The 119,143-nt window shown below is 42.4% G+C and overlaps 1 protein-coding gene across 1 annotated transcript; it reads left to right on the forward strand.

The window, feature by feature from the left end:
- Positions 1-911: 911 nt before the first annotated feature.
- gpc3 (glypican 3) lies at positions 912-113,311 on the forward strand. Its single transcript, XM_063875986.1, has 8 exons — positions 912-1,238; positions 9,907-10,068; positions 57,337-58,022; positions 74,177-74,319; positions 75,470-75,595; positions 81,135-81,246; positions 98,217-98,403; positions 112,241-113,311. Exons 1-8 carry the CDS (start codon positions 1,082-1,084, stop codon positions 112,414-112,416), a joined length of 1,749 nt encoding a protein of 582 aa, XP_063732056.1. The 5' UTR covers positions 912-1,081; the 3' UTR covers positions 112,417-113,311.
- The last annotated feature ends 5,832 nt before the right edge of the window (positions 113,312-119,143 follow it).

Consider the following 119,143-nt stretch of genomic DNA (forward strand, 5'->3'; position numbering starts at 1 on the left):
CTTTATTCCAAGCTTTGATGAGCACTTGAAAGACTCTGTATGGCACAAAACAGCTGCTGTTTGTTTCTCTCCGCATTGTTGCTGACGTGTTATGCTCTCCAGGCATCTAAACATTAAGCTTCTTTGACATTGCTGCTTATCTCTCTGTTTTCGGGTGGATGACTTCACAATTTCAATACTCGACAAAATTAAAGAAATTGCACAGTATCCATCTGCAAGCCGCCAGATGTTGTGAACAGCTACACGTGTATTAGATTGTACTCATTTGGGGAAACATAAAAAGTTGTATGTTCTGGCCTGATGAACTTTTTTTTAAATCCATCTAACGAGTGTGAGCTACAGAAATTTGGCAGACTGAACACTAGGTGGCACCATTTCGACTTTATTGGCTCAAGATGCAAAAAAAAAAAACTGTCCACTCAAGAAAAGAAGGTGAAATAATAATCCGTATAGTATATTACATGTGTGTAATTATTAAATATAACCGTATGCTGTTAATTATGGTATCCCAAATGCTTCCTGTATACTTTCCCCATGTTTTTGCATAATAAAAGCTTATTTCCATACCATATCCCACTCGTATGTATCCTTTTCCATTGTAAAATATGTGCATCTCCTGGCCACATTACGTGCCTCATGTACGGTGTCCCAATTGCATCCCATCACACATACTGCCATTCATCTCACACGACAACAGCTCGTGCACAGCATCACTCCCCTCCTATCTCCACTCCTGCATTCACACACCGCCAGTGTATCAGCTCGCATCACTACTATCACACTGGAGAGGGGGAGAGTAAATCTAGGCGCAGGTTTACGCTGTGTGACGCGCGCTTTTGGAGAGGGAGCGCGCACTTGTATTCATCTGTGCAGCGAGGTGAGAGTCAGTGGCGCGAGTGAAGAGGGACTCAAGTTATCAGAGCACATTTCTGAGCGGACGGACACAAACTAATCATGAGGATGCTGATCCTGGAGCTGCAGCCTCCTCTCTTCAGTGCAAACCCGGGATGCTAGTGTAACTTTTAATGTGTTGAAGTTTCGTGTTTTCTCTCTGATTTGTATCCGCTTTGAAGTGCCTACCATGGCTGCTCCATCAGTGCACAGTGCGCTCTTTCTGTGCGCCTTCCTCCAGCTGTTCCCCCTGCCCGGAGGACAGGTGCCGAGCTGCCAGGAAGTGCGCACCGTGTTCCAGTCTCTGCACCCGGGCTCCAAATGGGTCCCAGAAACCCCGGTGTCAGGTAACTATGATCAACTTTAAGCTTTTACCCGTAGCTCCATAGCTTTTACGCACACACATCTAAAGCATTTCTCTATTTTTCTACAATTTCATCACTCAAATTGAATTCAGTTTCAGAGCACATCACCATTACAGTCCTCCAGCAATACATTTCAAGGCTTCATCAGAGAGCCAACCCACACACACTCTCCATCCCTCTGGCTCAACAATCTGATCTGTACATTTAAAAAAGAAAAAAAAGAAGCAGGTTGAGTTATATAAGCAACTGTTAAATAACAAGCTTACAGAATCGATTTATCTAAAAGTGGAGCCAATGAATTTTGGAAATTGGAAGCAGATTTCTTGCAGGTGTTTTCTTGTGTGGGCTTAAATCTCCTGCTAAGTTTGAAAGAAGAATAACACCTTTTCTGTATTAGAGGTGATTAATAGTATTTTTAAGCTGCAGTCACATTGTCACAGAATATAGATTGGTGGTGTGAACAACCTGGAAGCCAAACCTGCATTTATCCAAAGTGGTAATTATGTTCCCAGGAGCTCAAATGTCAGTGACGATGGAAAAAGAAAAGTGACTTGACTTTTTAAAAACATGAGCTCATGGTGAATTACTTCAGGTGTTTGTCTGATCGATGAATCCCCCATTATGTTTTGCAGAACACAGCATGTGTGTACACTGCTGGAGCCTGTTGCATGTTTCTGATCCAGGATGCGAATGAGGATTTCTGTCATGTTGCTGAATCACAGCCAGATGCAAGTGCTGAATTGGTTGTTAAGAGTGTCATGTCAGCATGGGGACAGTGCTCCAGGTGATCAGTTTTCTTTCCATTCGCAGCGTGCACCTGATTCTCCGGAGAGATGTTTACCAAATAATGCTAAATGTTCACAGGAGAGTGTAATAAATCACACAACTGATTCAAGTCAAACAGCAGGAAAAGCTGCACTTTGAAGCACATTTTGTCATGCCACCCTGTATTAATTTATCTCTGGGTGCATGCAGCTCCAACCTGCTGAGCCCTTACGTCTCTCCATGCATAAATCTTTAATCACACACCCTATACCTCCTTGGCCATCAAGCATTTTATCAGCCAGTGGAATATTTAGGAATATTTGTAGAGCAGCTCAGCTGTGCACCTTCCCCGAGTCCTGCACACCAGGCAGCTCAGGAAACATTACCTCCTGTGGAAATCAATCCAGCAGTCAGCCAAAGGACAATTCATCCTGGCCTGTTAAGAGGTAGTTTGGTTTACACATCCCCGCGATGCCCCCAGCTACTCTGCTGCAGATTAATTGCTGGATTTTATGAAGTCAGCTGCTAGTGCAGTGCCTTAGCAAAGTGACTGATGATAAAGCAGTGGATTCAGACATGTGCTGTAAAGAGATTTCCAGATTAATGTAGAACGTGGATTAGAACATATTTTTTAACAGCTAATGCTACTTTTAAACACATGTGATCAGGTTGCATCTTGAAATCATTTGATGGATCAGCACAAAAATAGAGAGAATCTTTTTTCCTGAAAATGAAAAGGGGACACAGATTTATGTATAAATAGCAGGGTTGGATTTTGCATAATAGGTGTCCTTTAACATGTCCCATATGTAAGTTGTGTGACAAAGTGTTCTATGGGTAAATACTTTATTCTTAGGGTCCACACAAAATACATTATTATTAACACCATATTGCTGACCAACTACAATAAAAACAAAAACAAAGTAAATAGAAATAAGAGAAAGTCTCACACACATGTCACATCCACAGTACATGATTAAATCAAACCAGAGATAATAAAATATGAACATAAAAGTATTTGTTACTGCACAATACTAACTCTGCGCTGTTAAACAATACCTAAGTAAGCATCATAACGATGATAAACCCTAAAAGGTTGATGAAGAATGACATAATCCTACAAGTGTATAGTATAATTTAACATCCGAGGAACATTTCTCTTACATTCCCACCATGTGCTACTGTTATAATATGCAATAATCAAAATATTCATCAATTCCTGATCTTCTGAAGACACAAAGAGACACCACTCGGAGAGCATCTGTAGAAAAATGTAATGGGATGTGACGAAAAAATGCAAGTGATTGAGCAGTAGGTTGGAACAGATTAAAGCAGGGGTGTCCAAACTACGGCCCGGGGGCCAAATGCGGCCCGTTGTCCATTTTGAGTTTGTCCTTAGGTAATTCAAAAAGTATATTGGAATATGGCCCACACCTGAGAGTTGTGATTGTTTTTTGTTGTACTTCTTAAATATATATGTATGACGCAGTGTTCATGTGTTAATAAGCCCACTCATTATGAAATATATTCAGTCAAATAAAGTTGAAAAAATGTTCTAACAAATCTTAGTTCAGAAAAAAAACGTATTTGCATCACAAGCTTGAAATAAACGCTTCATATTTCACTTTATTATAAGCAATTTGAGGCTTCTGTTGAAAGGGATGAGCTGCCAACACTTTTTGTAACTAAATAAATGTTACCCTAAGGAAAGCTGTGGAAGGCTGTTTGTTTTATTCAAGCATATTCAAGTATAAAGTATAATTGACCTACATTTGATGGATTTTGCTCATTTATAACTGAGCCTATAAGACAATATACCTCACCTCTAATGAGGGGCCCAGCCCTTATGTTTTTCTGTATGTGGCCCTCAGTGAAAATCTTTAGACAGCCTTGGACTGAAAAAAGACATCCAACAAAATGTAGCAAGGTCGGCAGTGAGGAGTGTGTTGCCTTGGCTTTGCCACAACAAGTATTTTATCCTGTAAAATATTTAACTCCTTTCACGATTCAATATTTTTTGAATGATGAGGCCTGAATGCAGAGAGAAGAAATGTTTTTAAATGTTGATTTAATAATGCTTGATAAGCGGTTCAACATTTTAGGCCGAATGTTTTACTGCAACTCAATTTTAAGTGCTCCAGTTTAATCAACGTGTGATATTTTTAGCATTATATGGGTACAAAATAGAAAATAAGCTAAGAATAAAGGAAATTCTGACTAACCAAACATCATTTGATTTGTAGGTTCTGTTTTCTTAATCTGTTAATTATCCTGGGAGCCTTCCAGATCTATTTTGTGACTGTGTGGGGGCCTCAAACCCTATGTTGGGAACCAGTGCATTACACCAATATAGATTTTTTGTTTTTCAGTGCTGAAATAGTTGCATTACGAAACGTTACATCATCAACAATGATTACTGCTTTCACTCATTGATAATATATTCCGTTTGTTATGGATCTCTGTGTAAATCCACATGCAAGAAGCTGTTGCAAAATGTTGCATTATTCTGAAAAACTCTGAAGTCACATAACATTCTTTCAAGTATAGTATTGTAGTTTTTAATTTCAAAATAAATGGACTCATATTAAACTTTCCAGGCATGTTTTCAAACTGACATTTATATCCAGTGATGACATTGAAATCATCCTAGATTAAATTTAAGCAATGCATGAAAATTTAAAAAGTAATATGAGAGTTGGCGCTAAGCTTATACTTAAGGTAGGATTTCCATAAATCCCAACTCTTCTCCTCCTCTCTTAATGAGCTTTTTTGCTTTACATTTCACAAAAGCATGAAATATGCAGCCGCTTCCTTCTCATACATTCAGTACATTCTTTAGGTCCAATTTTGTGGTCATCCATAAAACATCCCTGTCATTAAATATTGCAGAATAAGGTGAAGGGTTTGGTGTAATAGTTCTGAACTTTATGCTTGCTTGAAAATGTGCAATTGAATGCGGTAACTGTGCGGCCCTAATATAACACGAGTTCTTCATTGAGGCATGAGGCTGATGAAAGATTGATGAAGTTAAATGTTGAGGATGGCTTGCTGTGATTCAACTGAGAGAAGTATCACTTGCTCTTGTGTGTGTGTGTGTGTGTGTGTGTGTGTGTGTGTGTGTGTGTGTGTGTGTGTGTGTGTGTGTGTGTGTGTGTGTGTGTGTGTGTGTGTGTGTGTGTGTGTGTGTGTGTGTGTGTGTGTGTGTGTGTGTGTGTGTGTGTGTGTGTGTGTGTGTGTGTGTGTGTGTGTGTGTGTATTGATAATATGATGTATCATGTGTGGGAGGTGTCTGATTCAGAGAGATGTCCGCAGAGCTAATAATGCTGCATGTGGTGCCAAGAGGGAATAAAACAGCAAAATACCAAAAGCTTAAGTTTTTCTTTCCGCCTGCGTGATTTTTAAAAGAAGTGAGAAACAACACTACAGTGGAGATTTGAAAAACACAAACAATGCTGTAGGAGTACCACTCATGTCTTTGTTGTGGCTGTGGCTGTGGGTGGTTGTAGTGTCTGAAGGTGAAATGGAGGCTGGGTGTCAGTTTGCTCCAGCGTGTAGTAATACATGTGCAAGAGAGAGAGAGAGAGAGAGAGAGGCACTTACCCCGGGACATGAGTGTGAAAGCAGCTCCATCAGTGTTCGCTGGTGGTTTGGAAGCGGAGGACGAAGCAGATGACCTGATTCATGAGAAGAGCGTCTGATTCCCACTAAATGGAAGAGTAGGACATGTTTGCTGGATGCTGGGCTGACAGCTGTCACTCACTGAGACACCAAAAACAGTGGTCGTCCAAAGGAGTCTGAGCTGAAAAAATTACAGTTTCATGTTGTTTGATTTTAGAAGCCAGAAATAGATGCAGGAGATGTTGACTTTCTCAGGAATTATGAGCAGGGTCTAAAAAGTTTGTGTTAAAGTAACAACCTGCAATGTTTATGATTTGCATCGTATATATATATATATATATACCCATTTTGGACTTGCACTTGCTCACTGACATTTTTATATATTTTAGTATTCATAATTAATCGCAGAGTTGGAAGGATTACCTTAAAGGGTTCAAATTAGTATTTTGTTCCTCTACTGTGACATGTTTCCATGCTTTAATGTTCATAAAGCTCACCCTCTGTCTGAAACCAGAGCCCAATCTGCTCTGATTGGTTAGCTTGCTGGCTCTGTTGTGAATGGTCAACTGCTAAGAGATGTGCCGCCCCTTAGCCTATCATGTACAATGTTTTGGAGAGCTAGCCAACAGAAGCTCAAGTGTTACATAGATTATGTTACGGACGAAAAAACAGAAGTCCAATGGAGGTGTTTTAGTCAGTGGGGGGGGGGTTTGTGGGAGTTTCACTCCCTCTAGAGGGCACTTGGGAATTCAAGCCTTTGCTTTAGATGCATAAAAACCTATATAACACACTACAGGAAAGGGAGGACCTTAAAAAGCATAACAGGGCCCCTTTAATGTTTTGTTCTTGTGCAAATAGTTGTTTTTTCAAATCATGCTTTGAAAAACGAATAGCCTATTCTAGAACTGGTGAGAATATATCCCCAGTGCCCCCAGTGTCTATGGCAGGGTCAGGTAAACAAAGAACAAACTGAAGCTGTTTAAAAGACACAGCACATGACAACTAGGTGGATCCATTTGACCTGAATCGAGCGGTCTTTTTGCTCAATTACGCCCGGATGTGTGTCTTGTTTACTCACTTCCTCCTATTGTGACAGGTCTCTTTTTAATGGCGATCCCTTGTGCTTGCAGTCTCGTTGTGTTATGTACAAGAGATTGGGCTCTTTCACATTCACTCTTCCCGCTTTCAAATTGTTGCTTCATCAAACGATCTAAAAGTAGAGCAGTCAGCAAAGCCCCTAAAAAACTTAAAACATAATCCCCCAGTAGCTAATGATATTATTATTCCTTAGGTTGGTTGTAAATCTTCATTTTATTGTCTTTACAAAGTGACACTGGCTTGTTTTGCCCTGGAGAGAAAGCCATGAGTCCCACATGCTTCCACCCTACACTGGTAGTTGATGTATAATTGATGCTCATAATGAACAGCTTTTATCATATTCTATATCTTAAAACAACTTGTTTTTCCCCCATGGTCTCTCTCCACCATTAAACTTGCATAGTGATAGCTTTCTAATTGGTGCTGGGGAGCTAAGAGAGTGTATTTGTGGCTGCCCCCCCCCCCCCCCCCCCCCCCCCCCCCCCTTCTTTTTCGTATGGCTTGTAGTCCCCAAGCTTGTTAAAGATGTGAAAGGAAGGGACTCCTCTCTGTGTGTACACAGGACTGTTTGAGTCCCTGCTGGAGTTTTCACCCTTGGCTTTTCCACGGAAAATGTTATTTCATGAGCGAAGCAAAGGATCGTCTGATGACAAACCGAGGGGCCATCAATGTGTTAAGAAAAAAAAGGCATTCAAAGACCTTGACACTGAAACTGGCAGCAGTTCTGCATGTAGAATCATCTAGCCCGCCATTTCAAAGTATTGATTGAAAGAAGGTAATAAGTTAAGGACGTCACCTTGGACTGAGATTGTATGTTGGGGGGAAATTTACATCTAAATTGCTCCAAGCCCTGCAGCTTGTCTCTCTTCATTTTGTGCGATAGAAGTGGCAATCAGGACACAAAAATCGACTAATTAACCAATAACAGACTGATAGAGAAGGGCTTGAGGTGCCCGGTGGCTATTAAACTGCGACGTGAAACAAGCTCAGAACAAAACTGTTCAGGGATGACTAGTACTTAAAAAAAAAACAAGGAGGAGGAGGAGGAGAAGGAGGAGGAGAAGGAGGAGAAGGAAGAGAGCTGAGCCTAAAGCAAAGAGGAGAAGCAGGAAGCTTATTCCCAAGTGATCTGTCAGTCAGAAAGAAGGCTTTATTTAGACTGTGTCACTTTGTTATTTGTGAAACTCTACGGGGATTCATTTTCCTGTCGAATCCTTCACTTATTTCCTCACTGCAGTGGAACTTCTGTAATGAAACGCATTTATCATCTGCTGTCTGCTAGGCCGCAGATAATTGCCAAATCCTCGTCTTTTCTGCGCTTACCTAGCCTATGGTGCTATTGACAGCTTAATAATTTCGCCCCTGCAGCCTGAAATTAGCTTGATCTTATCTGTCAGGAGTCCTTTGTCAGCATTGATTTAAGATATTAAGCCTGTCAGTATGCATACAAAAGGTGGCGCGTGACAGTTTTATTGCCTGTTTCACTCATAAGACGGTGTACCTTTAAACCCTGATGGGCGTCAGCAGCGAGCTGGGAGTTAACCGAAGCTGTTCGACTCCCCGGTTCTTACTCATTATCAACACTGTCACTCCGTTACATCTTCTGCTAGTTTGACTTCCTGCTGTTTTCATTGTTACCATCACAGCTTTGTTTCCTAGGATCTTTTTGTTTGAAGATCTCCCAGAGACAAATCCTCAAACCAATTGAGAGATACACTTTTCATATTTGAGAGAAAGCCTTGGTCTTGACAAAAGCTTTTCGTCTGTCTTTTGACACGCTTGTTATCAAGACTTTCCTGATATATATGTAGGCTATACATTGTCGATCCCACCCTCCAAATTAATCTCCCCTCTCTTCATCCTCCGCATCCCGACCGCTGGCAGACTCCCCTGACATTTGTTTACCGCGCCATCAATCAGGCCCTTGTCACTGACGCCTCTCAAGCAGAAGATCCTGAACACAACACAGCTCCTTCATCCTCCACGAAGCTTTTAACAACCACATGGGAGAGAGAAAAAAGAAAAGGGAAGGAGAAGGAGCTCCTCTTTGTATTCAAACATCACTCGCTTGTGCCCTATTTATGTCTGCATGCATCGTTTTAAAGCGTTGATTTGGGAATAAGGTGGAGATGTAGCTACAGAAAGTACTCCTATGTACCTTTTCTTTTCCAATAGAGGGGTTTTGACTTCTTTTGTAAATGTGTCACTAAAATTCACATTAGTTGTATCAACTTTACAAACTTTAGAAGTTGTTTTGTTCTTTAAAGCGTTGCTGTGACATTTGAATGGTATAGGATTGTGAATGGTTTATAAACACATCCTCCAGTGCATTGTCACGCAAAGAACCGCAGTTCGTCACCCTGGATGTTGCAGCAGCTGCGGCGCGTTGACTCAATTCTAACTGAGAAGTCTTTTAGTGTCCCTCCTCTCTGGGATTTTTTCAAGTCGAATTAATTTCTTCGGGGCGTTTGTTCTTTGATCTGGTTATGTACAGCTACGTCAGACAGCCTACCTTTCCTTGTCACCTTAGTTTTGCCTGCGCTGGCTTACATCTGCACCTTTCAAAGGAAGCTCTGGGAATCCAATTATTTCTCATCTGTGTAAACAACCTGTAAAGTCAGTGGCCAGGCGCAGAAACGTTGTTTCATCACCCTCAATCTTACTCTTGGCTGTTTTTCTCATGTCATATGGTGTAGTGAAAGCACGCTGAGACCTGAGTTTGTTTGTCTGCATGCTGAACTGCTCCCGGCTCACATCTTTGTGCCTAACAAATACCTTTTTCTTGGATCCTCGGTGTGAAAAGTGTAGCCCAGAGTGGTGGGAAAACTTTTCTGTTGACCAAATTGATCTCTGAGGAGTACAGCACAGCCGGGGTGTGTTGCGTGAATGTGCATCGAAATGACTCTTTTTTTAGGAGCAATTTATTTTGGGCTTCAGACTCGCTTCAAAACACAGCCTCTTCATAATGAGAGAAATCACACGCTCATTAAGGCTGCAGAATCTGCTGTATAGTGTTTCCTGTGTTTATTATGCAGAGGGATGCAGCTGAATCATTTGTTGTAAAAGAAGGTGTTTCTGGTTCATGAAAATTAAATAAACGTGTCTTTTTCACAGCTCCTGTCCTCTGCTCATCCACACTCCTGTCCTGTCTCTTCTGATTTCCTGCCAGGTGCCGATCTGCAGGTCTGCCAAACCAAAGGCCCGACCTGCTGTTCCAAGAAAATGGAGGAGCGGTATCAGGTAGCCGCACGCAGCAACATGGAGTCTGGTCTGCAGGTTGTCAGCGCTCAACTCAAGCGTATCATCATCCAGAACGCTGCCATATTCCAAGGTAAGCAGTGTGTTTCTCTAGAAAAACAAAATGTTCTTTTAACTATCGCAGAGAGTAAAACATTCCCATTATTGCAATTCTAAACTGATAATTGACGTCCTGAAATCGACTCCACTTTCTTGGCTTCGCATCCTTGTTCACGTCAGCGGATCACTCCTCCAGACGGTGAGTCACATTTGAAATAAAGCAGGAGCATAATGCACGCAGACAGGGATGAGACGTTCAGCTGCTGTTCGACTAAATGTAAGAATGGCAGAAACGAGTGGTTCAAGTGACTTTAGATGTAGCGTGGTTGTCTGTGCCAGACATGTTGTCCCAGAAAGTGACAGCCTCCTGGGATATTGGCACACTGCAGTCGGTGATGAATGTTATTCACAGAGTGCAAAACGGCAGTCAGCAGCGGCCCTGGGAAGCACTCACAGATGAGAGAGGTCAGAGGAGGCTGGCTGGTGTGATTGGTTCTGACTAACAGAAGTATGCAAAACAAAGCTCACTAAAATAAAATGAGAAAAGGACATGGGAAACTGGAGAGGTGTAACATGCTGTCAGTTGAGAACACAAGGATGATGGCGCAGGAGGCAGATGATGGCGCAGGAGGCAGGTGACGGCGGAAAGACTGAAGAGAGAAATGACTGCTAACAATGCTGGAAGCTGATATATTATGAAAGTCAGCAGGAGCTGTGTAACAGCATTAAATCAGCATTTCCTTACTGAATTGTTCCTTTAAAGAAGTGAGACTGCTCTGAGCTACCTCTCTTATTTCTTTGTTCTTGGCTGAACTAAAGTTTCTCAAAGTTCCCTTCAGGCCTTATAATTCTATTAAAGGAAAAGAGATCTTGGGAACTACGCCTATTACCTTTCTTGTTTGAGAGGGACAGGGTTGAACAGGGAACTAAAGTCGGCCCTGGCAATCCTTTGCTAACAGCACGTTAACTAAATTCACCTCAACAGGGTTTAGAAAGCAGTTCTACTGACAATTGAATCTGATGGCATATTTAATAAAAAATACATTCACATGTGTCACAGCAACACAGCACTGGTACACTCAACTGAAGCTCTCGACCGCAAAAAGAGGTATGTTTATTCATTGGTGTGCATTCTGAGTGCTGCAGGATAGGCTGCTAACTGGTTGGTTCCGTCTCTACATGTAACTCCTGCTGGGAGGTCCTCAGCAGGGGCCTCCTCCTCTTGCCTCTGTTTTATGCTGCTATCATCCTACTGCTGCACATCTTTCTAGACTCTTTCCTCCTCCTCTTGGTGCCAGTAGACTGTTAATGTCATCAGTGCTGCAGCTAGCAGGATTTGGGTTGAACTGGCATCATAAATGTGTTAACCTAAAACATGCTGCAGTCTAACACTTTCTCACTTTTTCTCTTTCACCTTTTTGGCACCTTTTAGTTTTTTCAATCATATTTGATCTAATTCTTTCATTTAACTCTATTCTATCTCTCGCGATTTCATTTGGTTATGCCCCACTTGACCTATGACATTACATGAACCAATCTAGTTGAAGGGGTTGGGAGAGATGACTGTGGTCGGTGCACCTTCCTTAGAGGTAGCTTATAATAATGCATTTCAGACCCTATGAACCCAAATCAGATGAGCTGTTTGAACATCAAGTGGGCCATGGCCAACAGGTCATTTTTCCTTACTATGGTGGCCTAGTGGCCCACCAGCTCGAGCCTGAGATGAATAAATTGGCACCAATTTCAAGTCAGCAAAGGTTAATGCTACAGTTAACAGCTGGTTAGCTTAAAAAACCCACCATTTTGGAAATGCTTGGGCAGAGCTATGCTAGCCATATTCAGTCTGTTATCTAAGGTCAGCTAACATGCTAGCGATTGGATTTATATTTACAATACAGACTTAAGAGTATAGTATCATTCTCTTCAGGCAACTCTCTCCAAGAAAATGAATGCACTTTCCATGTTTGACTGTTAACAAGGGCAGAGTCACAAAGCAGCAAGAGATGTGGCCAAAATTAGCTTTCTGGCTAGCCCTGGAATGAGCCCTTTCTGTTAGACTCCTGACCACAAAAAAGTAAATGGAGTACCAAAATTATACTTGTTCACCAGTATAAAATAACAATGTCTTTCTCTTCTAAATGAAAAGTGCCTTTGCTGATTCCAGTCATTTAGCTGTTTTGCTACATCCTTTGATCTTGTATGACTGTTAGTCAGCTGTTCATTGACTTATTCTTCTCTCCTTTTCTTACTTGGCCAGTTTTTTGGGCATTTGTCATTATATCGTATTTTCTACTGTTCAACAAGCGTTACATTGGCTCACTTTAAACCAAACTTCAATTTGAAGTTAGGGCTGTAAACTTTGGTTTCAAGTAAACTCCCTGACAATAAAGGGGTACACAACGTCTCCACCACAGTGCGGCCATATTAGCACCAGCTGTTTGAACTATCCATTTCACATTTAACGCTGAGCTTTTGTTATCACACTGCACAGGCCTTTTCGATCAAGCGCAGCGGCTCTGTTTACTGTCTGGGGGTTTCCACTTGAAGTGGGATGTGCACACTCACTGGGCCAACTTTTTTTTAGAGGGCGCACACTCATGAGTTGTGAAACACAGCACCGTCTTGACATGCCAATTAAAACTTGAGGTTTAATGGGGACCGTGGGGTCTGCTTGAGTTGGTTGTTACACACTAACTATGTTAGAGACTGCTGCTGTGGTTTGGCTGCACTTTCCTAGAAGGGGTTCAATGCTAATTGCTTTAGCATAGGGCTTGAGAGAAATCCCCAAACAGCCCTGGGACTGAAATCCTTTTAACATCCTGGTCTTATCTGTTTCTCTCTACTTCATGTTTTATTCTCTTTCTTTTCTCCTTTTCCCCTCCCTCTCTTTCTCTCTGACCCTGTCATCCTCTCTCCATCTCTGTCTCGCTCAATCTACTTGACTTTTCTTTCTCCTTCTTCTCCCTGCGTCTGTCTCTTCCTCTCGCGTTCGTGCCACTATTGGGAATTGAGTGCATGCCTTGTTTGCAATCTTCTTTGCAGCTCTCTGTCTCTTTTCTTCTGCTCTCACTTCTGCCAGAGATCAAAGGGCTTCCCCTCTCCACTCTATCTCCTATATCTGAGTGCATCCCCCTCTCCTTCCAGCTCCACCTGCCCTGCTCCGCTTTCCCAAGCCTCAGACTACACCAGGGGTTTTCACCCTTTTGAAGTCAACTCCTCCAAACAATAGGAAAGTAATGGCTCTGTCTATCTTTCTCTTTTAAGCAGTTAGAGACAGGCTGCTTTAACATAAGGCTTTTTCAAGATCAATACCAGGAAATAGGTACAGCATTAGGAATTTCTAATGATGCGTGCCTCTTGCGCAGAATGTCTCATATGCAATTTGCCAATCTAATGAGCCAGAGCTGATCTCTTTAAAGTAGACCATGGAAACACTACTTAATGGATAAACTGCAGCATCCAGTTTGTTATGTGACAGACTCCTGAATTTCATTTGGATTCACATTATCGAGATCATAACATCATCTTTCCCTGCGTGCTGTGATTGCCTCGCACTCAATGTCCTGATGTTGTCAATTAGATCAAAATGAGAATCTGTAAACCTGTGCAGGATGCTCATCTTAAAATCTAATCTATTAAATGAGAAGCTGATGTCATGCATGCTGAGAATTTAATTTAGAAAATAAATTATGTAGTCCAATGTTTCCAGGGAGTGTATTAGTATGGGATGCTGCATGTTGTTGAGAAGCCTAGAGATTACTTGATGTGTGACATTTTTGGCAGAGTTTTATTCTAGAGTGCAGATCTACGCCAACTTACGTTAACCTGTGCAAGTTTCTCATGTTTGTTTCTCAACATGTCGATAGAGCTGTTTCTGAGTTTTTGTTCTGGCTTGAGGGGGCCGTTCACGTTACATTTTCCCTGTCTATTGGGAAGGAAGTGCGTCATCTACTACCACTGGCTATTTATGAGGAGGTGGTTGAAGTGGATGATTGGACATCACATTTCCCTAACCTTGTGTGCTTCGAGTGCTGTAGTTCCATCTAATCTAACATTTTATGATCTGAAAATCCACATGTAGCAATGAGTTTGAGTCCAACAAAAGTACATCTAAGGTAAGTTTGATTGACTAGGTTACTCAGTGACTCTTCCCTTCGGATTACCAACAGCTTGTGTAAGCTATCGCGTCATTTATTTATACCGTAGCAGGTTCAAATAAATGATATAAAAAAGGATAATAACAACAAAGGAATACAATATTCAAATATATGTATAATTATCTACATTTTAAACATAACAGTAATAAGTTCGAATGATTCTATAGGTGTATGTGGAGGTATTGTATTGCAATATACAACACTGTAGTAAAACAAATAAAGTACATTGTCAAATAAGTTTTACAAAAGATAGTATAAGTATTTCACAACTCAGCTAAAACTTTCTTTAAAACATTTCCACATTATGTTGATAACTGTATTTCTGAAGCATACTAAAATGATATACATTTGGGGTTTCAAATTGACCGTTTTGTCCAACAAACATTCTAAAATCCAGAGGGTATCCAATTTCCAATGATAAACAATATATTTGTTTGAATGAAAAGTAGATTAAATACATGATAATTGCATGATAAACCTACACAATATAATACAGTGATTGTTATTTTTTCTGTAACAAAACTCATGCTCTGCAGGATGCTATTGGTTGCAACAAGTCCAAAGCACGCCTTTACACTGTGGCTCAGCTTAAGCACAGATTCATGTTGGTGGTGTTATTATACTTCATATCTCATATCATCCCCTCTCTCTCTCCTCCACGTCCTCTGCCTGAATCCTCTGTATAACTGCCTGCTGAAGCAGAAACTCATCCAAAACAATCTTCTGGCATGTCGGGTGATTGGCAGCTCTAATTGTTGTTATTTCCCAAGCGATATGTCCTTTGGAGCAGCACTGCTGCTCACTCTGAGCCTGCAGATTAGAAATTAGATTATCCTTCTTTGTTAATGAGACAAGCTTTTATTTAACTTTTTTAAAGTAATTTGTCGAGGTTATTATTGTGTAAGAGCTGAAAGCCCCTGTGGGCTGAGTGCCGGTGCAGGCAGCTTCTTGGTACTTTTTGTTGTGCAGTGCTTGTGTAAAATGTTCAGTAAAGGAGCCTCCTCAGCGCTGGTGGAGAGACAACAAAACCCAGTGCTGTCTGCTCGCTTTCATCGCAGCTCCGTGCTCTTCTGCACCCCGAGGAGCAGTCTTTAACCAGAGGGGAGTCACACTCAAGTCCAAAGAGCAGGCCGAATTAATAAACATGAGAGGACAGGATTGCCCCGATTGCTTATATAGTCAAATATGTGGGGAGGAAAGTTAAGCAGCAGGAGGGTGTGTGCAGATATCAGAGAGTCTGTGTGATATCTGGAGAAATAAGTGGGACAGCCAGCCTGGTGCTCCTGGAATGACTCAATGAGTCCAGAGAAGGCCCGACTCAGTGGGGTGTTAGAAAACAGGTCTGACTTGGACTACTTTCAGGCAGCATGAGGGCAATCTGTATGTGGCTTCACTCGCTGCTCTGAGGCAGGGGAGCTTTCTCCACTTTCCTCAGAACTCACAGAGGCCACGCTCTGTAAATGAGCAGGAGTTTGGAAGGAGCTTGAAAGGATGCTCATATCTTTTTATCACACATAAAGACACTGCTGTGCACTGCTTAACAAACTTGCTGAATATCCGTGAGGACTCACACACACACACCATCACTGAAAAAGTTCACTGAACAGAAGTGTGAATAAATCTTCTTTTGTGTCCTTGAGTTCCTCACACCTCGTTCCTAACGGGCCAACAAATTAGCATCTCATTAGCAGTCTCAAAAACTTCTATCGACTTCCCCCGCTTCTTCTGGACGGGTTTTAATTACTCTAAGTGTATAAGGAATTAGAATGGCAGCCCCCCTGTGGCCCCGGTGGAAGGTGGTTGTTGACCTTGAGAGGACTTTGCCCTCATTTGTCTCCGATAGTGCTGAATGGACATTCGCCGTGGCAGTAACCCAAACGAGATGTGGCAGGAGGCGGATGATGCAGAACCTGGCAGGGCCAAGCTGCCTCTCCAGCAGCCAATAATCAAAATCAGATCTCGCTGCCCTCTGCATCCACTCCCGGTCTCCTGCTCGTTAGCCGTCCGCTCGATCCAAAGTGCTGCGGGCGTCTGTCCTGAGCAGGCCTTTCCTCTGTTGTTCCCATCATCTGCTTTCCAATAATCATCCCATGCCTAACACTCTCCGTGGAGTCGTTTTGTCTTCTGAGAAGTCTCCCGGAGTAATCCAATCAGGGTGAGGACTGGTGGGATGTGTGCCTGCTGCGAGATGTCTGAGGTTGTTTACTCAATGCCCCAGGCTAATCTAATAACTTAATGATGGGGAGAGGCGCTTCTGCTATGTCCAATGGGTTCCTTCGAGCATCGTTTACCAGATACGATGGGGTTTACCAGCCATTACCACATCTTCTTCTATCAACTCGTAATTCCATTTTGACTTAATTACCATGTTTTATCATTATGCGTCTCTTCTAGGTTCGGTTGTTATGAGTTTTTTCAGGAGTTTTTGTGCATCTCTGCTGTGCTGGCAATGTGTTGTGCAGATGTATCCTTAACAAAAGAGTGTTATAATGGTAAGCTGTCTGTTCTGGGTTTCTCGTGGTGCTCCGGTGCCACAAAAGAAAGTGTCTTTGCAGTGAAACAACCTTAGAGAATATTTCACCGTTTGTCAGCCTGAAGAACAACACTTGAAATCCAGGTACAGCAAATGCACCAATAATGCAACCCTTGTTAATATTTCTGCTGCTGGTGGAGGCAGTCTGATATGAAACATTGAAACACCAAAGGCAAATACAAATTAGATGTGTTGGTGCAGTTTGCCACAGAATTGAGATGACATGCATCTACATACAAATCTAGTGTGTTTTCATGTCACATCCCTCCCATTTGTGTCATGTAGGAGCCAGAAAAGTATGAATCCTGCTGCTTCTCATGTTGTTGTTTCTTTTCTTTTTTTTACATTGAAATAGAAACAAATGGAAGCAGATAACACAAATGTTATTGTGTTTTACCATTTTTTCTTAAACAAAAAATACCTATGTTGAGTAATTATGTAAATATGTGTTTGCAGCTTCATTAAACCTGCTGTTTTAAATGTTCATACAATGTATGTATTAGCAGTTATTAAGCATTTGCTTCTGAATTTGTGTCATAGTTCTGTAATGGTGGGCATCTCTTGTTAAAAATGGTGGTTTAGTATTTTCAACCAGTTCTTAGTTTTCTCTGCGTAGACTGGATTTTCAGTCAATATTGGGCTTTTTAACAATATAGAAATAACAAAAAACCCTGCATGGAATTCACATTGCATGTGTCTAGTGGAAGACTGTGAGGCAGAACACGTTTTAAATATTGTAGGCTACACAGTGAATCCATCTGAAAGGTGCTCCCTGTTATTTCCAGACCTGGGCCCCATTGTGTTGTTTTGTAACAAGAACAAAAAGAGGGTATACATATTTGACCTGACATGGTATTTATTTGGATTCATTTAAATGTCCAAATATACATTTTTATATTTGTTATATACAGTATATATTTTGTAAATGTCAGTTACTTTGTACCCCGACAGAAATCAATAAATCAAATAGCAAAAAATAGATTTGCTGGTCAGTTGCTGATCTGATTATCCAATCATTGAATTGGTTGCATTAAATGATTGGACGACAGACCTGCCTGTCAAACTACTGCCTGCTACGTCATGGTCTACCTGCTGGCATGCGCGCACTGGTTGCGCATTACGGGATCCCTTCACAACCTGCTACAATGACAGCTGTGAGTACTAACAAAACCATTTTTTGTAGTTTCATGGAGAACATTTTAGGGGAGTAGCTTCAGAGAGAAGCCTGAAGGGAGGGACTCCTAGTTTGGCTAGCTTGCCAACTTCTTAGCTAGTTTTTGAGCTGGTGCTAGCTACTTTTATATTGGGAAAATGCTGGCAACACTGTAGTTCCCTCTTTCAGGCTTCTCCATAGTTACCTGCCTATGAAAAATTGTGTTTGCTGCTTTGTTAATGCTCTGATTGCTATATATATAACCCTAAGTTACAGGCAAAGTTAAGGTAAGGCAGTTGTATTTTCAGCAAACAGCCTTACCTCTATCATTTATCCACCTTTTCTGTGGTTTTAAATTCAATGTTGGACTGTTGGACAAGATGTGGCGTTTGACTGAAGATTTGTACGATTTTGTTTGTTGTGCTGCATTCACATGTTCCTGGATGGTCCCATTGTTCTTGTTGGGAATTTGTTTGTATGACAGCGGTGTGTTCATGACCTTTAAGTCATGATGTGTCAAGCAGAATGTACGCTATAAAGAAGATTTGTTGCTCAAAGCTTAAAAAACTACTTTATAGTCTGTTTGAAGCTTTATCTAGATTTAGTCTGACTTGTTGCACTGGAACATCCCCTAAAACCCCTAGAATAATGCGTTACCTGACTTTTTTTGTTAGAGATAATGAGTATAAATAGCGTTTTTTAGTTATCTATTTACACATGGACAGCACATTAGGGTTGATGATGTTACAAATTCCATGTGAGCAAAAATATTTTACAATCTTCCCAACATTTGCTTTCATCTGCCACTTTTATGCATTAGATGACATTGTCTTGGCATGTCTTTTACTCAAATATTTGCAGACTTTCAAATTCAGGGGACATTCATGTGCATTTTTGCAGTAAGGAATTATTTTTTTATGATTAATCTGATCATGAATACAGCAACAGTACAGTCAATGTGATTGTTGTTCAAGCAACAGCTCACTAAGCAATAGAAAAGTGTTTAAATGACATTTTTTTCAGAGCTATTTTCATTAGAAACCAAAGGATTTCAATATGTCAGTCTTAGAAATCCTATTAGATCTGTGTGAATATGAAAAAATGGCAAACTGCTTGTGGCCCCTGACCTAAGGTTTAAAACCTAAATAATCTCTGTTTGTCATTGTTAAGCCCACGGAGCATTTAGAGAGATTGTTGAAAGATTTGCACATAAACCCACCTCTTCCTGTGAATCATTTCCCCTTTTCCTCAGCCAGATAAACCTTTGTTTTCATTTTTACATGCTCTCCGTTGTCATTGTTTGGATTTTCAAACTGTCTGTCTTCTCTCTGCGGGATCGGCTGCCAGGCGCTCCTGTCTCCACGGGAGGCCTCAGCATCCGATCCCCAGCCGAGCTGCTGGCGCGTCCCGCTTAAAATGCTCCCGTTGTCTCGCTACTTCACGGTACACCTTTTTTAATCGAGCCTCCGTCTTTTGATTTGACCACACTCAAACCCCAAATGGCGCCGTCTGTCTTTCGGCTGATAATGTTTCGGCCAATCAGCAGCCCCAAGGGGGGGGGGGGATATTTGCATATGATTTCAGCTGTGGCTCTGAAAATCTTCAATAGCAGCATTATCACCTCAGAAAGAAAAGAGCCAGTTCTTTCAGAATTACACTTTAGGCTGTTCAACGTATGCATTTTGACCATTCTTCTTTTACAAAGGCTGATTTCTATACTGAGATTAAGAGTCGGTGTATTAGATGTATGTTTATCCTGAAATGACTTTGGAGAAGAGGATTGGTTAGCTTTGCCTTGGAGCTTGTTTCAGAGATGAAGGGAAAAAAATTGTGTGAAAGATTTTTTCTTCTGAACAATGACGCCTTTGCTGATAAAGAGAACCTTTCATGGATTTAAATGTACGTTTTTATTAGTAGTTACATCTCCAAATATAATCGCCCCCATATTATCTTAAGCTTTAAGGTGGGAGTTTGTGCTTTACTCTTCTCAGACCAAAGACAACACTTAGCTCTGACAGATCTGCCTCATTAGATTTGTTTATTGTCGTTCGGTCTTTTAAAGAGAGACCCGGGTTTCGGTTCAGCTTTGGTGTCACCTCGGAGGAGTGTCATCCGCGGGGAGAACGCTTGATTTCTGTTCTTCTTTACAATTCCTTCGCCACCTACCCTGTCGTGTTCTTTGCGCTGATGTGTCAAAAAATTGTCGTGAGTGGTACGAGCGTGGCTCTCCGTGTTTGAGCCACGTTTTAATGATGTGCCCTGTTGCACGCCTCTCGAGCTGAATTTCATCAGAGAGGAAAAACAAACAGTGTGGAGTGAGGATCAAAGTGTCATTTGAAATGCTATCATCAAACAGAGCTGAGGGGACTGACAGCTCCTCCCAGCTCCAGCTGAGAGAAGGAGCCTTTGTTTCTTTCAACGTCTGATGACTTGGTGCGACAGGGAGCGAGAGGAGAGGAGCAGATAGGAGCAGATAGGAGATGATGGGAGTTAAAGCAGAAAGATGAGGGGAATGAATAGGAGCAGAGATGGAGAGAAAAAAGGAAGGAAGAAGAGAGGAGTCTGGAGGAAAGGACAGGAGATAAATGGAGTATGGGAGGCAAGAAGAGAGGAGGCGTCGGGGGGGAAAGTGGTGTAGATGAGAGGTGCTAAGGGGAGAGCTGAAGATGTAAAGGGAAAAAAAGGACCTTTACAAAAGAAAAAGTAAAGAAAATGATAGAAAAGGAAAGGGAGAAGAGAGGAACAGAAGTAGAGGAAATGAAAAGCATAAGAGTGGCAAGGAGAGGAGGTTTGGAGGAAATGAAAGGGAAGGAGAGGACATATTGACGTAAACACACAGCTCATGCTGAGCTAATGAGCTGCTTTAAATGAATCACCCAGCATCTCCATACATCACGCAGGACTTTTTTCCACTTAATGGAAGATACAAATCTGTTTTTCAGAAATGCCCACCGTTCTATTTAATCAAAGTCGTTTCTGTGAGCCAAATCAATGCAAATGCAAGATCCTGTTTGAACAGCCACATCTATTAACAAGACGTGTTTAAGAAAGAACACATTTGTCTTCATGCTAACCTAAGTAGATCCTATTCTTAGATGTCACTTTGTTGATATTTATCCGCTCACTCCAGGGCTAACAGCATAAATCGACAGCCTTTGCAGATGATGCGTTGTGTGGCTGCAAAAGTTCCCTATACCCTTTTCGCTCAAAGCTATCACTTCCTCAATCTGAAGTTATTTGAGTTCAGCTCTGTGGGGGCAACTGCAGCAAGACCTAAAGGTGTTTGCTTGTCAATCTCTTCCTTTGTACATACCGTTTGGCAGGTTGTGGCATGGGACACCTGCTCCAGAATGAATCTTCAAGGTCTCGTGGTTTATGAAAAGCATCCTGTGCTTTAGAAAGAGTGCACTCTGCAGTCAGTTCACTCGCAGGTCTGCGTTGTTTGATCCTAATTCACGTTGCAGTTTCATAATATCAGCATCGGGTTTCTCTGAGTAGGAAAATCATAAGACTGTCGCAGCGCCGAGAAGCGCCCCATTTATTCCTGCTCAACCTCGATGTTTTCGTAGCTCTTCCTTCACCTTGCGACCCCGACAGCTTGCCCTCTTCCTCCCACTCCAACCGTGCACTTATAGTTCAAAGAGATGCATTTTTCATTTTGCCCTATGAAATATTGAAACACTTACGCAGCATGTGCTCAGCCATGCAGACATCACATCCATGTCAGGGCAGAGGGGCTGATCCTACATCTTTGGGGCCTCATAGCTTATTTACAACAGTATAAATATGTAATAATTAACCAAATATAACTACTTAAGAAAGGGGGACGCTGTCATTTGTTCAAATCCCTAAATGAGCTTTGATTACACTCTTCCTGACAGCTGACAGTTTTGCTGTTCTTGATGATGTCTCAAAGTACCAAAGGTGATTATGTTTCCAAACTCATATGGAGCAGACTTAGTTGCCTGAACTGACCTTAAATAGAGATCTGCAGTGGAGCTATGTCTCCTGCTTTAAATGACATTTAGAGCCTACAGCCATGCTAGCGGCTCAGTGAGGATGTGCTCTGAGCTAAATGCTAATATCAGCATGCTAATGTGCTGATGTCCGGCTGGTATAATACTTATTCCATTTCACACTGACATTTGCTAGTTTTTCGTAGTTGTCAAAAAAGAACGTATTGGACAAAGTGAATGTTGCATGTAAATGAACTTTTACAGGTCCCCTATTATTCAAAATGCACTTTCTGATGTCTTTTATACATAAATATGTGTCCCCGGTGTGTAAGGAGACTCACAAAGTGTCAGAAAACCCTCTCTCTTTCCTCCACATCTCTAAAAACGGGGGGAACAAACGAGCTGATCCAGATTTGCTGCGGTTATGACGTTATATCGCAAATGTTGGCTGGCTTAAAATTGAACTCCTGGCAACGTCCCGTCCATGTGACACATCCCAACCTATCGTCCCCCATATACAATCGCAAGTGAACCCCCTCCGCAGCACCTCTGTGTGTCTGTGTGTTCAGCAGGATGTCTGCAGGAGGGACTTAGAGTTGTTGTATATATATATATACATATAATAACTCTGTTCTAGAGGTAAACACTGAGAAGTGTTTCAGAAATAATGCTGGATGTGGTTTGGAACATAATATGGCGTTTAATTTTTTAAGTTTCTCCGTTAGAAACTTCTCTCTTCAGACAGAGAGATCATAAAGCGGGGCCAACTTCAGCTTCAGCTCATTTGCATGAAAGGGAAAGTCACAGAATCAGCACTTTCGAAAACGGGGCTGAAACAGAGGGATAGCAGACATGCTAAAATGCATGATCTGTTGGTATTTTGAGCAAAACACGTCAGAGACATCTTTTTTTATATATTTGAGACCCATAATATATGCCATAAAAGAGCATAATAGGAGACCTTTAAGGGATCTCCAAAGTTATCCCAGCTCACCCAGGGGGGGATGGAATATCTAATCATTGTTTGGATACTTCAGTCTGGACCAAAAAAGTAGTACCACTCATGGATTGTATAGAAGAAGTGGACGCAGTTTATAGATCTGTGCTGCAATGGGATAAAGGTTCAAAACACTATATTACTGTACAAACCAAATCAACGTCCACTTTTTATTCAAACTAACAGACTTTGCAGTTTAAAGAGCCAGATGTCTGGATTGGCCAAAAATTCCTGCTATGTAACATAAACTCATTCAACAGTACGACATGTGGATCCATCATATGATCTGAAAAATTATATTGTATGCCATTGAAAAATAGCATTCCCCATAAACTTTATCCAATGGGGTTTGAAATGTCAGTGAGTCCATTAAAATAAGGAGAAAGTTTGAAAACTGACTTTAGAAGCTGTTGGTAGATAACATCGAATAGAACCATCACGTTTCCAGTGCACCTTCGCACTTAGTGCAGCATTTAACATGTAACAAATTATTACATTTGTTACATTTTGTTGTAATCACAAAGGTTTAAACGTCTGAAAACAACTGCAACATAGCAAAAGCTTGGTCATTCATCAGGTATGTAAACGTTCATTTCTTCAGAAGGCCACAAATAGATGTGCTCGGTGAGAGATTGCCGGGCTAAAGAAGCTTATGGAGCTGCTTCCTCAAGTACAAAACACTTGTAATGACTCAGAATGGATGACATTCAGGAATGACCTATTTTTTAATTGAAGGGAAATTTAAAATTGGATACGTGTATGCCCCCATGTTCTGGATGAGTCACCCAGAATCATTTAATGTTTTAGAGGTAGAGAAAAGGAACAGATTATTTTTCACATATTTAGGCTAACGAATATTTGGCATATACAAGAGATCATGTATTAATTTATGTTAAATCTTGAAGGGAAACAGGGTTTGTGTTCATTTTATTTCTCTGTCTTCACGGCTTGGGGCCAATGTTTTCTTCAGATTCATTATCACGTACTTCATGGTTTTTCCAGATGGAAAACAGTAGTCCTTTTCACACCCTCTCCCTAAAACAACACCACTGACTTTGTTGAGGCTGCTGCCAAAGGTGTAGTCTATTTGGAGTGATCGACCGGGGAATTATTGATGAAGTGGGACATGTTCGCCCAGCAGGAGTGTGTGAAGAGGGCAGCGCTCGGCCCGAGGGCGAGCCAGGGACCGAGCGGCTTAACGAAGGAGAGAAAAAGCGAGGTTGTGGAGGCAACAGCTGCACGCCTCTCTGCCCGCGCGCCGTGACTGATGTGAGGAGAAATGTTTGGGTGGGTAAGAAGTCTGCTCCGAGTCCCAGCGGAGCCTCATCAGTGGTGCACCTCTCCAACCAACCCCCCACTCCTCCCCTACATCCCTACATCTCCAACCACCCCGGCTGGACGGGAGGCTAAGTGGTGTGAAGCAGGGAGCTCTCCGACAAGCTCCATTACTCCTCCTCAGCAAATTCCCTCGCTCCGCCTGTCAGTGGAAAGGTGATGGGGTGGGTTAAGGGGAGTGGTGGGTCGATCAAAGGAGGTGGAATAGAGACAAGTTTCAGTCATTCAGCTACGTTATACGTCCTCTTAACGTTGGCAGTGAAATCAGTTCATTTTGTTGTTGGCTTCTCTCACCCGGAGGTCGCTCTGTCGGTTTCTTCTCTTCCTGAGAGTCAGTGAGCATGGCTGGAAGATGGGAAGTAAATAGAGGAAGGACTGTCCTGGCTAACTCGGACCTTGTTAGTATCGATCACCTCAGATTGAGCACCCTTTCATATATAATTCATCTCCGTCTGATTGGCACAGATGGCGGCTGGCACAGGGCGTGGAGGAGCTGTGTTTTTCTAAACTGAAATGTTTTCTCGTGCAACACAGATGATAATGAGCCACTGGGGGGTTAGTGTGTCTGCTACAGGGGGGCTTCTCTGCAGGTGGGTGTTCCGGGTTGATCCCCGCTCTGTGAGGTCTGGTGGGTGCTACAGGCGGCCCTCGTGGCCTCCACTGCACTACAGGAAGTCGGCCTGTCTGCTTCCTTCTGCGGGGCTGCGGTCCACTTCAGGGAGCCCGAACAGTGCGAGTGGAGGGGGATCGCTGCCTATTAATATTGGAGGAGCTCTCGTCGCTGCAGCTGTTTACTTAACAGAACATGCTCTGGGGCCCCCCCGAAGAGTGTGCCACAGAGGAGCTGACAGCATCACCCTGTCACTCACTCCTCCTGGCCTCCTGCACCCCGTGCCTCCCATGGGTGCTGTACTGCTACCTGTCCCTTTTCCCCACACTCCCCCCTCCACACCACCCCCATCCATCACAATCCCCATCGTGTTGCTTCCTACCTGTCAACCTCTGTAGTGACTGTCATTATTTTCCATTTGTGCCGCCGCGTTGTACCCGGTAAACGCTCAGCGCTCGCTCACTGGCTGAGCTGTGTGTCCCCTTAAAGCAGTCCGAGTGGAGTAATGGCTGTCAGGACCAAACTGTGTCCTCCTCCACCACTCTAAAGACGACGACGAGCACTCACCCATGCAGGCCGTGCCACTCCCAGCCTCGCCCCCCCAATGTGTGTATCATTGCTCTGCAGTCAGGCAGAGTTCACCAGTTCATGCAGCTTTAATGACCCAGAGATCTGGTCTCTTAATTTCTCACTGCTTCGTTTATGCACGGTTCAAGCGGAGGATGGATTTTGCTCTGTCTGTACGGTATGAAGCCACATCAGCAACTTAGCTAAGCACAGCTACCTGGCTCTGTTCAACGATAACACATCAGTCCTGAAGCATCTCGCTAAGATACACAGTACATTTACTTAAGTTAAGCACAATTTAATTCAGTCTGTCTCGCTACTTTATAGTTCTGCTCCAAGACATGTCAGAGGCAAATATTGTACTTGCCCACTAACCCAAAACTATATGTCAGCTTGTTGATAAACCAATAAATTGAGTGACAAAATATCAATTAACTAAAGTATTGTATTCTAAAATATTCTGGGTTTTTTTTATGTAAAAGAAATTCATGTTTCCAACTTTTCAAACGTGAAGATTATCCTGCATTGGGTACTTTCACATTTAAAGTAAATGTCCCTGATTAAACGAACAAATGTTTTCTTAAGTAGCACTTTGGATGCAGGGCTTATACCTGTAGCAGTGTATTTTCACAGTGTGGTATTAGTACTTCTACTTAAATAAAGCTCTGAATACTTCCTCAACCACAATTCAAATGACAACAGTTCAATAAGGCTTGAGACTATTTCTTCCTTAATCGAGATCATAAACCCTTACCACTTTGAATATAGTAATTTATGACTGGAGTTCTGGTCTTGCAGAAACTGGTATTTGTACCAAAATAAAGATGGCTGCAGCAACCAGCAGCTTGAAGTTGTGAAATGTGCACCACAGACCAAAAGAAAAGACATTTGTGAATGTTTGAAAAATCCTAATTGGAGGGCCATGTACTCTACAGAGGAAACTTCTTTGAAACTATTCTTTTAAGCAAAGGACTGTCATTGAAGAAGCCTCACCGCTGATGCACTGAATAAGCAGAACGGATAAAGATGAGATTGGAAAATGCCTCTTTATACTTTCAGGTCAAACGTTCCTTTTGTCTCTCCCTCACTTTTCTTTTGGTATTCCTTCTGATACACTTTCCTAGGATCCGGAGGCTTTCTGTTCCCTTCAGTAGAGGAGGATTTGTCACAGGTGTTAGCCGGATGCTGTCGTTCCCATCACACCGCAGAGTATTACCCTGTCCTGCTCTGAACCCCGCTTCATTTAGTATTTCTCAATATCTCAGGCCGATTTGTATTTGCAAAGCGATTGCATAAACCTAATGGTCGAGAACACATCGGGCTGATAGGTGAGGTCTGTGAGTGTGTGTGTGAAACGCCCCATTAATTAAAAGAGCTGCAGTTTCCCTGAGCCGCAGCAGACTCCCTCTCATGTCGAGCTTTGTCTTGTGTTCTTCATTTGCACACCTTCCTCCACGCTGCTGTGTTTCTGTTTGATGCCAGGTTGTGTATTCACTAAGTGGGATTATTTGTCGAGCAAAACTGCTCATTGAAATGCACCGGGGGAAAGTTTAGAGGCTGCTCACGTGCCTGTCTGTGTAGGGTTTCTGATTCTATTTTCAGATGTATCTCTTCTCTACCTTCCTCTGCTTGCGGTCCACGTATGTATGTTCGCCACATTTCCAGGCCTAAAGCATTCTGACGCAATGTTCCAATGTCTAATGTTGGCTTTGTAGACACTGTATGTTGTAGAGACCAGAGCAGCAGGGAATCTGAGAGGAAAATTGTTTTGTCTAAAGGAACAGTCTTAGAAATGTGGGCTTTTGAAAGTGTTCACATTTACAAATGAAAGATCCATTGAATTCCACTGTTCGATTGAAATGAAGGACATTGTAAATTCTTAAATCACCACGGGTCCTAATCCATTATGTTAAAGGTGAGCGAAGGACAGTCCCTCGTTCTGGTGGATACAGAATTTCAATGCCGTGTTATGGACATTATCTTTTTCATGTTTTTTCTTTTCTATATTGATCTGAAATGTATTTTATAACACACACCGCTTTGAATATGAAACATTCAGTCAGCAGCATGTGAGGCGACCTTGCTCTAACGGCAAAATGCATTTTGTTCCGAAGGGCCTAGAGTTCTATTGAGAGCAGTTGACACACACACACACACACACACACACACACACACACACACACACACACACACACACACACACACACACACACACACACACACACACACACACACACACACACACACACACACACACACACACACACACAGTCTGGGAGCTGTCCGAACAAATCAAACCCCGCGAGAGGTGTTGGGTTTAACCAAGACATTTTAGAGCAAACTGTAGACAAGACCCCAGGGTGTGGTGGTGACTGGATCTGCTTACACTCCTCCACTCCCTACATCAGGTTAAGAGGGTTCAAAAGAGAGCAGTGTCTGCGCAGGCTAATGACTTGGTACACGTGCTCAGTAGCATCTACATCGAGGACAGGGAAGCACGCTGGTCGCTGATGGAGGAAGAACATGAGTTTTGTCTAACAGCCCGTCCACACGGTTGCGTTGACGCTTGACGCACCTTCCCATTCGCTTTGAATGGGATGACGTCAAGCGTTGCCGAACTGCATGGTGGTTCCGTCGCTTCGCTTTGATAGCGTTACTCGCGGTGAAAGTTGAGAAAAGTTCAACTTTTCAAGTGTCGACGGAAGCGCCAGCCAATCAAATCCCGTACATGCAAATATGCCAGTACAAGCGTTAGCCAACCAAGCCGCGTGTATGTGTATCCGGGGCGGGAGATTAATGTGATTGGTTGTTGGTCGCGTTGACCCCAAGCGCCAGACACACCCACCGGCAAGCGTCAACGGAACGGAAACGTGTGAATGTTGCGTAAGAGTCAAACCTTTAAGCTACATGAATTAATATCTTTGTGGTCAATTACATCCCTATACAGTGTGAAAGGGCTAACCTGCAGTGACTAACCGGGTCGACCACCTTTGAGGTAATGTGGTCCTCAGTATGTCTTTGACAAGACACCTAACCCCAAATTGCTCCTGATGGTGTGGCCAACGGTTTGTGAATGTTAGTTTTCTGGCAGGGGGAATATTGCATGGCATGTGTGGTGTTTTATTGACTGTTTCTTTTTATCATTATTGACCGCTCAACAGCTGGTAAGTGACCAACAACTGCTTTTACATAAAGGCTTTTCTTGCAGTCAGATAGCAGGTCTTACTTTGTCTGTTGTAGGCATTGATATTTATGTGAGTGTTTCTTTTATTTGTGATAAATGAGTATTTTCTACATTAAAGTGATTTTAGCGCTAGTGTTTATATTGCCGATGCAGGTTTATTGCACAGGTTGGCAAGAGTTACTATTGTGTGGGGGTCTTCCAGGGGCCGTGGTGGTTGTGGAGCCTGATCGCTGCAGGACGGAAGGACATTGGGTATTTCACAATCCACTAAAGTTCGGCACAATACAAGATAAATAAATCCCTGCTTTTGTTATCTTTACTGCCATCTTCACTGTACAGCGAGCTAAAGTAATATTAAAGTGAGAATATCTAATAACTCTACTTTGTTTGGGAGGGAAGAGGGAAACTCACCTGGTGAAGGTTTCTTTAGTGCAACCTGGACTGAACTGCTATAAATCTACTGAATGATATGTGCCCATCACCAGAATGGAACACAGTTAGAACAATGCTTTACTTCTTAACTGTACTTATTTTTGTCATGTGGCATAAACAAAACTCCAAACTTGATTATTGTTGGGTATGTTGGCACTTTTACAGCAATCCCGTTAACAACACCACTGAAACTTACAGGAAAAAACAATGTGAAAAATAAACGCAAACAAATATAATTTACAAGGAGCATGCTGAATTAAAACACCCACAGAAAGGTAAGGGAGTTGAGAAGGTTATTGAAGTCGGAGAGAGGTGTTTTGGGCATTTCTCTTTACCCTGTGTTGATGAATAAACCAAAGTTGACAAAAAATGTTCATAGTCAAAGGGCCTTATGTTCTTGGCCGCTGAAAACAAAGATTTCTGTGGCTGATTGTAGATATTGGCCATGGCCAAGCTATTCTTTTAATATTTAGTGCTTCATCCTGGCAGAAAGCTCAAATATTCTTTGAAAAATAATAGGCAGCCTTGGGAATGAACTGAAATGAAAGGACAAGACTAGGCATGTCAGGAAATTACTTTCTGGCTAAATTATCATTTTAAAAAGAATTCACTTCTCTGAAGCAACATCTCCTATTGACCGTTTCCTTTTGGGTCTTTTTTCAAGTCTCTTTGTGTCCAATGTATAAAACCCGAAATGATTGAAATTTGGTTGAAAATAGGTTCCTTGAAAAAGGAAAGTACAATCAACAGCTGTTGCAGTCATTTGCAAGGCGAGAGAGGCTTCCACTGTCAATGTCATTTGAAAGTCTTCACAGTTTGAATGACAGCGGGGACGCAGCTGCTTTGAGGCTCTCAGTGAGACATTGAAGTGAAGAACACAGAGAAATTAAATGTTCAGCACAGAGCTGCGGTCTGACTGACGATGGCTGTCACTTCGACAGCATGACACTGCGTTTGCACCACCGAGCCAGCCGTTGAAAGTTAAACTGAAGTTTGAAAGATAGTGGTACTATCGGAAATGGCTGGCTCTGTTCTTGTGGTAGACGGTCTAATTATCAGGCCTCAGACGGAGCAAGAGGCCAACAGGTGTCGAGGAGAAGCTGCCCTGGATCAAAGCCAGTAAAAATAATTACACAACCCAACTCTCCCCTCTCGTAGATAGGACTTACTGCCCGCCGCCTCGCACTCGGACACGCTCTAACCGCAGACCACATACCCTCAGCCCTTTCACTTGAAGGCAAAACAGAACAATCAGTGGCATGTACCCTCTGTGTCGCGATGAAGCAGTCAGACAGACAGACGGACGGACCCCCTCGTGCTCTAGGAGTGCACATATGTCTGTGCTGTGAGCTCAGACAGACAGATGCACAGCAACGCCACTCATTTGAATATGTTATCTGTTCATCATTAACAGGCACAGCCAGGAAGCCAAGAGCAAACTTTAAAGGACAGACGCTCCCTCCACCAGCCCCCTGGCATTTTCATGGCCCCATTTCAAAGAGCCTCTTTGAAGTCTCCTAACGAACTACATTCAAGTCGCATTTATCTAAAACTACCGTACGATAAAACTGATCAATTCATCAAAGACGGAGCCTGATTTGATTCTATTCAACTCGACTGGACTCGCCCCACCGTGAAGCGACTAACCTTGACTCAGTCTGATTAGATTTTTAGGCAAAAAGAGATATGTTTTTGAAAAGATTTCCAACTGTGACCAGAATAAAACATCTACAGGTTTGGAAAAGATAATACCACATCATAATGGGAAAGTAGTTTGTGGTAAAAATGTTTACACTAATTTTATCATGATGACAAAATGTTGATGCTCAAAGGACCGCCTGCATTAGAATGGCTCCTTCATAAGCTGTCCAGTATGCAATTGTATATTTTTATTATTTATGAAGAGGATAGACACGTCTTTTAGAAAATACCAAACAGTGGAGTAACTCAAGTAGCTGTGGAAAACAAACCGCAGCATATCTGTGTTATTGGTAGTTGTTTGGCTCTGAAGGTTGTCTTTGTGACAGCTGCACAAACGATTATATCACCTGGAACGCTAAGGGCGGGAAAAGTTGTCTGTTTGCACTTTGAAGCTAAAGCTCTTACTGAATGCATTGCTCTGAAATGAAATGTTCCTACATTCGTCAGAGATAGAGTATGATAGCAAAGGCCATAGTTTAACATGAGCTACGATATGATAATACTTCTAAATCGTCTGTTTATAACTATTTATAATAGACCCACACTTTCTCACTGAAAACCATATTTATTCTATTTAATATTCCACACATTCACACTGATTGTACATATTTTATATGTTTTGTTTTCTGTACATTTTTGGTCCCAAATGTATATTTTTTACGTTCTTTTGAAATGCTATTTTATTTTATTGTTGTTTGCCTTGTTGTTATGCTGCTGCAACGAAAACATTTAAAAAGTAAAGTATTTCTATTCTATTTCTGCAGCCAAACGTGAACGCTTCATAGTCTTTATGCAGTGTTTTGTTTTTGGTAACAGACGATGACGTACAGGAAATTATTACAGATGTCACAGGTTACTCCACAGATCTGCACAATAGTATTAGCTACACACAGGGATGCAGGGCCTCTGGCAAGATGCACACTGGATGTGCTTAAAACGTAGATGGTAAATGGTACTTATATAGCCCTTTATCAGGTCTTTACGACCCCTCAGAGCGCTTTACATACAAGTCATTCACCACAGCTCATTCAGAGCTTGGAAACTAACATTCACTCATGAAGGAATGTCTGAGTCTCTGACTTTGACAGCTGTCCTTGCAGAACTGAAAACTTTTATCTGACTGCCTCCTTAGCTTCACAATTTATATAAAGGGCAAAGCTGAAACCCCTCTCCCACCGGACAAAAAAAACCCAAACACTTAGGTTTGGCTTTTCTCTTTCGTGGTAAAGGTTAGAATCGGCTCTCATTCCCTCCGGTACAAATGATTCTGCAGTAGACACTGGTATTTATCAACTCCAGCTCCGAGTAGCAGTGATAGAAACATGACCCCCAAGGAGGACACTGGACCTTCCTTTACTAAAGGAAAGGAGAAAATGCTGTCCCCCAATCCCTTGCGACCGCAATATTTACCGTGACACAACATTCGGCCGTTCACAGAGTGAAATCAGTATGTGAAATGGAGACTGAAGTTGTTTCAGGGATGATCAACATTGTATTTGCTAGCAAACCGTGTCTCTTCTCATTGTGACTGCTAAATGTCGTTAGCACTGACCTGGAAAAGACAGATTTTACATTTTGTGCTCCACATACCTGGAACAAGTTGGAGCATACGCCGAAGCATAATGCTGATGCCGAGTGCAGCGGAACAATTCAGGAATCTGACGAAAACCTGATTAACTCTGAATGTGAAGGTTTTAATTCATTTGTAGTGGATCTTTGGAGCCGCACCAGAATATTTAGTTTGGGCCTTTTTCCATTTAGGATTTCACTTGGGAAAGATGAATCAGTGCGTGTTTCTAAGTATCAGGTCAAAATTAGATGCAGTAAATAAATATGTGTGTGTGTGTGTGTGTGTGTGTGCTGTGTGTGTGCTGTGTTGTCAGTCAGTCCCGGCATAAAGTGGAGCAGTGCAGCTCTCACCTCGCAGCTCTGATTTCACAGAGTTGCGGGGCCGTGTCATGCCGGGATCAGGCATCACTGGAGGCTCGAGCACGCCTGCGAGCCTGAATTCCTCCCCGGGGTCTGACTGCCAGGCTCAGCGCAGACTGTGTGACAGACACACTGCCGTCTGTAGCAACCCACAGCGGGCCACGGCAAGAAGAAGTACAAGGCCCAGGAGGTGTGTGTGTGTGTGTGTGTGTGTGTGTGTGTGTGTGTGTGTGTGTGTGTGTGTGTGTGTGTGTGTGTGTGTGTGTGTGTGTGTGTGTGTGTGTGTGTGTGTGTGTGTGTGTGTGTGTGTGTGTGTGTGTGTGTGTGTGTGTGTGTGTGTGTGTGTGTGTGTGTGTGTGTGTGTGTGTGTGTGTGTGTGTGTGTGTGTACATATAGTCCAGGCTTTTCTTGAGCTTCTTAATACAGGCAGAAATGTGAACGGACCCCCCAGTGAGACCTGAACTTGCAGCCCTCAAGGCTCAGGCCCACAGGCTGTCAAGGGCCAGTCTTAAGTCTTTCTGCTCTGTGATCACGTGATCAAAGCTGGAAGCACTTCCATAAGGTTCTAGTCAGGTGGAGGTATGTTTAATTAAACTACACTTGAGCGGATTTTGGAAAATCATGCTTCAAAATGCTTTATTAAAAAGCGTTTGACTTGTTTAAATTCACAAAGCATCTACTATAGTGTTGTTTTATCTTGTAGTTCTATAGACAAGATCAGTAACTGGATGAGAGGGAAACCTTGTCAAACATTTACTGTAAATATCTCCCCCCACTCTTATTTATACATTGCATGGAAAGTCAGTTACATGTGAAATGCATGAGTGCAGCCAGTAGAGATCTGTAGAATAAAATACCTACTAGAATAAAAGTATAAAATAAATAGAATAAAATCAATTTTAGTAAAAAAAAAAACAGACACAAATACAATCCATCAGAGAGTGTGTACAGAAAGTATTATCACCAAAATATAGCCTAGTTGAAAAATTATCTGTAAAAGTATCTGTTCTAATTTCTAATTGCTATTTTTGTAACAATTGGTTAGTTTTAACTGCTCTCCAACAGAGGGGGCACAAAAAAAATTCTGATGCAACACAGGGCATTCATTTATATAATATATATGTTTTTATAAGTTTAAGTTTAACTTAAGATGTAAACTAAATCCAGAGGGGAAAAGAATCCCTCTGAAATGTAGAAGAGGCTGGCCTGCAGGTCTCGCTGTGGTTTGGCCCATTGGGGATTAAAAACTCTCTCAAACTGTTATCTGGTACTGCCATGGGCCCGGTCCAGCTTTATCTTCAAACTTTTCAAATATAGTCAATTCTTAAATAAGAACATTTCAAAAAAGTTAAAAACTTTATTTTGAATTTGACAGGAAACATATTATAGGTGAAAGGGTATCATGAATACTCTTCCCTGTAGTCTTTATAACAATCTGTCATCAGGGTTGATGTCAAAACAGAAGAAACAAAGGTACAAAATGGCAATAAAATGCGGTTACAATAATTCAAAAGATGCAATGAAGGTTGAGAGATGCAGAGAGATACAGAAGACCCATAACCACTGATCACTCAGAGCTTTAAGGAGGCGGGTTTAAAGAGACAGGTGCTGAAACAGAGCATTTCAGATGGAGGGTGAATACAGCTATTATTAATGCACTCTCTTCTCAATTAAACAAAACACCAATAGAGCGTTTTTTTTCATCTAAATTAATTCCCTAATTTCATCGTGATCATGTAATCGTTTTATGTAGAAAAGCTTCTCTTTATGGATCTTTGGATATTCCTGTTTCTCTACATTTCTACAGTGGCAGCAACCAGGAAAGCATTTAGCACACATTTGTGTTTTAGCTGTTTGTGTGCAAGTCACTGTACAGCTGGTGGATTTACTGCGTGCATCCTAAAGATCTAAAAGAACATTTTTGATATTACTGAGCATTATATGTGGAAACTCTATACTTTTGGACATGAGAGGTTTCCAAAGGGATGATCAGGAATATTGCCCACAACCAAAACTATTATGCAACACAAAAAAGGCATTATATTAGAGCTTTTATATTAATCTCATTGTTAAGTCGGTGTAGGCGTTACAGCTCTACCAGCCTGCCCACGTGTAAATGATGGATGTACCGATCGTGTGTTAAGCTCAGCACATTTCCCGGCTCTCTCCGTGCGCCCCGGTGGTGCCGTTTCCTCTGATGATCCCTTAAAAAGTCGATCGACCGCTGTAAGAAGAGGCTGTGTGTCAGAGAGAGGAGCAGTGGAAGTGCACACAGAGATTTTCACTGTACTGATGATTGTTTCTTTAATGTATAGTTAATGTCATTTGTGCCTTCGCTCTTCTACACTCCCAGCAGGGCTCCCTTTATCTTCCTACAATCTGACTGTAGCTTTAACAGTGGCTTGGTTGTAAAGTTAGCAACACTTCGTTTGACTGTCTGTTGTTGAAAAAGTAGAATTCACTCTGATGTGGCTGAACTCAATGAATGACCAGATTTCATGTGTGACGGCCAGAACCAGATGGAAGGGCTCGTAATGACCAGGTGGACAACCTCTTTGCATATTCATCCCCCGAAGTATGGATGAGGCTGTTAGACTGCAGGGGGAATTATAGCTTCTTAATCTTAACCCTTACTATTCTTTTTAACTTAAGCCTCAGCTTTCACTTAACCGCTCCTGAAGCTAAAATGGTCTCGCTAAGCAAAACAAAGATAAACAGACTTGAACAAAAAATAAATAACTTAAAGCATAATACATTTGCTTCTGTGGAAACACTCCATTCAAGCCATATAATGAAGAGGCCTTCTAATGAAACATTTCCATCATCCCGCTGCCTTCAGTCTGCCAGTGCTGACTGGTGGCACACTCAAAAATGATACGTTGACGCTGATCGTTTAACATGTATCTCTCTGTCGCATTGAAAAACACATGCTCTGTAGAAGTGATATATCTGCAGTTTTATATTGTTTATAGCTTGCAGAGGTGGAAGAAACTGACATAAAACATCCATAAAAACAATTTATTTATTTAACCAAAGCCGTTATCTTTCTTAACTGTAGTTTTGTTAATGTGAAATCTCAGATGACTAATTCCTGTTTGGCTGTTTGCGTTCAGCCTGTTCATGTATTTGTTCTGATGATTGAATACAACCATGATGTTTCTTTTTGCGCAGTCACATTTCATTTTTCATTAATTCTCTCTTGTTTGTGTTCAGCTTCCCTTTGTCTGCTTCACATTCATTTTTCCAATTCATTTCGTTCCTGTCCTTCTGTCACTTGTTATCTTCTCCTCTCACATCACTTCAGACGAATAGTTCAGAGAAGGCAATAAAATAGAATCCACAAATATTTCTGTCGTAATTTACACTCTTTAAACGGAACTGGAGAATCTTATTTCCATAACTAAATAAAAAGAGATGTGTTGCTGCTGATTTAGTTAATAAAGAAACATTATAAAAACAACTTCATATCTGGGTTTCTTTAAGTGAAACCAGACGTGTAAATATCAGATTCAACAGTTTCATGTCAGGGTTGTATCTTATTTATCTGGGAGGAAAAGGGCATCTGAAGAACGTAATACTTAATTACTTGTATGAGGTTTTCATCCCCGCTGTATATATGGTATCAGCACTTTAACTCATTTTCCAGCAAGCCAGTCAGCATCTGAAGCGATTTCATTTATCACCTTTACTTTCTCTGCCCTTGTGGACAGACAAAAAACCCACAATGATAAAGGAGGTACAGATATATAGGTGCAGATGTTATTTTTTCTTTTTATACAGTCTCTTGTAAATCTATTTTGAGATAGCTTTCATCATCTATTTCAGGTGTTTCTTACAGTAGCAGTTCAATTTGTCTCAGTGTATTAAGAATAAACATAAAAACCTGCACCCATGAAAGACTTGCGTAACGTTACATTAAGCACAAACAATTCTATTAGCTGGTGTTCAAAGCCGCAATCAAAAAAGAGACAGTCTATTTGGCCTTGTTTAAAATGAGCAGAGGCAATAGGCTTTTAATCCAAACGTACATGCTGCTGAGCAACAAACAGCAAACAGTGAGGTTGATATCAGTGAGATGAAAATAGACCTATATAGTTTTCCTGTGCTTAGGTAGCCAGTCTGAACACAGCAAGGGAATGGAGGACTGCACCAATACCATTTATAACTAGAGAGAGATAATAACTAAAGGTATATTCAATAGCCATGATTATGATCAAAATATGGGGTATTAGTTCATGAAAATCTCAAAGATTATAACTTAAGTATATCATTTGACACCAGGCAGAAAAACAGCAACAAGATGAGACGTTAAAGCAGTGGAGGTCAACTGAAACAAGATTTTCCAGAGTGTTAAGTTAGAGTCATGTATTGACTCACAATGAGAGCTGAGGATTAATGATAATACTGTCAGCATGTAGACAAGCTGGGAGAAAGCCCCTTTTAAAAATGTATTTCAATGGACCACTAATCTTAAAATGTTAAGCTGCTAAAACAGAGACTAACCAACTTCGTCTCTCAAAATATTCATAGGCTTCAGGTTCCTTAAAGTTTTTAACTCAGTTTCTTACTCAAGTTTTCCTCCCGTAGGATTCATCCCACTGGCTGTACCAGAGACCCTTATGTTATTCCATTGTGCCCAGTTATCCTCGATCAATTTGGGCCCGGAATTTTCTCCTTATTATTTGTTTATTATTGGAAATGGTGCATCAACCGCGGCCTAGAAATTGCCCCCTTGATATTATTCCCCCTGTGCTAATAAGATAGGTTTATAAAAGGTTGGTCAGGTATTATTGTGCTGATACGCACCTGTCTTTACTCAGGGTGTGTTCCAAAGGCTTTTAAACTTAATGAAGCTTCAAAAAGGAAAGCCGAGAACCATCTGTTCTTTTTAATTTTAGGCCAACTTTCGAGCTACCTTTTCTGCCTAGCGTTGCTTCTGAAAAGTTTTTGCTGGCTTCAAACTAGACTGTGGTACTAATAAAGCTATTTGATGAGTTTAAATGCTCTTCTCTTAACTGTTGACTCAGGGAACACTGACATATTATATTGCCTTTCCAGCTGTCTGCTGCTTCTTCCCCCACCACCACTCTGTGGGCATTAGAGTACTGCCCTCAAATGGAAATAGTAATAGGAGCTTCTCAGTTCACCTTGGTGAATATTTTTCAGCTCCAGCCACTCTTACCTGTGCTGTCCCCGAGGGCTCTGTCCTGGGTCCTATTCTGTTCTCATTGTATCTGTTGTATCCTACCGTTGGGGTAGCACTTGCCAAATTGTTTGAATGATATCAAAGTAGGAGTTATTTTCAGACAACCTGACCTAGTCGGTGACTTTGTTGGCCTTCTTGACCCTTTTGCATCTACAAATCTATCTTTTGTTAATAACCTTAATGTGATTTTTGACAGCTTTTAGAAATTTGATAAACAGTTCAGTTCAGTTACATCTGACTTTTATCCGAGGAAATCAATCCCTCATGGCATGCCTTTATAAACTCTTGGGTAAACTACTGTAATTTGTTTTATGCAATTGTAGAACAGTTGTCTCTTGGTCGCCTGCAGTTAGTTTAATGTAGCTGCTCGTCCTCTCACTGGAAACAAGATCTCATAGAGCTGATGCCGTCCTCCCTCCACTGCCTCTCTGTCCATTTCAGGATTGATTTTAAGATGTTATGGCTTGTTTCAATGGGCTGGCGCCACCTTATTTAGTAGAACTCTTTCATCGTTACTCTCAAGTTAGACTACTGAAGTTGGCCAATCAAATGCTCGTAAATGTTCCCAGAACTAGAAACTAAAACAGTGGGGAAGTACGGCTTTGAAATCCCTGCCAAAGACTTGTTCACATTGGCACTCGACTTAGCTTGACACCTTGACTTCATCTCCTGGTGTAATGCAATTACTTTTCATGTACTGTGTTAATGGTTTTTCCTATACTGCCTGCTGTGTATTGATTGTTATTGTGCGCCTGTTCAGCACATTGGTTGTTTGCTATACAAATTGACTTAAATATAGTTTTGACACTGGTATTCCTAATCAAGATACATTTAGTGTAGGTCTTTTGTTCACCTTAACAAATCAAGCCTATATTATCTGAGATCCTACACTGTGAATTCAGGCTCGATATTCAGTTTAATTCCACCTGCAGCATGGCTCTCTTTCTTTTTTCTTCTAATCAATTCTTTGTCAGAGCTGCTTCTCATCTTCAGACTATGTGTAATTCACACCTTTTAACTCCTGCTATCACCTTTCACTTTCTTCCTTTCACACCTTTGAATCTGATTTCTTGTCCTCTGCCTCCTCGAGCCCTAACACTCCTCTACCTCTTACCGCCATCCACTCCAAAATATACATCCCCCTCTCTCTCTTTCTCTCTTCTCGTTTCATCTCTCCCTCCCTCCTTTCAGCCTTTTAATGTCAAAGACATTAAAGAGCTTTCCTGGAATGATAAATGTTTTATTAGGCCTCACTCTCTTTTTTGAAGGGTAAATACAAAGAGGAAGAGAGGGAAAAGTTCCTATCTCTGTCTCCCTCTTGACTTCATTTCCATATCTGTCAGTCTGCTCTCCTCTGTGACCTCTCTTCTTTGCTCATCTCTCCTCCTCCTCCTCTTTCATCCACTCTCTCCATTTCGCTCCCTCATGTCGCGTACTGGAAACCAGCAGCGATGCACTTGCTTCATAAATGCCTGCTAATCTCCAATGACAAAAATGAGCCCCAAGATGGAGAAAAACTGTGGAGAAAACCGCATTCATATCTTTTCACAGCTATAATGCTCTTCAGTGCGTCAACAACTGTCCTCAAAAAGCGGACAAGTGTCTTTGATCAAATCTTAAAGCTGCACAAACACATCTATGAGCCAGTGGGGGTTGCTGGTCGGACTTAAAAAGGACCTAACTCCTCTGCTGTACTGTTGCTGAATCTTATATATGGCCTGTAGGCTTGTAGATGATTGTATTTCCTGTGCTGTAATAGCTGTCTGTCCTCTGGGACGGCGTGTGTGCTCCCTGTCTCTGGCTCCCCTCGGCTGTGCTGCTGATTGCTCCTCCTTTCTGAAGAAATGGGTCACGATATGTGGGCTGCAGCTCGACACCTACTTCTACCTGTATTCAGGACAGCGTCTCGTATCGCTTGATGAAACTGACAGAGGAGGAAGACGCTACATTAAACACAGATTTTTTTTTAGCTAGAGTAGATGCGTGGCTCCATTAAGATGGCAATGCTTCACATAATGATGTTCCCTTTAGTATGAAAAGTAATAACTGCGTTGATCCCTTTACCCGTCCAGCACCAATGTGCAATGTTGCTTGTAAACCAAAACGTTGGTTAATGGCTAAATACCTCCAGAACTAATGGCCTTCCCGTGAGCCTAAGCTGCACTTTGCATTAAGTGCTAATTAGAAATCCAATAGGGGGGAAATCGTACATTCCCCAGACCTTTTATGAAACCTTTTATAAAGTTTATGTAACATTCATATTGTGCTAGACTCTCAATCACAAAACACTTAACAAACATTATTTTTTACCCAGTTCAAACTGATTCCTTACATTAATCCATTCATGACCAAAATATCTATACCTGCTATTGTACTTCATTCTGTGGCACAAAGGCAGTATTGACCTTGGTGTTGAAAATCTCATCAAACCAAATCAATAAATCATCAAAAATAACAGGCAGAGAACATTGTATTTATAATCAGGCATGCAGCTTTAAACCCTCTGTGTGAATCAACACAATCCAACAGGAGTTTGAGTAAAGATTTAAACAGGCCCTATTATGCTTGTTTCCTTTTCCCCCTGCTGCCTGAAACGCCTCCTTTGGACTCCTTTGTTTACTTCTGTAACACAGTGACATCGCTATGTAACTCTTGCACTTCAGTGCTCCAACAGATTTTACATGATAGACTAACATTCCAAAGCAGCTGACCAATCACAACAGAGCCGGCCAGCTAACCAATCAGAGCAAACCGGGCTCTGGTTTCAGACAGAGGGTGAAAAGAGGTGCTGCAGCACAGGCAGTATGAGAAAAATAAAGAGCTTTATGAACATTAAAGCATGGAGACATGTTTTGGACCAGAAAATGTTTCGATAAAGAACTTGTCAAATTTAACCTAAACTCAATATTAATATATTTTATACATTTTGAAAGAAGATTGACATGGGGAACATAGGTACCCTCCAAATGCTAACACACTAATCAGAGATGGTGAACATTATGATTGCTGAACAGAATGGTAACATTGTCATTGTAGGCGTTTAAGCATCTCAGAGCCCCCCTGTGTATGTGAGAACATATGGTTAGCTTGTCTGCAAAGTCGTGTTTTTCATTCCTCTGAACTCTATGTAAAAGTGTTGCACCTTTCACCCTCCTATCTGCTGCCTGCTGTGCACCAGATACAGATTGAAAGCTGGATATGAAGCATCCAAAACACAATTTCCACTCTCCTCAACTCCTGCGCTGTCAGTGACCCCTCCCCCTCTATGTGCTCTCACACATCCTCCATGTCTTTTTCATGTTTGCTGCAAAATCCAATATTACTCAGCTTTGTTCCATTCGATCCAGGAAGGTTGACATATTTTCTTCGCAGCTTTATTTTGTGCCATAATTGCTCCGGCATTGTCCATTAATACACGCTCACAAAAACCCGGGAGACCACACTCAGGAGCAGCTCTACAGCATGGAAACCATTTCCTGCATTTCCCCTCGGTTATCCTATTAGGCTATGGGGACATGTGATTGGTATGCTAACCGGGCCCGGACTAATGATGCATGGCGCTGTAGCCCCTGGTTAGACTTCACGGAACAGAGGAAACCAGCCAGGCGCTTGTGTACGCTGCTCCACGCCGCACTAATCGGTCATCCCCTGAAACATTACGCACGTCAGAGTGGGTTGGATTGGCCCAATTAGAGAGCTTTGATGGAGAACACACCTGTTTATACACCCTACTCTTACGCATCTTTCATTTGCCTCGTTCTTGTCTGGGAGGCTTTCTTATCAAGGTGAGTGTAATTTAATTTAGAACCCGAGCCCTTCCCGCCGTCCGCACACAATTTTGCTGATTATTCTGAGGAACGGCTCCAACAATGGCTCTGCTCGAACAAAGGAGCTGAAATAATGGCTCACACCCCCATCACAATTTTAAAAAGGCTCTCACCGGCCTCGTTCTCCATCCTCACTGATGTCGGAATTCATTGTGGATGTAGTGTGTGTGATTGTGTGTGTTTGTGTGTGTGGCTGCTTTTGTGCGTTTGACCCTGGAGTTCAAGGACAGTCTTCTATGTGTTGCCTCTGGCTGCTCCTGTCTGTACCCAAGTGGTGTTTATTTAAGGGGCTCATCTACCACACACACACACACACACACACACACACACACACACACACACACACACACACACACACACACACACACACACACACTAATACAGGCTCAGGTGCACACACAGTGCCCTAACCTTGTGCTCTGAAACACATCACCCCCAGTTCTACATCTGGAGTTTCTATTCTCTGTTTCCAATAATGCTCTCCATCACACACACACACACACACACACACACACACACACACACACACACACACACACACACACACACACACACACACACACACACACACACACACACTGTCCTGAAGCTCACAGTTTGTCCTGCAACCCTGCCTCCCATCCTCCTGGATTAATTACTCTCCTTGCTGCCTGTGATCCCCGAGAGCGTCTGAGTCACGTTAGCCGGCCTCTGCTTCTCGCTGGTGGGCACGGAGATGGCAGCGCTCACCCATTCATCACCGTGACTTTGGGAAGGGAGACACGAGGGATGGGGTGCGTGGGCGAGTTAGAGTAAGAGAGAGGGGGGGAGATGGTGGAAGTGAAGGTGAGAGAAAGGAGGCGGGAGAAGGCGAGCGGAAAAAGCCAGGTCCCTGCTGACCAAGGCCCTGATTAAAAATTAAAAGTGTTGCCTTTTCGCCAGTTCCAGAGGTCCAGATTTGTAATACGGATTGCCGAGGTGAGTCTCGGTGGAGGAGGAGGGGTCAGGTGGCTGGAGGGGAGCACAGGGGCTTTGGGAGTGCAGGATTAGGGAGGCGAGAGGGAAAGTAGGGGATGAGACACATCTTTACCTGGAGATAAATTGCCCGACTTGGCGCCGGGCTGGGACTCTCCCTATTGTTTCCCTGGCAAAAAAACATTGGCACATTCATTTTTTATTCTGTCGTAGATGTCTTTTTCACAGTAAATGGATGAAGGCTGGGGTTGGAGGGGTGGGAGGAGAGGGGGAGGAAAGTGGGAGGAAAGGGAGGGCAGCACTGAAGGTTAGAGCAGCTCTAATTAATGGACACAAAAAGGAAAGTAAAGACAGATAGGGGATCGAAAGAGAAACTGTGCTGCAGAATGAGTGAGTGAGTGAGTGAGTGAGTGAGTGAGTGAGTGAGTGAGTGTGTGTGTGTGTGTGTGTGTGTGTGTGTGTGTGTGTGTGTGTGTGTGTGTGTGTGTGTGTGTGTGTGTGTGTGTGTGTGTGTGTGTGTGTGTGTGTGTGTGTGTGTGTGTGTGTGTGTGTGTGTGTGTGTGTGTGTGTGTGTGTGTGTGTGTGTGTGTGTGTGTGTCAGCCCTTGGTGAAACTGATAACTTATCAGACTATTTGTGTTCTGGTAAGTAAGCCATAAACTGTGCAAAACAAGTGTGTGTGTGTGTGTGTGTTTGACGGGGGGGGGGCAAACAAGGGGGTTCAGCTTGTGGGGTGAGGCAGCAAAGACAAGAAAGAGGGGTTGGGGGGTGAGGTGTGTCTCAGCCATTCAGGAAGCGTAGGCGTTCGTCTTTCATCTCCTCTCTCACACAAACAACAAAGAGGCTCTGAGAGGGTTTTCTCCCCCCCATCATGTACAATACCCTTTGTTAACGCTACCCTATTTATAATCACGCAGGTTGAGAAGCGCTGCAGCATCATTTAATTAGGCGGGTGTTTACATACAAACTCAGGGAAGTACATGGCTGAGAAACCCAACTGTATGGTAGGGATCTGGAAGGAGACGGAGGAGAAGCGCTCTCGGAGGCAGAGGTTATATTTTCCAGCTGTAAAAAAGGAGGAGATCATTAAAGCAGTTTCTTCTTTTGTACGACCCTCCCCTTACAAAGACAGTAGTACAAAGAGAAATCAAGTTGTGCAAAGTCACATAGTTACTGATGAAAGTGGTGGATGCTTATTTACACAATGCTTCATGTCGAACAGCGCACGCAGCAGCACGGAGCAACAGAGCAGCAGAGATGGTGTAAGCGCTCATCAAGCCCCTCAGCCTCCTGTAGGCAAAAGTTTAGGAGTGCCGAACATGGAATTATTATTTGAGCACTTAAAATGTTTGTAGTGTTGATCATTATTTTATAGTCTTTTACTCTCACCAATTAAGCTGTTTGACTCACTTTTACAATAACTGTGAGGTACCTAATTCTATTCTATTTTAAGAAATAAGTAAATATTTTCTGAGCTACCATCTCCCACGTTGATGCCTTTAACCCATCAGGGGGAGATGAATAAACAGCACGGTAATAGGAAATACTCACTTATGTCTTCTATGTGAAAAGACCTGAAGGAGTAGATTTGGTAGGATTACGCCTTTCTTAAATTGAAAGGAGTAATAACATTTTCCGTTGGTGTTCGGACTTCTCTAATACTCTCAATCTAAAAGCACAACTCAACCTACAATGTGATTGGTTGATCCTTTATTCGCAATGTGAAATCTTTGGATATATATATATATATACATCCGGAAAAAATAAAGAGACCACTTCAGCATTATCAGTTTCTCTGGTTTTATTTTTTATAGACATGTCTTTGAGTTACTTGATTTTTTTTCTTTTTTCTTTTGTATTCTTTAAACTACTGAAAACATTTCTCTGTGTTGGAATTCAACAGATACTGGAATGGCTGCCATACATGTAGAGATAAAGATTTAAGAAAAATGTGGAGTGGTCTCTTATTTTTTCAGGGGCTGTATATGATGAAAAAAGAATATTATGCATGACAAAAACACCAGTTAAAAAATGAGATGGTGTGAATAGTGCTGGGCGGTATAGCGTTTTATCCCGAATACTGTGAACCCTATACCATATGATATTTATTGTTTATATACCACAATATAAAAGTGGCGAAAAGCACTCGAGCCTTGGGTCTCCTTTCACTGCCGCACCGCTGAAATGCATGCTGGGGTACAGCGGCAAGCGTAGTAGCAGTAGCATAACATGTGAAGCTAGTGTAAAGATGGACACTGAAGAAAAGGAGACTTGAGATGGAGATACGTATTTATGACACAAGTAGAACTTTTGCAGGGAGAGGAGCTGTGTCTGTCGTCTGGAGGTTATTTAGGATTAAAAAAAATCTCATGTGGACCAAACAAACCTTTATTGCAAATGTTGCCGAACTAAAATTGTTGCCCGAGGAGGTAAGACAAGTAATTTACTGCACCACCTCAATGGAAAGCAGGAGTATGAGGAATGTATAAAAATACGATCTGCTTCAACAAGCTACGCTGGTGAAATGCCTTTCTGAAATGTTGCAGCTGTTTCATGCATCCTGATTCCCTGGCCACATAAGACTCACGAGGGCCACCACTGATCAGGTGTTTTTTTTTTTTTGTGGGGCCAAAACGTATACATGTAAATACATTTCCAATCATTGAAACATAAAGAAATAGCTGGCCTAGCTTAGCATAAAAACTAGAAGATTGAATGAAATGATCCAATGTACAATCTTTGTATGAAAGCCACAGGGGAGTGAAGGAGACAGTAAACAGAGAATACAATATTGGATACAAGTGTGACAATCAGCCTGGGTTAGTTTATTATCCATCAGCACATCAGGATAGTAAATACATACAAAAGGCATTTCCCAAAATCACTCACACTTATGTTAAAAAGAAAATATTATCATGATCAGTAGTAATATGTGTATCAGAAATAGCAGTAATAGTTGCAGTATTTCCTTAAATTCTATGCACTTTCTAAATCATATCTTCCCATGACAAAGTGCTCACTGAATTAAATACACCACCTCGTTGTTTCCTCTCTGTTGCCTCTAGGTGTTTTTGTTTATCCTCGCTGATGTTTTTCCACACGAATTCCTTCATCACCTTGCTGAATTTAAAAAGCAGATTATGCCATGCACCGTAATGACAATTTTCAGGAGATGCAATGATGTGGTAAATTACAGCAGTGGAACATTTAGAAGTCCTGTAAAAAGGTGTAACCCGATTTGATGTTTGTAGCCGTAAAGGATGTTTGTGCTGCACTAAGCCAAATGCATTTTTCAGATGTCAAAATACAGCATGGGGATCTCTGCTCTGCTGTTGTGCTGATTGAATTTGGTGCCAATCATGCTTTTGTGTTTTGAAAAACCCAGAGATGCTTCTACTTCCTTCTGCGATGTTAATATGCTGATTCGATGTTAATGTGCCGTCATGCTGAAGCAAAAATACTTGCTTTCAGATTAAAAGGGGTTTATGGGCAGGAAGGGATTTCTTTCTGTTGGAGATCAGAAGTCCTCCTCTTCGCCTTTTGGTTTAGAGATTAATTGTTTGGCTCTTTTGTTCCATAAACTGACATAATCCCAAAATCTCAGGGCATCTGGTGTGTTAGTAGGAAGAGACTTCAGGGGCGTTGTTAAAGTCATTTACTGGGGATGGTGCCATATCAGTATTTTACTGTTGTGTAGTTAAATAGCCATGGAGAATAAATACTCCTACCCCTAGCAACTGAAGGGGAAAAAAGAGTATAAGCTTTAGTGTTTGGGGCTCTTTCTTCCAGCTGCTTGTCTGATATATTACATTTGAGCTTCAGTTAATCAGATTAAACTATCCCAATGACCTCAATTTTATACTTCTCATCTCATACATTTTAAAAAAAAAAGTTTTACTCTTTGGAGCATGGCAATGGCACTTGGTCCTCGGGTGGTGCCATTCCTGAAGTCCAACTCTAGTGTGTTCATGAGCTTTAAGTTGTAATGTTACAAAACAATATGCATGCTACAACCCAGCAGCTATTGCACAAATTAACAAATCGTAGTAGCGTCACACAGATGCCTATTTGTTTATTTATTTATGAATTTTAAATGCTCATGTTTGTGCTAGTGCTCTTATTTTTCAATGTTTTGAGATTTGACAGAGCAGGGCTTTTATTGTACGTTTATTAGTCCTTTTATTAGACATGTGTCTGTGTTTGTTTTTAGAGCGTGTCAGGATGGATCCCTTGTCTTTTTATCTGCAAACTAAATCTCTCTACAAGTACAAATAAAGAACCTGAACCTGAACAAAGATGCGTCGTACGTTACTCAGATCCATCAACCCAACATTTACTTTTGTCCGCAATTCAAGTTTTCCCTAAGTAATCTCGGGAAGTCCTGTCCCAACATTTTTGCGGAATTCAAACGTTGTTGTTCCTACCTTAGGTGCAGTCACAGGAATGTGTTATCTAGCAATGCTAACGAATTGAAACACAATTTGTGTATCCGCACTGTGATTTGGATTTGACCAAACCTTTTGTGGGTTTTCCCTCGGCCCAAGACCAATTGAAACACCTTATCCCTCACCCGTTTCTCACATCAGTGTTGCAATTAAAAACAGTAAAACTGCTGGGTTTTAAAGTGTTAACTGAGACATTGTTGCATATTTTCTTTGAGATATTGGACCTCTTCAAATAACTTGCTCTATTTCTCTGAAAATAAACTATACATGTGCTGCAGACAAACCTAAACAGCACCTAATTATTTGGTGCCTGATTCCCAGATTAAATGACTCATTATTACTTCAAAACAGAACAGACGAACCCTTTGAGAAACCACATTTGCTGAAGTTGAATTTAGTTGTCCATCACATTCACTCGGCTGCTTTGGAATACCTGGATTCAGCTTCTACCCTGCTATGTTCTCTCAATGTGTCAATTTTCTGTCAGAACAGCAGGCTCCTTTGTGTTTTCTACATGACACACTAAACGTCAGTGACGCATAACGGTTTCTAAATGTAGAAAAAGTCTCGACATCAAGGTTTAGCAGATACAAGATTACAGCAGGTACAAAGAATGTAAGACTGTATGTGATCATGAAGGATGGAAGTAGCAGATCCGCTGTCAGCTACATCATGAGAGCTTTACATGCAGGCATACTGCAAAAAAACTCACTTTATGATTTTTAAATGAGCCTCGCAAACGCTGTCTTAGTTCATTCTTCTTTTTTGTTTTATTGCTGGCTTCCTGTGGTCGTCAGTGCGATCAGGGATTCTTCCAGTTGAAACAGCCGTACACTGATACAGTCTCTGTTATCTTCTGACGTCTGGCTCCTCAAGCTGTCTCCTTGCTTTGCACTAGCTCCTTTCATCTTGTTGCGGTTACCCAGCATTTCTTTAGTTTTTGGAGACAGCTGCCTCCTTTTCCTTCACAAGCTCTCTGCTCTGTGTCTTCACTCTGATAACTTTCCCAGTTTAACTGAGTGTCTCTCAGTCGATTTGTCAAACATAGTTAAATCAGCATAAATCGATTCCTCCTCCCTCTTTTCAGTAGCCTATTTCAGTAGTTTCAGATTTTTCTCGCTCCTCGCCTGTCTGACCCTGTCCTGATACCTCCCTCCTCGGTGACAGCTAAACCCAAACCTGTTAGCCTGTTGCTGTAAGACTCAACATGTTGTTCCCATCTTGTATTTTGTTAATTATTCTGTCAGCCGCCAATAGCTCAGCTACCGCTTTTATTTTTCCAGCTCTACTTTTTAACTGCTGCCGGTAAAAAGAACTCCACATTTTCATGTTCCACATCAAAGTCTGTTTGCATTTTATTTCTCCCTGGGGCTGTTCTCCTTTTCACAAAGTTAAAACTAAAGTTGATACATCCGGCTGAAATTGAAAAGATTTTATTAATTTTTAAACCTTTTTTTTCTCTTAATAAACCCTTGACCCTCACACAAGCTTTTCCAGTGTTTACGAACGCATTTGGATCCTCATCATAACATGGGAGAGAAAGAAACACAAACACAAACACTCCATTTGATTCTTTTACAATAAATCACCTTTGAGTAATCTTGCAGTAGCAGTAGACCATCTCACACACTGTGTATCATTAAAGAATGAGATGAAATAATTCCAAATTAATTATTAAAACAGCGAGGCACTGGCCTTTCTAATCTTTTATTAAACTCAGCTTGTATTAATTAAGACGGAAGGTAGGATTTGTTCTCCGCAGTGCACTACACACTCACAAGCATCAAGGGGGTAGAGTGTAACTTAATGAGTGCAGTGTGTGTTATTATTAACCTCTGATATTCGGAGGTCACTTTGACAACAACACTGCAAAGCACCGGAGCCTGTAGCTGTAAGTCGGACACGAGGGATACAAATCTGACATGATAGTTTTAATATCTTTTTTTTGAATATCCTCTGAGAGTTCTCTGTCTTGCAGCAACTCCACATCACGATGAAACTAGCGGCCAAGTCATCACTCCTCCTGCTCCCTCACTGTTTTCCTCCATCTCTTCCTCTCCATCGCTCACACTCCTGCTTTCTCTCTCTATCTCACACTGTGCATCCATCTGTTTCAAGAACTTCAAAAACACTGTGTACCCCCCTCGCTGCTTTTCTTTGTAAGTTCACTCCAGTTCAGTTTATTGCTCTTTTATGTTCTAAAAGCCCGACTTCAAAAAGGAAAGAAACTCATCTTCCCTTACTTTTTACGCGCTGGGTGAAATGACTATGCAAATATTTCTTCTATAGCATTTTGTTAGCGTTTGAAAGCAAGCCGCGGCAGAATTAAGCTGATGCATGGGCCTGATGCATTGCAAACATGAAAGATGGACTGAGGGTGAGTGAGTGGGAGTATTCATCTTCAACCACAGGGTCTACTCAGGGATGCATATTTGATTAATAGAGCTTGGATGCTTGATTTGGAGTGGAATACTCTACCTGTGTCTGTCGTGACCTCTCTTATCTTGCCTCCACTCTGAGGCTGTTGCCTTTTTACCCCGGTCCTCAAATCTCAACCCTAGAGTGCAACAAGAGCTGTGTGTGTGTGTTGGGGGAACATGTTTTACTCATGTTGTGGGGACATACATCTGTCTACACACTCACATTGTGGGGACCCGTCTTCCATCTTGGGTACAAAAAGGTCCCCATCATGTGAATTATTGCATTTTTGGGTTAGGAATTGTTTTCAGGATTAGGGTAAGGTTGGAATTGTCAAAACAATATAAGAAAATGCCTTTGAAGCTGGATTTGGTTATTTGGTGATTGACAAACTTCAATTGTGAAGCTGTTCATTCACACAGGAGAATAAAACATTTAACAAAGTTATTTTATATAGACTATTTATTTATTTGAACACAAAACATGATATATCATGAAATATGTCGTTAAGAAGGTACGATATAAGTGATATTCGATTAGATTAAGACTTTTGACTTACCGCCACTGGTTAGGGTAAGTCTACAGGAAATGAGTGTAAGTCAATGCAATGTGCTCTCAAGTGATTGAAACATGATTTTGTGTGTGTGTGTGTCCTGCCTCTCTGTCTCTGTCTGCGAGCTAGAAGTGAATCCATTATTGGAATAGCCTTTCACTTTCTGAGTGGTAGAGATTTCTCTGAGTCCGCAGATGTATTTATTTTGAGTGCGAGGTGAGCGTTTGATTGGGGTGTCAGGTCTCTCTCACCCCGTGGCTGAGTTTTGGCGAGAGGTGTGTGCGATGTGTCTCGCAGCTCTGGCACCGCTTGACTCCGGCTGCCTTTGAATGCAGCTTCAAAGCCTGCCTCGCTGAATGTTTCTCTCCACACGTACTGGCACTATTCGCCAACCCCCCTCCTCTTCCTACCCCTCCACCCTCCAGCCCTCTGCTGGGTTTTTCGAGTTCACTTTTGCCCTTGTGTCCATCCACCCTCACCGTGTCCTCTACTCTGTCGTACACCGACTCCTCTGGCAGCGTCCGTTTGCCGGACTGAGATGGAGCTCGGCTCAACTTTGACCTTGTCAAGGACTACAGGGCAAGAAATCAATGGAGTCAATGGTGGAAGACAGAAATATGGAGGCAGAGGAAGCAGCCGGTGATATTCTGTATCAGGAGGGGCCGGGAGCATTGGTCCGTGTGCATGTCCAGAGATACTTTTTTTTTGGATCTGGCATATTGTTATTGGGTTATTGGGCTTATTTTACAATAGCTTAAATTATGATGATTCACTTTATATATACTGTAAATGGATATTAATACAATCATAAAGATCTCCGTTTCTAAAACTGATATTTCACAATTCTCATAATTAAAGTGGTACAAACACAATCCCATTTTCCCAGTTGATGCTATCATCACTAAAATGATTTTCACTAAGTGTTTTTTTTATAATTATTTATTTACATTATTATGATCAACTTCTGTCATTAAAACAGAGACACTTGTTCAAAGAAATAAACCTAGAGCTGAAAAGTTGACTATACTAATCCATTAGTCCATCTACAGAAAATCGCCATTACTGGTTACCAAACTTGTCATTTAAAAAAAAAAAGTAAAGCGGAGAAAACACTGTAAAATATTACGTTTTACTTCTCTTCACATCAAAAATTTCTTTGGGTTATGGATGGACAAAAATATAATTTTTCAACATTTTCTTACATTTTATAGACATTTTGAGACTGGAAACACTTTTTCTCTGAACTACTTCAATTTGTGATTGATTGACAATAGTGCTTTGCTAAAGAAGGCTAGTGTGGTTAGAAACAGGAACAAACAGAAGATAAAACAGGAGTAAAACAAACCATAAGGGCCACATCATCAGTGTTCTCACTTTCCCTTTTACCTCAAAATAAAGAAGTTTTGATGAACTGGACAAACTGTTTTCAACTTTTGATCGATGAGTGTCTGGTCACCTTTATGTTTCAAGCAGTGTTGTCACATTCCCAGATTTAATATTTGTCATTGGTATTACAATGTTACCCTCCGTTTAAAAAAAATGTGTCTCCCCATCTATAGTCATTTCTTTTATGGGAAGCTAACAACAGGTAATAAGACAAGTCGATGGATTTTCAATGCTTGTTATTTCATCCAGCTGTGGAGAAACATGTTCCTGAAGCAATTGGGAGTCAGATAAATAAATGTAAAAGTGTGTGTGTGTGTGTGTGTGTGTGTGTGTGTGTGTGTGTGTGTGTGTGTGTGTGTGTGTGTGTGTGTGTGTTTGTGTTTGTGTGTGTGTGTGTGTGTGTGTCTAGCTGTAGTCCTTACACCTGACTCACACCTTGCTCTCCCGCCATGGTTTGCCAAATGTTCGCCAAATGTTCGCCCACACTGTCACCACCTGGCTGCTGCTGTGCACTGTGTGATTGCATTGTGTACGTCTGTGTGCATGCGTGTGTTGTGTGTGAGGCGGCCCGCTCTCTAACAGATGGAGTAACCTAATACAAGTCTCATTTCTGCCCTGCTGTCCATTGGCCCTCATGGTCTGCTGGTGATGCTATCAGGGCCTTACCAGCATCCTGCCTGCTTTGTTCCTGGAACCAGCCTGCCCCTCCCAAGCCCTCATAACCCCCCCCCCCCTCCCCCCGCGTGCCCTGCCTCGCCTTTGCTGACTCCCGTAAATGTGCATGATACCCAGATTTAAACACACACTGATCCTGCAAGAGTAGCTGGTTAGGTGGAGCTGCTCCGTCTCGGGTTACCAGGGGCAAGTTGCTCTTTGGGAGTGAAGTGTGTCTGGAAAAACAACTTATTGTTTACAATCAATGAACAGATGATGCTTTTGTTGTGGCTCATAAAATCATAACTTAATGCAAAGCATGCTGGGAGGTGTGTCAGGCTTATCTTAATGTATAGAGGGTTAGACATAAATAGTTATACCCTGCTAAACATTTAATAATTAATTTCACATTAAGATTTACATTTTTCATCCAATACATTTATTTATTTATTTTATGTTATTACTTTAATAACAAATGTTGTGAACTTTGCCAGGTAAGGTGGCCGACAGGTGCAAATGCTCTACAACGGCCCAAAACAGAAACGCGCGGCTCTTTCAAAAATGATGCAAATATAAAAGCACAAATGCGCCGCGTTTATTAAAAGCAAATAAAAAATGCTGCAAATAACAAAACGCAGCAAGAAACTCAAAACACAACTTTAAAAATGCGGCCCGGTCCCAGTGTGCATGCTTTGTTAAGTTGGTGAACGTTTTGTAAATCCTACTCATGTGTTGTCAGTTTGCATGAGTTTTGGCTCATTTGTGTTATTTAAATTGCATTGTTTTTTTAAACTGGAGCATGGTTCTCCAAATGGCAGTGTTTTGGGTTTGTTGTACCACATTTCCACCTGTTGGCCATTGTAGAATGAAGCTGAAAAGTTCTATAAAAATTGAAACACGGCATGTCAAAACTCAAAACTGACTGGTGTTAACATCTTCTTAAATAATCATTTTATTAATAAGGACTACCAGAGCAGCAGAATAAATCTTAAATTCTACGTATACGCTTTTACAGAAATGTTTTTTTATAACATATAATTTCTTAGTAATTGTAACTGGTTTCAATTACATTTATTTGTAATTTATTTACCTAATTATGTAGCTTGTTTTTCCCAAACTGTTTTTATATGATTGATTAAGATTGATTTGTTATTTGTACTGCACTATATGAAGCCCAGCCCATGTTGGCCTTCACATGGACACTGGACAACAAAAAACCAGGATGGTCACATGACCAAATTATTAATAGAGTGTTTGTATTTTCTATAAATCTTTAATACATCAAAAAATGTTGTCAAGTCCCTGTTTTATAGGGTAATGAAGTCAAAAAAGGAAATACATTCTTCACAAAAACTAATTGGTCAGGTTTTTACTGCAGACATTTTGACCATAATGTCCAAATTTCACAATTGACCAGCTAAAGAAAAGTCGCATGTGTTGCATCAAAACTGGCACTTCAAAGACACATGGTTTCCACCTGACACAGTGCTGGCATGTGTCTTTGTCTCCTGCCAGTCCTCCTGCTGCGTCCCGGACAGCTTCTGTTTTGTCACCGGGACCAGCTGGCTGCGGCTTCTCCATCCATCTCCGTGGCGGCTAGAGGTGACACGCCATCAGCCAAATGGATTAGTCTCATTGGCTGGCTAATTTATTGATGTTTTCCTCTCCTGAGGGTAATCGGTGTTGGGCCGCTGATTGATGAGCTGCCTGTCTGCCACCTCAGCGTCGGTCAGTCAGTCGGTCGGGCCTGTTATGAGCTGCAGAGTTGACTTATGTAACACCCAGACTGACAGCCTCCTGGACATCAAATATGCCCATTTGACAGGTCCATTCATAGATTATGTGAAAGCCTGTTTAATGTCAGAGCTTGAGTCTCTTAGAGCTTTTAGGTGTCAGAAATAAGTGACCCCACTTTGACAGATTTATTAGATTTCTTTAAGACTAGCTGGACTTGATCACACTTTAAATGAGGGCTTTGATTAATGACATGATATGTAGAGGGCGGCAGAAAATGATGATTTAAATAAATACATACTAAAATCCTTTTCTCTTTGTATTTTTAAAGTGTAGTATTATTATTTTATTTTTTATTTAGTTATATTTTCATTCTTATTTTTTATGTATATAATTTTTTCTTATATTTTTTATGAATTATTTGGATGGTGTTTGTAGAGCACTTTGTATCCTTTAGTGTATGAAGAGTGTTATATAAGTAAGGTTTGATTTGCTCATGATAGACCGCTCACAATTTAACGCTGCAGTTTGACGGTATCAATGCTAATGCAGTTTTGCCTGTTGCCTATTGGAGATAATTTAGTGGATATCCATATTTTAATGCACGAGGAAGCTGAGAGGCCTAAAGTCCTTGGAGTAAACATTATCTGGCTGATGAAATAAGTGGACTGAGGTAAGAGACATTTCCCTCTCTTGCTGATGTGTCTGGTAAAAAGCCTTCAGTCTCTGTGGAGAAACCATTTTCCAGCAGCCAGCCTTCTGTCTCCATTTGTGACACGGACAAAATAAATGCTCCTGCTAATTTTAAGCATGACCCAATGTTTTCCTGCATGCTCCAGCTCTGGTAATGTGTGCCCTTGACCTCCTACAGTAGTATCCCGGACGTCACTGGCCCCTATCCCCTCCATTAGAGGATACCTGATCCCGCTCAGGCTTTCACTGATGAAAGAGGACGAGCAGCATGCGTAGGAAATGGGCTCGCAATGGTTCCTACTATGACCCGGGGTACTCAGAGCCATTGAATTGCATTTATGAATAGCCCTCTAGTCTTTCTCTTTACCATTACAAAGTGGCTCTCCTCTTTGTGGTGTAAGAGATACTACAGGTAGCAGCTGAATCACAGGGTTTGATGAAAGAGGCTTTTAAAGAATCAGACGAAAGAAGGAACAAACATCAAGAGAAGGATGTGCATTTCTCACCGACTTTCCATCAGTAAACAAAATATTAAAGGAATTACCGGGAGAAGACTTTGTATTTCTGTGCACCTCTGTTTGTGTGTGTGTGGGTGGGTCTTACATCCTCCCAGTCTGTCTCCCTGTCTCGGCTCGCAATCTGCACATCTGTCTGCTCATTGATCACAGAGGGGGAGTGCTTCTCTGTCGCAGCAGGACGGCCGTCGCCTGCAAATCTAAACAGATGTGTGCTGCTCCGGAGCATCCTCTCACATTCATCCAAACATCATTAAATGTTTTCTTTATAACCTTAATTAACCCAGCAACTGTTTTGCTGAGCACGAATGCTGTTTCATATTTATGCATTGATTGAAATTTACAACTGCAGCCTCATACTGTTTACAAAAAAGCAGTTCGGGAAATAAGTCACGGTTTGGGCTAAAATATTTTGTATGTTACATAACTAACAATACATACAGCTCCGGAAAAAATAAGAAACCACTCCAAGTTTTTCTCAATCTCAATCTCTACATGTATGGCAGCCATTCAGTGTCTGTTGAATTAACAACACAGAGAATATTGTATAGAATACAATAAAAATCATTTAAATCAAAGACAAATCTATAAATAGTAAATAGTAGAGGTTTTTTACTGAACAATCACTGTAAATATGGGTCGGAATAGATTTAACTATAGCGCTGTATATGGTGGTAGGTGGTCGGCTTTGATGTTTTACTTAACTAACACACACTTTGCAATGAATCCTAGTGAACCCCTAATTAAACCAGGTTCAGTTAAACCAGGATAAGTTGACACTGACCTAAAGTGAAAGTATTTTAGTAAATCAAACAACCTAAGATGTGTTTATAAACTATTTCCGACATGTGTATTGCCTTGAGTGTTCGTGCCATCTGTGTTTTCCCGCCAAACAGCCATTTTATCGACGGTACTGCCATTAGCTGTTGCTAGCTAGCAATGGGCACACACCTACCATTTATGTGCGATATGTACAGGGCAAGCTTTTGAATGATTTCAAACATTAGCAGGAAATAGACTTCCTCGCATTCATTTCCTCCCTGCTTTTATAGGTTGTTGCTGTAAGTAAACGGGCAAAAAGCTTCAAACAAAAGCAATTTCCAGTTAGATTAAAACATTTCCGAACCATATGGATGTTTCTTCACAGCCCCAACGTTTCCTCTGTTCGAATTCTTTCAATCCTTTCAAAAGTGATAAAGAAATGCTCCCCAGCAGCAGTTAGTGAGAGAGGGGGAAATGATGTCTATTCCTTTGCTCAGATATTTTCATATTCTCATACGGACCTCCCCATGTGCCTGAAATTGCACATTAGAAAAACACATTTTCTGTGCCACACAAAAGAGACCGAGGTATCGCACCATGCTGTCCGAGGACCCGGAGCTCTGTGTAGGCTGACGAGCTTGGTTTGACCTCCGAGGAGCATGAAGAGAAAGAAATTAAACTACCCAAGCAGGCAAAAATGAAATAACAAAGATGAAATGGCTTTTTTGTCTTTGTAGCACAAAACACAATAACTTCCCCTAACGCCTATACCAGCGCGCCCCCGCCCTCTCAAAGCAGTGGTCGCTATCACTTTCAACAAAGTGATGTAGGGGACTAGCTGCGGTATAAATGGGATTTCGCCATCCCTCGCTATTCTCCTGTCCAAAGCTGCATTCCACTGACTCTCAGCTCCCCTGCTAAGTTCAGTAATGGAGCTTTAAATCGTCCTGTGTTGTTGGGCCCTCACTTATTTTGCTGCCGGGTCGATGATAGAGCTCCTGCTTCTTGTGCCACCTTGTTGATAAGACTTCACTTTGTGCCTTGAAACGCCACTGATTATTTTCCCTCCTCACATCGGCCACGCACATCTCCCTCCTGCATGCTTTGTATGCTTTCCTCCCTGCCATCCTCTGCCGCTTGACTAATACATTGAGATTAAGACTCTCCTTTAAAGGGACTGTTTTAAAGTGAGCTCTGTTCTAGCTGCTTTTTAGTTTTACTCAAAGGTCAATCCCCAGATCTTGTTTTTCATCTTGCCCTCTTTATTTCACAAGCAATCGTGTATAATGCGGTTCTGTGTGTGAGCAGTTCCATTAGAGAAAACAACAGATTGAGAAAAACTGGGAGAAGGGAAATAGAGGCTGGCGTGGGAAGTTTTCTCCTGCTGTGATCGTTAGGGATGGAATAGATGTTTGGGGGGGAATTGCATCTTTTTGAGAGCTTCATGTTTTTCAGCCAAATTGCTGCCTACTTTTTGACAGCTTTGCAAAGTTGTTGTGATTACCGAGGCAGAGCATCACCTCCTGAATGGAACAGATATTGAAAAGGTGTCCTTGTTTTCACCCCGTCTGACTCCTTACACTTTCTCTCGCTGTCTTGCAGAGGCCTTCGATCTGGTGCTGCGTCATGGCCGTAACTTCACTCTGGCCATGCTGAAGTCGGAGTTCCCGGGCCTCGGAGGTGGAGCCCAGAGCTCTGTGGGGCAGCTCTTCTTGGACATGTCGCTCTACATTCTGGGCTCAGACTCCACAGTGGACAACATGGTGGCGGTGCTCTACGGTCGCCTCTTCCCCCTGGCTTACCGCCGCCTGCTTGGTGGCTCTGTATCCTCTGCGTCTGAGGAGTGTGTGAGAGGAGCCTGGAAGGAGTCCGGAGCATTTGGCCCCTATCCCAAACTGATGATGACCCGTCTGTCTCGCTCCCTCCTGGCCACTCGGGTCTTCCTGCAGGCGCTGAACCTTGGCATCGAGGTTGTCAACACCACGGACCACCTGCGCCCTGGCCGGGACTGCAGCCGGGCACTGCTGAGGCTCTGGTACTGCCCGCACTGCCAGGGCCTGCTGGGGCCGCCGGCCTGCAAAGGCTTCTGTCAGGCCGTGATGCAGGGCTGCCTGGGGGGGGCGGCCGAGGTGCAGCCTCACTGGAAGAGCTACGTCGACGGGCTGGGGAAGCTGGCAGGCGGCATGAGAGGAGAGCAGGACATCGAAGCTGTTGTTCTTAGACTGCCTTCAATGATCAAACTGGCTCTCAAGCACGCTGTCAACGCCCGCAGCCGCCTCACTGCCCTGGTGAGTCCAGAACACACACACACACACACACACACACACACACACACACACACACACACACACACACACACACACACACACACACACACACACACACACACACACACACACACACACACACACACACACACACACACAAACACGAACTGTATGGACAAATACAACAAGTTGCATTTTTTTGGGTGCGTTCCTAGGGATGGAGTGATCGTAGAGTCCATACAGTATTAGAACTTCAGTCCCATTCTGGCCGAGTCGACTGACTACCGGCTGAATTCCCGACTCAAAAATGGCATGAAAATAATTTACTGATATCCCTCTATGGCTTCTTAATTTAGTTGAACCTAATCAGAATCTGAGTTTTGCCAATAAGGTTTATACTTACCAGGAATTTGCTTTGGTGTTTAATGCTGCAAATAAAAACACAAGAAGATTTAGATATAAAAAAGAAGCAAACAACTATTACAAAAATAAAAGATAACATTTTCACAAGGACATTTGTATACAAAACATAATAATATATTGGCTCAAATGTATCCTGTTAGCATCAAAGGACTGACACGAGTAAGTTCGACCTTCACATTTCTGTCATCCAACAGAAATAGCGATGCATCGTGTGAGAGATGTAAATGTTCAATAATACCAAACTAAACTTGGACTGCAGCATCTGCCAGACTGTATACAGTTAATGTTGTGCTATATGTATATTTTTATCTGACTCAAATTGTTTTTCAGGTCAATTCTGTTGGACATAAAGCAATTGGGACCTTGCTTAACCAACACAGTTTCCATATAGTTTGCTAACTCTTGCAATACAATATTGGCCTTGAATGGTAAATGTGAGTTAAAGGTCTCCTATTATACAATGTTTGAACAATATGCTGTAGGGCCATATCTATACAAAAGATGCCTGTGAAGTGTTTTGCTCAAAATACCAAACAGATCACCTGTGTTGGGCAAGATACTTCCATAATGTAATACAGTACATATTACTTATTACTGTCTTTTTAAAGTAATAAGTTACATTACATTATTACTGTCTGTGAACTGTAATGCGTTACTTTGAGTTACTTTCACCAAAATAACCCCAAAAAGTTTGGCTTTAAATGCTAAAATGTAGTTTATTGCAGCTCATTAATTAAAGCTATCTATCTGGTAGTACATGCTGAAAATTAGGAAAAGAGCTAGAAATGAAACTCATGCTCCGTTTAAGTAGGGTAAATAATATTTGATACCGGTAACATTACGTCTCTGTTTATTATTAATAACATGTTAGTGGAGCCTCTGCACGGCCCTGTAACCTGCTGTATATGAACAAGTCTCTATGGCAACGTTAGCTCACCTTGTCAGTGGTGTGTCAACGGGGATTTGGCTGACAAGCTTTCTAAAAGCCGGCGATTCCACAGAGGACAGAGGCTGCAGATCTTCAACACTCTGCCACGAGTCTCTGAACTTCTCGGGGTTCAAGCAGCAGACCCAGAGAAAGTGACCTTCTGTTGCTTTGGCCTGCGCGCTCTCCTGTCTTTCTCTTTTCTTTTCTCCGAGCCTGCAGCTCTCCATCGTGAATCTGTTTCTGCAGCCCTCTTATCCAATAGTAAACAGGCTTACTGAGTTACTATTCTACCTGCACAATTATTTCTCTGGTGTCGGAATGTCTCGAGATGTTTGGAATTCTTAAAAATAAAACAGGTTAAAATGTGTTGTAACTGCGTTACTGAGAATTGTAACAGGTATTATATTACCCAAATTTCAGGAGTATTGCATTATATTACTGCCTTACATTAAAAAGTAATACATTAGTGTAGCTCCGTTACTTTTGTAACGCGTTACACCCAGCACTGCAGATCACCCATTGTAGCATGCCTCATCCCCCTCTATTTCAGCCCTGTTCCTGAAGAGGTGATTCTGTGACTGTCGCTTTAAATTTGAGCTGACCTGAAGCTGGCCACGCCCCTTTGGAGCGTCATGATCTCTCTCTCCTCTGTGAACATTTTCTACTGGGAAAAGATACTCAGCTAAATGCTGCCGTGATTAAACGCCATATTATGTTCCAAACCACATCCAGCATTATTTCTGAAACACTTCTCAGTGTTTTCCACTAGAACAGAGACATTATATGTATTATATATACAACTTTACTCTAAGTCCCTCCTGCAGACATCCTGCTGAACACACAGAGACACAGAGGTGCTGCGGAGGGGATTCAGCTCGCGACTGTATATTGCAGACAATAGGTTGGGACGTGTCACGTGGGTGGGATGTTGCCAGGAATTCAACGTAAAGCCAGCCCACATTTCCGATATGACGTCATAACCGAAGCAAATCTGGATCAGCTCAGATGTGGGTAAGGAAGAAAAGAGAGAGGGTTGTATTTTCTGACATTTTGTGAGTCTATGACACATATTTATGTATAAAAGACATCAAAAAGTGCATTTTGCATAATCGGGGACCTTTAAGGTCTTCAGTCATCAAGTCTTTTGAGACTTTTCCAACAAAGTCTTACAAATATTCCATTACTATTGTGGCACAACCTCTCAAATGAATGCTCCCATTCATGCGAATGAGCAAGCTGAATTGTACGTACAGTATGTTGCAAGACTCTTTCCCTTACAAATACACACAGGATATGAAGAAATCAAATAGATACCACATTCATTTCAGTCAAAAGACATATTGAGTGAGTGTGGAGATCAAGGCTACATTTTTTTAACCAAAGAAAATATCACTTGGTAATGAAAAGTGTCTCGACGTCACAAGGCCCTCAGAGAGCGCAGACTTCCTCCAGGGCCGTTTCCATAAGTGAAAACTAAAGCCTGTATCCACACCGTCATTTGGATCTGCTCCAAAAGTTAATAGCTTGGCATATACCAGACCTTTTCTACCACGTTTCATGGAAATGGGGCCAGTAGTTTATCTGTAATGCACGTAAACAAACCAGCAAAGTATTCACCTTGGACTGAGCGGAATAAAGAGTGGGAATTAATAGCAAGGGGAGCGAGGAAGGCAGGCAGACAGATGCTCTCAGCGTGTCTGGCTCAAACTCGTCGTCTCAACTCCGATAAAAATGCCAACTTTGTTCGTAGCCTACATGTGAAGTCAGGAAGAAGTTCTCATGAAATATGAAGACTCTTTTCTGCCAGAGTTACTGAGCTGGATGTGCTTTTGCTCTTGTATATCTGCTGAACTTTTCACTCTTTACTCCCAGAATCCCCGCGGTGGCCAGGTTTCCACTCAGAACCCATCATTTATTAACACACAGGTTGACCTCACTTACTCTTTACAGCGCCAGGGTGTGGCTGCTTCCATGAAGCGCTGACTTAGGGGAAATCACTCACTGTGTATGTGTGATTCTTATCCAGAATTAAATATGTCCTGTGTGGGTTTATTTAAGACTGCAGTTTCCAGTCACCACAGATGCCTTTACTCTGTGTTTATGGCTCTGATTCTGGTTCCAGTATATGGGATTAAAGCTGCTGTGGTCGTGCATTGTTCTGCACTGTGACAAGGTCGTGTGTATGTGTGTGTGTGTGTGTGTGTGTGTGTGTGTGTGTGTGTGTGTGTGTGTGTGTGTGTGTGTGTGTGTGTGTGTGTGTGTGTGTGTGTGTGTGTGTGTGTGTGTGTGTGTGTGTGTGTGTGTGTGTGTGTGTGTGTGTGTGTGTGTGTGTGTGTGAATGTAATCTTGCAGAGACACTCCTCACTCAGCAGTGTCATTGAAGGGACGGATGCATTGTTTCCCTAAAGGCAAATTTTGCCTCACTAAGGAGTCATCAACCAAAGCTTGGCACACCTGATTACTTCACCTCCAATAAGGGTTTCTGTGAATGACCTTAAGGGATTAAAGGAACCATGCAGTGTTGTCCTTTTTCAGCGAATTAGCTGTAATTTGCCCATACACTGTAACAAAACAAACTAGTGTATTTTTTGTCATTTTGTCATTTAACATCCACATAACATGGTCTTGCAGTATCAAGCAGAGGATACAGGATATTTAATAGAATCAAAAGCAGAATATTTTCATTAGGTTTCGTCTATAATACACAGAAGAAAGGAAATACGACGTGTTCTTTTGTGAACTTTAATAAATCTGTTATAAAAAAAAGTTGCTCGTTTTTCACCAGAACCCCTCAAACCCCTGTTAATGGACTTCTGTGCTAGTCATGGATTGGCCATAACAAACACCACGTTCGAACATAAGGATGCTCATAAGTGTACATAGTACCAGAGCACCCTAGGCAGAAGGTCCATGATCGATTTTGTTATCGTATCATCGGACCTGAGGCCGCATGTTTTGGACACTCGGGTAAAGAGAGGAGCGGAGTTGTCAACTGATCACCATGTGGTGGTGAGTTGGGTCGAGTGGCAGGGGAAGCCTCTGGACAGACCTGGTAAGCCCAAACGTGTAGTGCGGGTGAACTGGGAACGTCTGGAGGAATCCCAAGTCCAGGAGGCCTTCAACTCACACCTCCGGCTGAGCTTTTCAGGCATCCCTGTGGAGGCTGGGGACATTGAACCTGAGTGGGCGGTGTTCAAAGCCTCTATTGCCGAAGCTGTGGCAGGGAGCTGTGGTCTCAAGGTCTTAGGTACCTCAAGGGGCGTAACCCTCGAACCTCCTGGTGAACACCGGTGGTCAGGGAAGCCGTCCGACTGAAGAAGGAGGCCTTCCGGGATATGTTATCCCTGGGAACTCCTGACGCAGTTGCAAGGTATCGACAGGCCCGAAGGGCAGCAGCCTCAGCCGTGACCGAGGCAAAGCAGCGGGTGTGGGAGAAGTTCGCAGAAGCCATGGAGAAGGACTTTCGGTCGGCACCAAAGTTGTTCTGGAAAACCATCCGACACCTCAGGAGGGGGAAGCAGGGAACCATCCAAGCTGTGTACAGTAAGGATGGGGCGCTGTTGACCTCAACTGATAGTGTGTTAGGGCGGTGGAAGGAACACTTTGAGGAACTCCTGAATCCGACAACTCCGCCCTCTATGTTAGAGGCGGAGCTGGAGTATGAAGGGGGATCAACTCCAATCTCACGGGGGGAAGTCACTGATTTGGTCAAACAACTCCACAGTGGCAAAGCCCGGGGGCTGGATGAGATCCGCCCAGAAATGCTGAAGGCTCTGGGTGTTGAGGGACTGTCATGGTTGAAACGTCTCATCAACATTACGTGGAAAAGGGGGATCAGAGGGTGTGTGCCAATTACAGAGGCATCACATTACTCAAGGTTTCAAGGTTTCAAGGTTTTATTGGTCATATGCACAGCATATACAACGTATATGTTGGCAATGAAAATCTTATACAGTATCCCATGCTCCTCCAACAACTCAACATACATGGTGCAAATAAGATAAATAAAATAGTGCAAAAAGAGAGAAGAATATTTACAATAACAACAATAAAGATTTGAGGATGTGAAATATATACATACAGTGGGGCAAAAAAGTATTTAGTCAGCCACCAATTGTGCAAGTTCTCCCATTTAAAAGGATGAGAGAGGCCTGTAATTTTCATCATAGGTACACCTCAACTATGAGAGACAAAATGAGAAAAAAAAATCCAGGAAATCACATTGTCTGATTTTTCATGAATTAATTGGTCAATTCCTCTGTAAAATAAGTATTTGGTCACCTACAAACAAGCAAGATTTCTGGCTCTCACAGACCTGTAACTTCTTCTTTAAGAGGCTCCTCTGTCCTCCACTCGTTACGTGTATTAATGGCACCTTTTTGAACTCGTTATCAGTATAAAAGACACCTGTCCACAACCTCAAACAGTCATACTCCAAACTCCACTATGGCCAAGACCAAAGAGCTGTCAAAGGAGACCAGAGACAAAATTGTAGACCTGCACCAGGCTGGGAAAACTGAATCTGCAATAGGTAAGCAGCTTGGTGTGAAGAAATCAACTGTGGGAGCAATTATTAGAAAATGGAAGACATACAAGACCACTGCTAATCTCCCTCGATCTGGGGCTCCACGCAAGATCTCACCCCGTGGGGTCAAAATGATCACAAGAACGGTGAGCAAAAATCCCAGAACCACACAGGGGGACCGTGTGAATGACCTGCAGAGAGCTTGGACCAAAGTAACAGAGGCTACCATCAGTAACACACTACGCCGCCAGGGACTTCAATCCTGCAGTTCCAGACGTGTCCCCCTGCTTAAGCCAGTACATGTCCAGGCCCGTCTGAAGTTTGCTAGAGGGCATTTGGATGATCCAGAAGAGGATTGGGAGAATGTCATATGGTCAGATGAAACCAAAATAGGACTTTTTGGTAAAAACTCAACTCGTCGTGTTTGGAGGAGAAAGAATGCAGAGTTGCATCCAAAGAACACCATACCTACTGTGAAGCATGGGGGTGGAAACATCATGCTTTGGGGCTGTTTTTCTGCAAAGGGACCAGGACGACTGATCCGTGTAAAGGAAAGAATGAATGGGGCCATGTATCGTGAGATTTTGAGTGAAAACCTCCTTCCATCAGCAAGGGCACTGAAGATGAAGCGTGGCTGGGTCTTTCAGCATGACAATGATCCCAAACACACTGCCAGGGCAACGAAGGAGTGGCTTCGTAAGAAGCATTTCAAGGTCCTGGAGTGGCCTAGCCAGTCTCCAGATCTCAACCCCATAGAAAATCTTTGGAGGGAGTTGATAGTCCGTGTTGCCCAGCGACAGCCCCAAAACATCACTGCTTTAGAGGAGATCTGCATGGAGGAATGGGCCAAAATACCAGCAACAGTGTGTGAAAACCTTGTGAAGACTTACAGAAAACGTTTGACCTCTGTCATTGCCAACAAAGGGTATATAACAAAGTATTGAGATGAACTTTTGTTATTGACCAAATACTTATTTTCCACAATAATTTGAAAATAAATTCTTTAAAAATCCTACAATGTGACTTTCTGGATTTTTTTTCTCATTCTGTCTCTCATAGTTGAGGTGTACCTATGATAAAAATTACAGGCCTCTCTCATCTTTTTAAATGGGAGAACTTGCACAATTGGTGGCTGACTAAATACTTTTTTGCCCCACTGTATGTGGAATACATTGAAAGTATTTAAACACTTTACACTGTTGAATGAGGAGGTATGGACAGATGCATATATTACGTATGACAGATGTATATGGCAGATATGTATGATATATAGATATGTGTATTATAAACAGGTATTTATGGCAGATGTGTATAATATATATATATATATATATGTATGTGTGTACTATAAACAGATGTGAGTAGACATTCACAGAGCTCAGGAGTTCAGCAGTCTTATAGCCTGTGGTATAAAACTGTCCCTGAGTCTGGTGGTCTTGGTCCGGATGCTGCGGTACAGGCGGCAGCAGACAGAATAGATTGTTGCTGGGGTGATGGGGGTCCTTTAATATCCTACCGGCCTTCTTCCTACACCGCTGGGTGTAGAGGTCCTCCATGGATGGCAGCTCCGTCCTGGTGATGTGCTGAGCAGTTTTCACCACCCTCTGTAGAGTCTTACGGTTGAGGGCGGTGCAACTGCCATACCAGGCGGTGATGCAGCCAGTCAGGATACTCTTGATGGTGCACCTATAGAAGTTGCGGAGTATCCTGGAGTCCATGTTGAACTTCTGCAGCCTGCGGAGGAAGAACAGCCGCTGTCGAGCCGTCTTGGATATGACCCTGGTGTGATGTGTCCATGTCAGGTCCTCACTGATGTTTACCCCGCGGAACCTGAAGCTGCTGACTCCTCTCCACAGGAGTCCCGTCGATGGTGATGGGTGTATGTGCCTCTCTCTGCCTCTTCCTGTAGTCCACAACTCAGCCTCCCCGTCAAAGTTTACTCTAAGGTGCTGGAAAGGAGGGTCCGACCGATTGTCGAACCTCAGATTGAGGAGGAACAATGCGGTTTTCGTCCTGGTCGTGGAACGACGGACCAGCTTTTTACTCTCGCAAGGATCCTGGAGGGGGCCTGGGTATGTAGACTATGCTCATCCGGTCTACATGTGCTTTGTGGATTTGGAGAAGGCGTATGACCGGGTTCCCAGGGAGGTGCTGCGGGAGTATGGGGTGAGGGGGTCTCTACTCAGGGCCATCCAATTTCTGTACTCCCAAAGCAAGAGCTGTGTCAGGGTGCTCGGTAGCACGTCGGACCAATTTCCAGTGAGGGTTGGCCTCCGCCAGAGCTGCGCTTTGTCACCAATCTTGTTTGTGATATTCATGGACAGGATTTCGAGGCGTAGTTGAGGGGGAGGGAGTCTGCAGTTCGGTGGGCTAAGGATTGCACCACTGCTTTTTGCAGATGATGTGGTCCTAATGGCTGCAGCACTCACTGGATCAGTTTGCGGCAGAGTGTGAAGCGGCTGGGATGAGGATCAGCACCTCCAAATCTGAGGCCATGGTTCTCAGCAGGAGAGTGAGATGGGCCGGAGAATCGGAGCCGCGGGAGTGGTACTGCAGTCGCTTTACCGCACCGTTGTGACGAAAAGTGAGCTGAGCCAGAAGGCAAAGCTCTCTGTCTACAGGGCCATCTTCTTCCTACCCTCACCTTTGGTCATGAAGGATGGGTCATGACCAAAAGAACGAGATCACGGATACAAGCGGCTGAAGTGGGATTTCTCCGCAGGATGGCTGGCATCTCCCTTAGGGATAAGGTGAGAAGTTCAGTCATCCGGGATGGACTCGGAGTAAAACCGCTGCTCCTTCGCGTAGAAAGGAGCCGGTTGAGGTGGTTTGGGCACCTAGTGAGGATGCCACCTGGGCGCCTCCCTAGGGAGGTGTTCCAGGCACGTCCAGCTGGGAAGAGACCGAGGGGTAGACCTAGGACCAGGTGGAGGGATTATATCTCTTCGCTGGCCTCGGAGCGCCTTGGATTCCCCAGTCAGAGCTGGCAGATGTGGCCAGGGAAAGAGTAGTTTGGGGCTCTCTGCTGGAGCTGTTACCTCCGCGACCCTGATGGATAAGCGGGAGAAGATGGATGGATGGATGGAGAGCACGAAACTTTGGATTCATGATGGCTAAATTGTCCCCAGTAAAATTAAAGTACACCTTTGCATCAGGATCCTGATAACCCTCCTTTTTTCATCAACGCCTCGTAACACATTGTCCCTTACTTTAATGGGTGTCACCTTTTGTTATCACTAACATTATAATGCTTTAGATGGGGAAAACTGCCCCAACCCAAAGATGTGAAATGTCCGCAGACTTACTTTTGAGGTTTCATTTTATAAATTGGAAGAAAAATTAAGCAACTGCCAGGTTAGGTCTAAAAGAAAAATAATGTCTTGGTTGGAAATTTGTACGTTTTTCTTACATTAATTACGTTTAATAAGTGATCCAGTCTACTAATAGATGTTTATGTCCTACTCAGCCTATTAGGAGGTAGATACCACCTTAAATCAACCTGCTAACTGATAACGACCATTTAACTGACTGGTCACATTCAAAGCAGGTGAAATATTAAAAGCTCAGTTCAGAAAACTTTACATTGTTCCAACAAAGATTTTGTATTTTATAGTTTTTTTATTTCACCTTCATGTTGAAATCTGAAGATTTGACTGGAGCTTGGTAGGGCTTCATGTGACTCTAGCATCTTTTAAATTATTCAGGTCCATCTGAATGGGTCAATGTGCATCATGACCCTCCTCCTGACATGGTTTGAACATTGCTCGACTTCGGCGACCAGGCATCTAGGTACATAAATGTTTAATGATATTGACAGATACACGTCATATTAATGACTCATCGTCGAGAGAGTGATGAGAAGAGAAGAGAGAGGGAGGGGAGAGAAAGCATACATTGATGACTAAGAGATAGCTTAGCACTCTATGGAAAAGAGTATGATTCTGTTTCCTGTTAAGCTGGTGAATTGCATGCAGTGCAGACTATAGTCTCTCAACAGATCTGTGGTGTTGGTGGTTGATTGGCTGCTGCCAAAACGGGCACTGTGTGTGATTGCACAAAAAATATTTGTCAAAAAACCTTACATAGGGTGGCTTTAAATATATATTTCCACAATAACTTTAAACATATTTATAAACAAATACATACATAAGGTGATGACCTTTGACAAGAACTTTAATGATGTTGTTGTTTAAGGCCTTTTAAAACAGTCCCTACATACATAATTCTTTCGACCACAAACTGAACACATCTGGCAAAAATGTCCATTGGCCAGATGCGCCTATAGTGTCTTCTGTAGAGGTGAAACTAACTACGAGATAAAGTATTCAGATAATTACCTTAAGCAAAAGTAGAAATACCAAAGTCTAAACATATTCCATTACAAGTCAAAGTCCTGAAACCAAATTTAACTGAAATAAATGTACAAAAGTATTGACATCGAAATATAACGTGTCGAAATTAAAAGTAGTTCTTGTTTTTAAAAGTATTATGTTATTAAAGAACATTATATTCAGGATTAAATATTGTTTTTTGTGAACAAGGAGCCAATTCTTCGACTTTTGGTACACTATTGGGTAGATTAGTGAAACTGCATCATATCATATAGTTTGTCTAAATCAATGAAGACTTTCCATCTCTGGTCTACTGTATCTTCATTGAAGTAGCTGCATGTTTGGTAATTCTCATATATGAAATTGGTAATGGCGCTATGTCTAAAAGTAATATGTTGTTGGGAAAGCTGAGCAGTAATGTAAATAAAGAAATGGCGTCTGGTTCCAAACCTCCCAGCTCATCTCCGAAGAACTGTCTGTGGCTGTTAAGTGTAAATATTGGTGATCTTTCAGTGATACTTCGCACGGCAACATAATGGATCCACGGAGCCCTATGTCTTGTTTAGTGGGTTCCTGTGATTGTAAGAGCCGTGGTCGGTATCTCTCACTTAACCTCCCCTTCGGTGAGAGTGCAGACTCCTGTTGCTGTAACCCGGGGTAACAAATGGATCGACACTATCAGAGTCAAAGTCTCCTGGAGGTGTGAGAGAGACATCTCCTCTCCTCCTGTATCGGCTTGAAGCATGTAACTCTGTTGGGAAGGTGACCACTCATCGTCTGCCAGCAGCGCTCCCCGGCATGTTAACTTTCATTTCCTCCGCCCGGTGCGACTCCAGCGCCAATCAACCAATGTTCTCAGAGACGGAGAGAGGGCAGCCAAGAGCCCTGCAGCTCCAATCTATTCCCCTGTCATCTCCACAGTCCTCTCCTGGAGTTTGATGTCATCCACCTCCGTCTCTACATCTCATCCTCAACATCCCCCCCCCCCCCCCCCCCCCATTTATTCGTCTCGTTCTTACGCGCCGCTTTGAGAGAAGATGCATGATTTATGAAGCTCTATTTTTACCGGTTACTGAGGAGAAAGAAAGAGAGGAGCGACAAGGAGAGAGAAAGAGGGGAAATAATGGAGGGAAGAGTGTGAAGAGTGAGCCCAAGGGGAAGGAGAACAGGAGGGTGTGGAGAAGACATCCATCACCCTGTGACCCCTCTGCTGAAGACGGAGAAGGGAAGTAAGTTGAGACAGAAATATGATGGATCTGACCAAGAGCAGGGGAGATACACTGCGGAGAACATTGGATGTGTATTGTTACGCACTCGACACAGACGGGTGCTCAGTTATAAGTCCAACATCACATATCTCTATTTATTATCCTTTCACACAACACCTTTTCACCAGGTATTGTTAGATTGTTGTTCCCTTTGTGAATAAATTAAGCCCATGCTGATTAAATCAAATCCAGTGAGGCACTAATTAAATGTCTGCTGCATTTTTATTACGTATTAATCCATTCAAACATGCAGGCATTGTAGATACAGGAGTTTTAAAAGGCATTGAAGCTCATATAAAGGCAATAAATCATGGTAATTCTGTAACATATCATCAAAGTTATTAATTATGGACTCATATGTTTTATTCTCTTATCGTCTTAAGTATTAAGGCCCAATCTGCTGTTTTTTTTTACCATTTGAATAACAGATATTTGCTTGTGTAATTGAAAAGTTCGACTTCATAATAAAAAATATACATTGTTCTGATCAAAGCCTTCATCTCCGCCTGTTTAAATGACCCTCGGAGAAGCATAAGTAAATTATATTAATTTAAAGTTAGCTGTTTTTCTAGTCACAAACACCAGCAGTGGGTAATCTTAACTTAGAATTAAGAGTAAAAAAAGCTGAAAACTGTCTCAGAAGTTTTTTTTCAAAAATGTCTAACTATTCCTTTAAGTCTTTATGCTTGCTGATCATCATTTGTATGCTACATAATTATTGCTAATTTCGTTACAAATCTCAATTACACATTTTCCATAACACCTTCCTAATAGATGTATCACATATCGAACACCAGTTTTTTTTCCTTCCTCCTTTGAGAAAACATCATTCAGTTGCACAGATCCGACTATTTCTGCTGCATCAGAACATTTCTATAAAATCAAAAAGACATCATGCTTTAATGCTGTAGCTTTTCACAGCTTTGAATGCTTCAGGAATTCCAAAACTCTGAGTGAAAAGTGTGAAATCCATTTTGCTAACAAGCTTGTCTCCAACCTTGGTGCACAACCTGCTAATGCCTCGTTTTAAATTAGACTGCAAAGCTAACTCATACGTTTCAGTGGATTCAGTTATAGTCACCTACGTGTTTTAGCACTGACAATTACAGGTTGTACTATACAGGAAGATGTCCTCTTTGTGGCACAGTATTAACAAATTATTATTTTCTAAATATTTTGGGGATTTTGTTAATCTCATTAACATGAGGTTGAGATTCCTGAAGCGGTGGATTTAAGGCTCACTGAGCTGATTAGTAATAATCAAACATTTGACTGAAATAATCTGAGCTTTACCTGAAACTCTGTGGGAGAAATGTGTAGTGTTTACACTACATTTGATCAATGTTTTTCAGTGTACTTGAAGTCCACACCTATTATAGAAATGCAATATATCCAGTTTAAAGACGATAATCTAAAAACACATTTTTAATATTCTATTAATTTAGCAATTACACAAATGTCTGAGATAAAAATGGGATTACATAGGCGTGTAGAACCAACAACATTAACATATACTATAAACTCCTCAATTATATCGGCCTTTAAGTACTATAATTACTTGTAACTTGTTGATGAAGTCACTTGTTAATTAGGGACCAGGATGTAGGCCATCTTCTCGTTCATTTGTGTCATTGTCATGACCAGCAATGTGCTCCAACAAACAACCTGTCGATGATACTGCAGTCCTATGGGGTCAAAAGTGTAGATTATCGAGTGGCTAGCTCAGCTAATGAAGGTCCAAATTATATTTTGTTTCAATGAAAAAAATAAGTTAACCAAATAAATTACAAATAACATGGTTGTAATAGTTTACTTTTAGCTGAAAGCAATGGATCAACTGTTGAAATATGTTAGATAACTCCGATGAAAGGTTGAAATAATTAGCTACAAATCGTTCATGTTGAAATAGTTAGCTAACAGCCGTTAAAACTTGTTGAAATAGTTAGCTTTTATGTTTTGATTAAATTGTTGAAGTGGTTACAGTCACGGATAAACTGTAAATAGGTAAGCTAGACAAGTCTCAAATACATGGTTGAATAGCTAAAAGGTCATGGATAAACTGTTTAAATGATATATTGTATATTAATAGCTAAAAGTGATAGGTTTAAGCTTCCAGCACACTTCTAGTACTAATACAAATGCAATCTCAACTGTGTTGACCCAAACGTTGACACTGATATGGTACGACATCCACAGTAATGGTGTTGCAATCCCATTCATTTAAATTCCCAAAATCTAAACACATATATTGATATATAAAGCCCCTTTGAATTGAATATTGGTGTCTGTTAAAACATTTTTAGCTTGGCTATTGGACAATGAAGGCTGGTTATAGATCCGGTTTACAATACATGTCACCTCAAGCAGAGTTTATTGCACCATATTCCCTCATTTCCAATTAAGACAGTACCATGATGTAAACATGATAGCTTTACTTTAAAATAAACCTCCATTTCCAATTCACCGAGAGGCTAGGCTCTTCATAGGATGCATAAATGTGTGTTTTACTAGAAGTCAGTTACTATGCTGTTTGCAGGGAGGAGGTGGAGGAGGTGGAGGAGGATGAGGGCAGAGTGCTGACTCAGGCTCTCCCCTGAGCCTCGAGTCCCTCGGAACACAAACATTACTCACCAAATATCCCCCAATATGTTGGTACAGCTGTGCACGGCACCCCGCTACCTCTATAACACTGATAGTATCATCTTTCCTCCTGAAGCTGTTTGCTTAATAACAACCCGTTGCGATCAGGATTACTTAAGCATGTAATTATACATTGAAGTGTCCTGATCCGTGTGCAGCGCCATTGATTGGTTCATCGTCACCTCGTGTATTCAAAAGCACAGCCGAGTGAAACCTGAGATGCAGGTGTGTGAGTTCATGGGCATGTGCTGTTTGGTGTGTGTGTGTGTGTGTGTGATGTGTATGTGTGTCTCTCTCTCCCTCTCAGTGAGTCGGGCTGTTCAGTGCTGATAAAAGTGTGCAGATATTTTCGAGCTCTCACGCTGAGGCTGGCTTTATCTGCAGACTCTCCTGTTGGTTGTGTTAGTCCAGCCCTGGGTGATATTAATACCCCACTAATGAGCCCCTTCCTTGAAGAATCCGGAAACAATCGACGGGTGGGGAGAGGGGGGGAGGCACGGTGGGGTGGGGAGGGGCTAGGCGTAGAATCAGTTTCTCCCTTGTGCCACAACTCCCCTACGGCTTCCCAGGCACGCACAAACAAAAAGAAGAACGCAGCTCCAATCACATTAATCATGGCCTGTGGGAGCTGCGGCACTCGCTCCAGGCGCTACGAGAACGAGAGAATTACACGAGAGGAAGAGAAAAAGGTGGCAGAGACAATGGGCTGTTGTGTGTGTGTGTGTGTGTGTGTGTGTGTGTGTGTGTGTGTGTGTGTGTGTGTGTGTGTGTGTGTGTGTGTGTGTGTGTGTGTGTGTGTGTGTGTGTGTGTGTGTGTGTGCGTGTGCGTGTGCGTGCGTGTGAAATGTCCTCCCAAGTACACGATAGGAAAGTATTAGAGGAGATGGTTGGTCAGGGAGGCGGGGTGTTAGTGAATGCTTGGTGCAGGAAAACTCATCCATCTGTGACTGTGTGTGCGTGTGTGTGTGTGTGTGTGTGTGTGTGTGTGTGTGTGTGTGTGTGTGTGTGTGTGTGTGTGTGTGTGTGTGTGTGTGTGTGTGTGTGTGTGTGTGTGTGTGCGTGCGTGCGTGCGTGCGTGCGCGTGCTGTGGCTATAAGTGTATCCTTGGGTGACAAGGCTGCATTGATTAACCCTGATGATTCTGTCTTACAGCTGATCAGCATTTCTGTGTGTCAGCATAGACAATAAAAAAGTGTGTGTGTTTGCCAATATTATTTAGGAGAGCAGGTTTATCATGTTAATAGCTTAGGTGAATTATGTTGAAATGAATAACTGCATAAAATGATTCATTTTTTTGTTTTTTTTGTTTATGCAGGGAAATCTGCTTGTGTGTGTGCAAGTGTGTAAGTGTGTGCTTGTGGCCTTGCTGTTCACCAGATAAAGATGTCCAGTGCCGCTCTATCAGCTCGCATCAGTATTCAGCAGCAGTGCCAGCCTATTCACTTAAAGAGGAGCTGGGCACAATTAGCTGTTAACATTACATGGCAGAATTAAGCTCTGGACAGTTTCCCCGCGGGAAATTAAACCACCAGCAAATCATTAAACCACAAGCTAAACATTAACAGCCATTTGCATTTTTATTGCACCTGAAAAGAATGTGCCAGGTCCATTATCTCTGAGAGACAGAGAGGGACTCCTTATTTATTATTGTTATGTCGTCCCGCGTGGAAACACAATGGCATTTAAATGGAGGAAGAAGAAGGCAAAACGAGAGGCCGTTTTTTTCACGCTGGCGTTTTAGCGGTGTTATGATTACAAATTTCAACCAGGCGGAAATGGCTAGCGGAGGATACAATGACTTGTTTGTTATGCAAATCCGCCCCCGCTTTCATCCCTCCCAGAAATAAACAATTGTAAAGAGATGACAATGTGCAGAGTGGCTCAGCTGAGTAAGGCCAGCGGTTTGGCAGTTGACGGGTTCTTACTCTCTGCAGTGTCATTGCTGTTAAGAGTTTGAGTAAACAGTCCCAGGGCCGGGAACTGCAAGCAATGAAAAAAGCAAGTGGGGTGAAGAGGCTTGAGGGATTGCATTCTCATTTCCTCCTCTCTCTCTTCTGCAGGTGAGCGGGATGTGTGGAACTACTCCTCAGCGGACCTCTCGCTCAGTATCAGCCCCTCCTCCCCAGCTTCCTGCCTCCTCTGCAGCCCGCAACATGCAGCCCTCATCCCCGGACTCTGATGAGACTTTGGCAGGCCTCCGCAGGTGAGAAAAACCAGGAGCCCTAATCCATCCTGAGACCCTTCCAGTTGATGAGGCAGCCCTTGCTCCCCGGAAAACACTACAGGGGCCGAGCATGTCTGACAGACGAATATTGTCCCTGACACTGTGGACAGGCTTCTTCCTGTTTCCTCCTGACACTCAGTCTATCGCCCTCTCAAGCGTTTTAAACACCCCTGATGCAATAACAGGCTTAAGTGAACAGTGTAATAATGCCCAGCGGGACTGCTGGCCCTGTCCGTACAGTGGGCAGATTATTATTATACGTTTTATTTCACTCAGGGCAATTATAAAACAAAACATGTACACTTTAATCAGGGAGGAGAAAGTCTTATTTTACCTGCCCCTTACTCAAAAATAGATAGTCTGTCAGTCAGCTGCTAACACCCAATACTTTGAGTAACATGAAACCAGGAAACACAATCAAAAGTCAACACAAACATCAGTGAAACAGGTCACCTGACGTATTCTACTGTCTAATTATTCTTTCTTTATACATTTTTCTTAAACCTAAAGATGTTCTTACAGCCCTTAAAATCCTTGAGCAAAAGATTCCACACTTTTGCTTTAAAGTAGTCCCTGAAAACTTGCTTAAAGTTAAATATCCTTCTACTTTCCTAATCCTCAGAATTTAAAGCAAATCATTATTGTATATTTTCTGGTAGTATTCTGTTTTTTTGCTTTATGCACAATTAAAGAGGTCTGTAATTCAATTTAATCTTTAAGTTGTAACAGCCTTGACTCAATAAACAGTGTTCTCGGGGCATTATGCAAAATTCTCACAGCTTTTTTCTGTAGTGTAAATAAAGCTCTTAGTTACTCGTAAATGTGTTGCCCCACACTTCAACACAGTAATGTAAATATGGCAAAATCAATTAACTATGAGTTAATGTCAATTAGGAATAGAAACGCTTATCCTTTTTTGCTTTCATTCAACGCGGGATCTCATCGACTAGCTTTCACTGTTATCAAGTTGAAATATTGTATCTCTGCTTCCTCCTCTTCTCTTGTGTCTCTCCCGTTCACTGTTGGATACTTTTGATCTTTCTCCCTGCTGACATGAGAAAGTCATATTCAGATTAACTGATATTTTATTCTTATATGTGAACATTTTCCTTTTCTTTCCCCACCTCAGGGAGTTCATATCCGACTTGAAGGGCTTCAGCTCATTCTACAGCGGGCTCGGGGAGGCCCTGTGCAGCCGTGAGCCTCCGCCAGTGAACCACTCCCTCTGCTGGAACGGCCAGGAGATGACAGACAGGTAAATCAGTGCCTCAATAGCCTGTATCAACACAGAGCCCTCTGGGTAAATCTATTAGAAAAGCACACCCTACATTCTGCTCAGGTTTATTGCCCTTCTTGATGATCAGTTTTTCAAATAGTCAGATTTTATGAATTCCCAACGCTCCTGCAGCATCTCGAAGTGTGTAGGTGATTTGAAGGGTACGTTTGCTCAGGGCTGATGAGCTCCGCATCCCGCGAGGGGCCCCAGCTCTCCCGCCGATTGTGAGTGTAAATCTTGACTTTGGCTCTATGGGATGTTATTAATGTCAGTCGTGCTGTCACCTTCTCCTCGCTTAGTTAATTGCCATTCGATCGCTCTCTCCTCCTTCATCCAGCATCTCCCGTGCACCCTGCAGAACCTCATTTGGTTTTGCGTAATATTTCACTTCACCCCTGTCCTTTTTAGCTCAGCAAATCATAGCTTCCTCCTTTCCGCCCGCGCCGTCGGCCAGCGATTTCAATTCCACTTAGATAGTTCTAGATATCATACTTTTTTTTTACCCTCCTTTATAAATTATGTGTGGAATTTAATCAATGCAGAGGCACACAATTCAGACAAGAAGCACTGCAGGTTAATGTTTTACCTCTTGTTCCCAAAGAGGAGTGAGAATAAATGTTTCCCAAAACTGCTAAAATGGACTCAGATGGAAAAAGAGTGTGAGAGGCTACGTCAGGTTGGCATCGGGGCAGAGCTGTCCTGAGGGAATGATTACAAGCTGGACCAAACAGCGATAGGAAGGTGCAGGGAGGCAGGAAAGGAGACGAAGTGACGGAGAGATTACAATGTCTCCAGGCGAGCAATTCTCTGTGTCATCTGCGAGGGCATATGCCTGCGAATTCTCCCGGTGTATATTTTCCCAATATAAGATTTGTTCTGGATCATCTTCCATTATCCTCCCAGATAGTAGCTTCTCCAGAGCCCAACGTGTCGTTCCTTATCGTATTGTCTCGTACAGATACATTTAGATTGGGTGGGTGGTTGTGGGGGGGGGGGATAAGTGCTGCAGGGTTGGGGTACTGAATGTTTCCGATACTTGAAGAGTGATCTTTTGAGCTAAATGTGGCGCTTTTTATCAGCCGTGTTTACCATCCCACCTGGAGCCAAGATCAGAGCAGCAACACTTTTCACCACATCAAAGAGCGCCACGCTGATTACTGTGATAGCAGATGTGACGCCGCGTCGACTCAAAACATCCAATTTCCATTCCTCTTTTGGATCTAATGACAGTCTAATGGGTGTGTGTGATAAGTGATACAAGATTAGATGCTGTGTCAACTGTGAACAATCGATTTAGAGACTGTATGAAAATGAAGTGAGTGTGTAGAGAAGGCCGGAAAACAAGAAAGTGTCCTTTTATTTTTTGGGGACAGCAGGGGACTAACTTTAGCTTTATGAATTGCTATTTTGTTTCATAATTTCTTTCCAAAAAATTGTTAAAAGTCATGTTAAATGGTACAACTAAATACACAGTTTTCACTTGTTCAGTGGCTCATAAAGGGGCCATATGCAAAGGACACGAGTTCGGCCTCTGTGTCAGCGTTTCAATAATGTATTAATGTATTTTTCATGAACATTGCATATTGATCAACATCCCTTTAAAGTCAAATGCTAATGTCATCATGGGATCATGCTTACAATGACAAAGCTAATATGCTAATTAGGCTCTAAAAACCTATGCAAATGCTTAAAACCCAGCAGGAGGTGACTCAAAAGAAAAAGAAGTCATGTTGTATAGAAGACTATGAGAAATTGAAACCACTTTCCCCCTTGATGTATTACTTCAGTGAACATTGTACACACTAGTTTATTGTTTTAATTCAAGTTTCTCTGATATCCAGCAGGAGGTGACTCCACTGGTTGCAAAAAGAAGTCAGATTATATAGAAGACTATGAGATGTTGAACATACTTCTCAATTGGATTTATTTAACACTACTAGTTTATAACTCAAGTTTCAAACCTGCGTTTTCTCTAATATCCAGCAGGGAATCACTCAACTGGTTGCATAAAAAGGTCTTAGTGTATAGAAGACTATGAGAAAATGTACCTACTTCTCCGTGGTTTAATTACCTCAGTGAACATTGTAAACTTTAGTTGAATTGTTTTAACTCCAGTTTCAAGTCTTCTTTAATACAACATTATGTTCATTCTGTTAATCATGGCCCCATTAAGAAGATGGTTAGAAGGTGATAAAGCAGGGTATGCTTTAGGGCGGGGCTACCTTGTGATTGACAGGGTTTGTCTGATTTGGTTGTTTCCTATGTTAAAGGTGCCATAGAATGGAAAACTGTATTTACCTTGGCATAGTTGAATAAGGAGAGTTCGGTACATTGAACTGACATACCGTGAACCTCAAACACCATTGTTTCCTCCTTCACGTGCAAATCATGAATATGCATATCACAGCGGTAAAACGAGCGAATTACAACAATCCCTGTGTGTGATGTCACACATGGTAGTCCAGCCCCAACATTTGCATACACCAGCTGCTTGAAACACTAACCCTAACACTTACCACTCCATAACGTTGCTCTCCAATCTCCGACCATCTGGCTGTTCTTCAAATTTATCGGTTTCCTCCTCCGATAAAGGCTCAAACATGTAAGGTTGGATGCCGATAGCCTCCATGGTTCATCTCTCACAGTTTAGTGAACTTCACTTACTTCTGTGGGCTCTGAGGCAGCCGTGGATTGATCCTTGTAAACCAGCCAATCAGAGCAGAGCTCGTCATAACTATTTAAATGAGCCCCAAATAAGGCAATTCAGCTTGTTTCATTCTAGGACCAAATCATAGGGTTTAAAATGGGTCTGTAAAACCGCATCTGGAGATTTTTGGATCAACCAAAGTTATATACCTTCTTTGTAGACATCAGAGAACAATTTAAAATACCAGATAGATGCATTCTTTGGCCCCTTTAAGTCATACAGATATCGACCATTTCACAGTGCCTTCAGTTCATGAAAATTAATTGTTACATTTTGATAGCCTACAATGTTTTGTTCAGCGTTTGGTTGTTATTTTCTCCACCATCTTAAGTTACTTCTTGTTCCAAAATTTAAAGAAAAATGGTGATCACCACACTCGCAGCTATAATAACCAGTGGGTGAAGCCACAGTGACCACATTAGGTTCTTATTCATGCCGTCTATGATGCCGATGTAAAGCAGATGTAATGTTGACAATGTATGCTATCTTATTTTAACATTTTATCATTCTTACTTCATCTTAAGGGGACTAAACGAAAACAACCTTAAAAGGCAGTACAGCTGTGACTGATGGAAATGTCATTAGTTTTGGAGTTATTCGGTCCAAAACAAAAGTATTGGACAAAAAATAACCTTGAAGTGAGGGTGGTCTCACAGGAAAAGTCAGGGGATCACCGAAGAAAGAAAAATACATTGTCTAGGGACCCCGGATATCTGTACCAATCTGTAGCAATCCATCAATAGTTGAAATATCTAAGGCTGGACTAAAGTTTTGCCGAGACATTGCTGTCTTTAGATCCCTGCCACAAAGGGATGAGAGTGATTTCACATATCTACACTGGTGTCAGACATTTGAAATCTCAGTAGAGTAAGGTAAACACTGTCATCCCTGAGGGGTCATTTGTAGCTCAGCCAGCAGTAATACAATTATCACACCAATCAGCACCCACTGTCATTGTTGCACGTTATTGTAAGGGTGTTGTAGTTTGTTGTAGTTTGTGGGTTGAAATAAATCCTTAATACCCCTGGAGAGATTTTATTTCATTTTTTTACCAAGCAAAAGATAATATTTAGCCCCCCCTCACTTGTCCAATCACCTGCATACAGTCCCATACAGCTGGATATTATTTGATTTTCAGCCTGAAGAAATAATGTTTATTAACAGCAACAACCGTGCTGTTCATACCCCGCTCACCCCGCTCATCTGACCCTCAGTGTATCCGTCAGACTGGAAGTGTGATCAGGTGGTGTGAGAAGAATCTCCATTATAATGTTCCCTCAGCACCTGGAGTCTCCTCTGTTGTTTATTCTGACGTGAGAGCCCTCTGATTCAGACTGGACCTAACAGCATGGTAATTGGTGTTAGATTAGATTAGGTTATCCCAGCAGTTAACTGATCTAGCTAGCAGCAAACATAACACAGGAACGATCAGATAACAAACTGACTATAAAGACTGTCAGCGGTGAAAAGAGTTTCACGGTGATACACGCTAAATTGTGTCTCGGCCAAATTATCCATCCATGGAGTGAAACACTAACCTGCCTCGGGTGCTTATCTCCTCTCAAAACCTCCCTCCCATAATCCTCCTCTCTCGACCCATATTTCCTCTTTTTCCTCTCCTAATAGATCACACTCCTCTCTCTATTATTAATGTGATAATTAGCGGCTGAGAAAGGGTGAGATCATGGTTAATAAGAAGAATAAATAACTGGGGAAATGTAATTTGAGTTTAATGAAAAGTCTGGTTTCGGGTAGAGCCAAAGACTGATGAGCGGAGATGGCAGGTGAAAGGTGTGTGTGTGCCCAGGGATATGGCACAGAGTATGACCTCATGCTTTGCACAAACACTCACACGCAATCTCGGTTTTTCAGACCCTTTTCTCTCTTCCGAAAAATCATTTGTTCCCAAGTTATTGCCGCAATATACCTGATGGCATTTATGCTGACCTCCACAGCACTCATATCACTGTGGTGCCCTGGGGGGGTTTTATTTTATTTTGGCTCATCTAAATGCTTGTTTCATGCGGGGGCGAGGAGGGAAGGGGTTAATTCCTGGTACTGCCAAGAGAGAAGAATCACCTGCAGGAAAGTGTAGGTCTCCCCAGCTCCTCCTCCTCCTTGATAGCATACACAGGTGTCAACAGAGCCGTGTTTCCTCAGTTACACACAGGGACATGTAAGCACCTGCCCGTAGGCTGCATGTACCTAAATATACCCCCGCTGCTTAAACAGGACAAAAAGTACATCTCTGCTAATGTCCTCTCATTAACACCAGATATGATTAAAAGCCGCTAATAGCCCGGTTTAATGTGCTGAGGTTCAGTCAGACTTTGTATAATGGTCCTTTTGAGGATTCTTTTTTTACCCTCATGGCAAAAGTTGTAAAACATTTTATATCAACATTAACAGCCTCTCTGTAAAGCCTTATGCTGAAACATTTTGGACAAAAATACTTTCCTTCAAAGAAGCAGCTTTTATACAAAATATAAAAAAACACTGAAACATTTAAGATGCTATCCCTTGTTTAACTTTATAGACGTAATGTCTTCGGCTAGGAAAAAGAAAGCTCTCCAGATTGGGTTGAGTTACAAATTAACTTTCCAGCTCTGCCCCAAAACCCCAGATAAATGGAAGGAGAGCTGTCATTCATCCTATCAACACTAGGTGGTGACAAGTGCCTGGTTTGGAGGGATTGAGCAAATGGTCATCCTGAGTTCCTCTCATGATGCTTACAATGAGGATTTTAAAAACTACTTTAAACAATCAGAAACATAACACCTAAATCCCTTTTCCTTTTTTCTGTCCTGTCAGGTTTTCCGGGCCTGGATTGAAGCGATCACACCCCGGCTCTGAGTCCCGAAGCAACAAACCCCCTGAGCCAATCATCAGCCAGATCATAGACAAACTCAAACACATCAACCAGGTGAGCTGTGTCCAGGTGTCTCTACTCCATTTGTCATTTTATCCCTGAGAGTTTTTGTGTTAATCTGTGTCTTTTTCACGGCAAATCTTCACACTTAAGTGAGTTTCCTTGCGCCCTCTTCCCTGGGGGAGTGAACGACTTTACCCATCCATTAATTCTACCTCTATTTTCAAAATTGGACATTGATTTCCAAGCTGTAGAAAAGTGAAGATGTGAAAAGAAGATGCTTTCATGCGACATTTCTCTCTTGTATTAAAGAAAAACTCCACTGAGAATATATGCTGTAGGTTCTTTCCACACCTGGTTCTTTTAAAACCCCTACCAAAAATGTTTTTGAAACGTCTAAATAGAAGTGTCCCACCTGCACCACTGCAAAAATCCAAATTGGCGACCAGACAAGGACTTCTGAAGGTGAAGGGGGGGTTGTTGTGACGGACAGAGTAACACAGTAAGCCCCAGCTGTCATCAAGGCCGAAGCCCCCTTTTTTTTGTTCCTGTGGTTGCCGTTTCCATGGAAACCACCTTTTGGAGTGGGCTGGCTGTGAGCTGCTTGGATGCAGGCTTCAGTCAGACTCTGTAGGTAGATGTATCAGCCCACAGATCTGTCTGTACTTCCTGCTTCCTCGTGGTTGCACTTGTAGCTGTCAACACGTCAGATGCTGACCACCTTCTACACCCCCCCCCCCCCCTTACACAGGACATTTTCCCACTGTATAGTGTGTTTGCGTGTGTGCGTTTTTGTCTGCATATATGTGTTTGAGCTTCTGAGTGCTGCGGGCCTGTCACAGCGGATTACAATCCCTCTCTCCTGTTTAAACAACCTGGGAGATCCAAGGAGCAACGGTGGACTTTCATGCGCGCCCCATCCGACAACCAGAGACCCTCAAGAGAAATACTGAGGGTTGCGGTTTGGGGCGCTGTCATTTTCCAAATTACTTATGCCATATTACCTCATGTACACACGAGAGAATACTTTAACAGGAGTGTCTTTTTTTTCATTTATCACGCAATTCATCTTCGATCTCACTCTAAATGTGTTATGCAGGTTTCCAGTTTTTAAAAGTGAGTGTCATAGTTTTAGCCGTCGTTAAATGCACCGTGAGTAGCATTTGGCAGCTGCCATTTGTAAACACTACATTCAAATTTGGCCAGTCCTCTTCGCTAACTCCAGATGTACTCATCTTTTGGAAGATCCTTTCAGTTTTATATCAGTATACTTTACGCTTTGTCATTTTCATAGTTTTCTCGTGGAGGTATGCTTAAGATCTTGAACCCTGAGGTGGAGGGAAATGTCCTGATCAGAAAGGAAAGAAAATCATGGCAAAGGGCTGTATTTTATTACTGGTTAGGTCTTAACATCGTTTTTTTGGTGGAAAATCCTACCAATTGTGTCTCAATTTCTTTGTGAAATCATATACAATACTACTTAATTGGAGCCATATTGCTAAAATGAAGTCTGAACAGGAAACACAAGCAGTTAGATGATCTGACGTGTTATAAACAAGCATGCCAGATTGTTTTCAAACCACTTTTGGTGCTAAAACCAGAATTAGTGTAAAATGTTAGTACAGTGCTCAGCGTAAATGAGTACACCCCCTTCGAACTTTACACTAATTTTAAGAAATTTCCCTGTTAGGGATTAATAAAGTATATCTTCTTCTTCTTAGATTACACATTTTTCAGTTTTACTCAAATAAGGGCGATGAAAAAATGAGTACACCCCACTGAAAGTCTCTAGAGCAAAGCTACATTTTAGACTACAAATGTCTAATTTAACAATAATCAACCACAGGTGAGTCTAATTACTCATTACACAGGTGTCCATCAGACACTCGACTATAACAGGGTGTTACTTCAAGAAAACCCCTTCCCATTTCATGTTGTTAGCAATGGCACCACATGGAAGAGAAAGAAAATCATTTCTTTACACCACAAAGGTGAAGGCTACAAGAACATCAGCAAAGCTTTACCTATCAGTCAGAATACTGTAGCAAAAGTGATACAAAAACCTAAACAAGATGGAACTGCAACCATCTCACAGAGACGTGCAGGTCGTCCACGGAAGTTAAAACCTCGACAGGAGCGTCTTCTGATGAGAAGGGTGGAAGAAAATCGGCATGCAAGTTCACTGCAGTTATCTAAGGAATTAGAAAGCCAAACTGGGGGGAATATTTCCCGTGACACAATACGGCGTACACTGCAGAGGAATGGCATGCATGAGTGCCGTCCACGAAGGAAGCCTCTCCTAAAGCCCAGGCACAAAAAAGCCCGGCTAGAGTTTGCCAGGGCCCATGCTGACAAAGATGAAGACTCCTGGGACTCTATACTCAGGAGTGATGAGACCAAGATAAATGTTTTTGGAACTGATGGCTTCAAACCATGGTGTCGCAAAGGTGAGGAATACAAAGAAACATGCATGGTGCCTACAGTGAAACATGGGGAGGCAGTGTCCTTATGTGGGGTTGCATGAGTGCTGCTGGTGTCGGGGAGCTGCGTTTCATTGATGGCATCATGAATTCACAGATGTATTGCTCTATACTGAAAGAGAAGATGCTACCATCACTCCGTGCCCTTGGTCGTCATGCACTTTTCCGACATGACAATGATCCTAAACCCACATCTAAGGCCACTGTTGGATTTCTGGAGAAGAACAGGGTGAAAGTGATTCAGTGGCCAAGTATGTCTCCTGATCTGAAGCCAACTGAACACCTATGGGGAATTCTGAAGAGACAAGTTGAGCGTCACTCTCCATCCAGCATCCAGTCTCTAAAAGAGGTCATTCTTGAAGAATGGAAAAAGAGTAGAGATGTAGCAAAATGTTTCCAACTTGTTCATTCCATGCCTAGAAGACTTGGTGCTGTCATTAAAAATCATGAGGCCAAACAAAGTATTAGATATAGTCGTTGTTGTTGTGGGGTGTACTCATTTTTGCATCGCCCTTATTTGAGTAAAACTGAAAAATGTGTAATCTAAGTCAAATTATTAGCCTTACTTTCATGTCATAAGTTAAACAGGTGTTGTATTAAACTTGGTCTTGTCAACATTTTAGAAATTGTTTTTGTGTTCATTGAGATATTGTTTAAAATGTTACTTTTCAAAGGGGGTGTACTCATTTACGCTGAGCACTGTATATATTTATTTACGACTTACTGGAAAGTTAGTATGTTTTTGAAACGCCACAACAGTAATAATTTACCACTGACGTTTGTTTTCTGTACCAATTCATTGAGCTAACCCGTCAATTTTCTTTAAATCAATATGGTTGTGTGCGTGTCCTTTGCCCCTCCTGACTTTAACATTCCCATGCCTCTGCCATTAACTTATTGAGTTTGATGTTTTTCATACCAATAGGCATGTTGGGCCAAAAACTACGCAAATAAAACCCAATGTAGATGTGTGTTTATGTGTAATAAACTGGAATCACACGCTAATCTTAAAAACACAGGACATGCACAAATACGCACTCTAATGAAATAAGCCTTTCAAAACTTCCTGCTCTGACAGGGACAAACATTTGTACCCGTGTGATTAGGAGCAGAGCTGCTGCACTGCAGACTGTTTACCATGGGGATCAGGTTCCTGATGGGCTTTTGATGAGATTCTGCAAGAAAATGCGGTTTGGGGAAATGACCAAGCTTATTGTGTTATTCAGACAATCCCTTAGAAACATGCACTCTCTCTGGGCATGTGTGTGTTCAGATGCGCTCGGTAACGTAACACTTGCCCTCATTGGCTCCCATGTCCCACTGATGATGTGGTGTACATGTGGACATTTATATGGCTTTGATTCTGTTTACATGATATTTATGCAGATCGACTATTCACATGGGAGCTTTTAATCCCATATCTGATGACCGTAAAACGGAGTCGAGCACATTTCTGCTTAAACTCAAACTTCCCTTTAGATCTCCACATCAATGGGCTGGATTAACATCTGACGAAAGATTGACTGTGCTTGATTGCATATTTCATGTGCTGTAAAACTGTTTTTGGACTCACAGGCATTTGTGCAGAAATGCGATTACACAAATATTTGTACTTCAAATCATCACTATGCGAGGGATACACAAAATAACAGGAACGCCTTGCGAGATGATGCAATATAATACAATAGTCTTGCAATAAAAACTCCCCTTGTCAAGTTTGCTATATTATTAATGTTCTCTTGTGCCTGAGAGCGCTCACTCAACTCTGGGGCCAGTTTTGAGGTTTTTTATTTATGGTGTTTATGTATCAATGTCCATCGTATTGTGAGCTTGTCCTGTTATTTTTCCCATCATTTGTATATTGAAATCTCAAACATGGAAAAAATATGTTGTTCCCAGCTAAAGTAAGCATGACATACCAGGGTTACAGACAGTGAGTCTCTAAGTCACAGCCGAGCTAAATGCTAATATGCTAACATAAAGCAAATTATAATGTGTAGTTTTTGGTGGAAGCATGCAAACATGTTGTAATATTACTAAGCTCAAAGTGCAGCTGATAGTCATGAACAAAAGAAGATTGGACAACTTGAAATGTTAATAGGTCGCAAAAGTAATTACAATTTATTCACAAGAAGACCATGAATGCACATCCTCTGTATTTCTTTACAACAATGAGATATGTCACTAGATCAGTAAATATTTTAACCTGCTGGTGACACTAAAGGATCCCATATTTTACACTAATTTAGTCTAATGCAAAAGAACAACACACAGGAAATGTTTTTATTCCATTTTCAATGTAATTAGACCAAGTTTTACATGTACTTAACATGTTTCCACCATCTCAACACAGAATACCCATAGAACAATGCAACTGACATCAATTAGCAGGAGAAAAAAGACTGAAAATAAACAACAAACAAATAAATAAATATATAAAAAGATTTAGAAATCAGTTGAGAAGGATAAGTGAAGAGAAAGTTGAGTGTTTTAATATTAGTGCACATAATAAAAATAAAACACAGATTTTGATATTTATAAAGAAAACTAAAATGTAAATTGTTAGAAAAGAGCGGGTGAACTATGAGCCTGTTTAAAGTAAATAATGTTTTAAAGACAATATATATAATACTTTTTAAACTACAAGCCCTTCCAAAGATATATACATATTTGATATCATGATAATTTAAATTAAAGAATCTGAAAACTCATAAAATTGGAATTAGCAAATTATTCAGGATTATCCTCAGGCAACCACGAACCTCTTGCAAAAATTGTATAGCAATCCATCTAACCCTTGTTAAGGAATCAAATGGGTAAACCAACCGACTGACATAAAGATCAATGACGATATAGACTGATAAGAAACATATCTGCCTGTAGTGAATGCATGATCTCAGAGTCAAACCCTTAACTTGCTTTATTATCCTGCTGTATTTCACGGCGCTTGCTGCTCTCTTGTAAACAACCTCTGAAGGCACTGGAGAAAGTGGTGTTGTTTAGTTAAAAGCACTTTTACAAGGTCTCCGCCTCCCCGCCAGTTGAAAGACCACCAGCTCTGGATGTTGCTGGGCTAAAAGCAAATGGACTAATTAACCATCTCATAGGAGCGACTCACAGATAATTACTTTCATCCGCCCTGTTTATATGTGGAGTGTATGATGGCAGGCCAACAATGAGATAGTGTGTGTAATGTTCCTGGAAGTCAACCAGGAGAGTGCCATGCTGATTTAAAGTGCAGTATTTCAGTCTCGTGATGCCGTCTGAGCTCGGTGTACAGTATGTTCACAGCTGCAGACTGAAGAATGTGAACATTATTGTCCTTTATATATTCAGCTCCACATTCAGGACATGGGTCACTCACATTCTGTTCTTTACAAGTCCTCTACGACTCTTTCATCCTGCGCAAGTTTTCCATTTCAATGAGCTCTTGGCTCAAGCAGCAAGCACAATCAATGGTTCTTCCAGCTTGTTCTGACCCAGTTTTCTAACCGCGGATCAGTCTCACATGCGGCCTGTGAGACTAGGTCATAAAATATAGGGGGCTACTTTCCCTAACAGTGAGTGGAACATGGGACCCCTCCAAAGAATCCACTTCCTTCCAACTTTAATCCCCCTGATGTTTCATTCCTGCACTCCAAAGTGCTCCGTGACGATGGCCCTGTGAAATGCAAGTATGCAGCGGAAATGTGTCATTTCTCACGTTGTCAGTGTTGATCGGAGAATCTGCAGAAACAGAGACAGTCTGGCAGGGAGACCCTTGCCTCGGTGCCTCTGTGAGGTTAAACTAAACACTAAAAAGAAAAAAATATGTCAGAGCCGGTCGCCTGAGCTTTATAAAACAACGCTTTCTCACGCCTATAGCAGCTGATGTCATAACTGAAACATGGCCAAGTGTAAAGTGAACTGTGCACTATAAATGGATGAAGAGAAATGACTTTTCTGCGTCGGTTTTTGCTCCTCGAATCTTTAAACAGCGCTGGACTGCGAGGAACAGCGGACTTCTCTGTGACTGCTTACATTTTGTAGCACATTCCTGTGTGAGGTCCTGTCTGCACCCTGTATATACATTATGCTACACAGAGATCAGTAACTAGTTACATAAAATAAACATAATTGTTACTTAACAATTAAATATGTAATTAAGTCAAAATATTGGTGATTACAAAGGGATTACATCCTGCTTTTCTAATAAAAGCTAAACTGTACAACTGTACTCCAACACATTGGACGTGGAAGCCATCTCTAAGCGTTTGACCAATCGCAACAGCGCCGGCCAGCTAACCAATCAGAGCAGATTGGGCTCTGATTTCAGACAGAAGGTGAACAGTGACGATGAGAAAAATAAATAGCTTTTTGGACATTAAAGTATGGAAACATCTCACAGCAGAGAGAGACAAAATACTAATGTGAAAATGAGCGGAATAGGGCCCCTTTAAGTGCGGTTGCTTCAGTTTATGCTTTATGGATTTTATTGCTTTTTTGCCAAGTTTAAACATCTGTAGGTAAAGTAACTAGATTTGCAGGGACCCTTATAACCTATTACTTTTTAAAAGTGACACTGCCGTTAAAGCTTTACAAGCTTTCCTTAGCTATGACATAAAGTCTCTGATAGTTCTGTGATGACAGCTCTCCCTGTTTTCTTAATGAGAACATCACTTTAAATGGTACATTTGGTAGATCTGACCGAGAGAGTTCATTTCGCAGACACATGTGGAGGCGGTGCTCCTAAATTAGAACATATTATTTTGACGATGTGTTCTTGTTCTGAGGAGATGAGTTTGTTTTTCTGAACATCTGTTTAACTTCCCAGAGTATCGGGTTTCTCCTCCGAACGACTAATCTCACAGGAGATGGTTGAGCTAGTGGCAAAATAGAGCAATTATGTGATTGGTCTTTGATTACAGAGCGTTTCCCACTCATTTGTCAGATGAGTTTGCCGTTTGGAGGGTCAGACCTTCTGGGATTATTCTGACAGCCTTTTCTTGGCTGCTTGACACTCTTTGGAGAGATTCATTTGGAAAACCACGCATATGAAGACATCTTTGTTTAAGATTTGATTTAATCCCTCCCGGCAAAACACAATTATTTCATGTTATACTGATAAAATTGCTCTGTCATTTCAAGAATAACAATCATCTTCTGTTTCTCCTGCCAAAGCATTTAATTTTTGGACCTGTTTCCCATGTTCAAGCTTCCATCAGTCTCTATCTCTCCCTGTTCCTCAGCCTTTCTTTCCATCTCCCCAGCTGTGCTGAGTTGTGTGTGACAGACTCCAGCCCTGTCGCCCTTCCCTCCCCTACTCCCCCCGCCTCTCCTAAACCCCCTAGATCCCCCTCTCCTCTCCCCCCAGCTTCCCAGTCTAATTGAAGCCAGAACCTGGGAAAATCCTGCAGGTAGGACAGGAATCCAGGGTGGAAAATAAACCAGATCCCGAGCGCCGCAAATTCCATCACGCAGTCTCACTTCCTCCGAGGCAGCAGAGCCTGGGCAGCGTGTGCTCGACACCTCGTGCATGCTCGTACAGAACACACTCTTTAATATATAACTCACACACACACTTTGGCAGAGACAGTTTTTACTGTGCAGCCGTTAATCTTATACACACGTAGTTAAGAATATGGCTGCAGAAGATACATTTCCAGCTCATATGCAGCGGTGACACATACAAGTGGCTATGAAACAAAACACTTCAAAAAGGCTTTGAAATGTTTGATTAAACGCAGCGCTGTGCGTATTGTAATTACAGCAGATATAAAATGTTAGCCTCTTCATGACGGTGGCCTTCTTTCCTACAGGGTGTGCTTACTATCAGACTAATGAACACCATGGGTGTCAGACTAGGCCTGCTGTTTTGTAAACTTACACTCGCTAACCTGGCCATTATGTTCACTCCAGTCAAAGAGTCCGACTCCTGTTTGATGTTATTTACTGAGGGTTTTTGAAGCGTTATTTAATATACCCCCTCAGGGCCTTCGTCCTCTCGCCTTCCTAGTTTTTATGTGCGTGCCGTACGACTGCCCTGGAAGCAGAGGAGGAAGGAGAGCTGTTATGCCGCTATATTTGTGTGCGGGGATCAGCCATGAGGGTTCTTTAAATGAAGTGTGACACCTGGTGTAAACCTCCGAGGGGCTGCGGGGCGTTTGTGTGCGTATCCCTGTCAGAGCACCACACACGCATGTTATCCTCTCGCTTTCCGGAGACTTCTGACTTCACGGTAAGTTTAGGATTTGAGGAGTTATGGGGAGTTATGGTTACTTAACTTTAGGAATCCATATATCCGATAACCCCCACCCCTTCTACCTCTCCCACCCTTGCTTTCTCCCCTGCTGGCTGGGAGGTCAGACCGAGCATGTGAGGGCCTTTTTCCTCCCAATTAGTCTGCCTGCTAATGAGGCCCAACCATCCCTTCTACCACTGCCACCCATTCCTCCTTACCTTCATACCTCCACCTCTCCCTGTCCCCTTCTTCTCCCCCACCACCATCAGCCTGAGGCCCAAGCCAGGGTCGTTCCCCCCCCCAACGTCCCCTCTTTGCTCCCACACCACCACCACCCCACTGGGTGTAATTATCACGCAGCCGGCTTATAAAAACCCTGCTGCACATGCCAGGCACCCAGCTCGCTAACCAGGAACTACAACACACACATACACACTCACAGGTAAAAACTGTGTGTGAGCTTTTCATCCCCCTCATATATTATTCCTCTGCTGATCCTTCTTGTTTTGTGGAGCTGTCAGACATGAACAGCTGAGTCTTCCTGCTGCGGTCTCTGATCTGATCCGCACATCCTGGACTTGTTGTCACTGGGCACAGTCACGTTTTCAGATCTCCCCCCCTGAAAGAGGTCAGGGGTCACACTTCCTGTTTCCTGTCTCTGCTAGGTCATAAGAGGGTCTCCCTGTGAGGGTCAGAGACCTCCTCTGTTCCTCCTCTGCCTTTTGTTTGAGGCAGCAGTGCTCTGGGGGGCAAAGCGGAGTTGAGGCTCCTCTCTGGACCTGTCAAAGTGTTAGCGCTCCCTGGCTTTATCATTCCCTCACAGGCTCCCCGTCTTTTCATCTTTCTAACTCATACCTTGACAGTATGGGGTGGCCTCTGATCTTACATTGCTATTTTCCATCACTCTCAAGCCATTTTGGGTTTCTGTAAGCTACACGCTATGCTAACCAGAATAGCTTCTTGTAGCTCCACAGCCCACTGAACCACTCCACCTTTTATTATATTAAACGTTAACCCAACCTTGCATCTGTCGGCTCCCACTAGGTGTGATCATGGGACGTGCAGCGACAGTCTGCTAATGTCGAAAACGGTGAGGTCTCTTTGCAACACATGACTCTGGGAACCACAGCGATAACGTGTAAAGCAGACGAGCAGCAGACAAAAAGAGATTGTCTGAGGGGCGTAATCTGATTTAGCAACCAGTGGCCTGTGCAGGAATGGGATGTTTTAAACTATTAAACCCCATGCAGACAATCGGGCACATTCACAGACATAAGTAGAGATTTTCATTTGGTTAGCTTCAAAACAAGATTGGAAATTGTTGTCATACCAGATATATTTAAGCGAGGCTTAACCCTATGTGTGCAGGCCATGCCTTGAACTGAGGACATCTGAAAAAGCATCTGGAGTGGTTTATTCTTACAAAAGATGAACTGGCAACAATTTTTTGTTATCTTCTATCTTACGTATATGTTAATAGTTTTAGAGTTTTTATTAGCTTTTCGAAGATTATCCACCAGAAGTCCTTGCCAATAAAGTATAAACATCCATTCCGGTTTCGGTCCAAACCAGAGAGATCTGGAAATAGCCTTATAGGCTTAGTCAGTAAGGTGGAGTGGACACACGCCCAGTTTAACACTCGACTGGAGAGCTGTTTTTTTCCTCCCTCTCTGTTTTCTCTTCCAACTGGAATTAACATCAGGAAATTAATCTTGTCTGCATTAACTGTCTGAGGCTGGGCTCCCGTTGCGTGACATACTCGACCGCGGGAAGATAGAGGAAGACAAGTCGGGAAAGGAAGTAACAGAGAGAAGAATGAGAGAGCACAGGTCCCCCCTTTTACTTTTCAGATTCAATAAAAGTTGAGTAATGAGAGTGGGTGGGACTGTGTCGTCCTGTCAGCGTGCTAAGCAACTTTCCATGACTCACCTTGTGGAAAGTGCCTCCTGTCATTCCTCCGTCTGTCCGCCGTTCTCCCACGGTGTCCCTCATTCATTCTCCTGCGTCTCCCATCCAAACAGCACGTCTACAAACTTGATACATGCGCAGCAGCTCAGTATACATGTGGGGATTAGGTGAAAGGAAAGTCAATTTCCTTCATTTATCACGAAAGAATCGTCTGTGTTGAAAAGTCTTGTGCTGAATTTGTCTAACACAGTGACCTGGGAAACAGCTCTTACACTGATTCAGAAATATACAGTCTGCTGTACAGTTTGTTTGGCTTTAAAGGAGCTTACAAATGAATATCCTAAAATTAAAGCAACAGGATAAAACACAGCAGTTTATTAAGTGTATATACTGTATAGTTTGCCTGTCACATGACACAAGAGGACTTCTCTAACTAAAGAACTAGTTTCTCTGGTACCTTCAAAATTAAAGGATAACTTCAGTTTATTACAATTCAGGTGTTTTTTATTGGGCATGATAAGGTTGTACTCGCAAAGTAAACCAGTGATATGAGAATGGCAATTGCTAAAAGGAAGTCTAACGGGGCAAGAAATGCAAACAATGAGAAGCTTAGACAGGTTATCAAAACCCTCTGTTTGCCACACTTGTTTCAAAGAGAAACCAAAGTGAACAGTCATATCATTACCCAAACTGTATGTTGTAAAGATCCGTTTGCAGACTTCCTGGTGAACTCTGACCTGCTGTCCCTTCAGCAAACTGAGCTTTTAGAGCTTTTTTTTTTGCTGAAAACAGCTGCTTTCCACAGGAACGATGAGCGGTGAGAGTGAACTATAACAGTAAAGGTGAGGGTAATAAAACCAAAAACAAATAGCTGAAAGACATACCAGTTTTTATGCACAACTTCAATTTGCTCAGAAAAAAACTGGAAACACCAAAGCTTTGGCAGAAAAAGCATTGCTAAACTGTTAAATTTAGGTTTGGTGGATAACTGGGAATCCTTAAAAGCCAAATGTGACAAAGTGCAATTAGAAACAGTCAATAAGTTACATAAATTAAGCATAACACTTTAAAGTCCTCTGAAGCATCTGCTCTGCTGAAGAGACAAAATTGGCGTCAGATTAAAATATTCTACTCTTCACTCCACAGGGATCTGATGTATCCTTACACACATTAATACGTTAAAAAAAAAGAATCTTCAAAGTATCTTTACATGGACTATTTCCCATTGTTTTTGAACTGCTTTTCAAATAGTGTAATCTTTGGAGCGCCCTATTCTTCTGCAATGGTATGATGGTTTTCGACCGGAGAACTGCTCCACCTCCTGCTTATCATGATGAAACAACTCCTAATAACTGCATAAAGACGGTGTATTGAAAAACACATTGATTTGCATTGTTTTTATCTTTAACTTTATTGCCATTTTTTTTTAAATTCACATAAAACTTGGAGTACATTTGAATGGGAACATGCAAGTACAAGTTTTGATAACTTCCTGTGGGATTCTAACTGAATATGAACCATATTACATTAGACATCATGCATATCACATTACACTTGGACCAGTTGTTAGTATGTCAAATGTGCATAAATAACAGCTTTAAGACCCCAAACGTCTTGTCAGTTTTCATCACTATGTTATACTCAAAAACAGTGTGTGATGATCAGCTCCGAGCAATGACAGAAACCATCAACATTTGAGGCTGGCTTTTGCTATGAACATATGGCAAGAAGTGCTCTGTTTGGGATCCTAAGCCAGTAGTGTTGTAGATGAGATTTTAGACAAGATGTGCTGAAGCATTAAAAGAAACATTCACGGCTGCAGATTCCGTCTGGGCCGAGTCACGGGCGTCTTGTCCAGACAAGTCCTGTGAGAGGAGGACATAACACAGGGCCTGATCCCAATCACACACACTGACAAGAAGACCCCTTTCTCTTCAGTCTTCATTACTCATCCTCTCCCTGTTTCACTCCCAACATCACTCATTCCCTTCAGCAGTTATGACATTAATACTACATTATTTGTTTATCCTTTTGTCCTGTGATGTTGTGGTCAAACTTAAACCAGGATCTTGGTTCAAGCTCCTCTTTAAGAGCACAGCTGATGGTCAAAGAGCGCAGGTTGATTTCTATTGGCGCGGGTCAACCAGTGGCCAGGCCCGGTCGCAGCTGTTGTGTCGAACAGTGACCCTGTGTTGAGTTCATGTCATGTGTGGGTGGCAGTGACAGACTTGCGGTTTCTGTGTCTCTGTCTGGGCTGGCCTGCATTGAGCAATCGGCCACATGTTTGGGCTTTGTATGCAGCTTTTCAGCCCGTGTTTCCTTAGTGTGACTTGCGCTTTTGTGTTCAAGGGATGTGAACTCTTTGGCTTCGGGATGCCTATTGCAGTCCTGATTACATGTTCTGTTCATCCAACTGACTGGACCCAATGCAACTCTCGAAAACAGAACAGAAGAGAGACGGGCAAAGCAGGAGTGCCGATTTCCTCTCCTAATGGAAAACATACTGCGCATTTCTCCCCCAAAATTTCTCTTTTTATTTGTTTCCTCCCTGCTTCCTTTTGCTTGGGTTTCTTTTTCTTTTTAATTGCAGAAGATTCCAGCCCAGAGCAACTTGAGTTTTCTCCCTCTTCCCCAGGCGCTGCACAATAGCTGCCCACTGCTCCTAGTACAAGGATGGGTTAAATGCAGAGGACCAATTTCACTGTGTGTGCTCTGCTGTGTGCATGTTTGTGACTTATAAAGAGGGCTTCATCCTCCGATTCTATCTATCTTGTGGTAAATCTGGAGGCTCTTGCCGGATCACACCGCGGCTCAGCCATGCCAAAAGCGCAGCATCACTTTCGACACAAACATACATCCCACCCCTCCCCGCCACCGCAGCCGTGGCAGAGGCAGTCAGCCAGTGGGCAGAAGCCACAGCGCTGTGCCACAGAGGCTTGGAGGGAGGCACACTAACCCCCCCCCCCCCCCCCCCGCTATGCGAAGCAGGGCACGGCTTGCAGCTATGGCTCATTGAGACCACAGCTATGATTACGCAGCCAAGTTCTTTTTTTTTGTCTTATTTTTCATCTGCTGATCATCTGCTGTTATTTATAGCTTGTGTGTTCTTGTTCCTACTTCCTTCACATGTGCGTCTGGAACTGGATCTTGTATCTTAAATGTAAAACTCTCAGATCCTGTTGTGCTTTTTGGCTCTAGGCCTGGCAGTGTTGGTCTGTTGGTCGGCCATTGCATTTAGCTTCAGTATGAAATATCTCAGCAGCTATCACATGGATTGCCATGAAATTTGGTACAGCCATTTGTGTTTCCTTCAGAATAAATTGTGAAAACTTTGGCTATCCAGAGACTTTCTTTTGTAGCTACATCAACATGGCTTAGTTTGAATTTTAAATACCACTTTTACCCCAAAAATATGTTAGATGCTGAAATGCTAACTTAAGACGGTAATCACTGGAAAACATTAAACCTACTAAACATGAACATGTTAGCATGCTGATTTCAGCCTCACAGAGGTGCTAGCATGGCTGTAGAGTTGTGTTTTCTAACATCAGTAAACAGTGACTCAGAGGATATCATGTCTGTTTATGTGTTGAAGGGAGTCGCTGTGTTTGCTGGCAGGTGGTGACTTACACATGGCAGTGTTCACACACCGAGCTCTAAACAGGGACGCGACAGTTGCTCTCCGTGTTTCCCCCCTCACTCCTCATACCTTTTTTTAGGTTTTGTTCTAAAATACCCAGAACCACATCTTTCTGTCCCTGCTTTAGAAGTGTTTGTGTGCCTTTTTAATTGGTTTGTGAGGTGCCCCTCCCCTTACCAAAGTCCAACTGTGTTGCCAGGATACAGACCACGAGAAGGAATTTCAAGACCTCAGTAAATCTATGAAGGACTCAAACGCAGGCAAACATGGTTCTGTCTGTAACAAAACATCCAAGTACATTAAACCCCCATTCATCCCGTGGAGGGTTTGTACATTGGACGGGTTTTAATGCGACATCTGAGGTCTCCGCTCTGTCAACAGGTGGCGCTTTGCTCTGCAGCCTCAAACAGAAGTCAAAATGTTCCTATGGATGCACCGTCCTGTCTTAGACTCCCTGTTTGTCTATCCCTCGGACTAAGTGACCTGGCTTTTAGAGAATGTTGTGGTCATCGTGCGTGTATGGCCCCAATGTTGAGAAATGAATGGAGGTTTGTCGAGCAGCAATGCTGGGAACAAGGTGATGTTTGTTTCCTCTCCAAACTTTGGAGTTTATGTCACTTGTAAAACTTGGATCCACTGGTTTGTATATGCGGGGGAAGGACACAGGGTTGTTTATCTTTTGAAATGACGTAATTCTGTGATTAGTCCAGGTTTTTTATTTTCCGTCTCGCACAAACACACAGGCAGACGTTGCAGCTGACTTGAGACAAGGCCCATATGAAGTCAATTTTCTCCCATAGCCAGCCAAAACAAGTAAAACAACAACAAAAAATGCATGCTGACTTATGCAGAAGGAAGGAAATCAATAAAAAACAACGGAGGAGGGATGGCGGTTAGATGAAAGGAAGCTTAGAGGGCAGGCGGCTGGAATTTAGCACATCTGTTACCTTGGCAGGGCTCTCAATCATGTGCGATGTTGTAGAGCCTGAAAGATGGTCAGAGAGCGGCCATGTAGGTTGTCTCCAAGCTGGCTCACATGTTTCTCAACCATGGATACAAGACAGGATCGTGTTTTCTTTCTGCTACGGAACAAATAGGATGCGAATGTCGTGTTTTAAGTTTGTTTTCTTAGTAATTAGGTTTATAAAGTTTGCTTCTTACCCTCCTTTTACATTTTGGTCAAAAGGAATTCAGATATTATCTATAACTTTACAGCTCTTGGACATTTCTGTATTATTTATGAGCTGATTACTTTACCGCAGTTTTCAATAAACACTTCTGGTATGTTTTGCACAAACAAATGATGAGCTTCTGTAATCGGCGTGGGAAAAAATATCAGAGTTGAACAACATCTGCTTTTACAGCCCCGGGGCCAAACTGGAATAAGATTTAGTTGCAAATAATTTCAATTTTGTTTGTGGAAGAGTTTGACTTGGATGTTGTTTTAGCCCTCTTTTTTAATAATATCAGAGTTAATCTGTGGGTTGATTTACATTTTGTCCTTTTGTCTGCCACTTTGTATGCTTTAATATTGGCCGTGTCATACTTCAGAAAGATGTTTAAGATGTTTAATTTAGCCTATAGTTAAGAGTATTAGTCAGAATATTAAAAACATCAACATATTTTCTGTTTCACTTCTTTCATCATGCTCCCTGATTCTAGCACTCTACGCAGAGTTACCCGCAACAAAAAAAGTTGTAAACTGGGCAAACATTGAAGAGGCCCTTTTGTGCTTTTTGGGGGGGTTTTCCCTTCCCTGTAGTGTTCTATACGTTTTTATGCATGTAAATGGTCTGCAAAATCCCAAAGTTCCTTCCAGACTGGACTCTGGTTTCAGACAGAGGGTGAAAAGAGAGGTTTTAGCACAGGCAGTATGAGAAAAATAAAGACCTTTTTCAACATTAAAGCATGGAGACATGTCACAGTAAAGGCAAAAAACAAAAAAGAATATGGCCCCTCAAGGTTAAATAGATTAGAACAAACATTTGTGGATTATTTTTATAGAAATCAGCAGAAAAGACATCCCAATCAAACAATTATTTTTAGGGGAGTTTTGTGATTGAAGAACAGCAGACCCATCTCAAACTAGGATAAAAAATAAAAACTTCTAACTAAGTCAATGTGTAGCAGCCAATGTTGTTTAATCATGGGTTTGGTCGGATCTTTTAATACTTCCAGGCATAGATTTGACTTGGGTATAATTGCTACTAACAGGTGGGTTTCAGTACTGAATTTTGTGGGTGCAGGTTCACAACACTGGACCTTTGCAGGACTTTGTCTCAAGGCCTTGATGTCCACTTGGACAGAGTGTGTTATGTGCTGTTATTATGTCTCTGTTGCCCTGAGACAACCACTCAAGACAATAATGTTTGCCAGTAACAACACAATCGCACCAGTTTGTTTAGCCCACTAGTTTCTTTCCTACCAGTGAATTATATGGAGAGACAGCCACAACTCTTTGAATGAATCACGTTTGGACAGAAATAACAAAACTGGCACCGATAGCAAAATTGTTTTCCTGCCTGGTGATATAATTAGCGTTCGTCAAATACTAACACTTTCAGATCTCACCAAGATTTTGTCAGGAATTCCCCCCATGCTGTTCTAACCACACGGTACATCCTGGGATCAACAGACACCCCTTATTTATTTTAACGGCATTGTTAAACCATTAATGCACCAGCACATTCCGACCACAGAATGATTCATGAAGTGGATGAGGGCTGGGTGCTTTTTAACGTCATTACCTTTAACCCTCTTCCTGTTTGTCCCACAGCTGCTGCGGCTGGTGACGGTATCCGAGAAGCGCTGGAGAGCCCGGTCGCGGGTAAGTGGAGCGGACGGGTGGAGCGACGAGGGGGAAGAGGGATTCGAGAGCGGTGACTGTGACGATGAGGACGAGTGCACTGGGGTGTCAGGCCTGGGGCCTCCACCGAGACGCAAGCGGTTACGCATCTTTGCAGGTTAGAGCCAAACTTTATTTGAAAATTGACTTTAACTGCCCCTTTAGTGGTTTGAAATGAGTTGCTGCATCCACATAAATAAACTCAAATTGCATTTATGAGACAGGCTTTGCTAAAATCTTTTGCACAAGCTATTAAGTTATTACGCCTGCTAACCAAAGTGGAGCCTTTTATTTTGAAACCCTGTAAGTGCATGGGTAGCTGCAGTGAGACAGAGAGGGTGGGCACAGCAAAGAGGTGTTTACACGACTACTGTACATGTTGACACCCCTGTGACACTATGTGGCACAAGACGTGAGACTTCCTCAGGTAGCCGCCTGACCTCAACCTCCCGACCTCCCCGCTGTCAATCCCCTGGAAACGTCAGATGCGTTCTCCCAAAGGCAAACAAAGAACAAATGAAGCTACACACCGCCGAAAGAAAAGAAACCAAACAGAAGACGAGGGAGAAAACAGCAAAGGGAGCAGGAACAAGGGGGTTTCGATACACCGACACAAAGCCAGCGCAGCTGAGCAAACACGGCAGAGGGAGTAGTCTTCTTGTTGGGGATGTTGTGGCAGAGATTTGGGTTTGCCGGGCAGGGAGCAAGAGCAGGAACCCGGGGGTTAACGCAGGAATCCTGCAGAGGCCATCGCTTCCAGCAGGCCGGGCCGTGAGAGTCCGATGCCCTCTCTTACACGCTCCTGTTAGCCGGATTCATACAGTCCTGCTCTGAAACTCAGTCAGCACACTGTCTGAAGGCTGACACAGTGGGAGCACCCTTGAAAGTCCATCTTTACTGTGTGTGTGAGGCACATATCTGCCTGTTTGTACATGAGCCAGTGATGTTTGCAGACCTTGGAGATTCCCTGCTGATTGGCAGATACACAGATAGCCGCTGATAGCCTGTGATGACCCAGAAAAACGCTGACCTAGCACGGCCGCTTGAACCATTTTGGTCAAACAGGGGACCAGGGCGGTTCAAAGGTCAACCCGCAGAGCATGAGCCCTAATGGGCCGCCTGTCTGTGCTCTGCTGCTCCGAGATGGACGAGGCAGATCTGGTTTCACAAAGCCTGGAGTGGAGCGACACACATACACACAAGAGGCGGTGGGGGGGGGGTAAGGTGACAGGAGCCACAACAACAAGGTGCAGACAGAACAGAGGCAGGGTGGAGACCCCCCCAGACTGCCAGGCTGTCAACCTGCTGAGCACACAGAGGATGTTTCCTAAACGTGTGTAATGATTGATCTGTCCACGCTCATTTTCCACACAGATTCCATAAACTCCTGATCAATGATGCTGCACACACACACACACACAAACACACACACACACACACACACACACACACACACACACACACACACACACACACACACACACACACACACACACACACACACACACACACACACACACACACACACTTCCACTCCTGACCCATCAAACCATGCACTGCACATTCCCCAGAGCATTCCAGGCCAGGGGAGCTATTCCAGGACAGGGACCCCCCCCCCCCCATACACCACCCTCACCCCCACTAAAGACAGACTTACTGACAGGCACTGGACTGGTTTCAGCTCTCACACCAGACAGACCTCACTCACTGACCTCTCTGCTGTAAGTTCATTTAATTGGTCAATCAAATCAAGTCACATGAATACAATGTTGATACGCTTTAATTACCAAATCATTTGAGGCAGCAGCTCTTTATTTTGGGTGATAGGATGTCTGTAGTATTCCTTCACACCAGCTATAATCAATTATAACCTCACAGATGTGATAGGGGAACATACAAGCTGTTAAGACATGGTCAGGTGATTTCCTTATTGGTTGTTAGTTTCTTTATACAGTATATGCACATTGTTAAAGGAATAATTCCCCCGCAAAATTATTATTTGTATTTCTTGCTTCAACTGTGAAAAAGAAACAAAAAACAGAGAACGTTCTTGATGAACTGAAGTAAATGGGGGCTATGCTTAACAGCAAAACCAAATCAAAACATCTGTTTACAACTCTCACAAGACCCCTCCTCTACTCACTGTGACAAAATGCCTGCTTAAGCGTGAAAAAAAAAGTGTGTTTTAAATAGAAAGGGTTAGTGAAAATCCATGCATTTCGTCGTAGGGACGCAATGAGCTAACCACTCACAATATGAGAAAAGCTTTCTGTTGTTAGTGTCATTTATCATATATTTTAGATGATAAATCTTAGGTGACAGTAACACAAGTCGTAAAGACTCATACAGTCATCCGAGCAATGTTATTTGGACAGTAATATCTGCCTGAAGTTATTAAACATTAGCCACCAATGCTACTTTTAGCATCAACATTCCTTTGAATTGGACAAGGGATTGTTTTATTTTTCAAAAGTCACAGTCTTACTTTTTACTCCACCTTTGGTGTGTTATAGCACACATTTTCAGCAGTAAGTAAGTAAGGTTTTTATTAAAGGGGCCCTATTATACTCATTTTCATTTTGTGCTTCAACTGTTTACAAGCTTTGATTTTTTGACGTCTTTATTTTCAGCAGCACCAGAGCCCAATCTGCTCTGATTGGTTAGCTGGCTTCCTTTGTTGTGATTAGTCAAACCCTCAGAGATGTCCCGCCCCTTGGCCTTACATGTACAACTTTGGAGCGCTAACCAATAGGAGCACGAGTGTTACATAGTGATGTCATTATAATACGCAATAAAACAAAGGAATCCAATCGAGAAATGTTTGTGCTTTAGCTTTTGCAGACCATTTACATGCACAAAAACCAGATTACAGGGAAGAGAAAACCCAAAGAGCATAATAGGACCCCTTTAATCACTCAAAACTAATATAGTAACATATTACATTGTCAGAAAATACCTGTTTCATTCAGGCGAAGAACGTCCTAGGAAATGTTTTGGTTTGCCACTACAGTCTTAAATTGTGTACATCAATACACATACAGAAACGTGTGTGTGTGTGTGTGTGTGTGTGTGTGTGTGTATTTTTTCTTTTCTTATCCTGTATTTGGTGATACCGTATGACCGTCTTTCACTCATGATGAGGGCTCACCTGTTTCTGTGCTTTCATGCACACCTGGTCTCAGCAGGAAACAAAGCACCTCCATAAAACCTGCTCAAAGCCTCTCTTCACCCCTCTCTTTACTGTCCACTGTCACTTCAAATTTGTTCAGCAATATTCTCAGGATACTGAGTAATTTGCTATGTAAAGTCTTAACATTTTACAAGTATGAAGGTAAAAACCTCCCAGTGAGTTTTATTTGCTCCCACTGTTCCAGCTTTTGAAGTTTTATAAGTTGCAACACAGAGAAATAAATCATTCCATTTTTCTCAAGGTAATATCCCGTGGTTTGAAACAAAACCATTCAGATTCAGAAAACGTGGGAATAATCAACTAAAACATTTTTCTATTACAGAGTTGACCACTGAGTTATAAACCACTTACAAAGACGGCTATTTAGGAGTCCAATGCTAACTGCTAGACTAAATAAGTTAAAATGGGTTTTTCATGCACCTTGGAAACATTCAGCAGTCTGAAAGCCAACAGTTGGTGGGCTCTGCCACGGCCCAGCAGCGCAGAGCCGAGCCTTGTGTATTTTCTTGCTGAGCTGGACTGAGCAGGGCCCACCGCTGTGTGCTGCACCTCGCCATGCTCAGCAGGAGCCGCCTGAATAGGCCTCTTGTTATGTTCCTGCACTCAGACATTCGGTCACTGTAAGCACCCCGAAGGAAGGCTGTACTTTCTGAAGCCTCCTGAGCATTTTATCAGCGCCGGGGGTTAGCTAAATACAAAGTGGAAATATTCCTGTAATGTGAAACACGCGGCTTACGATGAGAGCCTCGGCTGGGCTCACCTTTCAGGTCTGCTACAAATTTTGTGGTTGGAACAAAGGAGCGAGTAAAAAGAAAGAAGAAGGCGACGAAAGAATGTGGGGAGTACAGGAAGAGACAAAAACACCTTTGATAAGTCTTAAGCTTGATACACTGGGAAACCTAAACATTCTTTACTCTCTCTGTGGGTGCAATGGACAGCCGTACGTGCTGCCAATACGACAAGCTGGTATGTTAATTAACCCCAGCTGTGACCTCCTGACCCCCGGCACCTGATAGGTGAGTCAAACGGCACCGGTCCTCCGCGGTAGTGTTTGCCACATGTCTTCATCAAAAAAGCCATAATCCAGACACTGTTGACATTAGTTCTGGCAGCTCTGGGTGCATCCACCATGTAAACTATTTCCTCCGTCTTTAAGCTCCATATAGTTTCATAAAGCTGATTATTTGAACTACCGCACTCATGAATGTGCCTCGTGTTTTGGAGCTGTCCACATGTGGTTGCCAGGTAGAGGGCCCGCGTCCCACAGGCTAGCGTGAGACTGAAGGAGACGGGCCATGCAGATGTGTGAAGAGGAGAGCAGGTGTTTCGGTAGAGGAGGAATCTGGGTGCCCACATGGCCTGAGTCCTCTGTGGTTTTCAACGGCAAGCAGGACCGGATGAGAGCATTTTGACAGAGCCACAAAAACATGCAGACTTAACCAATGTATCACTGTTTGAGGTCTACCTCAATCAGGACTAAATAATGTGTATATCCGCCAAGCAATCCAGATTCACTCCGTAATGGGTTGGGTTCCTCCGCTGCCCATGCTACTGCCTACCACCAAGTCTCGTAAAAAAATTGCAAGTAGTTTTCGCTTAATCCTATTGACAAACAGATTAACAGAACCATAAATATCACCTATTCCTTGTGGAGTTAATAAAAGGGAAAGTGTTTTGGAAGTTACATAGTTTTGAAAGAAATACATATCTTTTTAGACCTGGGGTTACTTTCTGGAGCTTTTATATTACGTTCAGTTTTGAAACATTTGATTTGTTGAATCTAAACCACAAAAAGTTCCTTTCCTGTAGTTTGCTATATAGGTTTTTGTGCATGTGAATGGTCTGCATAAGCTAAAATCCCAAAGTTACCTCGAGGGGAGTTTCTCTCCCACACACTCCCCCCCTGCCTGAAACGTGTCAATTGGAATCCTTTGTTTGCTTCCGTAACATAATAGCATCACTACGTAACATTCAGGCTTCAATTGGCTCGCGCCCCAACATATTGTATGAGACAGGCTAAGGGCCAGGACATTTCTAAGCGGTTGACTAATCACAACAGAGCCAGCAAGCTTACCAATCAGAGCAGACTGGGCTCTGGTTTCAGTCAGAGGGTGAAAAGAGGTGCTGCAACACAGGCAGTATGAGAAAAATAAAAGCTGAACCTTCATTGCTGAACAATTAGCATGCCTTTTGTAAGATCAGAATAAAAGCAGTTAATCACAGTAGAGAAGCAATGGTTACATTTCTTTTTATGGCCTCAATTGTTGTTGTTGGCATCTTCAGCAGTTAACTATACAAAACAAAATAGCAAAAAGATAATTTAACTACTTGAATCACTAAGCAAAAGTAATGTAAATCTACTATTCAACACTGAAAAGTGAACATGATTGAGTCCACTTTTATTATGATTTTCACCACTGAGTACAGCCCCACAGAGAGGTTTTGTAGACTCTGGGTTTTGTTATGTTACGCCAATGAAAATGACTAACCATAAGCGAAACTTATAAATCAAACTCTTTTAAATGCTTCCAATAATGGAAAGCTTTGGCAACGACAAAAACATTCAGATTTTACCAAGTACGTTTTCGCACAAGTGAAACAGCATAATTATGATTTATTTATTTTCCAGAGAAATGAAGGAGGTAAAGATAAAACGAGCAGATGTTGTTGCTCAGTAGAAGGCGATCTGCCGCCGTACTGCAAATCAAAATCACTCACTTCATAAAGAGATTTGGGAAAAAAATGCTCTCATCCTTTGCTGACAAAATGTACATTCTTTAGCCAACAGAAATCAATTTATTCTTTAGACGATGAACGATGAACTTAAAGTAATGACTTCTTTCCAGAGTGCATATATATTATATTTGGAGAGGTCTTAAAATTGATGAAAATGTAAAAACCGTTGGCTAGAGGAGGTGTTGAAAGGTTGACGGTTGGTGCCGGTGGAGAGCCGGATAATGTGTAACACACATACGTGTTCTGACCAAATGTTCTCTACTTCCTTCTCTGCTTGAGCTTATAAACAACCTCTGTAAATTCATCCAATCCTCCTCCTTCCCCGACTCCTCCACGCCCCTCACAAAAATAATGAAGCTTGCCACCATCTGTGTCAACAGGCTTGGCTAGTAAGAGCTGCAGTCTCTCACTCTCGTTCTTCCCGGAGCCAGCCACAAGGCCCTGTGTGTCCCTAGTTATGGGCCTGGAAGCTGTGGCAGCGGAGGGGAAGATGGGCGAGGAAAGGGGAAAAAAGGGAGGAGAGGAACATGAGGATGAAGTTACCCTCTTTTTGGGCCCTTGTTGGTCTTCCGCCATGGAGCTTTCTCAAATCAATCCAGGGATAAAACCCTTAAGATTAGCCAGAACGCAGGAAGAAGAGCTCTGGTTTTAATTTCTGTGGATACAAGCGCACAGAGCCCACTGGGCTCTCATCATCTACCCGGGGGGGGGGGGTTTATTCATTTTGTAGGCCTATGCATTTTTCTGTGTTTGTGTGTGCCTCTTGGAAAAGCGTTTGTTTGCTCAAGAGCTTTATTTACATTCACAGGCACTTTTTGGACACACTAAATTGATTCCAGGCCCGTTCCTGGGTCATGTCCATCAGCTCAGCCACAGTCTACAAACACTCTCCACACAGCGGGACCATTCTCGAGGTCCGTTGCTCCGCCGCTCGCCGCTACAGTGACACACAGCAGCCATTTTGTGGGAATGTCTTTAAAAGCCCTGGCCCATTCTACGTGTTCACCTACGGCTCCTAAATTCTCCCTGAATCCGTCATTTTCTCCCCGTGGCCGGCTCCCACTATGTTTTTCCAGCCCATTCTTGAAAGTAACACAACGACGCAGTGCACATCGCTGGAGTCCTGCTGATAGACTGTGAGGAAAACCACAGGCCAACCACTAAAAAGGGCTCAGATAGACAGTGAAAGTGCTCAACAGGAGCTCTCCATGTGTACAGCCAAATTGTCACTCTTTGGCTTCTAGTCCGCCTCGCCTTGACAGGAATGTAGGGAGAATTCTGGCTGTTTGTCGGCTGGGACATTTGCACAACAAACACGCGTCTCAATCTGCCAGCCACATTCCCTGAACCGGACTGACTGCTGGATCCAGGAGGAGAATGTAAACAGATATGTGTGGGATGTCAGCTTCCCTCATTATTAGAAGATAAAGATAGCATCCGAAGAATGCGTTCCTTAGAGGCTCCCTGACCAGGACGTCCCCCAGGCCACACTCGAACGCCGACTCACCGGTCATCAGCTCAGCTCCTAACCCGTGCACTGCCACTCCTGCCTCTCTGCCTCCGACTCACGCTTTATCTGCCCCTCTCTCACACTGATAACAACCGCCATTGTTCCATGTCTCCAGAAACAACCCTAACCGTCGCTCCCTGCCAACCCCTCGACCCTCCCTCAGCACCGACCTCCGAGCTGCCGGAGGTTACAGGCCTTCTCTGTATGCAGCGGCGCTCCCCACCCTTAACGAGCCCCTTGCCCCTCAGCACAGAATCAACTCTTTGTACGTTTGATTTGTTATGGTTTTTACCGCTCTCGCCCACTCAAACACTTTCCACCCTTGCAGGGCCGAGAAGTTCTCGGTCAGGATTTACGTCTCTGTTTCGAGCTTTAATTCCCCTTCGAGCGCCTTCTCCTTCTGCAATCATATTAGCTGTAACTGGAAGACTATAAATACTTTGGAGTAAATCTAATTTGGATGGCCCAGGGAGAGGCCAACGGGTGCAGCACGCTGGTCATCCCCTCACTGACACCACCTCCCTTCGCTCAACATGTTAATTGATAGGTGTTGACTTGCGTTTGTCCCACAAAGCCACAATTTAGAAAGTGCCTGAGAGAGTTGGTTTCCCCCTTTTGACAGCCAGCTTATTCATTTGTTATCAGAGCAAACCCACACGTTCAGAACTCAAGTATGGAGCCTCTTAGCTTTTGAACCATTCGGTTCTTTTCTTTCTCTCAATCCAAAGTTCCAAACCTACTTTCGTCTCCTACCTCCTTTTTTAAAACTTCTTATGTCACATTTCCTTTGAGACTTCTTAGAACTCCATAAAGTCCTCCTTAGCATCGTGTCAGCATCTTCCTCTCTTGCCCTCTGTGTGGGAGGGTCCCTCGGACTGGAATAACAGTGAGTGTTGTGGAGGTTGGGAGGCCAGAGCAGCAGATAGAGCGCTGCTGTAGCAAAGGCCCGGGGCAGGGCCTCCTCTGGGCGTCCCGTTTGTCTTGGCCCGACATTCCCAGCCTCTCTGAGCGCCCCTGTGGTCGGCCTGTGGGTGTGGAGGCAGACGGTCACATTCCCGCCAGCCCATGGACAGAAGCATCTTGCACCGCTCCCTCTGTTCCTTCACGGCTCTTAATCAGCAATGTCCTTGGACAAACAGCCCTGGCCGAGTCACCGAAGTTACACAATGCCACAAACAAGCCAATAATCACAGGTCAGCTCTGTATCTGTTCCCCTCTTCAAGATAAGACCCAATCAATCAATCCAGCCCTTCCTATCATGTTTTTACAGAACCATTGTCTTCTTTGTAAGTTCCACTCCTCACAAAAGATTTCACACACACACAAAACAGCCCCTCCATTTCTGGAGTGTAATATTTAAGGGAATGGTTTGAGAAGATGAGACTAGCGATAACATATTTTCTTTACCTCGGAAACCATAATATCTTTTAAGCTGCCGAACCTTTAAAACCTAGATCAAATTTGACCAGCTTAGGTGTGTTATGCGCACACATCGTCTGCCAATGTAGCGGCAATCTAAACCATCTCTCGCGTTTCATAAGAAGCACCTGTGTTTGGAGACTTAACATTCCACATACTTACCTGACCAAAAAAAGGTCTTTGTGCATAGCACACATGTACTGAATAAACTGTACTGGACCATGAAGGAACACACTCGCCAGCGGGGTTAGAATAATGTGTCAACTGGCTACTGATGTGCACCTCCCCATGGAAGTAATTCAGCTGCGTTTCAGGAACATGTTTACAAAAAAAAGCTAGACAGCAAACATCAAGCCTTTCCTGCGAGTTTCTGTATCGTGTAATCATCACCTGTAGTCGCAGTGTGCTGGAAAATGTGGCTTTTCACTGTTGCAATTTTACTACATAGTTGGCTTGTTGTGACAACTGTAAACGACAAGCCTCAGGCACCGAGCACTGCTGAAAACAAAACTCCAGACTCTGATTCCCCCCCTTCCTCCCTCTTTCCCCTGTTCCCTCTGTTCCCTCTGCACAAACACACACATATATATATTTATACATGCACACGCACACTCCAGCCACTGTTTGACCTGTTGGAGGGATCCAAACAAACATCCGCTCCCCATGAAAACCACAGTCTGGATTTATTTGTCTGTTCTCGCGAGGAATGGTCCCTAAAGAAAACATTAAGTCTGAATTACTGCTAGGCCAAAATCCTCTATCACAACATAGGTCTTTTTAAATCTCAATATTGATATAATTCTTGACATGGCATGAGTTCTGGTTGTACAACAAATTATTAGTTAATGTGAAATAACTACATTCACTCTGTGTGAATTTAATACTTGACAAAAAAGAGGATTTTCTCATTTATTTATTCTCATTTTGATGCAAAATGAACAGTTTCAAATGAATTTATCAAGAGAAAAAAATTCTATTTAAAATGTAACAATGGCTATTTCTTTCATGCATGTACCAAAATACATAAATAGATTAAAAAATATATAGTTTTAACTCTGTTTGATCAGATTTTGAAGAAATGTTAGTTATTATGGGCAGGAGCAGCAGGGTTAGGGACTGTAGAGAGTGTAAAATATGTTGACCTACGTTTATAATGTTGAACTGCATGTAAAGTACGTATAGAGTACTGCATTTCCCCTAGGGGATTAATAAAAGTATGTCTTCTGCTAATCGACGTAGTTGTGTATCACCATATCTCGATATTTGGTCTCATCACAAAACATTTCCATTGAAACACATTTAACTACAATATCAAATTATCGTCCAGCCAGGGTCCGATGACCTGCTTGTAACTGACCTACCTGCTGCTTGTTAGACCAACGCTTCAGTGTAATGAGTCAGTGTGTGGACTGTTGACCTCTCCCCTGGGTCGTAACTTGAGCTCATAAGGCCACAGTAAAGCTAGCAGGGGTACGCTAGCAAGGTGGCCTCCTTTGAGGAGTCTCAAAATGGAAGGGCCAGGAGGAGGACTCGGCTCCGCTAAAAGCCACAAGGGCCCACATTGGTCACATGAATCACAGTTGGGATTGTGGCTCTATTTTTGGCCAGGAGTTATCCATCTATGTGGCTAATCGTACACTGTCCCGGTTCCTACCTTAAAAAGCACTGAATACGAAAAGGGCAAGTAGAAAAAGAGGCTACTTCTGTCTGTCTGTCTGTCTGTCTGTTTCCCCTCTTTCACTCTCACTCCGTCTATACTTTGCTTCACTGACGCAGGTGTTCATCACTAATGACACCGGGATATTATTAGTCCCAGGCCTGTGTGGGAGTGTAGGGGATCTACGTTTGCATAATGTTGAGTCCCTGTTGGGTAGTTTTTAAAGCCTGCAGAACAAGGCTCCTCTGTGGTGCTGCTCATGTCCAAGAAGTGTTTAAACTAGCAAGAGAGACCCTTTTTCTTCCCCCCCGCCCCTGGTTTGAGGGATTTTTTTCACAGTCTGAGACTTTCTCTTTTTTTCCCCTTCACATTATTGCCGCTGTAAAGCACACTAACACAATGCTCCACCACTTAGACTCCGGCTTTTTTCACAAACACACACAGGGTCGGTCGCACACACCCCACTCAATCATCCGCACACAAACACACAAATGCAGACGCGCATGCCCCCTTCCCCCGCCCTCCCTCCCTCTTATCCACAGTGTATATAAAAGCTGTATCGAATTGCACCTTGAGCTTAATTGGCTCGGCAGTACAGTGCTCCGCTGTCGACAGTGACAAATCGTTCTTTCAGAGCCCCGAAGAATGTCTGCCCACTGCCATGTCCGAGGACACAGGACGAGAAAAAAAGTTAATTGTCCGCTGGCCGCTGTTCAAATGATGTCGTAACGGCAAAGAAATTCACAGGAGATGCCTTTTTGGAGGCTTTATTTATTTGCCTCCTTCCTCTGTTTAAAGATGGCAGCGTTGGGGCTTGTGGGCACCAGGGACTCAGGAGGAAGGCCCCCTGCTCTCTGTGTTTCTACTCAACAAGAGCAGGCCAAAGCCTGGGCTTAGTGGGACTCCTGGCTGCTCCCTGTGATCACACAGGCTCAGATCAGCCACTTCCTCCCACTGGATCACTCCCACCGAGGGAGAGCTGTACACAGATCAGATGAGACGGCTAATTCAATTGGGAGCTGTCTGTTATTTTAGGAGCTCAGATGTGACAGTGTTCAGGAAAAAGTGAGTGTGTGTTCGCGCAGCCACCAGGAGGTATGTCAGAAATGCACCAGTGTGTGTGTCTGTGTGCCCTGCATCTGGCTTGACAGGGGACAGCTCAGCTCATAGTTGACGTTCCTGCCCTCAGAGCTGCTTTATTACTGATATCCTCCTGCCCTCTCTCATAACTCTGCCTCAGTCTCCTTCGCAGCACTCTGCCAGACAAAGCAACACCGAATATATCTCTCTCTCACACACACACACACACACACACACACACACACACACACACACACACACACACACACACACACACACACACACACACACACAGCGGAAGAGCTCTGCCTAGTGTCAGCAGGAGGACAGATGCAGAGCAGTAAGCAGCAGCAGAGCAGCAGGTGACCATGAAGTCACTGCGGTGCACAGAAGAGATGAAGAAGGGAGGAGAGCAGTGAAATACAGAAGCCACTGAGGAGTAAAGCATGAGTCTTTTCAACTTTTCTTGCTAACCAAAGCTTTTTTATGGCCTTCTGCCTCATATCTACAGTTATAAAACACTGACACCTGGGCGTTTCCCACTCAACCCCCAGTCTGCTGATAACTGCCTCATTTCAGCCAGTGAGTTAAGTACCCGACTTGAGGGTTTCTTTACCGTAGTTGTGGAGGAGGAAGAGAAAGTAAAGGAGGACATGCCGGGTGCAGTGGATGATTTCACAGAGCAGGAGCCCACAGCCGTGTAGCTTACTCCTCATCGTCCCTGAAGTCATTTGAATATTTTCTCACAGTTCCAACGGACCTCGCCACAGTCATGCGACACCGACTGTATGATTAACGACTCAGTGAAAACAAAAGTTTTGTCCACAAAAATAACTAAAAGCTGCACGAGGGAGGGATTGAGTTCAGTGTGTCCTGTAGCCGCAGGACTTGAAATGACTGTAAAGCAAATTTCTCTGCATACAGCAAGTTTGTTCTGTTACAGCAGACTTTTAGCACATAAATTAAGTGCTGTATTCAAAGTAAGTAATAGTTTCAAACAAATTCATACATCAAACAAACATACATGAATGAAGGAAAAAAATAGTCATTATTTAGAGAAAGCCCATTTCAGAGTTATATATATTTTAATTTCTGGTTTAAATTTGTGATGAATTCTTGTATAAAACTCAGTTTAATGATGAAGCTGGTAAAGGTGGTGCTCATTTAAATATACTGCTGGACAGCCATATTTCATCATAATTAAAAAAGATTTACTCTGTTAAGGAACTTGTAATATTAACCAATTGAGTAAAGAATTTTAAACAATATTTACCTCTGAAAATGTGTGGAGTGGAAGTACAAAGTAGCGTAAAATGGTAAATATTAAAGCAGTTAGAGGGGCTCTTTTATGCTCATTTTTATGTTCATATTTGTATGTTGTGCCTCTTCTGTGACATTTTTCTATGCTTTAATGTTCAGAAATGTCTTTATTTTTGTGATTGGTCAACTGCCCAGAGATGTCCCGCCCCTTACAGACCATTTTCATGTCCAAAAACCTATATAACACACTACAAGAATAGTTACTTCGCACCACTGGTTGGATTTAAACTGGGTATAGTTAAAGGAGTTGCTTCCATTTTTTATTTGCTAAACTAAGCTAATCAACTCCCAACTGGCTCATCAGAAGATCATTTATCTTCTGTTTTAACTCTCGACCAGAAAGTGAAAAATGTGTTACTCATACTTTAAAATACAGAGCAGTTTAAACCCTCACAAGCCAGCTCGTCACATTTGGAAAACGCAGACAGCGCCTGTGGCTTCTATTATTGGTCACATGATCCCGGGTTATTTGTCCCCGGAGGATCTCGCTCCCCAGGACTATAAACCCCTCCCTGGTGCCTACAACATACTGTAGCTAGTAAAAATAGGCTTTATCTTTCCCTTTCAAAACGTATTCATGGCTTCAAAACTCGGTCACAACCTGTAAATATCTCTTACACGTATGTGTTCTTTTCTAAATCAATGGAGTTATGTTAGATAAAGGCTTGTGGTTGACCACACAGCGGCTCTGTGGTTTTATTTTAATTTTTTGTTTGCAGCATCTCGCCACGTAAATCCAACATTTCAACACTCACTCTCAGCAAAATATGTCTGTGTGATTCCGCATGTGTCTACAACAATAACATGTGACATCTGGTTCTGTGCGGAGCTGGCTTTTCCCGTTCTCTGCTATGTAACACTGTTTATACAGCTGTGTAAGACATCAGGCAGAAGAAGGACAGCCATACCACATATGTTTTTCAGCTTTTGTGACAGTGTTTGTTCTAATTGTCTCCATGCTTTTTCCTCATATTTATCATTCTTTCACCTCCCCTTGCTATCTCCCATCCATCTCCCCCCGTCTCCGTCTGCCTCCCTCCCAGACCTCGCTGATAACCTGGCTATGGAGGACTTCACCTTCCAGGAGCAGCTGCTGACCCCTGGCTTGGCCTCAGCCGGGGTCGGAGGCGTCTCCTCACCTGCGGCTCCGCTGTGGAGGAGCTCCCTGATCCCCGCCTTCCCAGTGACGCTCCTTCTGCTCCTGCTTCGTCACCACTGACCGCTGCATTCACACCACCTCTTTCCCTTAGGATTCAATGCAAACTGTGGAACGGGAACTTTTTTTTAAAATCAGGGTCCCAATGTAAAGTCCATCAGAGGAAGCATGAACCAAATACTGCATTTCTCATTATTTATTTTAGCAATTCATTCCAAATGTCCAAAACAAGCCTCTTAAAGCACACCACATAAACCCGAGGCACTGTGTAAATAACAAACTCACCCTCGGCTCCACTCCCACTACAGTTAGGACAACTTTTGGGCCCTCTTGCCTCAGCTCCTCACACAGATTTGTCATAGAGCTGCAATTGAGGGGCTACTTGGAGAAGAGACACACAACAGACTCTGTTAAAAAACACAAGTTATTATCCTACTGGAATAAGTAGGGAAGAAGAAGAACGCTTTGCTACTCTCTTCCATAATGGGGGGCTGTGAACTCTCTACTGAGCTTTAACCCTTATTTAAACATGCACTGTACCTTGAGATTTCTACTTCAATCTCATTGTGTCCTAGTGATGACTAAATTATTTCAGACTGATTTCCTCACGCACTCTTACCGTCAGTGTTTGCTTTGTTTTGTAACGCTGATGATTTTCTAAAGCAACCGCACCGTAATTAAAATAAGAGCTCTCCCATTCAGCCTGATAACTGTACAGATGTATGTTTCTCTGTGTTGGTGCCATGTTTACAACTAAAATGTGTTAATTTGAAATAATGGCATATTTCATGTGGTTTGTAGACTGAATTGTCGGCTGGACTGTGAAGCACTGCTGCAGATTTCTAGCTTTTTCTTTAGCATTGTGAGTAAAGCGAGGAGTAATGTGAAATATAAATGTGTGTGAGTTAATTTTGTAATGCCGTCATTGAGCTCATACATTAAAAACATTTGGACATTTTATTATTTCTTCTTCCATCAATTGTTGCAACCAAAAGTATTTATTTATTTATAGATTTTTTGTTTGTTTCCTATGAAGAATATGTAACGGAGGTTTTGAAAGACACCATTGAAAGATGTAAATGTATCCTAACCATTCTCAGCTGACTTAAAGGGATAGTCCGGCGAAAATTGACCCCAGGGTCTTTTTCTGCATGAAAACTGATCAAGTAAGCCCTCCAGAGAGTTGTTTTCACTCATCAACCAGTATTGAGCTTGCCCGGCAAAACCGGGAGCAACGCTAATAGCCCAAATGGCTTACCGTGCATTCGATCGGGGCAGTGTGCAGAATGCTTCCAAAACGGCATGTTTTAACCACTAACATTGCTCGACATAGCACCAAACCTCTGCACTAGTATGACTAGGGTCCCTACACATAAAACGGAGCACCAACAACGTAGTTTGCAAACCCAAAATTTATTAAAAATAACTGTTTTACAAGACTCTCCAACTGCCCCCCATTCCAGCTCCTCTCCTAGGAAAGTCCCCACAAGTCGATTATCGAATGCATCGGAGTTCAGTTCAAGGAGGAATGTTTTGGAAGCAGACTTTCCTTTCAGTTTTCATGCAGAAAAAGACCCTGGGGTCAATTTTCACCAGACTATCCCTTTAAGGGGAAGACGTGCAAGGCATTCTACATCCTCAGCACACAGCTTAGGGCTAAATGAATAATCGGCATATTATCAAAGAGACATATTGAAAGCAGAATATGTGCCAAAATACCATTCGGAATGAAGTATTGTATGCTTGAGAAATATCCCGGCCTGCTAAATAATAAACCCATCATGATCACTTCTATCTATTTACATGAACATTTGAAAATTGCTGCTTCCTATCCAGTAATTCCAAACGTATTGAAAATGCAATTCCTGTTGAAATAAATGCAACGACACACTTTGATTAGCCCCAGGTGTTACTGATAACACTAACAACGGCCCTGTTCCATTCAGGTGCGTCAGTGAGTACCGTCAGAGAGCCAGCATGCAGAGTGCCAGGAACTCATTAACTGAATGCAGCCCTAATTAATGTGATTAGTCACACCTGTGTTTGTCACCGAGCTGTCTGCCATGAACCGACCTGTGATTACCAGTGGATCAAAAATGAATGCCCAGTAATATGTTGTTTTTCTTTTTTCAGTTCAATGATAATGGGGAAAGTACAATGTATAATAAACTAAACAAGTTTTTGGTTTTGTGTTTTTTTTGTTGTCTACATACATTTTTCTTATTTGATGTGTGTAGTTAGAGTTAGACGGGAGGCATGGTGTCCTGGCTCACAGGCACAGTATGTAATTGCTTTTTGTACTCATGTATGTATTGAATTTTGACTTCAATAGTTTCAACTACTCCTATTTAAATGAATATGGATTGGCAGTTTAAAGCGAGTGAACTCCAATGTAATGCATCTGAAAATGATGTTTTAATTCTGAATATTATAGGATAATATTATTATTGAGCAAGCAAAACGCGATTATTAGGTTTTGAAAAAAATCTGTCTTGTAAAAACAAGTTTACCTGCAGAGCAGTGTGGACAGGCAGGTGTAATAACTGTCAGACTTTAAAGGTCCCCTATTATACTCTTTTACAACAATATATCATAGGTCTCAGATATATACTAAACATGTGTTTTGACTCGAAATACCAAACATTCATTGTAGCATGCTGTAAACCCCTTGTGACAAAATCTGATCAGCACATTTTCAGACACAAAAACGAGAATCTTTTCCAATCCAAATCTCGTAACACGGGGGGGGGGGGGGGGGCATATTTATGTATAAATAACACAGGAAAGGGTGGATTTTGCATAATAGGTGAACTTTAATTCAAATATTACTTAATCCTGATTGGTGCAAAGAACATGTGACTTCACCTTCTTTCAAAAGAGCCCCACCCACTTGAGTGTCCGAAATCTTGAATTTAAAATAAGCCAAACTGTTGTAACTAAAGTAAGTTTTTCTGTCCTTTAACCTTAGAGTCCTCCATGGAGGAGAGGAAATCACACCTGACTACATCCATCATTACAGGAGGGTGTGGTCTTCTGCTGCTGAACTTGTGACCATACCCAAGGCTGATGTAGAGCTGAGTTCTATACTGCAAATGGCATTACACGCAGGTTTTTCCCCCCGCACCTGAAAAGTGAACCACCGATGCAGGGGGGAGTCTTTTTGGTTGTTTATTTTTCTCTTGCCTAACAGGTCAAACAGAGATATGGTGAGGTCATGTCAAGGTTCTTACTTTGCAGCAACACAGTATGGATCAATACCAGGAGCAAATGCAGGCATCTAAGTAACACATCAGCAGTAAATCTCAGGTTTTGCTGTTGGGCCCTTAGAATCAAAGACTGTCAAGTCAAGAGACTTTGCACAGCTTTCCACAATCAGGCAGTGATCGGATGAACAAACAACAGATGCCTGTTTGTAAAACAACAGTGGCCACAGTTCACCAGATTGAAATGCAACATGTTTTGGTTAAGAGGTATGACGTATACTTATTCCAAACTCTATTATTGACTTTATAATGCTTTCTGTTTATGCGTATAACCCACAGTTACAGTATTTGGAGAAAGCAGATCGTGCAACACAAACTAGTTTCTGTTCTGCTCATTCTCATAGTTTCCTTAGTTTCTGTTATTGCTTTCCTCTCTGGGGTTTTATGTCCACACTTTATGATAACAGAATGCTAAAATCAGAAAGCTCCATCATTTTAAAATAAAACCACCATTACTGCAACTACATGTCCCATGAGTCTTAGCCATAGGCATGCTACAAAAATCCTCATGAGGGGTGTCATTGCTACCGAAATATGACCTATTAAAGTAAGTACAAATTATTGATTTTATTATAAAATCTTTTTTAATATTCTCTCAAAGCAACAATCTTTAGTTACAAGACAAATGAGACAACGACTTTTGTTGCTTTTAGCGAATTCCCGAGTCTTGTTTATTACTACCACTAGGTGGCGATAACGTAAGAAACTTTGAAATTGTGCACGTAGGGGTTTTATGTTAGCATCGTTCTCAACTTTTGAATCGCCAACCACATCTTTGGAAGCATGGCAAAACTGTTGTACTGTATGATATTAAATCAAGCTATGACCTTGACTGTAATCAGCAGCAGCCTATTCATTTTTTTTTTATTGGGAATAGGAAAAAAAACTAAACATACTTTTAATTAATTAATTCTGCCAACCAACAGTGCTAGCTTCTTCAATTACGTTTTTTTTTTTGCGATGGTCTGATGTTGACCATTCAAACAAGAGGAAAACGCTGACCAATCAAAGCTCTGAAAGCGGGATTGAGAATGGATGAGGTTGACACATGTAGAAATACCTTTTAATTATATATTTGTATATGTTGTGTAGAAAACAATTTGATTAGATTTTTTTTTAATTCATTTTTCAGAACAGGGCTATCTCTGTGAACATTCAGTGTTTAACTGATTCTACCGGAATAGAAACTAAAATGCTTTGAAAGAAAATTATGCAACAAGTTTTCCTGGTTTGTTGAAGGACATTTTGGAAAAACGCATATGTTCATGAACTCAGGTGAAAGTCGGTAAGCTAAGCTTTTAGTGACACCAAAAACATAAAATGAAATCACAAAAAAAACATCTGAAACACCTTGAATGTTACATATTGACATATTGAGCAATTTTGGGTGGAATCTTTCTTTAACCGCAAGGAAAAAATATTAGAGAGAAAAATGGATGGCAGGCTGCAGGGGTTATGAATAGGACACACGATGTTGCAAGTCTATGTGTTACTTTATGTGCGTTTCACCCTCTGATCCACATCAAAGCCTTTCATGAATCATATAATTTATGTTTCTCTGGAGTGTGCTGGTAGTTCTCCGAAGCCTCAAAGCAGCATGTGTTATTCTCTGGATCTGTGTTTCTCACTCCTAGAAGATGATGAAGCACTCTGGGCATAAGAGCGATTTCCACATCTCTCTCTGTGGGGGTTCCTACATTCAATCATATCCTTTTTCTCCTTGGAGTCACCTTAACCAGGTAGCAGACACCCGCAGCTCCACAATGAAACGAGGTTCATTAGCCCTAATTGTTTGTGTTTTGTCTCCTTCCTCTAAAGGCCAATCACTCATAGCTCCTCACATAACACGCCTGTCATTACAAACACACTTCAAAATCTCTGTGTCGTGGCGCTCGGCTGTAACTTTTCACACCCACGCACCCTCTGCTCCCCAGATCCAGATAAAAACGCCATTGTTATCCAGCTGTGCTTTTCTCTCCTTGACTGGATTGCTGCCTTTAACATGGAAAAGAGAGGCTGATCATTAGGACATGAGCAAACGCTGGCTGCAGAGAAAGCAGCAGCTCACCCAGAATAGGGGGGGTTATACTCTGAATGCTAATGCAAGGCTGGAGAAAGGGCAAACAGGCCTATTGAAATGCAGAGTTCACATGTTTTCTTAGGGTAATATTGGGGCAATGTTGGAATGGCAAGCATTATGGGAGTGAAAGGTCAATTTGATGTTAGTCAGCAAGAACAGTGAGAATAGCTGACTATCAGGAATTGCTGCATTTTCTGCCCGAGTGATTGACTCCCCATGAATATGTATTTCATGGCCACACAAAGATGTTTGGGCTTGGGTACCTTGACAAGTCGGACGGTTCACCAAGCCTAGCATATGAATTAAAATAACAATAATATTCAGGTGCTAAAGTGCATCTGCTCCCCAGTCCGGTGCAATTTTCTTTTTTACCAAGCTGGATGTTGGAATTCCTCTGCCAGAGAGAAAAGCCTGAGACATGTCACGTCGTTCAAAGCTCATTCACGTCTAATTACCATGGCACTGGACCATTTTCTTACCTTTTGTTGGCCTATTGAGGGGAGCGCCGGGCCCACGCTCTCCCATGCACACAGCTCCAGCATCCTCCTCCTCCTGCTCCTCGCCAACCCCTGGCTTCCCCTGCAGCAGCCGCAGTCACACAGAATGAATGGAGCCGCCTGAGGAATGTGGACACAAAAGGAGGAATGTCATTCTGGTGAGTGCTACCCCCCAAACCAATGGACGTGCACACACACACACACACAAACACACACACACACACACACACACACACACACACACACACACACACACACACACACACACACACACACACACACACACACACACACACACACACAGCACCCCACAAGTCCAGGCATGTTTAAACGCAGGGGGTAAAAAGTCTTATTATGGCTTCTTTTTTTTTTTAATTAGGGGATTTACGTACAAGGCATTTGCACAATCCCATAATTGAGACTTTGTCAGAAAGATATGCCTGAAATGTTGCATTTTCTGTTGATTACGGTTGACGAAAGGACACAGAATGGATGATTTCTAAGTTGTTTTTTACATTTCATCCATTGTCTTATCAGATAAAATTAAATTACTTTTTTTCCAGTGTTACAAGAAGAAACAAGTAGCAATCAGAGCAAAGGTCATGGACAGAAAACAGCATGAAGGCAGATTTAACAAACTGCTCCTGAGACCAGGGGAAAAGAAAACACTGGTGCAAAAAATGAGACAAATATGAGTGAAGGAGACAAAAGAGATTCTCAGATTGGTACATGGGGAATTTTTAAGTATCTTTTGAATAGATGTTAATTTAAAAAAGTTTGACAAGTAGCATTTTCGGGAGAACACATGCAGACACACAGGATGAAAATATTCAGCCAGATGAAGCAATTTGTTACAGTTTTTTCTGTTTGTCTCTATATGTGTACGCTGATGCTTTAACACCAGCTAGGACCAGCAGAGGTTGGGAGTGACTTTAATTATTTAAAATGCA

Source organism: Eleginops maclovinus, chromosome 23 (assembly GCF_036324505.1).
Source record: "Eleginops maclovinus isolate JMC-PN-2008 ecotype Puerto Natales chromosome 23, JC_Emac_rtc_rv5, whole genome shotgun sequence".
Taxonomy (NCBI): domain Eukaryota; kingdom Metazoa; phylum Chordata; class Actinopteri; order Perciformes; family Eleginopidae; genus Eleginops; species Eleginops maclovinus.

Bases quoted from the DNA above. Each gene is read 5' to 3' on its own strand.
- gpc3 (XM_063875986.1), top strand. From the start codon at position 1,082: ATGGCTGCTCCATCAGTGCACAGTGCGCTCTTTCTGTGCGCCTTCCTC. The intron at 75,596-81,134 runs GTAAATCAGTGC...CTGTCCTGTCAG, and splicing joins GGCCAGGAGATGACAGACAG to GTTTTCCGGGCCTGGATTGA. The intron at 81,247-98,216 runs GTGAGCTGTGTC...TTTGTCCCACAG, and splicing joins AACTCAAACACATCAACCAG to CTGCTGCGGCTGGTGACGGT.